Genomic DNA, 106,796 nt, shown 5'->3' with positions numbered 1-106,796 from the left:
AAAAAAAGAACACCAGGTAGACTTTAGAAGTCCTGGGCTCTAGTGCTCAGTTCACTGTTTATCAACTGTGAAAAGGTCATTTAACTTCTTAGAATATCAATTTTTTTTTTCTGTGAAAGAGAAGCCTCATGGGTGGGTTTCATTCTGGGTTCACCTAGTAGGAAGAAGAAAATCGTAAACAATTGGTACGTTGGTAAACATTTAACAGGTCTCTGGAGGGAATGTGCCATGATCTGTAGTGCTCGTTAATGTGTGTGTTGTAAATACTCATAACACAGCCAGTGTCAATACCCACATGACTTCATTGAATGTGGAGCTAAGAAGAGACGTACAGGAGTGCATGGTGGTTTTGTATTTCCCTACAGAGGGCCTACAGACAGACCCAGAGTAGATGTGAATAACGCAAGTGCATGGATAACAGTACAATGTAATGAAATAATTTGAAAGGAATGTTTTGAGTATTTATTACCTTTTTTATTTTTTTTTAAAAGATTTACTTACTTATTTATTTGACAGAGAGAGACCACAAGTAAGCAGAGGCAGGCAGAGAGAGAGGAAGGGAAGCAGGCTCCCTTCCTGATGCGGGGCTCGATCCCAGGACCCCAGGATCATGACTTGAGCCAAAGGCAGAGGCTTTAACCCACTGAGTCACCCCGGTGCCCCTATTACCTTTTTTTAAAATAAAATTTATTTAGGGGCACCGGGGTGGCTCAGTCAGTTGAGTGTCTGACTCTTGGTTACAGCTTAGGTCATCATCTCGGGGTTGTGAAATGGAGACTTGCGACTTGGGACTTGCCTGGGACTCCATGCTCTCAGCAGGGAACTGTCTTGAGAGAGTCCCTCTTTCTCTCCCTCTCCCTCCCGCTCTGCCCCTTCTCTGCCGCCTTATGCTCGCTCACTCTTTCTCTCAAATAAATAAATAAAATCTAAAAAAAATTTTTTTAATAATAATAAAATAAAATTTATTTAATTATAAGTTTATATAACTTAGCTCTTAAGAATGACTTCGTTAACCAGGTCACAGAGTTTCTGAAATGTTACTAAATTGTTCTCACAAGCCACTACAAACAACCCCGGCTCGCTGCCAGGGGCTGGCTGGTTTGGTTAATGACAGAGATGAACCACAGGATGACCGTTAATTCTTAAGTAAAATCTAAGAAAGCCTTTGGGGCCAAGGCTTACTTGAACGAGAAGATATAGGATCTTGGATGGGTAGAAATGAAGAATAAAATGGTATAAAACATCCGCACTGATAGGCAGGGTTTTTGGCTTCAGGAGCTTTTCTTTTTTTCTCTTAAGTCAAAGCGGCTATAAAAAGCTTAAAGAAAAAAATGTTCCAGTGTGATTATTTGCAAGTATACATTAAATAAGGAAGACGAAAACCATATGATTTCCTCATGTGGAATCCAAACAAAACAAAACAAATGAATAAACAAACATAAAGCGCTATCAGTACCAGAGAACAAACTGAGGGTCGGGGCGGGAGAGGGAGGCCGGGGTCGGGAAAGTGCGGGAAGGAGAGCGGGAGGTGCAGGCGTCCAGGGACGGATGAGTACGAGAGGAAGGAAAGGCACAGCCTAGGGCGTCTGGTCAGTGACCCTGGGCCCGCTGTGCGCTGACCGCGCGACTGCGCCTGCGCGGAGCAGAGAAGGCACAGAGCCTGGGGTCCCTGCCCTTACGCCTGACGCTAATGTAACACTGCGAGTCACTTACACTCACATTTTTTGGGAAAAAAAATTTTTTAGGCAGCTAGAAAAGGCTTAATAAAGGAAGAAAAAACATGCTTTAGTGTGACCGTTTGCGAGCGTATTGTCACACAGTTAACCAGCATCGCTGTCAGAATGAACTGGTAAGTGGTGCTGTTTCAGCACAGGAGCTGCTTGTAAATGTAACCACAAGGTCAACCCTGGAGGCCGCAGACACCCTTTCCGGGGCGCCTGAGTGGCTCAGTAGATTGAGCATCCCGCTCTGGGTTTAGGCTGGGGTCGTGACCTCAGGGTGGTGAGATCAAGCCCCAGGTTGGACTCCGCTCTCGCTCTCGCCATGGAATCTGCTTAAGACTCTCCCTGCCCTTCTGCTCCTCCCCCTGCTTGCAATCGGTTTCTCACTCTCTAAAAATAAATAAATAAAATCTTTTTAAAAAGTGAAAAAGGAAAACTTTGAAGGAAAGATCAGGGGTCTGGGATGTTTGTTTTGCCAATAGTTTTGGTTTAGAAATGATCTATCGATCATTCAACTAACAGAATGTGAGAGATCTCTCAAGGAAGACAAGGATTAACTATTAGGACCCTGGGCTGGGCACAGGTTTTGTGTGGCCTTTAAAAGAATCAGCCAGCAAGGATTTACTAAACAGATGGGTGTTCTTAAGCCATGCGACACAGCCGGGGGAAGGCTGGTCCAGAAGACAGGATGTATTCCCCTGTCACCGTGTATAAACAAGAAGACATTACGTAATCCCATCTTGACAACAGACTAATGTCTCTAGACTGATAGACATCGTGAATTTCAACTATCATTTACCAACATTAAATTCTGTCAAGTAAAGACCTAAAAAGAAAAAAAAAAAAAAAAAAGCACATTTGATGATAGAAAAGATTTTCTCCCAGCTCATACAGAAAATCTTAGTTAATCTCAAGGGGAAAAAAAGCCCAAACTTTCCATATTGAATCAATTAGTGTTTATGAACATTTCCCTGTTATTGTCCTTATTGTCCTTATTAAAGCACAAACTGGTCATGTTCCCTGGGTTGACAACCAGCCTACAGATAATACATGGGAACCTACAGGCTAAAATCCTAAATTCTGCTGGAAAGGCACCATCTTTTTCTCATCCTCACCACTGATGTCTGACAGGGGTGTGGGCAACAGAGGGTTAAAGGTGAGATGGTCTTCGAGGGTCTTTGCAGTGGCTGCTACCGTATTTCATGCCCTGGCTTTGTCACTTCCTGGCTGGGGGACCAGGCAAGGTGTTGAAGCACACCGTGTCTCAGAGATGACCGCAGTGCCTGCCTCACCAGGCTCTGGTAGGGACCGCATGACATAGTTTAGCCCTCAAGGGTCCTGGGAAGTTCGATGCCACCAATGCGAGCTAGCATTACTTCTCTGTGCCACCCGCCATCTTGTGCACACCCCCGGGTCCTCATCTATGAAATGAGAGTGGGGGTAGATAGAATCTACCACCAGGTCACATACAAGAACCACAATTATGAGCCAGTCTTCACACAGGAGCCCGAGAACTTGAGGCGCTAAGGCTACCCCATGCAAACAGTAACAACCCCATTCGCTGAACTGCTACTGCGTGTCAGGAAAACACTTGAACCTTTCAAAGTAGTTATTATCCTCCTAATCGTATGAGGGAGGAAACTGAGGCTAACAAAGGCCTGTGGTTTGCTGCGACCCCACAAGTAGTAATAAAACAGAGATTTAAGCAGGCCATTACGAATATTTTAAGAAAATTCCACAAGGTAGAAACGTTATGGAGTATCCACATTACAAAAACTGTATGGAAGCTTTTGGGGTAATCGCCTGATGCAGGAAATATTTTATTTTGGAGTACTTAGTACTTGATGAAGAAACTGAGAGGAGAGAAAGGTTATTTTTTTGAAGGATATTCTTTGAAGACCCACAGTGTAGAGGCTATCATTAAAAGGAGAAGTAAAGTGGCCCCAGAAGAGATGGCACAAAGCTCTACATGATTGTTCAAAACAATTTGCAAGTCCCAAAACCTAAAGTAAATTAGTGAAGGAAGTTGGATGTAAAAACATCAGGAGCGTAGGGCTTCTGGCAAGTTGGAGAGTGTTGGCACCATCGAAGGCATTAAAATTCCTTTTTTTTTGTTTTCTAAATACTAGCTGGCCAAAGAGAATGCATCTGCAGACCAAGTATTCACGACCCCTGAGACAATAAGTGCCACAAAGTAAGGGAGGGTTCATCTGAAGCCGGGGTGGGCAGGGATGTCCACGGAGAAACGGGGTTGGGAACTGCACATAAAGGGTGGGCCTGACTAGTAAGCAAAGGGTCTTCCACGCAGGAGGAACAGAGGGAATAAAAAGTTGCAGTCAAGGAAGTGCAGGGAATGTGTAGTGTGTGTAGTGTGTGACAAGAAAACCAGTTTGAGTAGGTCAAATTCAGCACGACCTACCCGAACCAAAGGACTAGTGCCTAATCAGGCTGTTAACTGAGGGCGTGCGGCTGTGAACGCCAGGCACAGAGTACAGAATCTGACCCGGAGAAATGGGAGTCATCAGAGATTACTGAGAAAAGAGAGTGACGTCAGAGCAGTGTCTCAGGGAGACTGACATGGCGGCGGTGAGAAGAATGAGGAAAAGAGGGGAGCAGGGGTAGGAGGCTGCGCCCCACCACTTTGGGACTGAGGTGATAAAGGCCTTGTTTGGTGACAGGGAAGATGAACTGGATGGGAGAAATGGACGGGAATCTGTCAGGATGTGGAAGGTGATGAACAGGAAGGGAGCTCTGCTTGTAGAAGTCTGACAATGGCCACTCTACGGACTACGTGGTTGGGCATAGTCATTGTCTAGAACAGCAGCCCGACGTCACATGCCCGCCCTGCCAATTGGTAGCTAGGAGGCCTTGAGCAAGTTACTTAACCTCTCTGGGCCTCCATTTACACACTTCTAACGTGACTGTAGTCCTACTTCATCAGAGTGACATATGGATAACCAACAAATGGCTCAGAAAATGAACCCATTTGAGGTGCTTAGCCCAGTCTTGACACGCAGAGAGCTCTCAGTAGCCAGCTACTGATACTGAATTGAGAAGGGCACACACTCTTGTTCATTCTTCATTTTCCTTCTGAATAAAATGCTGAGAACAGTCATTTAAGGGGTATACAGTACAGGGGCAAGTTCCATTCAGATACAATCTTCTGTTGGATTTTTGCCTGAAAGCATAGAATACCTTTGACACCACCCAAGATGCTCCTGTCCAATGAGCACAGAGCTCTTGTGCACAGCCAGTTCTTTTCAAGCACCCAGGGAGGGAAGCCTGTGCTGGCCACCACGCTAAGGGATAAGGAGGGGGTGACACACAGAACACAGCCTCTGGAGCACAGCCTCCCAGATCTGCCTTACCTGACCCACACTCTGAGCCATCAGAGGCCCTCTTGGAAGAGCAGTGTGGTCTCTGTCCCAGTTTCAGGTGTCCCGGGACCTGGGGGTTGCCCCTATATGCCCGGAACTTCAGGACTTCGATGCCATCATCTCCCACTACTCTGCTGATGCCTGGTCTCTCTCTGCCCATTGGAGTAGCAATAGAACAAGAACGCCTTCTGTCTCTACTCGTCAATCCACCCCCCTCCACCAGCCACTAACACCGTTATGAGGTGCTGCTGTTGCATTTGGGACAAAATCCCAGCATTCCTAGGAGAGACCTGGACTGAGGGCAAGCACTGGTGGGAAAGATGTTCTTCAGGACCCATGAGGGTCCTTTATGTTGGGAGGGGAGCAGACATTGCTCTGGCAGAGCCCAGCTGTGAGCATGGTTGCCCCAGGATGATGAAGTCCAGGGAGTGGTTCTTGGGGCCAGATCAGCCAGGGCAAGAAGGCAGGCGTGAGGCCATGCTGACATGCGAGGCCAGCAGGGCCACCTCCACCCGAGGAGAAACAGATCTGGAAAACACCGTTCTGGCCCCCTGAGGGCCTCAGAGGCAATGTGGCCATCATTGTCCCCTTCTCCGCCCTTGTCTGGACCCTTCAGGAGGAGGCCAATGTCCAGAAAAGGGACCTCTTCCTCCTCACTGCCTCTCTTCTCATCCCACAAGAGGGTGGGGCTACTTGTCATCAAGGCAAATTATCTTGAAAGTCATCAAAAATGACCAATTGGGGGCTTTGTCTCCATAGCCAAGGAACTGGGAGAGTCTAATAATCACCCTACTGAGTGCTTCACTACCTAACCAGGCAGGATTCTAAGTCTGAAGTCTTCACAGCAGCCCAGTGAGATTGGGACTATGGTCACCCCCACGTCCGCACGGGGTGCACAGCCTCAAGTACGGAGCCAGGGTTCCCCCTGGCTCCAAGAGCGTCCTCATCTCTGAAATGGGCATGACGGGACTTCAACAGATAATGATGTCAGGGAGGAGCAAAACCTGCAGAAGGAGTTCTTTCTCTTAGTTCTAGTTTGGTGCTAAGATATGGTTTATTAGAGGACAGTTTTTTATGCAGTTGTTGATACCTCTTCTAATAGTAGCCACTACAGGCTATATAATATGTCTATTCCAGAAGTCCATAATTTAGGGTTAGGAAAGGACCTTAAATGGATGATGTTTGGAGCTCCCTGAGGCTCCTCAAGGGAAAGTAGCCCCCACTAGCCACAGTGAGGAGGCATCCTTGGCCTGTCGTGGATACGGAGTATGAATGAAGAAGTTGAGAGAGGGATGTGGAAGTAAGACATGCGGTGGAAAGATTCAAGGAAGCCACGGTCCTCAAGATGATATGGGGAAGTAATAGGAATACCCTGCACATTAGGGACTGAATGTGTTTCCCCTCAAATTCCTGTGTTGAAATCCAACTCCCCTCCAGTGTGGCTTGGTTTGGAATGGGGCCACTAAGGAAGTAATTAAGTTAAGTGAGGTCACAAGGGTGGGGCCCTGATCTAATAGGATTAGTGTCCTCCTTTTTTTTTTTTTTTTTTGGATTAGTGTCCTCCTAAGAAGAAACTCAAGAGCCAAGAGCCGCTGCCTCTCTACTTGTCTGCCTATCTTGTGATGAGAAAAACAACTTTTGTTTTGAGCTGCTGCTGCCTAGGCATTTACAGTATGATAACCCTACTCACATCCACAGATAAGGACTTTAATTTAGGGGAGTCCTGCCATTAGCCCCTGCTTTACTTTTCACAAATAACCATTTGGAGTTAAGCCTGTGAAAAGTTAGTGACCTCTGCCCCTCCTACCTTATAAATAATAGATGCTTGCTACCCAGCTATCTCTCTTTCTTTAAAGATTTTATTTTATTTATTTGAGAAAGAGAGATCACGAGCAGGGGAAAGGCAGAGGGAAAGAGAGAGGCAGACTCCCTGCTGAGTGGGAGCCCAATGTGCATCTCGACTCCAGGACTCCAGGATCATGATGTGAGCTGAAGGCAGATACTTAACCTACTGAGTGACCCAGGCGCCCCTCCTGCTGTCTATCTCATGCTGACTCATGACCAGGGACAGAGGATGGCCTGCCCCCTCCCCCACTCCCCTCATTGCATTTCCTGCCCTCCACACCCTATTTCTGGGATTTGTAAGTAATAAATCTTGTGACTTTACTCCCTCTCTGTGAGTATATTGAAACCTGGACCTTCCATCAATAGAACCCCAAGATCTTCACTTCTCCAAAGTGTGAGCTCTAAATGCTAAGGGAGTTAGTTACCTGCCAACCCTGTGTGGGGCCTCGTGCCTCCTCGTTCATCAGATGGTACTCTGCCTGTTGTTCATCCAGTACACTGGCTCAGGCTTCCCAGCACATACCTCTCTCTCTCTCTCTCTCTGCACACATATGCACCCAGGAAAGGACACATAAGAGTACAGCAAGAATGCAGGCATCCATAAGCCAAGAAGAGAGTTCTCACCAGGAACCAAAATAGCAGACATCTTGATCTCGGACTTCTAGCCTCCAGAACTGTGAGAAATACGGTTCTGATATTCTGGTGTGGCAACCCCAGTGGACTGAGACATCCGATGTTTCCGGGAGCTTTCCGGGTCCCACCCTTCAGTCGTGGCAGGCCCTCCCACAGCCCTCCCCCAACCCCCACTCCCACCTCCAGTCCAGAATCACATCCTGCCCAGAATCTTCTCCAACCTGGGCACCCTGCGTGGATGGCCTTTGTGGTGGTCTCCTGGGACTTCACAAACAGTGGCAGCCACAGCACGACTGATGGAAGTCAGTCCAAGTTTCAATATACTCACAGGGAGGGAGTAAAGTCACAAGATTTTTACTTACAAATCCCAGAAATAGGGTATGGAGGGCAGGAAACATCATTCCAACCGTGAGAATGGCTGTGTTTCTCCAGCTTAAAGTGAATCATAAATAACTTTCTAGATAATGAGGCAGCTTTTTACAACCTCAAGGCAACTGGAGATGCTTGAGGCTAGTCAGTTTGCCTAGTCTGCTAGAACCCAAGGAGCTCTTCAGAGTGACAAAAGTGACTTAGGGCCTCTTCCAACCGGGCAAGGGACATCACAATATGAGTCACCAAGGCCAACTGCATAACTATGTAGATGCAAGATAACAGTATCTCTGAAGAGTTCTTTCCTTACCTGCCAGTTCAAGGTTCACCACTCATTATAATAGATAGTTTTCTTATTTCTATAAACGTCCCTTTGCTGGACAGAAATTCTTGAGTTCTTCCATGGGTACCATTCAAGGAGTACAATCCACCCCAACCACTAACTGACCTTCACTTCCACTCATCCTAGCAAAACAGAAAGTCCTCAGAGACTATGGATATGTGCAGTGTATATTAGCTGAATTATAAACAGGAAAAGTTTTCTGTGGGATGTATTTTTAATGAGAACACATTGTTATACTGTGAGCATGTGGCATTCTTGCTTAAGAGAAACATTTACAAGAACACATACACATTTATATCCAAACACCAAACCGAGTAGATATGTTAAATGACCAGTTTGCATCAGAAATAAAATATATTATACAAAACAGGGGTTATATCCACAGTCATTAATTTTCATTCTCTACACAAAACAATAAATTAAATCACATTATATGCAGATAGTTCTACTTACATTAGAATAATAAATGGTAGCTTGTGCAGCTTTTATTTTACTTTTCTACCATACTCATGGTAGCTCTGTATTGTTTGGTAGTCCTATATTTAAATAACCACGAGTAATATGGCCCAGAAGAGAAGGGCTGCGGAAGTAATCCTTCACGGTATCTATTCTGTGTCCTCTTGGTTTCAGTACTCACCACTGCATGAGGAACAAAGCTCAGATTCCCAGGACCCAGCAGAAAAATTCTACAAACTCACAGCATCTTCAGGTTGCTGAGGGCACCCCCATTGCTGTCTTGCAAGATGCACCACTTTGTAAGATGCTTTGAACTTACAATGGGCACCCCCATTGTAAGATGCACCACTTTGAACTTTTTCAGATGTTGGCATTAAATAATAAATAGGCCATCCTGTTTTGAAATCCAAATTTTCCTCTTTCTCGACATTTTCTGCTCAATTACTGTGTGCTATCACAGCTTTGTTCCCCTAGCACATAAAAAACAATTTGGTAGTCCATGTGACACTTTATACCCTTTGTGGAAGGGCCCTTTATTCCTGTGCATAAAATTTAGGTCTTTAAATGTGTGACTCAAAGAAACAGCATTTTTGCTGACTCTGAATTTGGCTTATTCACATCCCTCCTCTAGGAATCATTCCACTCCTGATCCATCAAAGAGCTGTTATAACATATGGATTTTTACTTCTGATATTCAGCTCCCATCGAAACCCTTTCACCATGTTTGAAGTAGCTTAAAACATGAACATTAACAGCATCAGCTGGTTTAGAATTGCTTTACCTTTGGTATGAATTAACATTAGTGGTTAATGACAAATTTGAACAAACTCCAATCTAGCCCCTTTTGAAAGTCATTTTAATCCCTAGAGTCTAGCTGTGGGGTATGCCTGCAAGAGACAGTCATGAGATCTACATGCTGAAAACCAAAACAAAGCTTGTTGGAATATAGGCACATCACAGGCTTGTCCTGCCCCAGAGCGTGTGCCGTCAAGTTAGCATAAGGGTTTTGATCCAAAGCCAGCCACGATCCTATAGGCAGCACTGTTTTGTGTTCTTTCCCTTTGAGGAAGTACAGGGTTCCTACTCACAAGTTTCTACCTGCATGGGCCAGACGCCGAGGCATCTTTGGAGCCACAGTGCACGGCAAGGGGCTGGGGGTAGGGGGGGGCCATGGTGGCGGTGGGAGTGAGGGAGAAAGGGGTGGTAAGGACAGGGGCTGCTTTCAATGCCACTCTCTTCTGTTTCTTTCCCAGGATCGACTCCCAATTCTTCTGGCTGGGTGTGTCCCAAGCTTCTTGCTGAGTCTGGCTGTTGAAGATGGGCTAAATAATTGGGTATTCTGTAGTTCTAAGCATCAGCTGAAAAAGAAACAGATCCTTCTGAACAGCACCTTCTCGCTTTCTATGCTTCCATGCTGCCCCCAAAGCATATTTCATGTTTTCAGACAGCTCCAGTTTTTTCCACTGAAGAAGAAATTCCTCCCATTTTCAACTTCTCCATGAAGTGCTAACCACCAGGGACATTATTAAGCAGAACCCGTGAAATATCAATCGAGAGCCCGAATTTGGGTTGCTGTTTGGTTTTATACTGTATCCACTCAAAATCTCGGTTCTTTGTGTCCCAAGAAATGTAAGTATGCATTTCTTTCCATGTATAAACACTCCCTTAATACTGGTGGTATAATATTTTATTTGGCCTCCTACAGAGACTTCCACAAGTAGCCCTGTAGACTCACTCACTCACAAGAAGGGGGTGATGCCACGGGAAGCTAATTTCTGCATTGTCACTGTATGAGATCTAGACAATAGCTTTGATGTCACTGCCAACAGCACATCTTACACTTTCAAAATCAGTAGAACCAGAAGGAAAGTGGTACTGGGGACAGAGGGGACACAGGTACCTTGAATAAGTTAAGAACCCTAGAACCTGTGAACAGGGAGAATGATAAGATATTCTAAAGCAAAACTCTGAATCTTAAGGAAGAGGAGAAAAGGAGACATTCTCTTTCCATGCATTTCTCTTCTCTCCATTAAATATAGCTTCTGAAATGTTAAAATAGGGAAAAAAAAAAAAACCTATTTCAAAGCCTATGGAACTATGGCTGTGGTTCAGGAAAGGACAAGCTGACAGTTCTGTGAAATGTAATTTGTAGGGCTTCCTCATGGAAACTGTAGTCAGTCTGGGAGAAGATATGCACTTTATCCAGAAAATTATTTCTGGATAGAAGTAATCATTTGGAGAAAGCTTTTATTTTTGAATCCAGGGGGGGAAAAAAACTAAGCAGGTGAAATGATGACCATAAAATCTATACTTATTTCCAGCACCGTGGGTATATACAAAGCGTATATACTCATTTTGACCTATGTAACTATCAGCTTGTTTGGCCAGATGAGAAAATAGTGATGAAGTTTCCCTTCTGAAATCTGAGTGCCCTAGATTTCAGGGTAAAAATTTATAGGGTGATTTAAGAACTAAAGCCCTATTTATTTTACTGTATGATATGTGGCTTCAGGTGGAGTACAAATGACTAGTTGTCAAAGATGCTGCTTAGCTGTAAGGAAATCAAGTCCCAGATTATAATCTCCAGAGGTCTTAACTCAGGGCACACTTACACGAACACCTACATTGCAGCAAAGTTTTCCAACTTAATTTCCAAACATTTCCAACTTAAACTTAACGGAGTTTTGGTAATTCACATGATGACTTTAAGGAGGAAAGAAGTGAAAACAGACATGTAAATAAATAAGCAATCAATCTCAAGAACTCCCAGAATGGTTTTAACAGAAAGGGATGGCATCTCTTGACTTAGTCCGCCATTTTAAAAAAACTAAAATCTCATGCCACCACTTTATCAGGGGATATAATATTAAATTTAGAACTATTCCTCCACCTAAAGTAGAAATAAAAGATATTTGCTTTAAAAATGTTACAGTTAACGGGCCCCTATATTAATTCCAGAAAGGTGAGAAATGTTTATGTCCAAAGATGACCACCAGGTAGAATGATCTTCCCCCGTAATAAGCACATAGGCTTGAAATTTAAACTTTTTTTCAAAAACACAAGGTAGTATAAAGTGAATAGCTCAAAAATATATTGAAAACATCATTGATAAATAAAAATGAGAGAGAACTAAGTTCTCAATTCACACAAAGAAAAAGATGGATGCAAATCTTCCATTCTGTTTTCACTTTGAGGAGTCCTGAGTTGTTAAATGTTTTGCTTTCCTAGATTTTACTCCCCAAACACTCTTCCGACATTGGAATTTCTGGAGCTTGCCTTTCTTGCCTTCTTTCGCCATCTTTTTTGGAAGTCAGCACTTTTTCCATTGCATCCACCATGGAGAACTACAACAAAGTCATTTTGGCTGATCATAGCTCATTCAGTTGTCATGCTCTCCAGCTGCCTGAATCTCATTTTTTAAATGTAGAGGGGAAATATGCCTCACACAGAAATAATCCATTCACGGAAATAACCCATTGGCTGGTTGAAGTAGGAAGGGCAGAGGCAGACGCTTCCAGGGAAGCAAGCTCAGGCCAGCTTCCAAGATACACAGCTTTCCCTCTGCCTGCCTCCACCCCCACCCATGTGAACTACGACCTCCATCACGACCAAGGACTTGCTTGAACTCCCCTATTTTCTTCCCTGTACGTGATCTTTTATAGCCACTAAGGTCATTTTAAAAACTATTTTTCAGATGTTCAAACTGTTACTGAGGAAAGCCCCTAGTGACATAATTACAACATGGTATGTTAATCTGCCAACTCTCTCTTCTTCTCTCACTATTTTCTCCATAAATTATCAGCAAAAATGGCAACCTGAGTTTACACCTACGTGCAGAGTAGTGAGTGCAGGTAGATATTCAGTAAATACTTATTTCACTTTGTTCAAATATCTTCTATCTACACTTCACCTGCTATTACGCAGGTTATTAGTGGATGACGCTAAAGCTTTGTGGAGTCCACTAAAAAGGAGCAGAGTAGCTACTTAGATTCCTTCTTTTAACCAAAATATCACTGAATCTTAGTAAAATGTCATATATGCATTTTTAGAGTTATCCTTTCTGTGCTTACTGTCAAATGTTAGTACTCTATAAAGTTGTTCTTAAGGGAAAAAGGGCTGCCTTAAAACCTAGTTAATTCCAATAAACTCCACCCTTTACCTGGAAACTCATCATTTGACCAGAAGAGGTCTATCCCTAAAATAACTTTGCACTTAAAGCAGGTAAATCAATGTCCTCCAATAGAGTCTGTGATCTGAATACATGCCTAGATCTCTGTAATTAAAGCAGCAATTGGCATTTGGCTGTGGCCAAGGGGATAGGGAAACAGGGAGAAAAAGAGGAAGCCTCTTTCATCATTGCTGGTTTGTTGCACACTTTACCCATGCTTTTAAAATATAAGTGGAATTTAATCTTCAAAATGAAAAAATAGACACATTTTCTAATAGCAAAATATAAGATTAAAATACCTAAAAATAAAATGTTAGTGTGAAATAGGGCTTTTTTTTTTTACATTAAAAAGTGAAATATTTTAGATTTGTTTTTCTTATATAAATCCTCTTATCTTAGTAATAGTTACAACTTTCCAGAATAGCTTTTATGAGACATTAAAGGAGACAGGCCAGAAATCCTTTTTGGAGATATGAAGTCAGGACCTGAATATATACATTGGACAGAGCAGTCCTTAACTTCAAATCTGTCCACTTGCACTAGAAAAAGGGACACTGTATTTCCAACATTGGGATTTTTCATTACATTTTCCTCTTTTTGGATGTTAAATTCTTTCCAAGAATATTCTACTCGTAAAAATGATTTTATTCTAGCTATAAAACATTTCATTTCAGAAAACCACATTTTTGTAGCCTTATATGAAATGCCCCCAAAACCATCAAAATATGGAGACATCAGATTTCCAAACATAAATCTAATCATATGCCCTTGAATCAGTAGGAACATTTAACAGAGCGATGTTGTATTCTCATACTTGTTTGTCATGAGGTGAAAGCCCGGGAGGCATATGGTGACTCAAAATAGTTCCTGAGCTTCTAAAGAAATTTTACAACGAAATGACTAACTGCTTAAAAGAATGAGTTCTTAAAGAGTGTCCCTTCTGTTCCATTGATGTCTTTCATCCCATCTATCTCCTTAAAGAATCTCGGGCCGAAAGAAAAGGCTTTCTTTTAAGCCACTGAAAAATGCGATCTGATGGAGTCTTCCCGTAACTCTCGATGTTTTCCAGCGTTACTTTCTTCTTGCTGGCTTCGCCTCTCAATGGTTATTCTGTATTTCTTCCTGGGTAAGGGGAAAGCAAACGCAGTAATCAAACCTCACTTGGCTACAAAATACTATGGTTTCTCTTACAAAGAATGCCCCCAAGGGACATCTGGGTTTGGGCTGATAAATGAGAAATGACAGAATATGAGACCCTGGTCAGAGATTAAAGCAGTGTGGCCCCGAGGCGTTGTGCCCTTATCCAAGGAGGAAAATTGGCATGCTCTCTGAAATGCCATAGAACAAGCCCTCCCCTTTTTCCCTGGGTGCCTTGTGGGTTAAGTCTTGTCTATTCTGCCACAGAAGCTCTCCCTAACTCCCAGGATATGCCCTAGATAAAGACCAGATTAAGCGTACTGTGACCAAAGGAACAGGAATACAATTGTTCCCGCAAAGAATCACGTACACCCGGGGTTATAGTTCCCTACAGAAATGAAGACATCTTGGTCTAATGACTTGAGACAAAGCCACAAACTCAACCACAAAAGATTACAGAGGAAGGGACGGCCCTCATGATTTGGGACTCTGAGTACCTTGAACACACATAAATGTTACAATTTTACAAGCTTCGGGGCTTAACCACAGTGACAACTAAATGTGCGGATTCTCCAAGGACTGTGCCCAGTGCAGCCTGGGAGTGTGGACTGCTCAGAGCTGCCTCCTCCTTTTCAGAAGGTGAACCCAGACTCCTCTTTCTGAATTGGAGGAAGAATAAGAATAGGCAAGTTGTTTTGCCATTGTCCAGATTCTCTCTCCACTTACACATTTGGTGGATGGTAGGAATTTGCGTCATAATATTTGTGATCAGAGGAGAGTCTTGGCTCTGTGGCCCACAGGGGGAAGCAGTACAAAGCCCTGACCGCCAAACCAAAAGGGTCGTGAAGACCGTCACAAAAGAACAGCTTCATTCTTTTAACCGCCATGCTTTTGGGGTAAGAGCAAGATACGGAAAAGTCACAAGGACGACTATGCAAAGGTGAGTGACCAAGGCAACAGAGGAGAGTGAATTTTAAAATTTGATAAAGCATCCTAACCTGAAAAAGTAGAAGGCCATTAACAAGCCAGCTCCTAGTAAGGCCCCCACAACAATTCCTGTCACTGCCGATTCTTCTAGGCCACCTGCTTAAAAAAGAAACATAGATAATCAGAGTGCATTTGGAGAAACAGAGATGTTTCAAGTTTTAGTCATTGGGAGATGCATCTCAATTTTCCACTTGTGGCAAATTTTCCTTTTTTTTTAAGAAAGATTTTCTAGGGTATCCTGCAGCTTCTTTTCTTTCTTTTTTTTTTTTTTCTTTTTCTTTCTTTTTTTTTTTTTGCCAAGTGCAAAGCTTAAGAGGCATTTCAGAAAGAACTATGGGAGAACAATGGGAATAAAGCAGTTCAAGAAAGATCTGAGGAACACTGGAAACAGGTTTTCGGGTACGTCTGTCCTCTCTTGAGCTCCTAGTCAGAGAAGACAACTGGACAGACCATGGGACTGACCCAGCACATTTTATTATCACAGATGGGTGATGACACTTCAAAGTGCTAGAAGATTTGGTGAAAAATGCATTGGGCTGATATTCTGTTTTTAGATGTTCTCTCACCAAGGCCGGAGTTTCATGTCAAAATGTCCTATATAGCTTTGTGAAAATGTGAATAACAATCTGAAACAATCGAGTGCAGTAGCGTCCCAGTTATTATATAAACACGATAAATAGCTAGCCTTTATCTAAACAGGGTAGTGTCAGCTTTTAATGCATTGTCCCGTTTAATCCTTTTTTTTTATTTCACATACGGGCAGACTGAGGTTTAAAGATATAGAGGAACATTCCTAGGGTCACAAACCACTAAGTGATATGGCAGGATTTCAAATCCATGCCCAGCAACTCCAGACTATCCTTAACATAGGTCTGCCTTACTCTTTTCCATAATTATCACATAAACATAAATAGAGCAGTTTGAAGCCTGGCCCCAAAATAAAGAGCATTCTATGTTAGCCTAAAGTGACTAATTGGCCTGAAAGATCGATTTTACTCGGTTCTCCTTCATTAGCTTATCTCTAAAGCAACAATTTCCAATAAGTTCCTATTTGTAAGCTCCTTGTGCGAATGTCCACTTGCTTCTGAATTTATGACAAAGCTTCTAGTAAATAGCATGTTTTACACTGATTTGCCAATTTGTAAATTTAAGGGGTATTTAAGGGACATTATCTGTTCAGTTCCGAAGAGTAGGAGGACACCTACAAACTTTGAATCAGAATGATTCTTGCTACACATTTAATATTGGATCTTTTTATTTTCCCTAAGTGGGCATCTCAAATGTGAAGGGATTATATTGTGAATAGAGGTGTGATAATAGGAGAAGGCTTTTACCATTTTGAAAAAAGAAGAAAGCCCTAGAAAGTGGGCTGCCAGTTCGTAAACTCTTCCCATGGGTTTCACAGCATCAGAGAAAGCAAGCTGAGCTTTGAGAACATGAGCTCCTGGATAGCATCTGCCTTTTAAATTTGCATCATGGTGACAGGGTAGACGGTGAGATGCAGAGCAATTAAGTCTCTAAACTTACATGATTTGCAAGGAGAGCTGTTTGTATGCTCCACAATTCTGGTCTCATCTATTCTCAGTTTTAAAGGTCCCCAAGGATATTTGACATTCGGCCGCATTTCAAAACGACCTTCTTTTCCAAAGTAATCACCAATGACCTACGTAAAAGCAAAAAACAAATGTGCAAACTCAAAGCTCAAAGTTCTCTGTTTCCAAAGTAGGCATAGGACAGGCACCTCCTATGACACTGACCACAATGATGTCTTTTTGAGGACTTTGTAAATCAAGATTTGCAGGCAGTAATGGTGCTTTTAATGGTCGGCATAATTTAGGGAGAACAGTGTCTCCCCATGGTGGGAAAGTGGTTCTATAGAAAACAATAACCAGAATTTACGACTTTTCCCTTGTTCGTCGGAGGGGCTGCTGCTCCCTGCATCTGCCGTCCGCCGCAGAGCAGCCCACAAGGTCAGCCATTTGTAAAGCCCAAACTGCTTTCAGGGTTATGGGAGAAAGTCAGACATCATGACCAGAGTAAGCCATCACAGATGTACGGCCTCATACCTCTCAATCAGCTGGGCATAGAAAGAGTCAAAAGGGAGGCACCTGGGTGGCTCAGTAGGTTAAGCATCTGCGTTGGGCTTGGGTCATGATCCAAGGTCCTAGGATGGAGCCCCGAATTAGGCTCCCTGATCAGCAGTTAGCCTGCTTCTCCCTCTCCCTCTCTGCTCCTCTGGCTTGTGCGTTCTCTCTCTCTCAAATAAGTAAGTAAATTTTTTTTTTTAAAGAGTCAAAAATATCTTTTAGGAACATCCTGTTTCCCCCTTCTCTGGCTAGAAGATTAGTTCATGACTTCGTGAGTTACCTTTCCAGACTGAACTCTTTTTCAACTGGCTCAGTATTCTTTGTTGACTCGATTCAAGGTTTGTCCCCAGTTTCTGATTCAAGCAGAACTTCCACCAGCTATCTGAGCCCTGATCTGGAAGTACCTTCCCCCTCAGGTTCTCGGGATCTGTTTCTCTTTTTTCTGAGCACCAGTGCACTACTGCTAAGTAACCTGTGACATCTCCCCTATCTCTCTGGAAGGAGACCCAGCAAGCTTCCACAGGCTAGTTCATGTCATAGTAAAAAGCATTCTAGATAATCACCAAAATCTAATGATCTCTGGCATGTGCTGAGCACTCACCAAGTACTTGACACAGATTCTCTCCCAAATGCTCACAACGGCCCTGCAAAGGACTATAGCTATCCACCGTTCGTGGAGGGAGAGACTAGAATGCCCATGAAACCCAGACCACCCCAAGGGTGAAAAAAATCTTTCAGGAAATATAGCAAGTGCCAGGTTCTGCTGGCTCTGCTCCTGCCACAAAGGCCCAGTACATGTGCACGAGGAGAAAGGCACCAAGGCCATTATGCCAGGGCCCATCAAGTGCTATGGGAACATCAGCTCTGAACGAGAGGCATCAAAGATACACACTTTGCCACTGGAAACATATGATTTGCCCACTTCGGGTAAACAAGGGACTGTTTCTTGAAATTGTCCAGGATATCCTCAAGCAGAAGTAAGCCCTCCCTACTCAGAAACTCCAAAATTTTCAGTTTATTCTTATTTGGAGGCTGTGTTGGGGACAGCTGTTTGGACACCAGGACAAATGCATTCCTTGGAATCTCAACAAGCAGGAGGAGCAGTGAGGCAGGGGGTCATTGGCTCACCTCCTGGGTGCCTGCTTCCGGGTCTGTCATAGCGATCACGGAGAAATCCCCGTACCGGTCTCCGTTGGCATCTATGGACACCTGGCCAGCAATACCTAGAGGACGAGATGGGAAGAACTCCAAGTTAGTGATTTCAAAAACCTTCATCAGCCAACAGAAACAAGAAAATGAATTGACAGGATTCTTTAAACAAACTCATGCCGCAGGGGATCTCATCAGACTCTGAGCATTTTTGTTGGCATTTGGAAAGACATTGTAATTTCATCTGTGTCTGCATTCCTAAATTCTTAACATTTCTCCATTTAAAAATGAAGAGAAAAAGAAATAAATGACCTTCTTTGGGGAATATGTTTTTTAAAAAATGGATTAAGGCTAATCCTGAAAGCAGCATGCTTGTCCCAGAGTTTTGTATTTATTAAAAACAAAAAAAAAGAAAGAAAGAAAGAAAGAAAGAAAAAGAAAACCTGCAAGGAGAGAGGCTGGAGGTATGGCGTGCTCCTACTCGTCACGAGTACGTGTTATCACTGGCCAAACATAAAAGAAAACTCGTTCTAGGCCCAGGACTCCGAGAATGTGCTTCATTATGGGCTCCAGAGATTGCCCGGGAGAGCTGAGGGCCTGCTTCACGGGTCACGGGAGCCAAGAGCTAAAGAGAGCTGGTCTTTACCTCACTTGTGTTCATTCTGTTTTGTTTTGGGTTTTTTGGTATTGTTTTTTGGGGGGGGGTTCCCCCAGTTTTACTGAGCTATCATTGATACACATCGCTGTATGAGTTTCAAGCATATGGCACAAAGGTCTGACTATTATGTATATTGTGAAACGATGACCACGTTAAGCTTAGATGACACCCACCATCTCCCAGAGACACATGAAGTCATTCATTGTTTATCCAGATGAGTTCGAAGCTGGCATTAGGTGCTGAATTTAATGCTGCTGCTGAGGCAAAGACGAATGGACAGGTTCCCCACCCACGAAGACACAGGCAGCCTGGACTAGGGATTTCTGACTACATCTATTTGAATCTTAGCTTCCATGGTTTTGAGCTCTGTGACCATGGGCAAGGACTCAGCCCTCTGGGCCTCAGTCTCAGGACCACTGAAGAGGCATACTGGCACCTCCCAGCCAAGAGCCTGCCGAGATGATTAACTGAGCCAGGACAGGTCGAGTACTTCCGCTATAGGTGTAAAAGACATCAGCTGTTCTCTTCTGCTATTGTTACTGCCAGTGGGCCTAGAATCTTGGAGGGGACACCTGATGTGCCCACACCACTCCGAGAAGGAGCTGGCATCTAGTTGGAGACTCAGTAAAAGAGCGGTCTTTTATAGGAATGTGAATGAAGTAAGTCCATGACTTAGACAGGCAGCCATCAGGGAACGGCAGTTTGCTCACCAAAAGGCCAGCCCTGTTAGTATTTAAAGGCATGGAAGCAGAAAGGAAGCAAAGGGACCAGGACGTTCTAGGGGAGGCGGCCCAAGAGGAAGGAAGCAGTGGGGAAAAGGCAGCCCTGAAAGCCCACACAAAGGATTTGACTTTGCCTGGCCAGCAACAGTGGCTTAGGCAGTAATCAGTGAAAGCAAAAATGTATCATTAGTTGATATTAAATTTGTCTGCATTGTAATTTTCATTAACTAAGTAAGAGAATGCTTATGTCAGCCACATCCTAATTAACTAAGGCTATCTCTTTTCTTTCAATTTAGACCATAATAGAGTTCAATGTAATTCTTAGTTAGTGTTTCTATTGATTTGATTCTCTCCGGAAGTAAAATGAATGTCTGGGAAAAGGGATCTCAAGGGAAAGTTCCATCCTCTGGTGTGGTTTGGAGAGGGCAAGTATTTGGGTTTACTGTCCTTTGGGTTGTGGTTTGAAGGCCCACTGGTTTTTCCAGACTTTGGTCTACTTTGCCACAAACAGAATGGAGCTACCATTCATCTTGATTTTTTTTTTTTCTGGTCTTTTTAATATAGACTGGTTACAAATGATACACCAATCTCAAACTTGTTTATCCTTGACAATCTATACGACTTTTAAGAATGAAATGTCATTTTTAAAAATCATATTTATCTCCAAACATATTGTCTAGCCAAAACCATCTGTCATTCTGTTCAGAGGTGTTTATAAAGGTGTGTTCTGCTAAGGCTTTTGAAGAGTATTTTATAAAACAAGGAGGCCCTCGTAATCCAAGACCTCATTACACTTTAAGCTATTACAATTCTGCCAAGAAATGGGGTGAGAACCCTCAGGGTGGCCGATTAGCATGTGAGACTTCACCTGAGCATATTGTGTTTAAGGTGAGATTGTCGGGCTGACAGCAAAATTTTCCTGTACATAAGGAATGAGACTTCCCACCCTCATTTCTATGGGCCTGTCGTGGACCTCAAGGCTTGGCCGCAGTCCTATTTACCTTGTCACTCTGACCTGTCACACAGAGAGGAAATTCAGCTTCTTCCCAGGCCATTTATTAAGAGCCTTGAGAGATGGTCATAGGTTTCACGGTAATAAAATCTAAATTTGTCAAATAACATCCAGAGTATTTTTCCCTTGACAATTTAATGGCCATGTACGAAATGACCATTTCTCAGAGTTCTCTTGGGGACTACCCTCAGATTGATTGTTTAGCAAATAAGATGGGCTTTCCAAACAATTCAAGTTCAGTTGGCTTCAGTTGTCTTTACATTGGCTTCAAGTATCTTCACAGGTAAGATTCTAACTTTGGACGGAACTGTATCATTGCCGGTATGACCTAGTCCTAGAATGGAAGCATCAGGATGAGCTATGGGAAAATTTCGTCCATGCCCTCTAGACAAAACTTCATTCCAGCCCTTGTGGGCACCTGCCCTTCCCTTAACAACCTCCTTCAGAAGCCCAAGAACAAATGACCACACCATGAAGTGAGCAACAGCTAAGAACGGGATGTGGCCGACCGAGGTTGTGTCCACACACGCCAGTTTCTCAGTGTATTGGGCACAACTTCTGGGAAATTTGACTCTGTCCTAACATGCCCCCTGCATTATCCTATTTGATTCCAGATCCTCAACTGAAGCAGTCAGAAGTTGAGCAAGACAATCCTAGAGGCTTATTGGTTCACGTCCTCCAATCTGTGTAAAGTTAAAGTAAATGTCACTCTAGTTTCGAGTAAGATGCGGCATTTGCTAAAGCCACCCAGGAGAAATTAAATCCAATTGTCACCATAGCTACTGCCCAGACAGCTGGAACACGACCCCTCAGCACTGTCCTGCCATTTCTAATAAACAAGGACAGGACGAGGCCATGGAGTGCATTGAAGTCCCAAATGAAAAAATATACATATGGACCCCAAATCCAGGCTTGACAGTACTTGTTCCCATCACCAAAAAATTTCCTTCATTGAACTGCAAATAACTGTAGAAGGGCTCAAGGGAAGAGCTGGTGTGATGCAGGACTGGACGGGCCCCCCTAGGTCATCAGCTAGCCCGACCTCTTCGTACGGGGAATGAAAGAGAAACCAAAATACTGAGTCAGTGACTTGGACGCAGGCCTCCTGACCCCTGGTCCAGCGATCTGTATTCCGTATCAGGGGTTTTTAAATGATACCCATCAGCATACTACACTTTATTTTCCACACAGTCCCATAAGGAACCCCTTTTAAAGACTCCAGAAAGATCACATCCCTCAAAATCTTCTGGTGGCTTTCTCTCTCACGCAGGGTGGAAGTGAAAGACCTCAGTAACCTTCCACATTGACGTGATCCGGCCCCAACTACCTGTCAGACTGGGGCTCCTAATGCACGGCCCCCCATGTGCTATGCTCAACTACACAGGCCTCTTTGCCCTCAGCACTCAACACTCTCTCTGCAGGCACACTTAAGGTCTCTGTGTCTGCCGCTCTGTCTAGAATGTTCCCTCCTGAACACCTACATAATTTCTTCCACTTCTCTCACATCTCTACTCACCTGCAACTTTTTCAGAGACCTTGCCTGGCCATGTTCTTTAAATTAGCCATCTCCTCACCCCCTCCTGTCACTTTCTATCTCCCTACCCTGCTTTATTTTATAGCTCCTGAAATGGTGTATTTATATGTTTATCACCAGTACCCCCCACGACCCTGAAAGCTCAGTTAATTGCAGGGAGGACTGCTAAATCTTCTTTGCTTTGAACAGTGCCTGGCATGTAGTAGGTGCTCAAGACTATTGGATGAATGAACGACTGAATGAATATGAAGTTGACAGCTGCATGGCTTCAGCAGCTGGGTCACTCTCATTGAGTCTTATGTTAATTTCCCTTGAATGTGTCAGTGAAGTGAGAGGAAACCAGCACCGTATAGGCTGTTAGCAAGAATTTAGACTAGTAGACCTTTATGGAAGATATTCAGTGATATTTAATGCAATTTAAAAGGCACGAACATACATTTTGACCCAGATATCCCATGACTAGAAATGTTCCCTGTTGGATGCACTCAAAAATATTCATCAGGATGTGTAAGATGCCTGTGATGGCATTTTGTGTAACAGCAAAAACTGTAAACAATTGAAGTATCCATCAAGAGGAGCCACATGGTCGAAAAATGTGGAACTACCATTTAAAAATGTGCTGAATCTATGAGTGCTCATATGGCAAATTTCTCTTACTTGGCACACAAGTTAAAAAAAGCTGAGATGAAGAGTGGCATACATTATACGATTCCTTTTGTATACGTTTTTTGATAAGATATACAAATGCATATGTGCCGGGAGAAGGCACAAAATATTTTTAGATCGACTTACAGGAAATTGTTAATAGTGTTTACATTAGGGAGAGGGGACTAGGGCGGGAAGGAAAACTTTCACTTTTCATTTTGTACATTTTTGTACTGTTTAACTTTTCCAGCCAAGGGTAATCTCATTCTTATACAATTTTTCATTGTCAACAGAGGTTGTTCAAGTGATGAGATTATGGGCCATTTTTTTGGCATGGTTCTTATACTCCTCTGTTCTTAAGAAAGCCACAGATGATAGTCACCATCTTAAAACTAAAATAAAAGGGCACCTGGGTGGCTCAGTCAGAAGTCTCTGCTTTCAGCTCAGGTCATGATCTCAGGGTCCTCGGAGCAGGGAGCCTGCTTCCCCCAATCTCTCTGCCTGCCTCTCTGCCTACTTATGATCTTTGTCTGTCAAATAAATAAATAAAATCTTTTAAAAATAATAAAAATAAAAATAAAATAAAATCACAGACCTTGATTGGACTTGCTTATCATCTCAAACCACCCAGGATTGAACAGACGAATGTTTATCTGGTATTATTTCTTTTAAAACTGATCACAGAACATTTCACAAACTGATTATTTGTTGTGAATGAGCCTTGTGATAAATTTAATTTGAAGAAGCGTAGAATTGTTATCTAACAACCAGACAGAAATGAGGCACTTCGTGTGTCAGTGGGACTCTGTCAGAGCACTTTCACAAGCTTTATCTCATTTAGTGTTCACAACAAGTCTGTGAGGTGGGTTGATCTTGACCTACTATCCTTACTTGACAGATGTGAAAAACAAGAAACGGACAAAGTCCCACAGGTGTAAGAGAGAAAAGTAGAACCAGGGAAGAAGCAACTGGATCACCTACAGAGTGGTGTTGTCTTACAGACCGAATCCTCACCTTCAAATGTTCTGTTCCAAGTCTGCTGGATAATTTTCCCTCCATCCTTCTTGCTGTAACCAGCTCTGAGTACTTCATGTAAAGCCAGAACATAGAGGAGGATGGCGTCATGGAATCCTTCAACAAACATGTTAACCTGGAAAAGAAACTCAGGTTGAGTGAGCCCAGACACCAATGTCTCAACATTCATGAATAATGTAAGCAAATCAAAGCAGTTAACAAGTTAGACTCAAGGTCCACAAACAGTGGCAGAGATGGGCAGAAGGGTAGCTAACAAGAATCGTGCCTTAGTTTTCCTGGCACTGGATTAGTGAGGAAAACCCTTCCTCAGTTCAAGAATCTGGAGGGCAGACAAGATATTACAGAAGTTGAGGAAATTGTAGAAGTCAATGAGGTTGATTGTTCCAAGTATATCTGCCTTTGCCCAAAGATCACCCTGCATAGCTGCACCCCTCCTTCCTCACCTCTATTCTCTACCTCAAACCAACCTAAGTCCAACCTCCCCCATGAGGTCTTCGCCAACTTTAACAGTCCCCATGACCTTTACATGCTCTGCATGTGACACTGACTAAAAGAAGAGCACAGATCCATCCATTTAGTTTCAGATACTATTGAAAGCCTACTCTAGCACTGGTATTAAGGATTTAAAGAGAAGGGGGCACTGCCATTTCTCCCTGCCTGGCATCTGTGTCCTCTCTTCCACTGGCAATGGCATCTGTTCTCTTTCCAGTTTGTGTTCTTAGTGGTTCCTGTGATTCTGACCACTCCCCCCCCCTACCTTTTGACCACTCCCCCCGCTCAAGCTCTAACAACAGGAATTGAAATAGGCTTGCACCACTGGTTTATCCCAGCTAAGTCCTGGATCAAGTAAGATAGTCCTTGCCCTTGAGAAACTTAAGCTTCATGTGAATTTGGGGAAGCTGTTTAATTTCTCTCAGACTTGCTTCATTCCATAAGCACCATTTAAAAGCTCTGATACCATATTTAAACTCACTGAACACTCATTAAACACGAAATGATTAAATACAATCTTGAAGTTGAGGAGCTTACAAATTCTGTACAGAAGTACAAAAAACCAAAAATCAGAACAAGTTTTCTTATTTCAGGAAAAAGTGTCAAGAGTGGAATGCCATGAAGCAAAATGAATTCGGCACCCCATGGATGACCACTGTGAGTCTTTGCAAGGAGGCATTCTATGCCTCCTCCCTAGGAAAAGATCCCGGATGAAGGGAGACACAACTGACCTGCATCACCTGGTTCAAATACACAAACATTCACAGAAGACATAGCCCAATGTCCAGTACTCGTTGGCCTCATCCCATCCGTAAGCACAGTGAGTCCTATTCTTGTAACTGAAGCAAATATTTTGGATTTGCCAAAGCCCAGTGCCAGAGGCAGTTTAGAATAATGGCCTGGGCTCACTGCATAGCTCTGCCACCTCCTAGATGTGTTTCTCCACAACTCTAGGCCTCAGTTTTCCCCCTCTGGAAAATATTAGTACTTATGGGGTTGCTCGTAGGTTCAAGGAATTAATATATATGAAAGACTTCCAACAGTGCCTGACAGAGTCAGTACTCGCTGTTAGGTTTTGGTGTTCTTATTGTCTACATATAGAGAATTATAAACGAGGGATCCTGATTAGTCTTTAATTCCCAATAACAGTAGTCAGAAAATAAGTGATCTACTTACGGTATAATATATCTTATGGACCCATTTTACACTTAATGAAAACTAAGGCTCCTTGCTCATGTTTTAACATACCAATCAGTTCTCTTACTTCCAGAGTGTCACACCCTTAATTCTGCCTAATCATGAAGCATGCAGCCCACACTGGTCAATTCCACTGACCATCTAGGAGAGAGAAGGAGGAAGCATATTCGTTCACAGAAAAGCTCAGAGTTACCTGATGGACCCAAAATCTAATCCTGGCCATGACACATTACTTAATCTCTCTACTGTTCATTTTCCTTACTGGCTAAATGAGGGTTTAGTACCTATTCATCCCACAGAGCTCTTCTGGAGATTAAATGAATTAGTGCATATAAAACCTCTTGAAACTCTTTCTGGGACCACTAAAACAAATGGTAGACATTGGCTTTTACTCTTACTCATCAAGCTTAAGTCACAGAGTCATTATTTTCTTAGGCAAAGAATGATACAGAAATAACATCTCCTGGTCAAAGATAATTTTCTGCTATGGCTATGCTAATTCGTTTTCCAAAGGAATAGGAAATTTTCACTTATGCCATGAAGTCATCCTGGCTTGAGAAAGTGTGCATGCTGATGAGTTAGAGTTTTAATAAGTGGACTTAAGCTGTGTAAATTCTCAGGCCATGCTAAAAATTTTTTTCAAAAGATAAATCTATCTTCCCTTTGATAATTATATAAAACTCAGCCTTCTACAAAAGGAAATCCCAGAACCTTGGAATATGGAAGATGCAAGACACCTTAAAAAAGCTCTGGTCTAATCCTCTCCTTCCTTTTAGAACCACCCGTCTTCCTGTACTCTCTAACGGAGGGTTGTTCCCTCTGTACTCCTGGTTCCTGGGGAGCCTAGTATGCCCCTGTTTAAACTGTAAAGTACCAGCTACTGGGTATCAGCTGCCCACTTCTCTCCCTCCTCCTCCTGATTCCTTCACAACATCCTAACCTAGGGTCTCATGCTGCCATTGGCGACCCGAAGCACAGGACATACGCTCCAGCTCCAACTGCCTTCTGGCCCCTCCTCTTCCTTACTCCTTCCTTACTCCTCTTTCTAACTCAGTTGCCCCCTTTACACTCTCAAATTATCCGGCTGAGAAACGTAATCTTGAATTACACTTTTCCTACCAGGTTTGATGGTAGAAGAGAACAGATAGGTTCTGAACACGTGTCTGAACATAGGATCTGAAAACTCACTCTATCTTGATTTGCAAATGGATCACAAAATTTACCTTCTTTCTCCTCAAAGTGGCTGAGTGTTTCCCTTTCCTGACAAAATTAGCAGGAGAGCTGCTGACCCCCACCCCCAGCCTGCTGCGGGGGAGGTTTCATAACACCTACCTCATAGAACCTCAAGCCAGAAGCAAAACCCTAGAGACCATCTTTTCTCGAGGAGAACATTCTCACATCCACACGTGTTTTTTAAATGGGAGGAAAGCCCGTTAGCACATTATAGACACTGAAAATTGCAAATGCAAAAAAAAAAAAAAAAATTTACTAAGGGAGAAAAAAATCCAGAGTACTAAGCTGCCTTTGAAACATTTTCACTTGACCCCAGGCTAAAAGGAACAAAGTCATCTGGTATGTCCCCTCGTCTCTGGTCATGACAAAATTTGAACCTCAAAGTCCTGACTGACAAATCATGCTATTGTTACTAATCAAAGAAAATAGGATTCCCTTACCTGAGTATTCCAGTATTGAGCACCATTTCTAGTCAAAAAACTCTTCCTTACTGTCATTAGGCATAAGTCTTTTTTTTTTATAGATTTTTGTTTATTTATTTGAGAGAGAGAGAGCAAGAGAGAACAGAGGAGGAGAGAGAGGGGGGCAGAGAGAGAAGCAGGCTCCCCACTGACAGGGAGCCCAACAAGGGACTCTCTCCTAGGATCCTGGGATCGTGACCTGGGCCAAAGGCAGACGTTTAACCGACTGAGCCACCAGGCATCCCATAAGTCTTAATCAAATTCCTAAACACAGCCATTCTCCTTCTAGATGCTGAACAATATAGTTCGTGAGCCCTAAGAGTTTACAGCCTCAACCAAATAGTACCACAGCAACACAAAAACAAAAACACACAGATAGCCTCTACACAAGAAAGTTATGAATTAGACCACAATGAGGGGCGAGCTTCAGAGTAAAAATTGCTTGTGCTATGTATCAAATAAAGCATCTATCATTTAAAAAAATGGAAGTCACTCATCATCTTTCACTCATTCTGGGAGGTTTCCCAAAACAAGGTAGTCTGCTGGCACTAACCGTCTCATCCTTTCGTCTCCATTCTCTTGATTTTGCCCTCTCTGGTTGGCCAGCAGTGGGTTTTCCAAATGAAGGAACGCCATTTTGCCCCTGGCCTTCCTCTCTGAGAGCACATATCAGCCATGTCTACTAGCATGGGTTGGTTGGTTTTCTTAAATCCTCTATCATGGGAAAAGCTTGTTATATTTTAAATGATCATCAAGAATTGTCATACATGACATGGCTCCTATCTGTGATGGTGAGTGGAGTCTTTCTCATTTCTCTTTGGAGGAGCAAATTCATAGATGAATTCCTTAATGCCTGAGTTCCAAACAAGCAAGCAAGCAAAGTATGCTGCATGCCTCAGCCTCAGCTGTTCTGTAAAGTGAGAGTGAATAACACAACAGTCATCTAGCTCCCCGGTTCATCTGGATATCTGAGAAAGCCTGTAAAGCTCTCAGACGGAGGCTCCTGAGAGAAAGCTACCAAAGTTAAATGCAAGGCTATGCTGTCCTGGGATTTTGCTTGTGGCATTCACATAATTCAAGCATATCACATAGTGGTTCTATCTTCCTTACCACAAACCAATGGTTCCCAGTGCAAATGAGGAAAACTGAGGGTGTTGGGTAACATTTCTCAAGAGGCTTTTGAAAAAGACATGACCCTTAACCTCTCATTCAGTTGAAGGGGAGATGAGGTAAATGGAAATTTTTTTAAAGATTTATTTATTTATTTTAGAGAGAAAGAAAGAGCACAAGCAGGAGGGGCAGAGGAAGAGGGACAGAGAATCTCAAGCAGACTCCGCACTGAGCTCAGAGCCCAACATGGGGCTCAGTCTCACAACTCTGAGATCATGACCTGAGCTGAAATCAAAATTGGGACACTCAACCAATTGTGCCACCCATGTGCCTGAGGAAATGGAAATTTTTATGGTGACAAGGTAAGAAAAGAGATGGGTCTAAGATGTGCCCTTTCTCCATCATAGCAGGAACAATGACAGCCTGACAGCTATAATTAATAATTATATTAATAATAAGATCTTTAAATGAAACTTATCTTGACCCACTGGGCCCCTGTCAATCATGCACAGGGGAAAAAAATGGCCTTGGCATGCTGCACAGATAGGTCAAAGGTTAAAGTATATTATGCATCTGATGAACACTTTACAAGTGGTCTCCTTGTAATAAAAACTGAGATTTCATTTTAATTCAACTTTTTGTTGAATCATAAAATTAAAAATCTATAATTTAGGATAAAAGCAAAGATTTCCATAAACCAAGTGACACCATACTTCTTCAACACCAGAAGGAGTTCTCATTCTTCCTGGCAGACACTCCAATGCCTGATCTTCTCTACTGGGCCTGCCTTCATGGAATTCACACTTGGTCACTTGCTTAATTTAGCCTTGAGGAAAGTTAAGTTGAAAATCTAAATCCTTATCCGAGTTGAACTCTGAGGAAATGCCAAGGTCAAGAGTCTTACTAACAACAGTAAGGCAGCACATCAGGGAGAGAGCCAGGGCCCAGCTGTGTGCTTGACTGAAGCATTGCCATCATGTCTGTCAGATTCCTTCCTCCCTATATTCAAGTTATGACTTACATGGGATAGGGGTTTGCCCTAAGTTTCCCAAATGACTGTCCTATCCTGGGCTCAGATCCACCCCTGTAACAATGCCTACCCTGGATTAACTCGGGTCTTACAGCCTAGACTATGGCTGCCTACAGATAGAAGCAGATTCTCAATATCTATCTATCTATCTATCTATCTCTCTCTCTCTCTATCCCTCCCCCTCTCTCAACACAGAATGGATCGTTAAACAAAAGCAGTCCTGGGAAGATCATTAAGTCAAGTTACGATCCCTCCCATGCTACAGCAACTGGCTGACCTTTCAGTGATTGCAGCAGCCGTGAAGGCTAAGCGCAGGCACCACAGTGCTGGCATCTGGCATCCATTTACACAAACACACCTCAGCAAGGAAAGCCACATGGGGCCGCCTTGTAGGAAGCAACAAGGCAGAGGAGGACTCTATGGAATTCGATTCTTTGAACTGCTGGCTGTGGAGCACAAGCAAATGACCAGTGACTCAGAAACATCCCCCCTGCTCATGCAGAGAATTCAGTCATCTGATATATTTGCCCTCTGAATGTGTCACGCTCACGTCATATCCGGATGCTTCTCATCACCCATTACCCTTGAAGGTTTTGCTGAGAAATGCACATACATAATGACATAATTGTCCCTGTCTTACAGATGATCAAGTGAGGGATGTCTGGCCTTGGCCTTGATATCCCACCAGTGCCCCACCAGACAGATGTGCCTCTGGAAAGCTTGATGACCCAACCCCCACAGACAGCTCTGGATACTCATTGGCCTCTCTTCCCAGGGTTATGTGGTCCTATCAGGCACAATGTTGAAATGGATAAATGCATATACCAAAATCCAGTGGGGGAAGGGCTCAGTCAGACAGCAGAACCCTGTGTGGCCTGCAGTGCCTCACAGTACCTCACTTCCAGGAGGTAAGGCCGACCCAAGACAAGAAGAGGGCAAAGGGAGATGGAGACAGGGAAACACGGGAGGACAATTTCTGGCTTCATTATTTCTGAAAGGCCAAAATCAGAAGGAACATGTAAATTCTAATTTCTCCAACTTGATGACATCCTTTTAAACAGCCTGAGAATTTCAGACCACTTCCCTTGAGTCATCTGGAGATGTGATGGCAAGGAAGAGATAAGCAAAAATCCAGGCTCTGGAGGTTTTTTTTTCCTTGGGGGCAAAGGGGTGAACTTTTGTCATTTCTGTCTTGTATCTTAAAATGAAACATCTCTCTTTTTCTTTAAGCAATTTCAACATATGGTAAGGACTGAGCTAAGATCCAGAACCCCCACTCCTAGTTCAAGTATTACTGATTTATTCAATCACTATGAATAGTCAAAAGCTTAATTTTGTTCCATTCTTAATTCAGAGTTTCCCAAAATGTATTCCATAGAGTAGCAGCATACCTTAAAATGTTAAAGGATGACTCTAGAAATAGCAAGTTTACAAAATGCTAGATTGACAAAATCAAGCCGTTCTCTTTAATGCCAGGTAATTATTATAACAGCTAACTTTTATTAATCTTCTACGTGCTACTAGGAGCTATGTAAACACTTAAGTTCTATTATATTAAGTCTTTACAAAACCTTCATAGATAGGCACTGTTATTATCCCCGAAAGAAACTCTAACTAACACTCTAACAGAATGGAGATATCTTGGTCAATGGATGGGGTCAAGATTCCAGAAAATGTTGGATGGACAAGTTCTTAGTAGGGTTCCAAACCAGGACTGCCTAGTTATAACATTTATCCTATTGACACATATGTTCAGCCAACTAATACTGGAAAACAGCTTTGTGCTCTAGTTTCTATTCTTAATTGACTTGATAGCTCTACAAGTTGAGTATGTAGACTGGAAAGAACCATAAGAGTAATAAAGAGAAGACTAAGACTGACAAAATTCTTCATGATGGAGAAGCCAAACCCAAACCTGGAGAGGGAATGGGAAGACAGAGGGTGGAAGAAGAAAGGAGGAGAAGGGACATGAGGCAACAAGCTAATTGTCCCTCAACTCTTAATTCAATCTTTAAACCAGAGCTAATACAACATGATTCAGATCAAGTAGATCAGGATTTCTGAGAAATCCTGGACTCAGGGACGCCTGGGTGGCTCAGTTGGTTGAGCAGCTGCCTTCGGCTCAGGTCATGATCCCAGCGTCCTGGGATCGAGTCCCACATCAGGCTCCTTGCTTGGCGGGGAGCTGGCTTCTCCCTCTGCCTCTGCCTGCCATTCTGTCTGCCTGTGCTTGCTCTCTCCCCCTCTCTCTCTGATAAATAAATAAAAATCTTAAAAAAAAAAATTTAAATCCTGGACTCAAATAAAGTTGACCTTGCCCCAGCAATGAATAAAAAGGCCTGTTATGCCAAAAGGGCATCTAAACAAGCTGGACATAAAGGATGAGGGTCCTGCTTCAGAGACTAATCTGTTCCAAATATATCAGCAACCAAATCAGGTAATAAAAGAGCTACTGATATAATGTATTTCTAACTAGTACTCAATGTGAAGTATGATGACTTTGATAAATAATAGTAGTAAATGTAACAAAGCTTCATCTATCCAGCTACCAGCTACCCAAAGAAAGGATGTTACATATAAGCAAAGTTTCCAGGTTCTTAAATATTTTTTCTCTAAGTATCAAAATTTTTGAATAATATAAATACTTTTGATGGAAATATTCTTTTTTTTTTTTTTTTGACACAGGGAGAGAGAGAGAGAGAGATCCCAAGCAGGCAGAGAGAGAGAGAGAGAGGCAGAAGCAGGCTCCCTGCTGAGCAGAAAGCCCAATGCAGGGCTCGATCCCGGGACCCTGAGATCATGACCTGGGCTGGAGGCAGAGGCTTAACCCACTGAGCCACCCAGGTGCCCCTCGATGGAAATATTCTTGGGTGGAACCACATACATTCTAAATTAGCCACATGCATCCTGCCTTGATAGCATAAGTATGCTACATGTGATATACTTATTATTATTCTCCATATGTAAGGCTATGACAAGAGGCAGTCCAGCAGCCTTTTTGCTATTAAAAAAGTGCACTGGGCTCTCTATACAATGCCGTCACCAGACTTGTATGTTTCTAGACATTCTCACTTCTTCCTTGCTGGCTCTTCATGATTAGTCACACTCCCAAATGAACTCTATGTGCTACTCCTTACAAAATTTCTTGGATTCTCTGAGCATGCCATAAGGTACCTTTACACATTAGCCCCTGGGCTTGGAATGCACTCCCCATGAGCCTTGTCTCATGCAAAGCAAACTGCTACTCAACTTTACTGGATGTTCTCAGGTTACCTCCTCCAGATCCACCTCCCACCCTTCTTCAACTAGCTGTGCTCTGGGAGGATGACATATATGGACAACTCAACTGGGTCTCCTTGTCCCCTGGCTTCTGGTTGCTTCAGCAGATGAGAGGGTAGAAGGAGATAAAGGTCAAGATGTCAGGAGATGCACTCCTCCACCAGATGTCACAGGTGGTTTTCCCCAACTGCCACAAGCCTTATGGGTGCTAGTAACCTCTCCCTCCTCTTGCCCTTTCTGGTCTAGGGGTTGTAACAGCTTCCCACATATGCAGGCCATGAAGTTCTCTGCCATCTTTTGTTGATCTTCCTTAACTCCACACATAAATTTGTAACTGTCCCTTCACTGAGGTCTCTCTCATTTCCTTTCAATGTGTCTTTTATTTCCTCCCAGCATCCTAATGGACACATAAACGTTCTGTGAGCCACTCAAACTTGTTCTTGCTGGATCTTTTCCTGAACTACCCAAGTCCTCCTTCCTTCCACAACTGTACCTAGTACAAACTCGTATCATCTCACTGATCAGTCTATTTTATACATTTGCATGCCTCCATACTCTGACATTACACAAGTTGCTGGATGCACAAACCATATGGTAGGTATCTTAGTTTCTCTGGGATCTAGCCCTGCATCTAACACAGAAACAGTACTCACTTGAGTTGACTTCACTGTCACCTGTCACTACCTGCTACTTTCACTCTGCCCTTCTTGATGCCATCTTTCCCTCTCAGACTTTATACTACTAATGTTCTGTAAACTGGTGGAAGAAATCACAAAATTCCTTATAACTACATTTAAAATGGGGTAAACAGTTTCTGAGTAGGATTTGATAGATTCTACTATGATAAAATTAATAGATAATATGCCAATTTTAGCTGCTCAAAGGCCTTTTTCATATAATTTCACACAGACCCATAGCTGGGTTTGATGTAGTTGAGATCGCCATAAAATTGATTCAGCAGCTACTACTAAGAGAAAGACTTCCAGATCTTAACACCAATGCATGATGTGCATGCTGAAACTATCAATATATTCTTAGCCAGTGAGTGAGCTTTTCTCTTTTAGGAAATTTTTTTCCATAAAGTTTGCTACAAACACATACATATACACAGAAAAGTAAATATTATCTTCCTCACAAGAAAATTCCCTACAAGTTTTGAACATTGCTTATTGGTGAAATTAAGGAATTATTAGAAATTTTCAGCATTATAGCATTATAGCATTATAATTCTGTTTTTAAAGAGAGAGCTCCAGTAGTGGTAGGGTAGTTTATATCAGATTAAGATTTAAAAAAACAATTAGACCCTCTAAATAAAAATTTTAAAAAATAAAACTAATTGAAGACACTGGGAAATGACCAAAAAGAGGGAGAAAATATGGGAGTGTTGATTCTTGAAAAAAAGGGACCGTATTTCATGAGAACTAAATGCATATGAGTATCCTCTAAGAGTACTCCTTGTCCAAGAGACATGGGGTTTCAAGTAGGATTTTTTTCAACCTAGGATTCAAGCAGAACGTCAAAGCCTTCTTGGCTTTAGAGGTCAGAGGATATAGTTCAGAGATGACCCTAAAGACATACAATGAGGTAGTAAATACAGGGAAGAAGAGAGCCACAGAGAAAGGAGCACTCAAATCTATTCATAAACTCTGCTGTCCTTAGTTGATTCTTAAAATGCACACATAGAGAAAAGACACCAAGGAGTCCAGTAGAAAGCAAGAGCTGGAAAGCTGAAGAAGCTAAGGAACATATAGATTCCACCTTCTGCACAGAAGAATGTTGGGAGTTCGTAACCTGGGAAATATCTCAGCCTTTCTAGTAAAACCCTATATGGGCCACACCTTAGAAGTAAAGGCTATCACAAGAGACTAATGATTCATCCTAAAACTAAAACAAAACCAAAGCAGAGTCACCTCAAGAACAAATAAAACCAAGATTCCAAAAGTTCAAAGTAATTAGTAATTTAACTACCTGCTGGAACAAAAATTGCTCTTCAGAGGAACATAACTGAATACAGTCTATAACATATTATCCACAACATCCAGCACCAACTCAAAAAATACTAAACATTCAGGAGCAGGAGAAATGATCTATAGTCAAGAATATAGCAAATAAAAAAGTAACCCTGAAATGATGCAAATGTTGAAATTAGCAGATAAGAACCTTAAAGCAGCTATTATAAATACATTCAAAGACTTGAAGAAAAAGATGACCTTTAAGAATGACCAAACACAGAATCAGCAGAGAAATGAAAGCTTTAGAAAGAAGAAGTGGATATTCTAGAATTGAAAATTGCAGTATCGAAAAAAGAAATATTCACTACTTAAGTTTAAAAGCAGATTGAGTCCATGATCAAAAAGATAGATCAACAGTAAATATTTCAATTTAAAGAACAGAAACAATACAAAGTCAATATACAAAAAACAGCTCCATTTCTATATTCTACCAATAAAAAATTGAAAATGACTTTTTATTCTACTTACAACAGCTTCAGAAGACATAAAATTATTAGCAATAAATTTAATCAAAGATATGCAGAACCTCTATACAGAAAACTACAAACATTACTGAGAAAAATTAAAGATAATCAAATAAATGGAGAGATATACCATTTTCATGGATTAGAAGATTTAATGTTTTTAACATGTCAGTTCTTCCTCAAATTAATCTATAGATCAATACAATCCAAATCAAGAAATCCTAGGGAGGTTTTTTTTTGGGGGGGGGGTTGTTTTTTTTTAGAAATTGAGAAGTTGTTTCTAAAATTTATATAGAAAAAGGGAAGAAGTTAGAACATGCAAAACTTCCTTGAAAGAGAAAGGCAAATTAGAGGGCTTGCATTATCAGATTTCAAGATTTGCTGTAAAGCCACAGTATTCAATACAGTACAGAACTGGTATAAATACAGACAAATTGAGTAATGGAACAGAGTAAAGAGTCCAAAATCCAGAACTTATATCGTTATCTGAATTTTTACCAAGTCACTTAAGCAATTCGCAATGGGAAAAACAGAATCTTTTCAACACATGGTGATGGGACAAAATGATTTTAAAAAATGGGAAAAAGCTAAAACTTGATTTCTCTCAGCATATACAAAAATTCATTTGAGATGGATCACTGATCTAAACATAAAAGCTTAAAACTATAAAGCTCTGAAAGAAAACAGAATATCTTTGTGTCTTTGGGATTAGCAAGTTTTTCTTAAAAAGAATACAAAAAAGCACTAACCATTAAAAAAAAAAGACTTCTTCAATACAAAAAATTCTGCTGTCAAAATTGTCATTAAAGATATTAAAAAGTGAAAAATTGAGAGAAAATATTCATTATACATATATTTGACTTATATTCAGAATATTTAAAAAGAACTTTTCAAGTCAATAAAAAGAGATAAATAACTCCATTTAAAGTTGGGAAAATGCTTCAGCAAATGGATCACAAAAATGAAGTAGGCCAACAAGCACATCATGTAAAATCTCAAAAACAGCATGTGAGTGAAAGAAGCCAGACACAAACTATATACTGTATGATTCCATTCATACAGTATGTGCGAGGTGAATTTAAGAGTGGGCAAAACAAATTCATGAAAATAAAAATAAGAAGAGTGCTTGTGTCAAAAACAACAAACTACTTAGGAATAGATTTAATCAAGGAACTGAAAGATCTGTACACTAAAAACTATAAGAGATTGATAAAAGAAACTGATGAAGACATAAATAAATGGAAAGTATCCTGTCTGTTCATGAACAGGAAGAAATAATATTGTTAAAATGCCCACAGCACCCAAACCAACCCACAGATTCAATGCAATGTCTATTAAAATTCCAATGGCAATGTTCATAGAAAAAGAAAAACTGTCCTAAAATTTTTAGGGAACCAAAAAAGACCAGAAACAGCCAAAGCAATCTTGGGAAAGGGAACAAAGCAAGAGACATCGCACCTTCTGATTTCAAAACATATTACAAAGCTATAGTAATCAAAACAGTATGGTTCTAGTGTAGAAATAGACACATAAACCAATAGAACAGAATCAAGAGCCCAAAAATAAACCCACACATATATGTTCAACTAAACTTTGACAAGGGAACCAAGAATACACAATAGTGAAGGGTAGTCTGGTGGGAAAACTGGATATCCACATGTAAAGGAATGAAATTGGACCTCTATCTTACAACACTCACAAAAATCACCTCAAAATTGATTCAAGTCTTTTTTTAAAAAATTAACATATAATGTATTATTTGCTGCAGGGTACAGGCTTAAACATTTCACAGCACTCACCACAGTACTACCCTCCCCAATGTCCATAACCCAGCCTCCCTGTCCCTACCTCCGCACCCCCCAGCAACCTTCAGATTGTTTGTGAGATTAAGAGTCTTTTATGGTTTGTCTCCCTCCTGATCCCATCTTGTTTCATTTTTTTCCCTCCTTAGCCCCCATGACCTGCCTCTCAAATTCTTCATATCAGTGAGATCATATGATAATTGTCTTTCTCTGGTTCACTTATTTCACTTATCATAATACCCTCTAGTTCTATGCATGTCATTGCAAATGGCAAGATTTTAGGTTTTTGATGGCTGCATAGTATTTCAGTGCATGTGTGCGTGTGCGTGTGTGTGTGTGTGTGTGTGTGTGTGTGTGTATCACATCTTCTTTATCCATTCATCTGTTGGTGGACATCTAGGTTCTTTCCATAGTTTGGCTATTGTGGACATTGCTGCTATAAACATTTACATGCATGTGCCCCTTCGTATCACTACATTTGTATCTTTAGGATAAATACCCAGTTGTGTGATTGCTGGGTCTTAGGGTAGCTCTATTTTCATTTTTTTTAAGATTTTTTTTTTATTTATTTGACATACAGAGATCACAGGTAGGCAGAGAGGCAGGCAGAGAGAGAAGAAGGGAAGCAGGCTCCCCGCTGAGCAGAAAGCCCGACTCGGGGACCCTGGGATCATGACATGAGCCGAAGGCAGAGGTTTTAACCCATTGAGCCACCCAGGTGCCCCTATTTTCAACTTTTTGAGGAACCTCCATACTGTTTTCCAAAGTGGCTACACCAGCTTGCACTCCCAACAACAGTGTAGGAGGGTTCCCCTTTCTCCTCATCTTCGCCAATACCTGTCGTTTCCTGACTTGTGAATTTTAGCCATTCTAACTGGTGTGAGGTGGTATGTCACTGTGGTTAAAATGGATTAAAGTCTTAAATGTGAGGCTGAAACTAGAAAACTACCAGGAAAAAACATAGGGAAAAGGGTCCTTGGACATTGGTCTTGGCAATGATTTTTTGGGTATGACACCAAAAGCAGAAGCAGCAAAAGCAAAAATAAACAAGTAGAACCATACCATACTAAAAAGCTTCTGGACAACAAAGGAAACATCGACCAAATGAAAAGGCAACATATGGAACAGGAGAAAATATTTGCAAACCATTTATCTGTTTAGAGGTTAATATTCAAAATATATAAGGAACTCATACAACTCAACAGCAAATAATGGTAATAATCTCATTCAGAGATTATTAGCAAAGGACCTGAATTGACATTTTTCCCAAAGGGCTCATACAGATGGCTAGCAGATACATGAAAAGATGCTCAGGATCACTAACCATCAGGGGAATGTACATCAAAGCCACAATGAGATATCACTACACACTTCTTAGGATGGTTATTATTTAAAAACAGGAAACAAAACAGGGTGTCTGGATGGCACAGTTGGTTAAGAATTCATTTGAGCTCAGGCTGTGATCTCAAGGTGCTGGGATCAAGTCTCGTGTTGAGTTTTATGCTCAGCAGGGAGTATGCTTGAGGATTCTCTCTCTCACTCTGCATCTCCCCCAGCTTGCTCTCTCTCATTCTCTCTCAAATAAATAAATAAATCTTTTTAAAAAAATTTTTTAAAACAAAACAAAAACCAAGAGATAACAACTGAGAATATGGAGAAAAGGGAACACTTGTGCACCATATGTGGGAATGTAAATTGGTACAGTCATTATGGAAAACAGTATGTAAATTCCTCAAAAAGTGAAAAATAGAAATACTGTATGATCCAGCAATCCCACTTCTGGGTATGTGTCTGAAGGAAATGAAATCAGTATCTTGAAGAGATATCTGCATGTAGATTGCAGCATTATTCACAATAGCCAAAACATTTAAAAAAAAACCCTAAGTATCCATCAATAAATTAATAGATAAAGTAACTGGTAGATATGCAATGGAATGTTAGTCAGCCATAAAAAATAAGGAAATCTTACCATTTGTGACAATATAGATAAACGCAGAGGTGACTGTGTTAAGCAAAATAAACCAGACAGAAAAAGAGAAATGCTCTATGATCTCACCTATAAGTGGAATCTAAGAAAGTCAAATTCACAGAAACTGATAGTGGAATGGGGATTGCCAGGGACTGGGGGTGGGAGAAACCAGGAGATATTAGTCAAAAGGTAGAAACTTATAAGATGAGTAAGTTCTAGGGATCTAATGTGTAGCATGGTGACTGTAGTTAACAATACTGTATTGTATACTTGTAAAAATAATAGAGTCTTATCTTTTGGATTCAAACTAACATATTTACAGATGAAATGAGAATGCCTTGGATTTGATTCAAAATTATCAGATGTCAGAAGTGAAGGCAGGCAAGTTTATAGGTAAAATTAAAATGAGTTGGTAATTGTTGAAGCTGAGTGATGGGGACATGGAGCTTCACTATACCGCACTCTTTTTTTGTGTATATTTGAAATTTCCCACAATAAAAAGTTTTCTTTATTAATCAATTCCCTAAATGAACAACTCAAGCCAGAATAGTGGAAATATTCCACAGTTGGTGCTACCAGAATATCTGAAAATAGATAACAATCCGGTCAACATTCATGCTTTGTCTGGTCAAGTTCTGCGTTTCCTATCATCAATCAAAATTTTTTAAAATTTTTAAATCAATCATTTATAAAGGACATTTATAGATTTTTTTTAAGATTTTATTTATTTATTTGACAGACAGAGATCACAAGTATAGGCAGAGAGGCAGGCAGAGAGAGAGAGAAGGAAGCAGGCTCCCCGTGGAGCAGAGAGCCCGATGTAGGGCTCGAGGACCCTGGGATCACGACCTGAGCTGAAGGCAGAGGCTTCAACCCACTGAGCCACCCAGGCGCCCTGGACTTTTAAAAATCTTAAATATCAACCTAAAAGAATAGGGCAACACACCAAGTGACCAACATGCTCTCAGTCCCATTTGGAATCCATCATAATGAACTTATCTAAATCATTCTGGGATACATTTTAAGACAGTCTTTGGAAACTATGCAAATAATGAGTTTCATATGCTTACTAACTACCAGGAAAAATAGTCATCCTTGTAATTATCCTGAAAGTATGCCTTCAGGTCTACAGTTTGAGAATTCAGTTTAAGTCTTCAAATTTCAAGAAATGTCCCATAGTCTTCACCAGGTTGACTCATGCTACATCTTATTATGCATTTTGAAGAGATTGGTCTTTCTAAGTCTATCTCATTAAGAATATTGTTTCATTCCCTTGGGCAATTAAAACATTCTCTATTACTTTTTAAAAACATGTAGAGCTAACATACTCTGCTAATATGAGGAGACTTGATACTCTTAAGAAACTTACCAAAACAGAGTATTCTAGATGCAGATGTGTCATGATTTTGAATCATGGCAGTAGCCCCAAGAATTTGAAAAGCAGAATAACATCAAGCTCAAAAAATATATTGGCCACAATAGAAGAAACTCCTGGGTATAGCCCAAAAGAATCAGAGAATTACAAAATTCCACAGATTGAAGGGAATTGAGTTTATACAGTCCAACCAGCATACACGCGAAACTGAAGCCCATAACAGTTGCCTGATTCGCTCAAAGCCATGCAGATACAAGGACAGAACTACAACCAAAACTAAAATCTCCTAACTCCAAACCAGCACCTTCATCATCAGTGTTAACTTTCTTATCAAGCAGGGCACCTTCCCAAAGGGGACATAGTCCCAAGGATATCAGCCTCTTCCTTCAAAGTCTAGTATCACTTCTCTAATGTGAGATTTCCACAATGTTATCTACATATCAGGAGGAAGAGAAAAAATAATGTGAAATTTTATCCTAGCAAACATGTTTTTAATTGTCAGGAAAAGGGGATCCAAGGAAGTAAAAAAAGGGTAGTATTTGATTCCAGATCATTAAACTCAGCTCTTGCTGCTATGTTAAAAAAAAAAGGGGGGGGGGGGAGCGGAGAAAATTCTAAATTGACATAAAGCCAGAAAAAAGGGCTTAGTCTTATTAAGTCCAGTGCTCATAAAGCCAATTCATTATCATTTAAGAACCTGCTATTATTTTAACAACTAAGACATGGAACTTAAAAGGGGAAAAATCCTAATTAGAGGCTCTATTCTCACAGAACTGAGATGTCAAAAATCCTCTGTCAAATATTACTGTCATCTGAGGCAAGGCCCCTCCCTCACTCCTAGGGCATAATGAATGCATTAAGGAGGCTGGCAGTCAGTTCGCATTCTTCCTCTCCACCCACGTTACTGCATTCATACTGGGCCATTTTAAGGTCCCCGTGCATTATTCATTCATTCAACACCATAGCCTCTTGGTTCCCTGACTGCCATTATTTAACAAATTTCATGTCCCCTCAATTTCAACTCAATCTCATGCACACACCCTAGACCAATGCCTCTCAGACTTTAATGTGCATACAGGTCACCTAGGAACCTCATTCAGAGGCAGATTCTGATTGAGCAAGTCTAAGGAATGAGGCACCAAGATTCCTCATTTCGGGGCGCCTGGGTGGCTAAGTCATTAAGCATCTGCCTTCTGCTCAGGTCATGATCCCAGGGTCCTGGGATCAAGCCCCGCATCAGGCTCCCCGCTCTTTGGGAAGCCTGCTTCTCCTTCTCCCACTCCCCCTGCTGTGTTCCTTCTCTCACTGGGTATCTCTCTTTTAAATAAATAAACAAAATGTTAAAAAAAAAAAAAAATTCCTCATTTCTACAGTCTCCCCATTGATCCTACGTAGCTGCTCCAGAGACCGCCCCATGAGTAGCAAGAACGCTAACCCTTGTCATCCCCCGGAGCTGCTCTACTTTCAAAATCCTTGACAATCTCTTTTTGACCATAATCTCCCACTTCCTTCTGCGTGCAGAACAAGTTCTTTGAATTCAAGCTTCCACCCTCCTTGACTCCCCTCTATACTTTGTCCAGCCCAGTGCCAAAACGGAGCAGTTCCCAGTGAAAGGATGAGGAGGCAGACGCCATGTCATTCAGGCAGAGGTGTGGCTGGGACATTGGAAGGGGGGTGGGGGGAGGGCTGCCACTCAGGAGAGAGGTTGCAATTGGAGATATAAATTTAGGTGCTATCCACATAGAGGTGAACATCCCACCCAGACAAGTGGATGTGCTGCCCAGAAATTGTGTTTAGAGGGAAAAGGGCCAAGGGAAGAACCCTGGGAAACACCAATATTTGTGGAGCAAGTGGGGAAGAGGATTCATGAAAGGACACTAGGAAGGATTGCAGTGTAGGCAGAGAACTTGGAGACAGCGGCGTCTTGGCAGCCAAGGGAGGGGCAAATTTCAACACAGAAAGAGACCTTTCCAAACTACTCCTCTGTGAAATCGCTCCGGTCAAGCCAGGTTATTTTGCTCGCTATTCCCTAAATGCATCTAATGGCTTTCCTACTTCTAGGCTTGGATTCACTTAGCCTCACTTAGGAGGCTCCTCGGTCCGCAACTCTTCTTACCTGTCCTTCCAGAGCGGCCCACACAGATGCTGAATTATCCTCACAGGACCTGCTGCAATGCCTTGACCAAACGAAGGACTTGGTAAACGCTTCACAGTATGCGTAGGGATTCAAAGAGCAACCCTCTCCCAGCTTAATTATATGCATAGTGATGCTCATGGTCCGGTGATCAGCAAGAATACAAGTCCCCCCGGAGAACTCGGGGACTGTATCTGAAGTCTCATCTCCCAAGAAATTCTTTTTTTTTTTTTAATTTACATTTTTTTAAAATATTTTATTTATTTATTTATTTGAGAGAGACAGAGACAGAGAGATAGGGTGAGAGGGCACCACAAGCAGGAAGCAGAGGGAGAAGCCGCCTCCCCACTGAGCAGGGGCTCGATCCCCAAACCCTGGGATCATGACCTGAGCTGAAGGCAGATGCTTAACCAACTGAGCCACCCAGGCGCCCCTCCCCAAGAAATTCTTGGACATAGGTTTGACATCAAATACATGTCACTGCTGAGTACAGAAAAGGAAAAATGTCCTAAGACTGCAATGCACATAATTTGTATGGCAACACTGGGCAAATTAGGGGGCCAACCTGACACGGGGCCATTTACTAATAGAGAGATTGAATCTTCAAGATCTTTACGACGGGCTAGAAACACAGCCATCTGACTTCAGTGAGTCTGTAATCATCTCACATAGAGAGAGCAGGAAAAGGAAAGAATAAAGGAAATAATTAATAAAGATCTCCCAATTTAGGCCAACTGTCAAGTTAACATATCAAAAATAAATAAATAAATAAAAATTCCCCAGTTCTCCACCTCCCTACCTCTAATCACAGCCTGAGGGAGCAAGATTTTTAGGACTTTACAAAACGAAGCAAGCTCACTCCAGGGGGAGCAAAAATCAGAAAATAAATACTAATCCCAAATCATTCCCTACAGCTTGAGCTACTTTCGGATTTCACAACTGGGAAGAGGATCGTGTCCCTAGCAATGCATCATTCTACTTCCTCTCTTTCAACGACCAGCCAGCCACCAGAAAGCATGCAGCCTCAGCTGCCACTGCCTGCAAGGTTACGGGATGTCCTGCCCTCGGCCGCTGGGCTGTTTGCTTTGAACACTGTCACACAAAGCGCTTAAGCTTATAAAACCCCTTTACAATCATTTTTCATAAATTCCAAGAGCAACTCAGTGTGGTTTTCTCCATTTCACAGATTAAAGTCTCTAGCACACAAAGTAGCATGTCCCGAGGTCATCAATTGTTTTAATGCCCATTAATGAATATTTACTGAACCACTACCTCGGGCTCCTCCACCACAGCCAGCCACACGGAGAGCAGCATCCATGGCCCGGCCTTATGAACCAGAACTCTGCCCTTGGACTTTAAAACTCTGTGGCCACCGTCAGCATCAGGCACCAGAATCCTGTGTTAGTGGCCTACGAAGCTGGCTGGGGCCTGTCCACCGCACTCCTCCCAGGCTGGAAGGCTGGACACATGGGCAGTCTCTTCCTGCTCCTGTGAATGTATGTGAAATGCAGAATTCCTCTCCTGCTACTCCGTCAGTAAAACGCAAGGCTTTGTGTAAGGGCGCTCCAGCGGTTGTGGGGGGCGGCAGGGGGGTGGGTGTCTGACTATAGCCCTGTTTCCCTCAGAGAAAGAATGAATCCTGGCCTCGGAGAGGCTCTTTCAATTTCTCCTCCTAACAGCAAAATACCACCTTTAGGCTCATTTATTGTAGGTCTTCCTTTTCCTTTCTATAAATGCCGTATCCCTCCCCATCCTTTCTATAAATGTGATATCCTAGTGATGCTAAACTGCTGGATCCCAGTGCCTTTGTGAAAATGAGTTCCTCACCACATGGAAAAAGAGGGATGCAGTAGCCCTGAGCCTCCAGGAGCACCAGCAGAGAAAAGCAAAACAAAATAAAACAAACAACAAACGAATCAGAGCTTTCATCCTCTACGGTTTTGCCCTGGGCTCCTTCACTGGCACTCCTGGGTATGATTGTTCAAGCTGATGTGTGTTCTCATTGCAAGCTGGACTGGTAATGTAGCTACAGTCCACATTTTAAGTGATCTGGCTATTCTAAAAAGAACCTGAATTGAGTTTTCATTGTGAAGAATGTGGCCACATGTGCTAAAAAGCTCTCTACTCCACGCAGTGACAATACAAGTGAGAAACAAAAAAAAATTAAACAGCGGAGCCCTTCGATTGTGAAACATCGTTCCCCACTGCATTGCTATTTTAGTCATGCATATTTGAGTATATTGTCTCCAGTATTGCAAAATATCTTTCTAACTGAAATTATATCACTATACCTAATGGTAATTTAAAAAACAGTGATTGTCTTTCAAAGGGTCAAAATGAAACCTACTGTCTGGAAAAGTCCTTTTTGATAGGTACGGTTGTTCTTCCTGTCGCAAACATCTTTGGGTTGCACCTGTTCAACACTGCTTTTGCAATTAATGAATCCACGCCTGCCTATATGTGAAAACTCATGACCAAATGGATAATAATTTACAATCAAACAAAAAGCACCTAAGTTGGGAGATACCCAAGTTTTTAAAATATTCTAATTTGGCACAACTAAAGCTATTGAACTTATAGGAATAAACAATTTCAACGGAATTTCCCTATTTCAAGAAAAGGAAAGTGACTATCTTTTAGATTTCACTGTGTCTTAATTTAAATGTGTTTTGAAAGCCAACTGGTATTTCTTTAGCTAACAAAAAAGAATGGCTTTTAATAAGCCATTCCTTTTGCAGTGCCACTGTTTGCCTGATTACATTTTCCTAATAAAACTAATCTTATTAATACGTTGGCATGTGAACTCATTATTTTTCTGTTGTTAAAAGCCAACTTGTGGTTCCCTTTTACTCTTTCAAATACAATTAGCTGAGCTCTCCAATGCCTGAAAGAGCCTTTTCATTTGGACAAATTATTCCCTGGCTGTCTTTAAAGAAAGGGGGTGAGGACACAAAGGAGAGACAGCCGGTGGGGGTGGGGGGAACGTGAGGAGCCTCTGCTATTCTAATAGCATCTCTGGCAGGCACAAAGGCTGGCCTGGGCACCATCTCACCAGTAGTGGAGCAAAATATAGTTTGCATCCATCAGCTGCATGTTCTTCTTTTATGACTTTTACTGACCAGCTAACTTCTATTAAAATCTCAGAGCCTACAGTGTCCATTAAATGATATTATATAAGACAAGAAAAGGTGAAGTGCCTGGCAGAGATTTTATTGATGATCTGATAAGTTTTCAACTGATGTCACCTCCCACACTGTTCCTGTGCAAAACCAGTGTCAAAATACAAGCTGGTTGAGACAGCTTTCCTGCTAAGCCGTCCCCTCATTGAAGGAAATGAGAGCGGTGTTTTCCAACATTTGGGGCTTTCCGAAATGTAATGTGTGGCCTATCTAAACAATGATTTATTAAACCTGTCTCTGTTCAAATACCTTGGCTGGATAAATAGGCTGCTCCCCAGGCTCCCATTTCATTTCTGAGTGTCAGTGGGAAACGTGGGAGGGAGACGATGCCCAAATACACATCCCCCTCCCTAACAATACTGCTGTGCATCAAACACGGCTAGAGTATTTGTTTAATTAGTTAAATTTTCAACTTTTAAATAAGGAAAAAAAACAAGCTATGGGTGGCCCGCTAACCTCAAACGAGCAAATATTCAAGGTTATAAAATCACCCCCTGCTCAGAATACCTGGTTAGAAATAAAAACAGCATTTACCAAATTCTACCCCAAGTCAAGAACAGAGGTGGCATTAAGAAGCAAGAAACGGAATTTGAAGGCCAAAGCACTGAGGATGCAGCATTATTTCGTTTAAAAAAAAAAAAAAAAAACAGTGGACTCTACACATTCTTTATAACTAGAACACCTTTTTGTAACAACAAAAAAACATTTCTGAGGTTCACTGGTGAAAGGCTAAAAATCAGTTCTGATCCATTCTTAAAAACCAGGCTCTAACTCTGTGTTTGCAAAAGTACCCTGGCAGCTCTATCTTAGCTAAGTCAAATTGAACACAGAAGGCTGCGATTCCTTATGAATGCAAAGGTGAGTTTTGCAGAGGCAAACACAGGCCATAGAATGTAACCATTTCAAAGCTGAAGAAAAGTTGGTCCTTTCTTACAAACTGGAGAAATGAAAATTTCCAAGAGACTTCTCTGATGTAAGGTTACACGCAGCAGAATAGTACATTGTAATGAGTCTCCTAAAATGTGGGGCGGGAGGGGGGCCTTGTGATGATTGTTACACTGTGATTTTTCAGTAAGGGCTATGTACATTCCATACCAGATATGGACAGTGAAACGCAGCCTCTAAATTAAGACTAAAGACAAAAAAACACTTTCAATATGTAATAACAGAATCCTGGGAATGGGAACGTTCCTTGAGGTGTGGACCAAACCTCTGGTTTTACAATAGAGGAAGCCCCAAGAGGTGAAGGGACCTGGCCAAGGGCTTTCGCAGCCCAAGTCCACTGCCTTAGTCCATGGTCAGGAAGTCTGCCTTCTCTCCTATAGCTCTTTCCCAGCTGGATTGCATTTGGCTCTAGCATAATGCTGTCTGCAATAATGGAGATTACTAGGGGCTGGATCCCGTTCTGAGGAGAAAGTCTCTGCTTTGGAAGGTAACTGAGCCCCACGTTGGGGCCCTCTTAACATCTTCAAATGTTTTTTTTTTCTGAAGCATTTTGTTTTACAATGAAAGAATCCTAACAGATTCTAGAAAGGGTTTTAAATTGCTACCATTGCACTGTGATAAATTACAAATAACCTGCCAGGATACAAACAGCTCCCATTATTTTTATTTAAACATCCCATCTTTTAACCTTAAAATGAGTTAACTTGGCTTTTAAAAAATCTACTTTAAAACCTAGACTTCTACTTTGACTGGCAACAGGATCCCTACATGATGTTCCTGTATAGGTACAAAAGAATCATTTTTCAAGTGAAGCTGGTATATAAGGTATATTAGAGGAGTTTAGTCCTAGACATAAAGAAAAAAAAAATTAAAAAATAAAAGACACATACACCAGTATAATAAAACTGTAAAAGAACAACCCTTTTCTTAGTATTACTGTTAATGTATGTTGCTTGTGTATAATTGCTTTTAAAGACTCACAGAAGGCAGACATGTCTGTGAGGGTGAGGAATTGGGCACTAAGCTAGGAAGTCAAGTAAAAGTAGCCACCAGAAAGGAAACTAGAACCAAATAGGAATTTCTAAAGGAGCTACAACATTTGGGACCAAAAGAAACGTGACAAATCCCTCTCAAACACACACAACTCTCTTCCTTGCTTTCTCTATAATGAGATTACCCTCCCACACCTGTCACTACCACAAAACCAAACATGATACAAAACAAGATGTCATCGCCATATTTGAACATTTTCATGGATTCAACAATCCAGAGAGACTTCTAGTAAAACACACGTTCCCTCCAAAATCCCTACCAAAACAACAATAAAAGAATTTTTAGGGCGTAAACTTATAACTGGAAAGAGTACAGGAAGGAAATAGTAGATGAGAAATCTCAACAAAATTTTGGAAACTGGAGAGGGATCACCAACACAATAGACCCGAGAAACTAAAGCTAGACTGCACACAGGAACAGGGCAGGAAGCTCTGATTAAAAAAAAAAAAAAAAAAGAATTCCCCTTAAAGATGTTCTAGAATTGGAAATACTAGTTATCTCTGGAGGCAGGGATGCCACGCAGTTGAAAATGGTGGGATTGGGGGTGCCTGGGTGGCTCAGTTGTTAAGCATCTACCTTTAGCTCAGGTCATGATCCCAGGGTCCTGGGATTAAACCCCACATAGGGCTCCCTACTCAGTGGGGAGCCTGGTTCTCCCTCTCCCACTCCCCTTGTGTGTGCTCCCTCTCTTGCTATCTTTCTCTCTGTCAAATAAGTAAATAAATAAAATAAAATCTTAAAAGAAAAGAAAAGAAAATGGTGGGATTAGTTGAAAGTCTGTATACAGACCACTTCAACTCAAATGCTGCCCCTGCCCTCCCCCCAGGAACCACCAAACCATACCCAGAGAAGAAATTGCCCCTTCCCATCCAGGCAGAAAACAAGAGGTTTATTGGCCAATAAACCTCTTTTTTGTGTTGGCACAAAAAAGACCCGAACAGGAAGTTATCTGGCACAGGTGGAGCTCAGGTGAAGCATAAAACTGAAAATGAGGTTTAAGTGAAAAATCTACAATCCTAAAGGTGAGGCTTCCCCACCATGGTCTCCCAGAATGTAGGGAAGACTTACAACTATCAAGAAGAGAGGGGTGCCTGGGTGGCTCGGTTGGTTGGGCCTCTGCCTTTGGCTCAGGTCATTGTCTCGGGGTCCTGGGATTGGGGTCCTGGGACCAAGCCCCGCGTCAGGCTCCCTGCTCAGCAAGGAGCCTGTTTCCCTCTCTCTCTGCCTGCCTCTCTGCCTACTTGTGATCTCTCTCTCTCTCTCTCTCTCTCTCTGTCAAATAAATAAATAAATAAATATTTTTTAAAAAGAAGAAGGGATTTGGAGGAGAATTCTTTAATGAATCCAATGAGCCTAAGAGAAACAACTTCCAGCTAATCAAATTTGGGATAACCTTTTGAAAAAACTAACTCAATACCTTAATACCCTACAGTAAAATCTACCTCTAAACAAGTTCCCATGTACACAGAACATGTAGATGGCCTCTTTCATGGATCACCCTTAAATATAAATAGTTAAGAACTACCAATAGTTTAATAAAACTTCATAATATGGAAGAGAAAGAAATAAAAAGTAATATTTTTTAAAAGGAACTTGAAATAAGCAATGAAGAAGTAAAAGAAAACTTACCAAGAAACACCTTGTCTCAACAAAAGTAAGGTACCAGAATTGTAAAAAGCATCTTTGTTTTATGTTCCCTTAGAAAAAACTCTACTTACTAAACTGCGACAGTCCACCAATTATGAAATGGATCCTAACTTCAGATAATTTAAAAATGTGAAAGAAATGTGATCTAGAACTGATGAAAAGGTATATGCAGAAAGATAAGATATTGAATCCAGGAAACCTTGTCAGATACTATTTTTTTAGAAAGAGACTAAGAGAGAGCTCTTGGAAATTAAAAATATTATAGCAGAATTTAAAAAGTCAATGGACACTTTGGAAAATATAGTTGAGGCAATCTCTCAGAATGGAAAAGAAAAAGGCAGAGTTGGAAACAGGAGAAAAAAATTAAAGAATCAACCGAAAAGGGCCAACATCCAATTTTAAAATTTCTGGAAAGAGCAAACAAAATGACCAGCACAAAGATATTAAAGGATCCACACCAAGACACATCATAGTGAAAAAACAGAGAAAACAGAGTACCAGTGAGCCAACTGTCTGCCTCTGGCCTCCAATTCATTTCCCTCCCTGCATCTGCTTTGCTCCGCTCTATATCACAGGAGGATGATTCTTCTAGGCTGCATTTCCCTGTTAGCTGACTTCTGGTTGATTCAGTCAACAGGAAGCACTGGTAGAAGGGTCAGGAAGAAGGGAAAAGCCAGGATTTTCCTCCTCTCTCTCACTTCACCTTAGGTAACATCTCTGGCAGAGGATGCATTTCTTCCATGCATCTAGCTCTTATGACACTAACTCTTTGGTCCTGGTAAAACCATTTCTTTCCTGGTCCTACTAGCTCTAGAAGTGGTAATAGCTTTTGCTATTGCTAATTTCTGGCTTGTCTTACTATTCTATTCGGCATTTCAGCTCTTCTTACACCTTAGAGTTAACTTCTCCTATTAAATTCCTTCCATTCAATTACCTAATTTTTCCTGACTAGACCCTGATTAAACAATCAACAATACAGAGAAAACACTAAAGGCTTCTAAAGAGAGAGAGAAAAGAAAAGTAACATGAAAAAAAAAATCAGAATGGTAATACCAAAAGCAACATGACAATAGGGAAATGACATCAAAATTTGAAGGAAAATTAACCTTCAAGCTAAAATTTTATACCCAGCTAAATAACCAATTATATATAAAGATAAAACAAAATGTTCTCTAATACTCAAAGTCTCAAAAGATTTTCTGATCATATCATCTTCAAAACTAAGGTGAAATTCAACTGAGAAGGAGATTTGATATTCAAGAAAAAGGGGAACTAATACAGGAGAAAACTGAGAAACATTTCCAGGTTGATACTAAAGGAAGCCATTACTCTAAACTGGAGCCAGAAAACAAAAATCATTAACATCATTCAGGGAATAGTGAGAACTACATGGAAGCAAATAACAAAACAAGGAAATTATTAACATCATAGAAAAAGGGCTACACAGAAGAGGAAATGTAATCATAAAACACCATGTGTTTCTGTTATGTGGTTCATTATATATATGGTCATAATAATAGTAGCTCTGAATGTGGGGGGTAGCTTTTCTTCAAATTTTATTTTGTGACTGTACTTTTAACTAAAAATTATGTTATAAAATATTAGGAGGATGGGAGGAAAAGTAAGTACTTGTAGAGAAAATGTGTAAAGGAGTTAAATGTCTTTCCATTTTAGAAAATAATAAGATGATATCAGATTTTATATGTCAAAAACAGCAACATAAATAAGCTATTTGAGGGGCGCCTGGGTGGCTCAGTGGGTTAAGCTGCTGCCTTCGGCTCGGGTCATGATCTCAGAGTCCTGGGATCGAGTCCCGCATCGGGCTCTCTGCTCGGCGGGGAGCCTGCTTCCTCCTCTCTCTCTCTGCCTGCCTCTCTGACTACTTGTAATCTCTCTCTGTCAAATAAATAAATAAAATCTTTTAAAAAAAAAATAAAAATAAGCTATTTGAAAAATATAGAGGGAAACAGCAGAAGAAGCCAATAAATACATTAAAGATTATTGCCTCTAAGGAATGGGAGTCAGGAGTAGAGAAGAACCGGACACTGCTCTTTGTCTATAACTTACAGTACCATAAATTTATTTTTTATTCTGTCTGGTTCTTTTTTTTCATTTACTGTATTCATCTAAAAAGTCATGTATTATTTTGGTTTCAACAACAACAACATCAGGGGAAGAAGGTGAGCTTCACCCAAAGGCAGAGCCAACTGTTTACGAAGCCAGCCAGTGAATGGGCCTCAGAAGTGCCAAACACAATAGGGAGAATGGGGCAAGGCCAAGAGTGGGATTTACATGACTGAGAAGTCAGACAGGCTGCCAGAGGGGAAATGATGTCTCCAGCACTGGCTCAGTCTAAACTGAGAAATAGTAGCAAGGATAAATTTAAGTCTACCTCTTCAAGACATAATGTGAAAACACTAGGAATTGGAAAGACTAAATGGACTCTCTAGTCCAAAATGAAGGAAGGAAGGAATGACCTAGTATCTCTCCCATCTCAGCAATAAAGCTAATTGTTTTAGAATTTAAGATTAGGAAATACTCCAGCATTTAGGTGTTTCTTCATTTGCTTCCAGGGGAGTGAGTTTTCAATGCAGCTGTGCATGCACAACACTGTACCCCATCAATAAGAACGAATAGGGCTTCAGACAATAAGTGGGCAAATGGTAGACAGCCTAGCTATGGTCTAATTCAATGATTCTTCCTTCTTTGTGACACTGACCCCATTAAGAATCAGGTGAGGGATACTGGCCTCTCTCTCCAGAAATATATACATGTTCATTTACACACAAAAGTCTGTACATAATTATAAAGAGTTAATGCACATTAAGTCAAGAGACCATTATCCACTGAAAGAGGTCATGGAAACTTAGATGAATTTGGAAGAAGCTGTCTACTAAAGAACTAAATGAACCCACTCCACTGTGGTTGATTTCATTCCTCTAGGACCGTGGGTATTTTCACATATGCACAACATATGGTCTGCTACAAGATAAATTGTCCATATCTCTGTGAGTACCATCAGTGTATGAGAATGCTTTACACTGAGGTGCATAATGTTTTATATCCATGCTGGCATAGAAATGTCGCTCTTGTGGGCTTCCACAGCTCATGGCCATGGATATATCTGCTTTAGTATTTTTAGGTGATGGGGATCTCAACCCAGATGGGACTACTGCATGGTCACAGACCAAACTCACAGCCAGGCTCTCTGGAGTACTCAATAAACAGCATCTCTTGATCTATAAAATAATAATTTACACTTCAGAAGAAAACATGTTGCTGCAGATGAAGAAGAGAGAGAGTCCTAGCCAGATTTTGTCAAGCGTGTAAAAAAGTCAAGAGAAACTGCTATCTTAAAAGTGTGTGTATTTGGGCAGGCAGGGTGCAGAAAAAGGAAGGAAGCCTGTGTTGCCTTCCAGGCTCACTTGTAGGGCCCAAGATATTTAATCTTCAGGTCATGGGTTCACCCCCATATTGGGCACATTGTTAATAAAAGGATCAGACTGATGTAGTGGAAAAACAAAGTCACTGAAGCAGGAGTCAGGGGATGCAACTAATCTTGGCTTGGACACCACACAGTGCATTCTAAAACCAAATTCCAGGGCTCTAGAATTGGAACCACTCACATGGCAAAGGCCAAACACCCACTAAGATACCCTTGAGTGAGAGCCACTGCCCATATGGGCAATGGAATAAAAGTCACCTAGCTTGCATATTTTAACCATCAGGCTACACTATCTCCAGTAGTGGCTCCTGGGCCCTACTAAAAAATGATACACCAGAATGGAATAGGTCTTTACTAGGTTCATTAGTAAGAGGACAAATGCACTTGTAAAAATATTATTAGAGGCACCAGGGTGGCTCAGTTGGTTAAGCAGCTGACTCTTGATTTTGGCTCAGGTCATGATCTCAGGGTGGTGAGACTGAGACCCACGTCATCAGGTTCTGTACTCAGTATGCTTTGGGATTCTTTCTCTCTCCTTCTGCCCCTCCTCCCACTCCCATAAGCGTGCGCTCGCTCTCTCTCTCTCTCTCTCCTTCACTCTCCAAAATAAATAATAAATCTTTTTAAAATGTATTTCTTATATTACCCATAGGAATGGTGGAAACATCATCATAATACACATGTGGTAATAACTAGACCATTACAGTACATGTAACATATACAGTACCAATGATAGCCCAGTCCTAAGCAGTCTGATTTTCTCCACCAAAGACAAGGGAAACAGGAGTAGACATCTGATCCAGAGATGCTGATGTAGACGCTGCCAAAAGCCCTTGGGATGACGTAGCCAAAGAAGCTGCACCCAGGCAAACATGCATAGGTTCAACCTGATCTTACTCTCTGCAGTATGATCTGGGAAATAGAAAAGCTCACAGTCTTGAAAGGTAGGGAGACCAGAGTTATGCCTGGAGTGCAGACATAGTTAAAATTAGAAAAATCTAGTAATGAAAGTGATTTAAATGTTTTCAGTTATACGATAAATAAGTTCTGGGAATTTAATGTAAAGTATGATGATTATAATTAATACTGTATTGTATATTTAAAAGCTGCAAAGATAATAGGTCATAAAACTTCTCATTACCAGAAAAAAAAATTTATAACTATGCAAGGTAACGGACATTAACTAAACTTACTGTGATAAACATTTTGCCATATATGCATGTATCAAATATTAAACTTATATGATGTTATATGTCAATTAGAGAAAAACCCAGTAATGCAACTTAGTACATTATAACAGAATAAAGAAATAACATCTTCTCTCTGCATACCTGTGATCTCTTTCTCTGTCAAATAAATAAATAAAATCTTAAAAAAAAAATCTTGATTATCTCAGCAGATGTAGAAAAGCCATTCGATGAAATTCAAAGACCCCAACCTACACAGGTGATAAAATTGCATAGAATTTAATATGCATACTCTATGCTACACACACATGCACACACACACGTACACACACACACATAGCAATAAGGTCAGTGCATTGTATCAGTGTCAATATCTGTATTGTGTTGGTACATATAATTTTCCAAAATGCTACCAATGGGGGAAATTAGGCAATATATACAAGTGATCTCTCCATACTATACCTTAAAACTACAATTATCTCAATAAAAAACCAACTTTAAAAAGAGAGCACAGAGGTGCCTAGGTGGCTCAATCATTAACTGTCTGCCTTCAGCTCACATCATAATCCTGGGGTCCTGGGATCAAGTCCCCCATTGGGCTCCCTGCTCAGCAGGAAGCCTGCTTTTCCCTCTCACACTCCCCCTGCTTGTGTTCTCTCTCTCGCTGTCTCTCTCTCTCTCTGTTGAATAAATAAAATCTTAAAAAATAATAAATAAATATAAAAAGAGAGCACAGGAGGTGGAGATGGAGGAAAAAAGAGGGGGATGAAGGAAAAAAAGATTAATTTTATGGGAACAAAATTTCATGAATCCATCAAAATTTGATAAATTAAAAACATAAAATAGTAATTTTATTTTAAAAATCATAGCTACTCCTACTTCCCAGTGTTTCAGTATAGGCTTACCAAAGTTTAAAGTATCAAATTTTTGCATTTTGAGATCACACCTTTCCAAGGCTGCTGCTAACATGTTAAATATAATGAATGCAGTGCTAACATACATGACAGAGCGTCAAGAACATGCTGTAATTTACATTGCTTACAATAAAAACCTGTGTTCAAAGCCTTTCTTTAACTTCAATTTCATTAACTTCAATGCTTGTTATGCTATTTTTGTTTCAGTTATTCTAATAAAAGATGCAATTTTGCCAAAACAAAACCTCACCAGCAAAGAATAGAAAGAAACTTCCATAATCTGATAAGGACTCTCCCCCAAATCCCACACTAAATACTATGCCTAACAGTGATATGAACAGATATGAAATCTGTTGTGCATTCTTCATATTAAAGTTAAGAACAAGGCAAGAATGCCCATTATCACTACTTATATTCAATACTATCCTGGGATCCTTGCCAGTGCCATTAAAAGTTTTAATGTAATTAGTTATACTTAATTTAATTTAATATGCTTAATTTAATAAAGTATATTTTTAATTAAGTGTACATAGGAAAAGAATTGAAAGAAACAAAACTGACACTATTCATAAGTCATGTGATTATTTTTTTAAAACGAGTGGTAAATTTTAGAACTAATAAGAGAGTCCACTGAAGTTGTTCGATTTGAAATCAATGGTAGAGGCTGAAGAGCCCATGATGAATGTCATGAACTGAAGTTCTAGGTAAGTAGATAAAACAATCTGTAGTACAAAGAAGAGAAGCAGAAAGCCCTAGGAAAGAGCTGAGCTCTAGAATGAAGACCACCATGCCTTGCTAGCTGTGTTAAGCATCTCCTGCAGCTTTAGATCAAGGTCTAGCACCTGGGAGTCTTAGCTACAGCAGCTCCCGGGTCTTTGGCACTCATAGCTCCCCCTTCCACAATACTCACCACAATCACCTGCCTACACTAACCCGATGGCACGCAAAAGGGCCCAACTAAACACACATAAGATATGACGGGGCGCCTCGGTGGCTCAGTCAGTTAAGTATCGGACACTCGATTTTGGCTCAGGTCATGATCTCAGGATTGTGAGATCCAGCCCCACGCTGGGTTCTGCACTCAGCAGGGAGTCTGCTTGAGAGTCTCTTCCTCCGTCTTCTTCTGCCCCTCCCCCCTCTAAATATAAATCAGTAAATCTTTAAAAAAATACATAAAATATGAAAAGTAGATACATGTTCAGAATCAAAACAAATTATTATGAGCCTTAATTCCTACTTAAAACTAAAATTTTCATTTATTTATAAAGTCAGTTTTAATGATCCCATCATCAGAGAGAAGCCATATTATAATGTAAAACCACAATTAATCTCTAAACACTAGCACTTGGTTTGGAATATATTATGGATCTTTTGTAGTAGGTACAAAGGTACACACCTCTTTTGCCCAAGAAGTATCATGATGTGGGACAGCCTTTACTGTGATACTTGAACTTCAACAGCCTCAAGTAAAAGCCAAACAAAAATATTCAGTGCCTTTATGTTCTTTCCTATTCCTGAGGCAAAGGATTTGGATGACAACGATACTATCAAAGGTTTCCTCCAACCTGGGCTCTACTGCAGAAGCTCCACTTCCTTCCTTCCTAATTGAGAACCCGCTGTCCAATACGCCAATACGGTAGCCACTAGTCACACATGGCTACCAAGCATTCGAACAGAATTAATATATGTTGCAAGGGTAAAATACACATTGGATTTCAAAGACTTTATCCAATAAAAAGAATATATAATCTCATCCATACTTTCTACATTAAGTGTTGAAAGAACATATTCTATGTGAGTTAAATAAAATGCATTATTCAAATTAATCTCACCTGGTTATTTTAACTTTTTTAAAATGTAGCTACTAGAAATTTTAACTTACATATGTGGCTCACATTTGCAGCTCACATATATTTATCTACTGGACAGTAATGGTTTAGAAAATCAAAAGGTATTTTAAATGATATGCATATAATATATAACACTTAAGACATGAATAAATATGTTTATAAGACCCTTCAGGGGCACCTGAGTGGCTCAGTGGGTTAAGCATCTGCCTTTGGTCTCAGGGTCCTAGGATCAAGCCCACATCGGGCTCTGTGCTCAGTGGGGAGCCTGCTTCCCCCTCTCTCTCTCTGCCTGCCTCTCTGTCTACTTGTGATCTCTCTGTGAAATAAATAAATAAAATCTTTAAAAATAAAAAACCTTCATATGTCTTTTGATAGCAAATTCTTACAAAGCCAGGTGTAATATAAAAACGGGTATAAAAAGAGGTATAAAAGAGGCCTCCTTTATGGAGCTCCAACTTTTTGAAGGGAGTACAGTAAATGTTTCAGGTAGATTCTCTGTAAGTCTCCCAACACGAAGGAGCAGTTTGGACCAGGGAGCCTGTGTAATTTGCCCTAGATCACACAACTAAGAAGAGTTAGCTTCAGGCTCTGAATGTAGGTCTATCTGGGGCCAACGTCTGTACCCTGCAGTACTTCAAATAAAGAAACTAAGAGAGGCCCTTTTTGGAAGGGCCCAGATGAAGCTGGTCATCCACTTTGGGCACAAACAACCCAAAGCGATCTATCTCCATTAAGAAGGCATCTCTTTCCTGCCCTGGACACTGTGGAGTGAACAGTTTCGAAAACCAGCATATCCCCCGAACTGGTCTGAGAGTCCATGGCTCCCCCTGCTCTGAGAATGAATCTACAGGAGTGATGTGGGGATTTGAGGAGTCAGAGGCAGCCCAACAAGGGTGCCAAGTGAGGTGTGGCCCACCATCTTCAGTGCCACCTCTCAGATGGGTTCCTCCACTCAGTCCTGAGGGTATCCAAAGCTCCTGACCCTAGTCCACTCTCGGAAAATGCATCCGTAACAACAGCACCGAAGGAGCAGGAAATTCTGGAAGACCCCAGGGAAATGATACAGTCACAGGAGACAGAGGCAGACTCACCAAAAAGATTGCCAAAAGAAAGAGACTTCTAAAATCCAAAATATCTCCTGCCATCAGGCTTTGGAAAAATTCGGCATGCAAAGCTTTGGCACTCCATCATCCATCTTCCCCCCAACACTCTCCCGGTCAAATAGGCGCCGGAAGTCTACCAACATCTGCTCAGCATTACCACAAGTCCCCACAAAGAGCAATTTTCTTTCCTGCAGCAGTTGGAAAAGTGGGGTGGGGGTGATTGGGGTGGGGGGTGGAGCAGGCCAGAAAAAAACCACACAGGAAGCTCCATGACATTCAGGCACGAACCTAGGAATCTCTGAATGGTCAGAATGGGACACTGTCACCTCTGATTTAATTAGAAGACTGTTTTCAGGATGCAGAAGGCCTAGGCCCGAAATCAAGCACTTACATAATCTTCCTCATTGAGTCCTTGTTTCTCAACAGAACTTTTCACCTCCATGGAAAACTTCTCAAATTCAGGCTTCACTGTCCTCAGTAGAGTGATTGTTTGGAGGGATGAGTATGCTTGCTTTGCTTCAAAGTCATGTTTGTCTCCTCTCTTCCACGAGCCATCTCCTACAGAGAAATAAAAATATTTATAATTCCAAGGCAGTCACCATAAAGGGGCCATTCTCCCCCTTCAACTGCAGTGTGTCACGACGTTGTTACTTTTGGCAGCTGGGCCAGGCGGTATTGTCATAGTTTTGCCCTTGGATATAACCTGACGGTGCCAAGATCCTCAAAGGAGAAGAAGACCTTTTGCACACATGTTCCTTTGAAATGTGAGAGAGCAAGGAAGGCACTCCAGAGTTAACTGCCTTACAATAACCGTGTGACTGCGACTTTCAGCCCCCGAGAACTGCAGCACTGCGGAAGTAAGAAGAAAGCTTTTATTCCTTTCCATTCACTTTTTTTTTTTAAATATCTACCATCAACTGTGGAGGTCAACTGAGTCATTACTATGGTAAAACACACCTGATGTTGTGTGCATGTGGAATGACAGGAACGCCGTGACAGATGTGCACAAATGTGGTAAAGCGGGCGGGAATCGTAGAACTTGGGAGACTGAGATTATTGACTCTTTCTGAACTTTTTCTGGAATCACCTCAGAATAAAACTAACTTTGGTGACCGTGAGGATTTATCTCTCTCTAGTCCTGGCAACATCATATAAAAATTATTTATTGGCCAATATTCATCAGTGTATCAATAGTAATAAAATAAAAATTCCTAATACTTATTGAGCACATATATAATAATAAAAGCTCTATTTATTGGGGCGCCTGGGTGGCTCAGTCATTAAGTGTCTGTCTTCGGCTCAGGTCATGATCTGGGGGTCCTGGGATCGAGCCCCGCATTGGGCTCCCTGCTCAGCAGGGAGTCTGCTTCTCCCTCTCTCTCTGCCTCTCCCCACCGCTCATGTTCTCTCTCACACATGCTCTCTCTCTTTCTCAAATAAACAAATAAAATATTTTTTAAAAAGCTCTATTTATTGAGCACTTTATATGCATAAACTCAATCTTCGCAAGACTCTGCTTCAGGTACGTTATCCTCTTTCACAGATAGGGAAATTGAGGCACTAAGAAACTGGGTCCCCCCCACTGCCCCGGCTTCACAGTGCTCCGTTTCACAAAAGCAAAGGCAAATTAGAATTAGCGCTCTTCTCTTTATGATCTCACTTCTGAGGAAACATGTGGCCTGCAGGACCCCAGAAGGAAACGTGGACTGTTGTTTCTATGAATTATCCTCACGATCCCTACAGATCTCCAGAGTCATGACAAAGAATTCAACCTGCTGGAGTCCAGCATCAGAGTCATTCGTTCACACCAAGCCCCTAGTCCACTATGGACTCCTGGAGCCCCGCGGCTGAGAGTGGGGAGGACAGCTGGGAGCAGGCAGCCAGGGTTCGGCAGCTCTCACTCCCCTCCTACAGATGCAGTTAGAAGAAGAGCTGGTGGCTTTGGAGCTTCAAGCCCCTCCTAAAGCAGACAGACAGTAACTGTCCAAGGACCACATGCAAGGGTCTGTGATGGCCACCTCAGCAGGCATGAGGAATGTCCTGACCAGCCTCCACCACCTTTTGGAAAGGGATTCTGAGATGTCTGTGTTAACAGCTGAAGTTACAACAGGATGACAACTAGCTCACTGTGGCAGGAGGTGGGAGGAGTAGAAAGAAACAATGCAGAGGGTACAGAGAGCCACCAGGAGCTCCCACACTCCCAAGAGGGAAGGTTTCAAGTGAGGAGGAGGCATCAGCCGGCCCAAATGTGTGACTAGGATTTTAATAGAAGGCGAGCAGGACAGAAGGGCGTGCTTGGCAGAGCCCGCAGCACAGGCAAAGGTGCAAATGTGTATGACATCCAGTAGGCAGCTGGGAGCCTTGGTCTAGAGCATGAGATGAGGCAGAGACAAAGAATTTGTTTGTGGAGTTATCTGTATAACGATAATCCTAATAATAGCAAGCATTTATTAATTGCTCCTATGTGCCAGGGAGCTGTTAAAAGATAAATAAGACAGAGCTGAGGAAGGAATTCATTAAGGACTAGATCTGTTCTCAAGGAGCCCAGATTAAATTTCAGGCCACCAAACAAAACTTGACAAAGTCCTCCTCCATATGAAACCTCCCAAACACTAAGGAGGCGACAGCAGCCTAGACTAGAGCGAGACGGAGAGAGGGAGAGCTGCTGTCCCCGCCCCCAGCCAAGACACAAACAACGTGGCCTTTCTTAAGGAGCCAAATCCATTTCCCAGGAAGACCCCCAGTTCTAAGAATGTCCAGAACAGCTTCATCCCAAGGAGGAACCCATTTCTCACAAGCATCAATCAATATTTATTAATTCATTCGTAACTAACTATTGATTCATTCGTAACTGACCTGAGACGTCAACAGTAGTCATGCTCTGTAGGCAGAGGCTCAGAGTTCCTCAGCTCTGGGAAAGAGCACTCTCTAGGCACATAAGAAACAAAATACTAAACCCTACGGGTTCTATGCTGCAGGATTAGAAAACACAAACAGAAGTGGGACCAGTCCCTATCTCACTTCCTGAAATAAGAAAACACTTCTTTCTAAAAGAAGTGAAATCCAATACAATAAAACTATCTACCACAATCCAAAGGGTAATAACTTGGGAGTTTTTGTCTTCTAGGGAAAAAAATAAAATAAAAAAGGCAAACAATCAAGCTTAACAAATCTGATCCAAACTGAATGCTTATCTAGTCACCACCATAATCGATCCTCTGACTTCCTGCTTTTGAGGGTGTTGCTTCTTGTAACATGTCAGTAACGTTGCCCACCTCCGGGCTGTTGAACACAGGAAAAGCAGAGCTGGCCTGGCATGATGCCCCATCAGTAGGGACAAATTTAATTCAGGAGACAACTGGGTGCCTCTGGAGATTTACGAGTGTAACAAAAGAATGACATGATCAGGACCAGGCCTTGGGAGATAGCAGTGGATTAGAACGGGCAGACACAGAGGGTTCACAGCCACCACCGTCCCCGCAAGAGGTTATGAGAGGCGATACGAGGGAAGTCACACACCAAAAAGCTAAGCGGGTTTCTCTGGGTAGTCAGAACCAGGAACGAGCTTTTTTTTCAGAGTTGTTTTTTTTTTTCTTTCCCTTTTTTGTGTTTTTCGGAATCTAGTGAATTTTCGATCATAAACATTTACTGCTTTTGGAATTATAAGCAAATCGCTTCTCAGCCTTTTGGCTAAGATCAAGTGTGGAATTGTAAACAGAGGGAAAGCGCTTGACAACAAGAGCTGAGGACAGGGCAAGAGGAATGTTGGGACTCCACGGGAGGGAGGGAGTGAGGGGCCCCTGGGTGGCCCAGTCATTAAGCAGCTGCCTTCGGCCTCAGGTCATGATCCCTAGACCCTGGGATTGAGCTCCCTGCTCAGCGAGAAGCCTGCTTCTCCCTCTCCCACTGCCCTGCTTGTATTCCCTCTCTCACTGTGTGTGTCTCTCTCTGTCAAATAAATAAAAATATTTTTTTAAAAAAAGAGTGAGGGAGTGAGAAACAACAGAAAGGGAGGCACATCACATCACTGGTGACGCCAGAGAGGGAAGAAAAAGGGGGTGTTGTGAGAGGAAAGAGCAGAGCCTGGAGGAGGAGGGAAATGACGTGGAAACATTCATGATTTCTTTCAGTCGGGGTCAGGGTCAATCCCAAGACGACTAACTATAGAATGCCCAAGTGACACCACCAGGCCGGAGCTGGAAATAGTCGTCTGAAGCCAGAAAGAGGAGTGAGTGCTAGAGAAAGTGCTAGACGTCCTTTCCAGATGGCTTCAGGTTAGACCAGGACCTGAGGGCACTGGATAAGAAAAAGGGAGAAAGGCTGAGCACAGACACTTTGGGGAAGGTGTTTGTAGCAGGCAGGGGGAGGCTCTGGCAAAGCCAGAGAATGCCATGCTACCAACACAAGAAAAACAGGTTCCCAGGGAGAAACTGGTGGGAACAGAATGGAATGCTCCAGAGCGGTGCCGCCTAACTGAGCAGCCACCGGCCACATGTGTGACTCGTCAAGCTTATACTAATCATAGTTAAATAAAATTTAAAGTTTGGATCGTCGGTCACACGTGGCACCTTTCAGGTGCCTGGTAGTCATGTGTGGCGGGTAGCTGCCATACTGGGCAACAGAGAACAGAACACAGCATCACAGAAAGTTCCATCAGACAGCACTGCTTAGAGGCACAGAAGCTCTGTCTGATGTAAGACTAAGGGCTTTAGTGATAAGGATCCCATCGGTGAACTTGACGGTAACACTTTCAGAGGGGCGAGCACTAACGTCATCCTCTCTCAGGGGGGCTGAGCAAGGGGGTAAGAGGAAACAGAAGTCTGCTAGTGAAGAGTAGGGGAGAGGAGGTGACCCTTCACGGCTGTTTCAGGAATGAGGAAAGTGAATTTTCTTTGTTTTGTTTTAAACATCATGGAGTCGCAAGCTTGTATTTAGGGGCACAGAATATTTGTGAAAGAGGATATAACCTGGTCACCCCGAAGCCTTGTACTCAGCAATCCCACGGCCAGAGAACTGCGCTGGCAGGGGGTACCCACCCTGGGATAACTAGCTGAGGCATCACAGAATATGTCCAAGAAATGAATGCCTGGAACCCCTGGGCTGGCTATGTAGAGCTGGGCTCTTCCCTCGCCTCTCCTGACCCTCTCCAAATGTCCCAGTGTTAGAAGCTTGCCATGAGCTGGGCCGGTCCACTTGCTCCCTTCAGTAATCACAGCGCCTCTTACGGGGCGACGCCATTGTGAATGGCAGTGCCAGTAGCATTTCATTCTTCAGTCCTCATAAAAACTCCATGAGAAGGATGTAAATGTAACCGCCACCTTACAGATGAGGAAATGGAGGTTCCAGGAGACTCATGAGCCCCAAGTCACTTAACAAATAAACAGAAGGAGGACTCACATGCAAGCCCGACTCCAAACATTGGTGCCATGCCGGACCTGCTCTATATTCATTTCATCCAAGTTCGAGGTGTTCCAAGCTTTAAAACTAAGCGTGCAACGGGATGGCAAAAGTGTTAAGAACAAAAGTAACGCAGAAAGAAAGCTCAGAAGAAGTGTCTATATGTGGTTTAACCACTGTTACAGTTGAAAGATCGCATGAGAATTCTTTTTCTTTTCACATAGTCCCAAACTAACTTGAATGTGCATATATTACTTCTGTAGTAAAATGTACATCTAATTAGAGTAAATCTAATCTCTCCTAAATTTTTTCTATTTTTTTCCACTTTCAGCAAGTCAAATAATTTATGTGCATTACCTGGCTCTACTATATTTCCATCTTCACCTTAATTAGTGCCCTCTGAGTTACTAGGAACTCAAGAAAGCTCTGCAGTAACCTTACCAGTCCTGGACAGGCTCACCCAAATAACTTGCCACCTAACTTTCATCCGAAGAAGTTAATGCTCATGAGTTAGCATGCCGACGGGTGCTGTTAAAAACTCCACGGGGTGGGGGGGTGGGCACCTGGGTGGCTCAGTGGGTTAAAGCCTCTGCCTTCGGCTCAGGTCATGATCTCAGGATCCTGAGATCAAGCCCTGCATCAGGCTCTCTGCTCAGCAGAGAGCCTGCTTCCTCCTCTTTCTCTGTCTCTGCCTGCCTCTCTGCCTACTTGTGATCTCTGTCTGTCAAGTAAATAAATTAAAATTTAAAAAAAAAAAAACCCTCTACAGGGCAATCTATACATCATCTTCTTTCTAGATGTTGTTTTAAAGATTTATTTATTTAGTTGAGAGAGGGAGAATGCGAGTGAGTAGGAGGGAAGAGCAGAGAGAGAGAGGAAGAGAGAGAGGCTCTCAAGCAGACTCCATGCTGAGCGAAGAGCCCTACATGAGACTCAATCCCAGAACCCTGAAATCAAGATCTGAGCTGAAATCAAGCATGAGACGCTTTGCCAACTGAGCCACCCAGATGTCACTTCTCTCTAGATTTTTTTAAACCTCCCCTTTCAGTCTTGTTTTCCACCACTTGAATTCCCCCATCATATATTCTGAATTCCTGTAACTGTAATTTAGGCAGATCTGGGAATTTGAGTACTTATCAAGACCAAACAATCCAGTAATCAGTAAATACAGACACACTATATTTTTTTTTAATCCAATAACAAGTAAGTATTAATTAAAATAGAGTCTTTTTCTAGACCTGCTGTAGTGTTTGGTGTGAGATAGGGAGATAATGATATTGGGAGATAATGGGAGATAATGATATTGAAGAACTTTCCATGAACATATATCTGATTCTGAGAGCACAATGGAGTGCCTGGGTGGTTCAGTCAGTTAAGCATCTGACTCGTGGTTTCGGCTAAGTCATGATCTCATGGGCCTTGGAATCGAACCTCATGTGGGACTCCATGCTTGGCGGGTCAGCTTGAAGATTCTCTCCCTCTGCCCCTCCCCTAACTCACACACACTTATGCATGTGGGTGCTTCCTCTCTCTTTTTCTCTCAAATAAATAAATCTTAAAAAAAAAAAAAACCCTCAGAGAAGACCCTTTACTAATGATAGACACTAGATCCTTGGTCTAGGTCTCTCTCTTGCCATAAGATTCTGTTTATTGCTTCTACTCAGGAGGAAAGGGGCTTCAGGGTCTGTGGCAAGCATAGACCTTTGCCTCCCTACATCCATTCTTCCTTCTTCCTTAGGTTCCTAACTTGATTTGGGGTAACAGAGAGTGTAGCTGAAAGCACACATTTTCTCGCATCCTTCACAGCTAGGGTTGCAAACAATATATAGTAGAAGTTAATCAGAGGGACCTCCAGAGAGACCTTCAAACAGGACTGAGTCAACTGAGGTAGCCTCTGTTTGCCTTTCATCTTTCCCCCTTCACCTTGCCTGGATTGAAGACAGCCTCCCTGGAGTCCTAGCCACCATCTTGTGATCTTAAGGATGGATGCTGTTCACTGAGATTAAGGGAGCCAAGAAACAGAAGCAGCTTGGGTCTCTGATGACAAGTTGGAACCACCTTCTCTGCCCGGGAGGGCCCACCTGTGGACCTCCTACAGGTGAGAGGACAAACCTTTACATTTGTTTAAATCACTATAGTTGGCAGCCTTGGTTATTTGCATGCAGATGTAATTCCTAATACACCTACATCCATTCTTGGGCTGTATTAGATGAAAGATGGTTAATTTGTTAACAGAATGTATGGCCTAAACTTCTCTATAAAATAATACCAAGAGGGGCACTTGGGTGGCTCAGTGGGTTAAGCGTCTGCCTTTGGTTCAGGTCATGATCTCTGGGTCCTGAGATCAAGCCCCATGTTGGGCTCCCTGCTGACTGGGGTGCCCACTTCTGCCTCTCCCTCTGCCCTTCCTCCCCACTCATGATCTCTTGCTCTCTCAAGCAAATAAATAAAATCTTAAAAAGAAAAAAAAAAGGGGGCGCCTGGGTAGCTTAGTGGGTTAAAGCCTCTGCTTTCGGCTCAGGTCATGATCCCAGGGTCCTGGGATCGAGCCCTCCATCAGGCTCTCTGCTCAGCGGGGAGCCTGCTTCCCCCTCTCTCTCTCTGCCTGCCTCTCTGCCTACTTGTGATCTCTGTCTGTCAAATAAATAAATAAAGTCTTAAAAAAAAAAAAGGAAAGAGAAAAAATAAAGAAAAAAAACTACACCCAGAAAAATGTATAAACTTACCATTTTTAAGAACTATATATAAACATTAAAGTAAACTAAGACTAATAATATAGCTAACATTTATTAAACACTCATTATGTTTCAAGAAGTAGGTATCTCACACACATTACCTCATTTATTACTCAGCTTGATGCCATGAGGTAAGTACTATTATTATCTTTAGAAGAAACTAAGATCCATGGAGGAGGGCAGTGTTACAATTTGCCAAGAGCTCAGCCTCTCCTGCAGACTGATACCAGAGCCCAAAGCCTGACCACCCACACTATAAAAGGTAAAAAAGAAAGGTCTAATCAGAACACCAAGGATACTTGGCAAACTGTATAGAGTACACTGTATCACTCTATGCAATTTAATGTTCAAGAAGCAGAAAAACTGAACTCATGGAACAATACGTTTTAAAAAGTTGTCCCCAAATCACCAAGACTAAGTCATACGGTTATGACTTTTTACACAGTGATACCACGCAATGAGAAGGACATGGTATCACTTTTGTGGTATTCTTGCCAAATAAGTATAAACTCCTTCTAACCATGGGAAAACAACAGATAAATCCAAACTGGGAGACATTCTACAAAATAACAGACTCATCAGAACTGTCAGGTCATGAGTGACAAAGAAAGATTGGGGGAAGAACACAGATTGGTGAATATTAAGAAGATATGACAGCTAAACAAATTGGGTCCTAGAACAGAAAAAGATCATTAGGAGGAAAGGTAGTAAATTTCAAATAAGTCTTGTAGTTTAATTAGTAGTATTGTACCAGTGTTAATATTCTTATTCTGATCGTTGAGGTATGGTTATTTAAATTGTTAACACTAGAGGAATCTGGGTAAAAGATATACATGAACTCTCTATATTATTTTTGCAAGTTTTCTATAAGTCCAAAATTATTTCAAAATAATTTTTTTAAGTTTTTCAAAAATTACCTCTAAAAGGAAGTTAGGTCCAGATACAGAGTTGAATTGTTTCCATCTTTCAAGGAATATTCTTATGGTATATAAACTGTTCTAGAGCACAAAAACAATGGAAAGTGTCCCAATTAATTTTATAAAGCTAATATAAACCTGATATTAAAATCTGGCAATACAACCTCAAGGCAAGAAAACTACTGTCCAATCTCACTCCTGAATACAGACTCAAAAATCCTAACTAACATACTAAAAAATTAAAATCAGCAAGACACCTATAAAAGTCCTCATGAAAAAGTATACTTAATTCCAAGAATACTACAATGGCTCAATCTTGGGAAATTTACTAAAAGAATAGGTCAAATGTACTTGATAACATTCCCCACTCATTTCCAATTTTTAAAACCACACTTAATAAACTGGAAATAAAAGGAGACTTTACCATCTACTTCAGTTCAAGAAGTCAGAAATTAAAAGATCACAATTGTTATATAAAACTCTGGAGGTTTTTGCCAATGCAATAAAAAAAGAAAAATAACATGTTCAACCGTCAAAATGGGGAAAAACTCTTATTGCTGTACAAAAATAATATAAAAAGCTATTGAGACAGAAGATTTAATAGGTGGAATTCTTGCAAAATAAATAAATGGACTCTCATAGATTTTCTATATAGCAAGTACAGTTACAAAATGTAATGGGAAAAGAACATGATCAAAGTAACAACCAGAAAACATAATATCTAAGAATGAATTCAAGAAGAATGGTACAGAACATAAATGAAGAAACTGCACAACGTTGCTTATGGATGTAAATGGAAATTCAAATGAATAAAATAATTGAAATGTTAGATGACATAAGGATGCGGGAAAACAGACAAACTTAGAGTTTGTTGCAAAAGCATCAAGTGGTAAAGCTCTTTAGAGGTCAACTTGGCAAGATCTATCAGAACTTAAAACTTTTGACCCAGAAATTCTACTTTAAGAAATTTATCTCACAGGTTATATGTAGGTATAAATGTTACTCAATAGAGCATTGTTCTTCATAGTAAAAAGTTGCGAGCAATATAAATATTGAAAAACAACAGACTGCTTAGGTAAAAACAGCATATCAGCATTATAAAATCCTATATAGCCACCCTTAAAATAGTATCACTTTATTGAAAAATGTTTTTGTAATTTTTTTAACAAAATAATCAAGATGCACATATTTCTAAATATTATCAATATTTACTTACCTTCTTCCTTGTGATTTTCTGTTTCTCAAATTTTCTATAATACTCATGTATTGTAATTAGCAAAGAAAAGTAATACAAGCTTTACCCGTGAATGCAAGAAATTCCAGTACCTAATATTTGCACTGCACTGGTCCATTTATAATGTGCATTCACATGCATGTTCTCCAAATAAACACTATGTTTGCATTACCAACTTGCAATACTCAGAATAAGTGTTTTTCATTTTCACCACTCCCTACCACTATCTCAGTGAACTCAATACCATGGCCAGTATTATAATTACATTCTGATCTGGGGTCAAAAAGTAAAACCACCACTTTGCTTATGTAAAGAGAAGGGGAAAGACAACATGGCAGCAGGGAGGAAAAATGGGTGATTATCCTCTAAGCCTCAAATCTCCAATCTTATCCACGACAGGAAGCAGGAGCTACTTTTGTTTCATCAACTTCTCTTTAGCCCTGTGAGAATTGTGTTTTATTATCTGTTTATGCACAATGCTCTATTGTTTGAGCTGATTGACTAAGCCAGGGTATCAGAGCAGGAAAGTGAGGTGTATGCTTTAAGGTTTAGAGCCTGTCTCTCAGGAGCAAGAACATGGAAGCTCAGCATAAACAAGCCATTTGTGAAAGTAACACTTACCACTCCCTATAATTGCTCAGCTTTGAGCAGCCAATGTGCAGTATTTGAGAAAATGTTCCACTGTCCTATACTGTCTTCTTCAGAGAGAGCCTCAATCACATATGAAGGAAATGTTTTGTACCTGTGATCTTCATGGCCTTAAACACCCTCCATAATGAGAACACTGGGAACACCCCTAGATCCACTTTAAAGAATTATATGCTTTCAATCATATTTGTTGGTGGATATCAAACTTCGATATAGAGGAGGCCTAATGGGCAGTAATCTGTGAAGAGAGGCTGGAAGCAGTAGCTTTCAAAATGCTTTTACCTCAGTTTACAGTAATGGTTATTTTATTTTCACACTGCAGCCCATTACAAACCTATGTGTAACCTGCTTAGATGTATACACACATACAATTATATTACCAAAGTAAGTTTTATGAAATACACTTGCAATGTGTGACACACTTTTCTATGTCCTATTACATCAATATATTCTCATCTATTTCTATTAAACAACATGCCCAAATCTCATTCAAATATTCCAACCGTCCGTCATGGTGGCAACCTGCAGCTGGAAACACGTTTGAGGGGTCTTTAGGGCCTGGATTTATGAGCATCTGGAGCTCTGCAGGGAGCTATGCTCATTCCCAGACAGTCCGAGGGCACCCCAAGTAGGAGGTATTTTCTTGCTCTGAGTTCTCAGAGTAGAAAAGCTTGAGAACTTAGAAGTCCTGGGAGTGTTCAGTATCACAAATTTCTAAGTTCCTCTTTATGGAACCAAGTCTATTGAGGTAATTCAAATTATTGGCTTTCTTGGGACCTCTTTTGACAGCTTGGAGGGGGGGACCTGGAAGCACAGTTACCGTAGGAAGAGCTGTTGAAGAGTTCGATGTTGAAGAAGGCGTAGTCTCCACTGGTCATCCCGTGCTTGTGCGCTGCCAGCATGATGCCCCGGATAGTGTCGCTGCTTGCACACATGATCACCACTGGGGAGGAAGGAACAAACAACACGTGTGAAACACCCCTTTCCCACAGGACAGCCAGGACACAGAAACCGGGGGAGGGGTACATCTGACAAGGAACAGGGTACTAATAGAGACCTAGAGCACCTCCTCACTCATGACCGTCACATCACAAAGGGAAAGAAGAGTAACATGACGGTGGAAAAAGTGAGCAGACGCCAGTGTCACCGGGTGATGGAAGCCACCATCGCCAACCATGGGGCACACGCACGAATCTAAACCCAGGACCAAAAAGGTCAAAATGGGCAACGTGAATCCAGTCAGGAGAGCAGCCAAAAACCCAGCTTTGGAAATGTTCTAACCTAAAAAACTTCAAGGAACAGAAAACTAAATGTGTGAAACTACATCTTAAAAAATAATAATATTAGAAGTTTTGCTAGAAGGGGCATTATTGAGACAACTGGAAAAATTTGAGTAAGTCTGTAAATTAGGTAGCAGTATTTCATCTGTGTTAAAGTTTTTGCTTTTCATACTTATACTGTGGTTTTGTAAATGAATGTCCTTGCTCTTGGGGAACACGCACTTAAGTATTTAGGAATAAGGGAGCATCATGGTCCTACTTACTTCCCAAATGGTTCCTAAAAAGATAAGTGTGTGTGTGTGTGTGTGTGTGTGTGTGTGTATTTGAAGGTGGTAGGAAGGGAAGGAGAGGGGGAGAGATTTGGAGTGAAAGCATATGGAGCAAAATGTTACAACTGGTAACAGTTGAGGCAAAGGCTGTCCAGAGGTTTCTTACAATTTCTTACATCTTTTCCAAAAGTATAAAATTATTTCAAAATCAAGTTTTAAAAAAATACTTCAAAGATACCAGATTTGCCCAATATAAGCCAGTGAAGAATATCAACGGCCTTTTGTCCTGCATAGCATGGAAAATACATTTTCCTAAGAAAGCAAGCTGAATGGCTTTAGGGGGAACAGTTGTTTGGCAAATCAGAGGAGGCAGCGAGTCATATAAGTTTTCTGCAGTCTGAACGCTGAAACATTTTTCTCGAGCTGTCTCAACATATATAGGAAATAGTTAACAAGACTCCAAGTCCATCCTCATATTCTCTCCATTTATACCCACACTGTCAGGTCTGAAAAGCTTTAAGCAGTTCCAGAAACTTGTGGCTCACCCCATAAGAGCTACACCAGGCTGGTGTGAAGCAGGTGCCTGGTCATTATCCAGTTAATTTGATCACTGTCGGTGGCCCCTGGTCCCCATGATGCAGACCGCTGTGTTTCAGTGCATACACAGAGAGAGGAGACCCAGAGGGTTCTGGGGGCTGTCCCCACATTATCACCATGCACGCCAGCCCTCTGTGATACAACTGTTCTTTGTAAAAGCATGGGTGCTGAAAACGTCAAACAAGCTCCAGGCTGGGCCAAGACTGCCTTGGCAACCTGCACAGAAGGTCAGGTGCCTGTTGATAATTCATTTGTTACGCATGTTAATTCAGAGTGTTAGATCATGACTCTGACATTTCTTACTACAGAAGGGCTCGCTGTGCAGGCTAACACTCTGGAGAACAAGATTTAACAATACAAAACTCCAAAAGGTCTGTTAACTATGAGAGTAGGTGTTGTTTGTGCCTAGAAACACTGTTACATATTTGGGTGAGTAGTCCAATTCCAAGATGCCTCAGCAAGGAAGCTTTGAAAGAAACTCTTCATCACTCATTGTGACCTAGACCCTTGTTTCAGCTCTGATTCAATTCCAGTTCCTTAAAATGATTAAAAGAGCCATGCTGTCCCACAGAGTGGCCAATAAGGAAAAGGCTGAAGCTGGACAAGCTTGAAGAGTGCAGATTCCAAGAGTGGGCCTCTACAGAAGGACCCCAGAGGCTCTAGCTGACTGTCCACCAGCAGTCCCCATCAATCTGTGATCATTTGATCAGAGTCCGGAGTCTGGCCCCAAACCCCCAGATATAGAATCTGATTCTGTCAGCACGTAAAAAGTAGAGTCATTGCTTAGAGGCAGAATCCCAATAATCTAACTCAGATGTTTTCAGATACTCTCAAATGCAGATTACTTCATTTCAATGAGGAACCCAATGGTCACAAACTCAAACACACTTGCATCAATATTTCCCTGGGCATGCCAGACAAGAAGCCAAATTGTACACAGTGCATGTCAGTGAGGATGGAATCCAAATCGGGGAGGTCAGTCAAAGGATTCAGGTGTCCAAAGACACCAGGCCTTGGTAACCCTAAGCATCCATAAAAGTGCTAGTGCTTGCCCAGGACCTACCCAGCTGTGTCCTCAGCATGGAGCAGAAGTTTCCCTAAGTCCTGTATGGGCTCTGCCTGACATTGCCCCCTCCCCACCGACCATCACCTCTCTGTCTATTTTTACAGCTCTGGCCCTTCTCCTTCTCCCTATTCCCATCACCACAAAGACCAAACCCTCTGACAGACACACTCTTTCTTTAAATGTCAGTACCTGCTGGGACGGACCAAGAGTGACGCAGAGCACCAGTATGTCCAACTGAGCAGACTTCGATTACTTTAGATCTCATCCATTTTGTGTTGACCGTACTGTTAAACCCTTCTTTGTGAGAACTGGTTTTCAAGTTCCTGGGCAAGATATTGTTTTTCTTGCATAAAAGAAGCCCCATAATGCACGTTATGACCCAGCTGAAGTTGGAACAAGCACTTACAGACACTGGCGAAGCAGAGAGAATGCAGAATCCTTCTAGATTTGTAGGGTATTCCCTAATCTCTTATGGCTGTTTCATTCATGCCTAATTCAATGGCAACTATTTTTAGCAACTTGTCTTTATACAATCTGTTAGAAGGTTTAAAATAGTTTTCACTGAAATAGCCTTCTCCTCCTACTCCGGTTTCATCAGTTTGTATAATAACTAATTAAATTACACACTTATTATATTAAGTAAACAGGTAAAAATGGATTTGGTGACAATTCCTGGAGAGTATATGGACAAGTGTGAGAAGCATATGGCCATAATCAGGAGAAGTATACAATGACCAGTGTTCACCAACAGTCAATAAAGCATGGGGAGCAAAAGAGAGCTGGAGCTAATCCTGCAGGCTGTCTAAATGATAGTCAATTAAGATAATTTGTGCTGTATTTAAGTATAATTAAATACACAAATACTCACTTTTTGGTCAAATTGTTAAACTTGTAAAAGGAGGGATGATGGTGTGATTCTAGGTTTCTGGATGGACTGTTCATCATTCTGGTCTCTTTCTCTCTTTGCCAAAGACTTGTGATGTCCCATGGCATCCTCCACTATCTGACTCCCAGTGCCTTCTGTAAGTGACTTTGCAATCACTCTAAGAATGAACAAGGTAAGTGCTAAGGGGTGTCTACAGAAGCCGCATCAAAGAACCAGAAACAGTCCACATGGCATACCTGAGTTAGGGATGATATCTTTTCCCCAGTGTCATATCTCCATCTGGAGTAATCTCTGAGAGGGTGAGACTCCTTATCCCTCAATGTGCCTTCATTTATCCCTCTCCCTGCACCAAAGGAAAAGGAGTAAATTGTGGGTTTGGTGAGTGAGTCTGAAAACAAAAATGGCATGCTGGATCCTTTCTTCCTTCCTCTTTTGGGTGTATGTCTGCTTGCAGAGGGCACATATTTAGGGAGAAGTAACAGTAAGTGGGTCCTTTTGGCAACAGATCTAAACCCATGTTTTCTGAAAGGTCTTATCAATAATAAAAACATATTTTGGGGGCACCTGGGTGGCTCAATTGGTTAAACGTCTGCCTCCCACTCAGGATGTAATCTCGAGGTCCTGATTCAAGCCCCACATTGGGCTTCCTGCTCTGTGGGGTGTCTGCTTCTTCCTCTCCCTTTGTTCCCCCCCCCCAATTCATGCTTGCTCACTCATTGTCTCTCAAATAAATAAAATTTTTTTTAAAAAAAACATATTTTCGTATTCTCCATCAGACTCTTACATCCATTCTCCATTTAATTCTAAGATTAAAAAAGAAAAGAGATGTTACTTTATGGAGCCAAGGCAATATATGCCATGTGCTGCAAACTGAAAATATGATAGCAGAAATTAGAAAAATTTAATAGAAACTTGGGGGGCAGTCAAAGAAATATCTAAATAAGAGTAATTTCTTTTTAAAAGACAGGTCGTAAATAGGAGAAAAGAGGTAAGAAAGGTAGTTTCAATCCAGGTCTAACATCCAAATCATATTCATTCCAAGTCATATACATTCAAATACAAATCAATACATTCTAGAAAGACAGAGCAAATGAGGGGTTGAAAGAAATAATTAAACTTTTTCAGAACCAGAAGACATGAGTTTCTGAACTGAAAAGGTGCACCCTCCAATACCTTGATGTGCATAAAGCATGATACTGGCATGAAAGTACATCATAACACAATATTAAAACATTGAGAGCAAAGAGAAAATTCCAAAAGTTTTCAGGAAAAAAACTATAGATAACAAACAATAAGGTCAAGAACCCAAATCAATTGAAGCTTCCTAGTAGCAATGTCAAAATTTATAAGACAATCCTTCAAATCTTGAAGGAAAATGATTTCCAACCTAGAATTCCATAATAATGCATAAGGGCAGAATGAAGACATTTACGGTCATGAAAGGTATCAACCTTTAGCTCTCATCCATCCTTTCTGAGAAAGCTCCTGAAGGAAGAACTCAACCAAAACAAGAACACAAACTAAGAAAGAGGAACACCTAAGGATCTATTGTGAGAGAGAGAGGGGTAATTGGAGTTGCAGGGGTATGTTAAAGAATCCAGAGTGACAACTGTGCAACCTGCTTAGAAAATAACCAAACTGGAGCACCTCAGGGACTTAGAATAGAGAGTTGATGGATGATTTAGTTGTAAGTCCATAGAAACAAAGCAAACAAGAAAAAAACAACTTGTTTTTTAACCCAAGGAAAACTAGAGCAATTCAGGAACTATCATTATAATAACTGATACATTCCAACTAAAAATAACATTTAGAAGGCAATAAAGATATAGACACTGAAAGTTGAGCTAACCAAAAATTTTTACACAACCATTCTGAAAGGATGTCTGCAAAGAGAGCTTGAGTATGTGGTTAATATGCAGGAGAAGAGAACTAAATTACCATCTGCCACAGGGATGGTAGGAGAGAACCCTCAAACTAAAATAATCAAAGTCACATGTTATTTAGAAGTCAAATACCTAAGGAAATCGTTGCCAAAGTTGAAAATGCTTCCCTCTGGGAAGTGAGACATGGGAAGTACGAGGCAGCAAATGCTTGTTCCTAATAAGACTCGTGCAATCTTCTGACTTCCTAATCTATGTAACTGTATAACTAACTCCCATAAAATTAGTATCTTCAGAAAGAAAATTAGAAAGACTTCTTTCTGGCCATTTCTACACTATACAGCAATGTGTTTCATTAGCAAAATAGAGATTGCACTTTTATTTTTATTGTTCACAAAGGCTCATCCACTCCAAAGACTTTCATCCACACTGCAGCTTACAATGCTTCTTTTCCCCCTGCTGTGTGCTAGTTATTTTATACTTATCATGCATTCACTGCTTAAAAATTCTGATCAACCATTTGGTCATTTACCCCAGCCTAAATCTAAAAATAAGTGACTCTTGTCCTGATTAAATACTGTTGTCTCTATAGCTGTTAACAAGCCACATCCATGACATATTAATAACTAAAAGGATAAAATTACTGTTCTCCATACAAAAATGTGTGTGTGTACCACTTCCAGTTCTGCGTTTCCTAAGATGCAGAGACAAAACAACTGCTAGCTTCTATTGCTTGAAAGAGTTGTCATACTTAAACTTGTCTTTTTAAAAATAAATTTATTGTTGACTATAGAATACTGAGGGCTGTCATGGACTGTAGGATTAAGTTTTAAGTAAAGATCATTGTTTTTTTACTGATGTAGACTCAGGCGTGTGTATTTCGGTGATGCTCTATGTTGCCTAAGGACAAAAGACAGGGAAATTTTTTTTTAATTATTGACTTAGTGGCAAGTCCCTGAAAGGAATGATCAATGCCCCTCAGTTCTTCATTCTACAGTACAGCACATAGCCAAGTGAAATTTTAGTCATATTATTATTTGAGGTGGTGACATTATCAGTTGTTACCCGTTAAGAAATTCAAACATTTGTGATATGATTTTAAAGATGAAAATAAGTTCAGAAAAAGTGCTAAAAACGTTATCTCCAAAAGATGGCTTAAGGGGGACAGACACTCTCTGGTTCTATGATGTTTCATACGGAATTTTCAAGGACAAAACTGTGGTCAGTTAAGTTTTTAATATTTGAGTGAGCACAAATGCAAACACCAGATCAGCGTGAAGAGGCCTGCTTCTCATCTGACCTCACTGTTCCAGGAGGAGGAAATCCCGCCTCAGAGAAGGTAAATGTTTTGCCCTGGGCCACGCAGCAGCCGCAGTATCTGCTCCTCCTGCCAAGGTTCTCTCCCCAGAGCACGGTCCCACCTCCATAAGGGCGATTATCATCATATATATTAAATAAGAATAACCAGTCTCAAACCTCATGTTGACTGAGCATTCGGTATGTGCCTGGCCCTGTTCCAGCACATTCCGGGTGTTAGCTCACTTAACTCTCCCAGCATCCCCAAAAGGGGCTGCCCCAACTCCTGACACCTCAGCGGAGGAGCCTGGGGTAAGAGACTTAGGAGCAGCCCAGCCTCTTTTGCCAGGGCAGGTGCTCTGCGAGTCAAATGCCAGGAAACCCCTGAACTGAAGCCCTTTTTAACACTTTAACCAGCTATGGCAAAGGAAGGGTGATGGGTAAAAGATCTCCAAAGAGAGCCTTGTGATCAAGCAACTTTCTCACCTGAGGGTGGGGAAATGGGGTGGGGGAGAAGCCTTATGAGAGAAACTGTTTTGTTTTATATCTATGAATATTTATCCTTCTGCCTAGTCACTGTTGGAAATAGACTTTAGAGTAAGAATAGCCTCATCACCTGTAAACATACAGTTCAGCCCAGCAAACTTCCACCACTAAATTCAAACAAAAAAGAAAGAGAGGGAGGGAGGGAGGAGAAGCAGCAGCAGCAAAAAGACCTGGGAACAGGTATGAGGCTTCCGGAATTAAATTAATCCTTGGCACCAGACTGTAATCCGAGCTCTCGGGAGCCCCCAGGCCTACCAGGGCACTGGCGTCCCTCTACCCCTTGCCTCAGTCACACCACTGTGAGGCTGAGGGGACTGGTGGTCCCATCTGCCCTCATTGGGGCCGACTGCTCCCCTTAGGCCACTATCTCGGGCCCTGTGTGCGTGGGTCGGTCACCGCCAGCATTCAGACTTTCAGGACTGTGGCAGCACAGACACGTTGGCAGACCACGCCTCGCGCCCCCAGGATGACACCTCCCCCCAGATCTTCCTGCCCTGAAAGCCAGGCCCTGCCAGCCCCTGGAAAGCCCAGAGCTGAAGTATCAGGTTCCAGGGACACAGGGCAACTTGAGGTCTACGGGGCTCTGCCTTAACCTGGGGACTGGGAGAGGGGAAAGAAGTAGATGTGGGTTTCTCCGCCGAGCGTAGGGAGACGGCAGCGGTTGGACATAAGTGCCTTTTTTCATAATCAGCAAAACCGGCACCCCGCTGCTTGTCTGGCAGGGATTCCGCGAAGACAGCCTGGATTTCAAACGCTCAAAACTTGGCCATGCACCCCACTGTCAACACCTTCGGCCTCTTCTCTCTCAAGAGTGCGTTCACTCCCCAGTCGGAGTGCACAAACTGGACAAAGGGGCGGCCACGAGCCATCCCCCAGCGACCTTCTGCCCACTCTCACCTGTTCCCGAGACTGCTAGCTTCCGGTTGCCCTGTGTCCCACGGTCACAGTGCCCAGGCTCCTGCCCGTGCCAAGTCATGGACTAGCCCTGAGTTTGGCTCAGCCCTTCTCGCCAGTGACCTCCCCGCGCAGGGTCGTGGCGTGCTTTGCCCGACTACACGTTGGCCATCCAGGTGCCTGCGCTCCCGAAACCCGGAGCCGAGAAGAGTTCCCCGAGCACTGTTCACCCCAAACTTGACACCAGGAAAGAGGAAATCGCACTATGCTGGGATCTCAGCCCACCTTCACGCCGCCTACACTGCAGTAAAAGCGACCGCACTGGGGTCTTCTGTCATTAGGTATCCGCGACCACCCGTTTCTCCTCCCGCTCCCTGCTCCCTGTTGCCGGAACCTCCATCCTCAGCCTTGAGCTTTGTCCGGTTTGGTAGCTCAGACCCGGGGAGAAACTTGGGGCTCACGTGCAAAAGCTATGAAGCGACCGCTTCCCCAGCGCGCGCTCTCGCAAAGCCTTGCTCAGGGCGCTTTAAGGACCTCGGTGCAGATCCCGCGGGGTTTGGGGGGAGGGGCGGATAGTGAGTGTCGCCTGGGTCCAGACACAGCGAGGAATTTTTGGTGGAAACCACAGAGGCTCGTTTACAAGGGCCACGAAAGAAATGAGAAGGGCGAAACAATGACCTTTTAAAAGAAAGCTGGGATTTGCGGAAGGTGCAGCCAGGGAAACGCTTAGAACCAAGCCAGCCAAGTAGCGGCGAGCCAGCTGTGGAGAGAATGCATTTGCTTCCGCACTGGGAGGGGGCGCACGCTGGTAAAGGACTGAGCAACAAGTTCTCTCTGGCCTCGGGACGCTTTCAGACCCCGGTTGCTGCAGGACACCGAGAGTGCGCCGCCAATCACCAGCCTGGTGCTGGCGAAGGAAGAGAGAGGAGGAAAAACCAAAGTGATTTGACAGCACCTGTCGGACCCAGGCACTTTGGGAGCTTCTGGCTCAGTCGCCCCTCCCCCAGGCTCTACTACCTCCCTCGGACCTCCGCATTCACCCCGCGACAGCGAAAGGCGATGGTCAAAGGTTGTCGCCGCCAAACAGCGCACACCCGGGCGAATCCCCGCGTGCACGTCCTCCCCGGGTCCTCAGTGCAGGGGGTACAGTAGGGTTCGCAGAGGAGCTGACGCGTGTGCGGGGAGACCCGCCGCGGGCGGTGGGGTTAGGGCCGGAAGCCGGGGATCGCAGTCCTGCTCACCTCGCTCACTGGCCTGGATGTAGCGCACTATGTCGTCCAGGTCCAAGTCTTTGGTCTCATCGAAACTGTAGGCGGACGTGTGCAAGCCCTCCTCCTGGAAGACCTCGTGGACCCCTTCGAGGGTGAAGTAGCAGTTCCGCTCCAGCTTGTCATCGCTATAGACAAGTGCGGCGCGGCTCCACTGGTGGTGGCGGAATAGGGCGAGCATCATCTCACCCATCTTAGCGTATGCGGGTGCCACACGCGTTAGGTGCGAGTACTCGGTGTCCTTGTGCTGGAAGCCCGCGGCCAGTGCCCCTGCCGACAACATCGGCAGGTCCCAGTGCGACGCAAGTCGGGCCACCGGCGCTGCTGCGTACTCGCACACCGGCCCCAGGATGAGATCGGGCTTGGCGCCGCGTGCCTCCGCCACGCGGTCCACCAGGCTGAAAAGTGCCCGGTTGCCGCAATCTGAGTCTTCGTAGGCCACCTGGAAGCGAGTTCCGGGTGGCAGAAGCCGCCGCTCGGTCCCGTTGCCCTGCACGCTGCGGAGCGCGTATTCGATGGCCGGCCGCACCCGGGCCAGGGAGAACAGGTACGAGTCGTCCTGGGGCAACAGCACCAGCACCTCGATCTTCTGCGGCTGCAGGGCCTCTCTCTCCCGGCGCCCTCCGCCGAGGCTGGCGCCCCCGCCGCCACTGCCACTGGTGCTGCCGATCAACAACACCCAGACAAGCAAGACGCACGCGGAGAAAGTGAGCACCAGCAGGGACGGCATGGTGCCGCAGGAAAGAGCCTGCCCTCGCTGCTGACTCGCCCTCTGCCCCCCACCCACCCTTCCTCTTTCCTCCCCACTCTTCTCTCCGAGGTCCCTGCGCCCCCTTGGGCGCTCTAAGAAAATAGAATACCCCTTCACCAGAAGACAGAGGAAGAGTCCTTCTTTGCAGTGTCACTCGTTTAAAAAAGAGAGAAAGAAAAGAAAAAGTTCACCGCGTGTAAACCTGTACGCCTACAATAGATTTATATATATATATATATATATATACACTTAAATATATATATACATATATATGTGTATATATATATATATATTCGCCCTCCCTTTATATATACTATTTTGCTTAGAGGTGGCTTCTTATTTGGACGTTGCTAAGATTGCTTTTGAAAGCGTATTTGTAAAAGAAAAAAAAAAGTTAGACTTGTCCAAGTGCTTGTAATTGACGGTGCATCTCCCCCGCGTTTGATCTCATTGATTCGCGCCGGTTCCTGGATCCATAGCCCGCGTTTAAATAGCGTGGCAGCCGCGGAGCGTGTTACCACACAAGGCGCTCCGAGGCTGGGTTTGTATTTCCAGCGGGTGGGGTGGGTGGGGGTGGGGAGTGGTGGGGGCTGGGCTGGGGAGCCTCTCATTAACATTCTTACATCAGGGCTCCTCCCCACACCCCTACCTTCCCACCCCTCCCCGGGTCCCTAACCCCAACAACTCCCAGCCAGCCCCTGCCTTGTCCTTAAAGCCGCAGTCGCCCGCGTCCGCACAGGCGGGAGCCCCCCACCACACCGCACACCCTCTGGGGTCCCCCGCCTTACCCTGGCCCCGCACGCAGCAGCTCTTTTTCCAGCTCCAGGCTTTAAAAAGGGAAACGTGTTTGAAAGTAAATGAACGCAGGCACACACTGTGCAAAAAAAACAACAGGATTAGAGGAAGGGGGTGGTCCTAGAAATTTGTACTTTCCTTGCAAAAATCCGTAAATCCCGCTCACTCTCATCTCTTTCTCACTCCAGCCAAACTCCCTCCTGACGCACCAACTCGGGCGGGCACCCGACCTTCCCGGTCCCCTGGCGCAAGGTCAGGCGGGGACCAAGGTCCCAGTACGATGGCTGGATGGAGGACCTCGAACTCCCAGTTAGCCCAGGCGGTACTTGGACCCCTCCCTCTCCTCCGCTCTCTCCTGCCACGCACCCGCGTTCTCCCTCTGGGCCTCGCGATTTGCGCTGGGGTCTCCCCGCTTCCAGGAGTCCAGTGACCCCACGCAAAGACCCTCAGCTGGCAAGCGGCTCGCAGAAAAGCGAAACTTGTTGCTCCCGGAGGCGAGTGAAGAGTTCGGCTTCTGGAGGTGGCGAATAGTCTGAAGAGCATCTCCGAGGCGTCCTCGAGGTTTTGTGTGCCAAACCAGGTAACCAAGAGACCTCCCTAAATCGTCACCCAAGGATCCCCTGGGTGCAAGGGCACCCTCCGTTCCAACCGCTTCTCCTCCGGGTCGCGAGAGGCACTGTGCTCGCGGTTCTGCACTGCCGAGAAAGATCTTGTGTCCGAGACTCCTCTAGCCACTGGTCACAGCCACAACAGCAGTGGAGACAAGGATGGAAACGGCCGTGGAGTCCGTGGTCAGAGGGGCCTCACGGGATACCCTCTGTGCTACAGGGCAGCTCCAAATGGAACTTGAACCACTGAACGTGATAACACTCCGAGGTCATCTGCAGTGCGAACGTGCTGCATTAGACTGGGGAATTGTGATTCTTAAGCGCCGCAAATTAAAATAAATTGAAAATGTTTTTAAATGGTCTTTCATTAGACTGTGACCTCGAATTTCCAACAGTCTTAGACCAACGCCCTCTTTCGGCAGAAACTTGCAGCCGACTGTTATCACCGATGTCATGGCCCCAGGGATTACGTTTGGTTGCTTTGCTTTTGTTTGTTGTTCTTTCTTTTTTCTTTTCTTTTCCTTGCTTTTCCTTTCTTTCCAACACGGAAGCCCCAAGAGAGCAATTGCTCTCCAGTATAACAGTGACAAGGCAAATTGGGATTACAGGAAACGTGGCCTCTTCAAGCAGCAGCACTGGAGGCCAGTGACAGCACCTCCTTAATGCTCTTTCTGGCACCAGAAACGTAATTATGGACAACAGGTCACCGTCTGGGTCATTAAGATTTCAGATTATGCACTATGATCCCTCAGTCTTCAAGCAGGACCTTTCTACTCCTACAAGAAATCTTATTTATTTAATTAGAGCTGCTAAACAGTAGCAAAAGAGGCATCTGCATAAAATTTTAATTCCACAAAGACGGTAATTTGCACACACTGGAAATCGAGATTTAGCACTTCACAGCAATTAAACACTCCTGGAGAGAAAGAGGGAGGGAGGGAAAAAGGAAGGGAAAGAATGAAGGAAGGAAAAAGGGAGGAAGAAAGGAGGGGAGGGAGGGAGAAAGAGAGAACAGAACTAAATCACCAATTCCAAGAGTCTAATGGGTTTCAAAACTGGTTGCCAGGAGACGGGAAGGAACCAAGGTTTCCTGTTACTGCTTTCTGTGCCCTGTGTCTGGAAACACCGGCCAATGGCGATAGGATTCTGCGTGCTGTGTGGTGTGGGCTTATTAGGAGAGTCTGGGGTTTCAGTGGCACCCTGCATGAACGCTTCTGCCCCAGTCACACCGGGGGTCACGCCCAGGGCAGTGCGGTTAGGTTGGGTATCACAGGCTCTCCGTGGCCTTTCCATCAGAGCTCTCAACTTACAGCTTGTCACTCAATGGCACAGACTAATCAATGTGTGGAAAGGAAGAGCCCCCAAACTACACAGCAGAACTAGAGAAGCATTACTGTCCTTGCTGGTGCTCAAAGCACCCCTTAAATTTTTCCAGTGGGCAGAAATTGGAATTTTTTAAATTGAGGTACAATTGAGATATAACGTTATATTAGTCTCAGATGTACTATATAATGATTCCATATTTGTATATATTGGGAAATGGTCACCACAATAAGTCTAGTTATAATTTCCATCACTATGCATAGTTACAAATTCTTTTTTCTTGTGATGAGAACTTCTAAGATCTCTTCACAACTTTCAAATATGCAATGCACTCTTAACTATAGTCAACATGCTATATCTTACCTCCCAGGACTTATTTATTATATAGAAATTAGACTTTTTAAAGAAAAGCTTTAATTCAAAATATGCACATTTATAGGAAGTAATAGTATATGAACGTTAATGTTATACGTCTGTTTACTTTCTACCAAATTAGATTTTTTCCAAGCAGGGGAGAGTCTGTGTAAATTTCTTGAATACCACGAAGCTCTCCAATCATAGGACTGGAAAAGATTTCAGAAGTCAACCCCCTGACACCCTCACTCACTAGATGGTGAATTAAGGCCAAAGAATAAAAATGAGGTACTTAAATACATCTTTGTCCCTGAGAGTATTTTAAAATGGGATTGAATTAGAAATAAGCATGTACCACCTATTATACCATGTAAAAGAGGTTTGGGGACAAAGCTAATTTTCATTAAGTAATAACATTCTTTGCATTAAAATTTTGTTTTATATGCAGCTAAGTTTTGAGGATAGGCAGCACACTAATATAATTATTAAAAGAGTATAATAGCATTTTTGCAGCACTGTAAACATATAGATCAAGCCAAGAAAGAAGGAAACAAGAAAACAAATAGAAATAACTCATCCCTTAGAGTCAGTTTTTAAACATTGTTCCTTTCAATTCTGTAGAACAGTGAAATGGAAAAAAAAAAAAAAAATCCCTAACCTTTTCACTTAGTACATTGTTTCTGGCAACAATTGCTGAATGAAAACAAAAGAAAGTTACAGGGAAATGCTGCAAAATAAAATTAACCAAATGAAAAGCAATGTGAGCTCTAAGCAGGATTATTACAAAAGCTAGTCGACTTTTTTATAGGATTTAGAAATGTTTTCATCCATATCACAAACTATATTTTTTAACATGAAGTTACTAAAAGAAGGTGGCCAGTTTTCTATATTCAGCTATTTCTTTGCCACTCTTTGAAATGTCTGGTGTCTATATAAGTTAATTTTTTTTACCACCAGGAAAGACAGCATGATCGGGAGAACCCCAACATGCCATTCTTTGAAATGTGTTAGAAATGCTATCTTAAGGAAGTTTTCTCCACCAATTTTTACAGGCTGCATGACCTTCTCCCTCATAAACCCAGTGGCAACCTCTCAAGTTAAGAACCCTTCCAGATTTTCACAGAAAACATCTTCTGCCTCGTGAAGCCAGCCCTGAGGTCACAGTAAAGGACAGTAAAGGATCCCTGTGAAGCCTACAGCCCACAAAGAAAATACCTTCTTGGGACAGAATTGTTGAAAACACACTTCCCCCTAGAGGCAGAAAAGATGAAAGAATATTACACACAATTCAGAACATTTCTGTAATTTAATGAGTATTGAGGTTTTTGTTTTAACATATAGCTGATGTTTTAGAGGGAACCATTCAAGACCTGGGAGAGAGATCGGTGAATGCCAAAAAAATTAAATTATAACTTTGCCTCTGGGTTTTAGCCTTCCTTAAGCAGGAACTCTATTTAATGACCCCTTTTCTTCTATTTTACAAATCTGTGATTTTTTTCCCAACACTATAAATAATAGCAATTACATTTTTTTCTACTTAAATTTATGATTCAATTTCACCAGAAACTGCAGCTAAACATGGCCTTGAGGGATTCTTTTGAAAACAGCTCTAACGAACTTACTTCCTTAAGGTCAGATTTGTTTCTGTATGTCCCCTCTTAGGTTCCCATTCGCCACAATCTCTTGTCACTTCTTTGAAGATGTCCTGAAACAAAATGACATGAGAAAGACTTCTGAAAAATGCAGAGCTGCTGCTCTTGGTTTAACTCGAGTACTGGGCTGGGGGCCGGGCTTCCCAGGGGAAAGAGGGCCCGCACAAAACCCTTCCAGCACAAGCGCAGGTTATCACCTCACCTGTTTGACTTTCAGTGTCCTCACTGGCTTGGATTTTCTCATTTCTACACAGGAGATAATAACATTTTCCTGGTGTTGTAGAAGTAAGAATCAGAAAAAACAGATGCAAGGTGCTTTGTCTACCATAGGAAGATAAATGGCAGCTCTTGATATTAAATTCCCTTCAACACCAAGCAGTGTTCAATAACTGTTTATGGAATGAAAGAATTAATTCAAAACCCAAAACGGTGTGGCTTTTGTGTAATTTGCTTGGAGTTATCTATCGCCCGATCACCAGACCTTACTTAATAATGTTTGTTTGGTGACAGTGGCTTCCCGGGGGGAACCCTTTTGGCAATCACTGTGATACTGGCTGCAAATATTCCCAACCACAGCTATTTCCTGGTAAGCTTGAGACAAGATCTTGTTCAATATTCTCCCCCCTTCACAGTGGAGCAAAGAGAGCAGGAGCTGATGTTCGCCACCCACAGCTGCCCTTCCCATCTAAAAGGCTCCTCCAGAAAGTCAGGTTCCCTCCAGCCTCAGAGAACTAAAGGGATACATCAGAGAGTAATTTCTTTAAAAGGGGGTAAAATAGAGCAGCTGCACAGAGGGGCAGGACTTTGGGGACGGGGAAGAAAGAGGCAGATTGCATGGAAACACAAAGAGGATTGTGTTGGAAGGAATGTGTTTACTTTATAGATCGTGGACATTATCACAAGTAATGAGAAAAAAATAAAATGCATCCTAATGTACTAAATACCCAGGTAATAAAAATTTTAGGCCCAGGGCTAAATGCTCTTGTCCAATTCAGGAAACCTTTTAAGGTACTTACATTGTGCCAAGCACTATGGTGTTCTACGGCTTCATTAAATCTACTATATCAGACATTCATTAGTTTTGTCTGGGTCTATGATCTGACCCAAGTTACACTTACTTCTATGTGATAGAAAAATCATGTTATAATACTCAACTGTGCTATGTTTTAAAGAAACATAATCAAGACAAAATTACATCAAATTTATAAAATGTTATAAAAACATCTTATAAAAATAATTTTTCCAGTGTTATTACATCACAATATTGAATGGTTTGTACTCTAAATTAACAAGCATTAACCTACTAGAATATAAATTTCATGAGGGCTGAGGAGTTTTTTTTTTTTAATTCGACATTCCCTCCTTCAAGAAGGATACAGCAGACATTTAAAAGTTTCTCACCAACAATAGGGCATCTGGGTGGCTCAGTTGGTTAAGTGACTACCTTTGGCTCAGGTCATGATCCTGGAGTCCCGGGATCAAATCTTGTATCAGGCTCCCAGCCTGAGGGGTCTGCTTCTCCCTCTGACCTTCTCCCTTCTCATGCTCTCTCTTTCTCTCTCTCTCTCAAATAAATACAACCTTTAAAAAAAAAAAAAAAAAAAGTTTCTCACCAAAGATAAATCCAAAGAATACAAATTTCTCACAAAACAGAATTTAGAAGAGAAATAATAAAGCAATTATAGGAAAAAAGATAATTCAAAGACAAATTCAGTCATAGATACAAATTCATATATATAAGCTTATAAGTTCATAATTTTCAGCACATTCAGATATGACCATGTTGGATTTCTTAATGTGCAAACAATGTAAGAGGCCCAAAAACCTAAATACCAATTTTAAGAGGTATTCACACATTGATACACCAGTATCTATTCACTCATATTCAATTCTTGATCACTTCCTTGCTAATGGGGAAAATGCAGTATCCTTAAAAAAAAAAAGTCAGTACAATATCTTGTAATGCTATGAACAGGAATTTAAGGTGATGAGGAAAATTTTTGTTACACCATGTGCAATGTTGTGAGGTATAATTTTTTATTTCTTTCCAACAAGTACATTCCACTAGGTATTAAATCTTGGATAGCTGATACATGAGACTAAAATAGAATAGAATGCCATGAGGAAAACATCAGGAAAATTCTTGACATTTGCCCTCTCATATTTTCGGTGATCATGTTGTGACATCAAATTTCGCCCTGACACTAGTGGAGAAAATTATTTCTTCAAGCTGACATTGTTACTTTTCAATTGCTGGTAACACCTTTGACATTCAATGTTCTTCTTCCTCTTCATCCACCCTACAAAAATATTCTCGTTCCAGCCCTTCTTTTCTTTCGCCCTTCACTAACTGTCTGGGGAAAACAGTAAAGATTATTTTAACCTGAATTCGTTGCATTGCAGACTCTTGAAAATCTTGAGATATGACATGGAAATGACTTTCTACTTGGACAATGTCTCATATTCAAGTGCATGAGAGTGGGCAGATGATCCCAAATTACAAATTATTCATGCTGTGGTAGATCACTGTGAGGTTTTTTTTCACCTCGGGTACATTTTTTTTAATTAACCATAAATCAGTTCTTGGCACACTCAATCTGGCACGTATCGATCTGTGAGATTCTTGTTTTATTTTCTCTCCTTCATGGGTCTCTTCACATTCCCTTTACTCCATAGGATCCTCTTTATGTGTTCAATATCTGCCACAGACAGGTCTTAGATTCTTGAAAAAGTGTTTCTTGGGCATGCCTGTGTCATTCCAATATGGAAATTGTATTATACTATTTCTTATTTTCATAAAGAGTAACAAGGATAGACCTTAACTATTAGGTGAAAAATTTATATCATTATGTTTGTTTAATTTTTAGAATAGGCCGTCTCTTTTTTTCCAGCTTTATTGAGGAGTAATTCTTTTTTTTTTTTATAAACATATATTTTTATCCCCAGGGGTACAGGTCTGTGAATCGCCAGGTTTACACACTTCACAGCATGAGGAGTAATTCTTGAGCACTATACATACTTAAAGTGGACAATATAATGATGTGAGATACATATACATGGTGGACTAGTTATCAAGATCAAGATAATTAATGCATATATCACCTCATTTTGTTAACTCGTTTTGTGCGTTTGGTGAGAATGCTCAAAATCTCTTAACAACTTTCAAGTATACAGTCCGGTATTACTAACTATAGTCACCAAAGGAATCACATGTGAGAACTAAATAAATGATGGCCCTAACTAAAATCCCAATATTATTACCAAAAGAGAGAGAAAGGGATATTGAATGACCAGAACAAGTGCTTACTAAAGCATATTTTCTTAAAACTATAGCTTTGTGGTTAGTAGGTATGACCAATCCACAATCCTAACCCAGGGTACAACATCTCTGAGTAGTATCCAAGATGGCTAAGTTCTGTTTTTGCATAAGAGACTACCCCAAAACTTAATGGCTTAAGACAGAACCCAGGAGATTGAGGGGACACCAGTTAATGGGTTCTAAGACAATATTCCAACATGGAGACTAGAGAAAAGTTCAAGGTACAAACAAAACAGACAATGAGACTTTGAGCTTTGGAACTAGAGGATATATACTGAACAGGGATTCTCAGCCATAGAAGCAATCTGCAGCAGAGAAGGCTAGTTGTCCACCCAATATCCATTCTTCCCTTCATCCTTATTAATAGAACCCCATTTTATTCAAAGCAGCAATCTTCTCTAATGAAAAATTATATTGATCAGCCTCCCTTGAAACTAAGTATGGTAATGTGAGAAGCTAAATATGGCTAATCACACTCTAGAAAACAGTGTGGATTTTCCTCAAAAAGTTAAAAATAGTGCTAGTCTATGGTCCAGCAATTGCACAACTAGATATTTACCCAAAGAATTAAAAAAATACTAATTCAAAGGTATACTCGAATGTTTATAGCAGCATTATCTACAATAGCCAAACTGTGGAAACAGCCCAAGTATCTATCCACTGATGAATTGGTAAGAAGATGTGGGGGATACACACACACACACACACACACACACACACACACACACACACACAGAGGAATGTTACTTGGGCATTAAAAAGGATGAAATCTTGCCATTTGCAACATGGATGGAGCTAAAGAGTATTATACAAAATGAAGTAAGTCATATGATTTCACTCAGATGTGGAATTTAAGAAACAAAACAAATGAACATGGGTGAGGGGAAAGAGAGGCAAACCAGAAAATAGATTCTTAACTACAGAGAATAACTGAGAATTCCTGGGGGCAAGGTGGGCAGAGAGATGGGCTAAGTGGGTGCTGGGTATTAAAGAGGGCCCTTGTTGTAATGAGCACTGGGTGTTGTACCTAAGTGATGAATCACTAAATCCTATACTTGAAACTAATATTACACTGTATGTTAATAAACTGGAATTTAATAAAAACTTGAAAAAGATAGGGACAGCTGGTGGCTCAGTAAATTAAATGTATGACTCTTGTATGGTCAAGCTCAGGTCATGATCTCAGGGTCATGAGATTCAGCCCCACTGCAGGCTCCTCATTCAGCACAGAATCTGCTTGAGATGCCTCTCCCTCTCCCTTTACCCCTCCACCTATGGCTAAGTTAATTAATTAATTGATTGATTAAATATTTTCTAAAAAATCTTGAAAAAGATAACAAAATATTAAAAAAATAAGAAACATGGCTAGTCATATGTAAGTGGAAATTAGTTGTTGGGTAAGAGTTCCAGGAAGGCTCTTTAAAGGGGGTCATAAGGTGCCTCGTTAGCGCAGTAGGTAGCGTGTCAGTCTCATAAAGGGGGTCATACTCTGACTCTGTTGGCCATTTCTCTTCTCCCTTTCTGGAGCATGTGCATGTTGGCTAGAGCTCCAGCAGTCACATTAAGGCTATGAAATGATTTTGGGGATGGAGCCCTTGTGCCAAGGATGGTGGAATAGGAAAATCAGTATCTGACTCCCCAGTGATAGACTGGTAGACCTCTTTTTTACAAGAATGAACAAACTATATTTTCAAGCCATCCTTTGAGTTTTAAGCCAATACATTTGAACCTAATCCTAACTAATACATCAAGGTAGACCGAGTAATTTGTACTATGTACATTGGGCTATTTGTGGCTTTTTGAAACTTGGTATTTATTTTCCTTTTGTTTTTTGCCTGTTTCACAGAAAGGCTTTTGAAGCCCTATCCTTGTTTCAGTTGTACCCAGGGAGCACAAGGCAAGAGAATCTTGCCTACACAGAGACTGTGTACAGGTGGCTGGCAGGAATAACAAAATTAAAGGACACAAAGAAGGGAAGTAATTGGAACTACAAATCAGCTTCCCCTGCTCACCAGGACACACGATAAACACTAGAGTTTCCAAAATACTAAGAGAAGAGAATTACTCTTTACACACCCTGGAGAACAATCAGATAAACCTTGAAACATTCTTTTAAAAATGGAAAATATCTGGGCACAGAAAGGAGAGGACAATGGACATCCTAAATAAGGGAAGTCTCGTAAGCATGAACTCCGAGTCAGTTAGCCTGGCTGGTCTCAGAGGAATGGACTCATTGAGGTGAAGGGGTCATAGGAAAATGAAATGGAAAAAGAATAGGGCAAGATTTTAATAACGTTTAGAGCTTGAATACTTCTCCTGAAATCATCGAGCAGAGCCTTAAGATTTTTAGGCAAGGGTCCATATGATGAAGCTAATGATTTTAAAATGTCAGTCTGGTCTTGACATTAAAGATGAGTTTGGAACTGAAGGCAGTCTAGAGATTAGAAGAGCCTTTAAAGGTACTTATAAAAATCCAGATGTGAAATAATCTTTTCCTGGATGGACTCAGGTGATAGCAATAGGAACAGAGATGAAGAGAACAGTAAAAGCTTGTGGAAGGAAGTCATCAGACAGGAGGACGGCGGAGTTCCGAGTAGCACTAACATAGTTACTTGGAAGCAGGTTTCTCTGGAAAACTAAGAAACTAAGAATGTTACTGAAAGCTATTACAAAAAGCTTTAAGGAAAAGTCTCTGAGTTTTTAGGTCAGGCACTAAAACCAAAGTATATCTGAAAATTCAAGTGGTTAGCATATTCTAAGGAAAACTGTTCCATAATCCCACTATTGGGCTGTGTCACCCAGACTCAGAGAACAATTATGGAACTTTATACCTTTTTGTAGATTTCTAAACTTCTCTATAGAGCAATCCAAGTGAAATAGTTAAAAAGGCAAGCTTTCCTAAATGCAATTCAATATATTCTGGATTGGGTCCTGAGATAGGAAAAGGACATTAGTGGAAAAACTGGTGAAATCTGAAAAAAGTCTAGAGCTTAGTTACTAGTTATGTACCAATGTTAAGCTCATAGTTTCAGTAAAAGTACCACAGTTACAGATATTAATAAAAGGGAAAACTGCATATGTTAGTCCATTTGGGTAGCTGTAACAAAAATATCGTAGACTGAATGGCTTAAACAAAAACATTTATTTCCTCATAGTTCTGGAAGCTTGGAAGTCCAAGATTAAGGTGCTAGAAGATTCAGTGTCTAGTGAGGGACCACTTCCTACTTCATAGAAAGCCATCTTCTCGCTGTGTTATCACATTGTGGAAGGGGTGAGGGAGCTGTCCAGAGTCTATTTTACAATGGCACTAATCCCATGATTGGGGCTCCACCCTCATGATCTAATCATCTTCCAAATGTCACACCTCCCAATATCATCACACTGGGGTTTAAGCTTCAACATATGAATTCTGGGACACAAACATTCACTCCATAGCACTGGGAATACAGGAACACTCTGTGCTATCTTTGCAATTTTCTGTAACCTAAAAGTATTCTAAAATAAAAAGCCATAAACTTCTAACCCAAACAGACTTAGACTGAACTCCAGCTGAATGAATTTAGGCAATTTCCCTAAATCTCACTTTCCTCAAAAATGAAAGAGGGTAACAATAGTACTGATGTCGTGGTATTTAATGAAACAACACAGGAGCGCCTGGGTGGCTCTGTTGGTTAAATGTCTGCCTTCAGCCCAGGTCATGATCTCAGGGTCTTGGGATCAAGGGCCCACACTGCAGCAGGCTTCCTGCTCACTGAGGAGTCTGCTTCTCCCTCTGCCTCTTCCCCTCCCCACCCCTGTCCCCACTCTCATGCTCTCTCTCTTGCTCTCTCTCTCTCAGTAAATAAATAAAATCTTTAATGAGACAATACAGGTAAAATCCTAAGTGTCCTGCCTGGTACCAAGTAACACTCGGGTTTATTTATTGTGTATTGGTGAACTCTTAATCCAAGAGCTCCCAAATAACTCAAAGGTAATGGAAAAATCTAAAAACTTTCCAGTCAAAAAATGATTCAGCCACAACACACCCCTCAGAATGGCCAAAATCTGAAACACTGCCAACACCAAATGCTGGCGAGGCTGCGTGACAGGAACTTTCATTTACTGCTGATGGGAATGAAAAAATGGCGCAGTTATGTTGGAAGGCAGTTTGGCTGTTTCTTACAAAGCTAAACATATACTTTTCATATGATCCAGAAATCACACTCCTTGGTATTTACCCAAAGGAACTGAAAAATTGTACCCACACAAAACCTGTGCATGGATGTTTATAGCAGCTTTATTCATAATTACCAAAACTTGGAAGCAACCAAGTTGTCCTTCAGTAGGTCAATGGATAAATCAACTGTGGTACATCAGACAATGGAATACTAATCAACCTAAAAATAAATGAGCTAACAAGCCATGAAAAGACATGGGAAAAGCTTAAATGCATATCACTTAGTGAAATAAATCAATCTGAAAAGGCTGCATACTGTATGATTCCAACTATATGACAATCTGGAAAGATAAAACTATGGAGATAGTAAAAAGGTCACTGGTTGTCAGAGCTTGAGGAGGGGACAGAGAGGACTATACAAAATATGGAGGATGTTTAGGGCAGCAAAAACAATCTGTCTGATACCGTAATGATAGACACATGTCATTCTACAATTGTCCAAACCCATAGAATGAATCCTAATGTTATGTCCCATGGACATAACAGTGATTGTGTTCACCAGTTGAAAAACGTGTCCCATTTGGAGGGGGATATTGATATTTAGGGGGAGAGTATACACGTGTGAGGGTAGCAGTATATGGGAAATCTCTATACCTGCCTCTGCATTTTGCTATGAACCTGAAACTGCCCTTAAAAGATGAAGCCTTTTTTTGTGTCTGTGTATATATCCTTTGGATAAATACCTAGTAGTGCAATTGCTGGGTCATAGGGTAGCTCTATTTTTAACTTTTTGAGGAACCTCCATACTGTATTCCACCAACAGTGTAAGAGGGTTTCCATTTCTCCACATCCTCGCCAACACCTGTTGTTTCCTGTGTTGTTCGCCCTAGCAGTTCTGTCTGGTGTGAGGTGATATCTCACTGTACTTTTGATTTGCTTTTCCCTGATGATGAGTGATATTGAGCATCTTTTCAAGAGTCTGTTCGCGGGGCGCTTGGGTGGCTCAGTGGATTAAAGCCGCTGCCTTCGGCTCAGGTCATGATCTCAGTGTCCTGGGATCGAGCCCCACATCGGGCCCTCTGCTCAGCAGGGAGCCTGCTTCCCCCTCTGTCTCTGCCTGCCTCTCTGCCTACTTGTGATCTCTCTCTGTGTCAAATAAAATAAATAAAATCTTTATTCAAGAGTCTGTTCGCAATCTCGATGTCTTCTTTGGAAAAATGTTTATTTGTATCTTCTGCCCATTTTTATTTTTTTTTTTTTAAATTTTTTATTTTTTATAAACATATATTTTTTATAAACATATATTTTTATCCCCAGGTCTGTGAATCACCAGGTTTACACACTTCACAGCACTCACCAAATCACATACCCTCCCCAATGTCCATAATCCCACCCCCTTCTCCCCAACCCCCTCCCCCCGGCAACCCTCAGTTTGTTTTGTGAGATTAAGAGTCACTTATGGTTTGTCTCCCTCCCAATCCCATCTTGTTTCATTTATTCTTCTACCCATTTAAGCCTCCATGTTGCATCACCACTTCCTCATATCAGGGAGATCATATGATAGTTGTCTTTCTCTGCTTGACTTATTTCGCTAAGCATGATACGCTCTAGTTCCATCCACGTTGTTGCAAATGGCAAGATTTCATTTCTTTTGATGGCTGCATAGTATTCCATTGTGTATATATACCACATCTTCTTGATCCATTCATCTGTTGATGGACATCTAGGTTCTTTCCATAGTTTGGCTATTGTGGACATTGCTGCTATAAACATTCGGGTGCATGTGTCCCTTTGGATCACTACATTTGTATCTTTAGGGTAAATACCCAATAGTGCAATTGCTGGGTCATAGGGCAATTCTATTTTCAACATTTTGAGGAACCTCCATGCTGTTTTCCAGAGTGGCTGCACCAGCTTGCATTCCCACCAACAGTGTAGGAGGGTTCCCCTTTCTCCGCATCCTCGCCAGCATCTGTCATTTCCTGACTTGTTGATTTTAGCCATTCTGACTGGTGTGAGGTGATATCTCATTGTGGTTTTGATTTGTATTTCCTTGATGCCGAGTGATATGGAGCACTTTTTCATGTGTCTGTTCGCCATCTGGATGTCTTCTTTGCAGAAATGTCTGTTCATGTCTTCTGCCCATTTCTTGATTGGATTATTTGTTCTTTGGGTGTTGAGTTTGCTAAGTTCTTTATAGATTCTGGACACTAGTGCTTTATCTGATATGTCGTTTGCAAATATCTTCTCCCATTCTGTCAGTTGTTTTTTGATTTTGTTAACTGTTTCCTTTGCTGTGCAAAAGCTTTTGATCTTGATGAAATCCCAGTAGTTCATTTTTTCCCTTGCTTCCCTTGCCTTTTGCGTTGTTCCTAGGAAGATGTTGCTGCGGCAGAGGTCGAAGAGGTTGCTGCCCGTGTTCTCCTCAAGGATTTTGATGGATTCCTTTCGTACATTGAGGTCCTTCATCCATTTTGAGTCTATTTTTGTGTGTGGTGTAAGGAAATGGTCCAATTTCATTTTTCTGCATGTGGCTGTCCAATTTTCCCAGCACCATTTATTGAAAAGGCTGTCTTTTTTCCATTGGACATTCTTTCCTGCTTTGTCGAAGATTAGTTGACCATAGAGTTGAGGGTCTATTTCTGGGCTCTCTATTCTGTTCCATTGATCTATGTGTCTGTTTTTGTGCCAGTACCATGCTGTCTTGATGATGACAGCTTTGTAATAGAGCTTGAAGTCCGGAATTGTGATGCCACCAACGTTGGCTTTCTTTTTCAATATCCCTTTGGCTATTCGAGGTCTTTTCTGGTTCCATATAAATTTTAGAATTATTTGTTCCATTTCTTTGAAAAAGATGGATGGTACTTTGATAGGAATTGCATTAAATGTGTAGATTGCTTTAGGTAGCATAGACATTTTCACAATATTTATTCTTCCAATCCAGGAGCATGGAACATTTTTCCATTTCTTTGTGTCTTCCTCAATTTCTTTCATGAGTACTTTATAGTTTTCTGAGTATAGATTCTGTGTCTCTTTGGTTAGGTTTATTCCTAGGTATCTTATGGTTTTGGATGCAATTGTAAATGGGATTGACTCCTTAATATCTCTTTCTTCTGTCTTGCTGTTGGTGTAGAGAAATGCAACTGATTTCTGTGCATTGATTATATATCCTGACACTTTACTGAATTCCTGTATAAGTTTTAGCAGTTTTGGAGTGGAGTCTTTTGGGTTTTCCACATATAGTATCATATCATCTGCGAAGAGTGATAATTTGACTTCTTCTTTGCCGATTTGGATGCCTTTAATTTCCTTTTGTTGTCTGATTGCTGAGGCTAGGACCTCTAGTACGATGTTGAATAGCAGTGGTGATAATGGACATCCCTGCCGTGTTCCTGACCTTAGCGGAAAAGCTTTCAGTTTTTCTCCATTGAGAATGATATTTGCGGTGGGTTTTTCATAGATGGCTTTGATGATATTGAGGTATGTGCCCTCTATCCCTACACTTTGAAGAGTTTTGATCAGGAAGGGATGTTGTACTTTGTCAAATGCTTTTTCAGCATCTATTGAGAGTATCATATGGTTCTTGTTCTTACTTTTATTGATGTGTTGTATCACATTGACTGATTTGCGGATGTTGAACCAACCTTGTAGCCCTGGAATAAATCCCACTTGGTCGTGGTGAATAATCCTTTTAATGTACTGTTGAATCCTATTGGCTAGTATTTTGTTGAGTATTTTTGCATCTGTGTTCATCAAGGATATCGGTCTATAGCTCTCTTTTTTGGTGGGATCCTTGTCTGGTTTTGGGATCAAGGTGATGCTGGCCTCATAAAATGAGTTTGGAAGTTTTCCTTCCATTTCTATTTTTTGGAACAGTTTCAGGAGAATAGGAATTAGTTCTTCTTTAAATGTTTGGTAGAATTCCCCCGGGAAGCCGTCTGGCCCTGGGCTTTTGTTTGTTTGGAGATTTTTAATGACTGTTTCAATCTCCTTACTGGTTATGGGTCTGTTCAGGCTTTCTATTTCTTCCTGGTTCAGTTGTGGTAGTTTATATGTTTCTAGGAATGCATCCATTTCTTCCAGATTGTCAAATTTATTGCCGTAGAGTTGCTCATAGTATGTTCTTATAATAGTTTGTATTTCTTTGGTGTTAGTTGTGATCTCTCCTCTTTCATTCATGATTTTATTTATTTGGGTCCTTTCTCTTTTCTTTTTGATAAGTCGGGCCAGGGGTTTATCAATTTTATTAATTCTTTCAAAGAACCAGCTCCTAGTTTCGTTGATTTGTTCTATTGTTTTTTTGGTTTCTATTTCATTGATTTCTGCTCTGATCTTTATGATTTCTCTTCTCCTGCTGGGCTTAGGGTTTCTTTCTTGTTCTTTCTCCAGCTCCTTTAGGTGTAGGGTTAGGTTGTGTACCTGAGACCTTTCTTGTTTCTTGAGAAAGGCTTGTACCGCTATATATTTTCCTCTCAGGACTGCCTTTGTTGTGTCCCACAGATTTTGAACCGTTGTATTTTCATTATCATTTGTTTCCATGATTTTTTTCAATTCTTCTTTAATTTCCCGGTTGACCCATTCATTCTTTAGAAGGATACTGTTTAGTCTCCATGTATTTGGGTTCTTTCCAAACTTCCTTTTGTGGTTGAGTTCTAGCTTTAGAGCATTGTGGTCTGAAAATATGCAGGGAATGATCCCAATCTTTTGATACCGGTTGAGTCCTGATTTAGGACCGAGGATGTGATCTATTCTGGAGAATGTTCCATGTGCACTAGAGAAGAATGTGTATTCTGTTGCTTTGGGATGAAATATTCTGAATATATCTGTGATGTCCATCTGGTCCAGTGTGTCGTTTAAGGCCTTTATTTCCTTGCTGATCTTTTGCTTGGATGACCTGTCCATTTCAGTGAGGGGAGTGTTAAAGTCCCCTAATATTATTGTATTATTGTTGATGTGTTTCTTTGATTTTGTTATTAATTGGTTTATATAGTTGGCTGCTCCCACGTTGGGGGCATAGATATTTAAAATTGTTAGATCTTCTTGTTGGACAGACCCTTTGAGTATGATATAGTGTCCTTCCTCATCTCTTATTATAGTCTTTGGCTTAAAATCTAATTGATCTGATATAAGGATTGCCACTCCTGCTTTCTTCTGATGTCCATTAGCATGGTAAATTCTTTTCCACCCCCTCACTTTAAATCTGGAGGTGTCTTCGGGCTTAAAATGTGTTTCTTGGAGGCAACATATAGATGGGTTTTGTTTTTTTATCCATTCTGATACCCTGTGTCTTTTGACAGGGGCATTTAGCCCATTCACATTCAGGGTAACTATTGAGAGATATGAATTTAGTGCCATTGTATTGCCTGTAAGGTGACTGTTACTGTATATGGTCTCTGTTCCTTTCTGATCTACCACTTGTAGGCTCTCTCTTTGCTTAGAGGACCCCTTTCAAGATTTCCTGTAGAGCTGGTTTGGTATTTGCAAATTCTTTCAGTTGTTGTTTGTCCTGGAAGCTTTTAATCTCTCCTTCTATTTTCAATGATAGCCTAGCTGGATATAGTATTCTTGGCTGCATGTTTTTCTCGTTTAGTGCTCTGAAAATATCATGCCAGCTCTTTCTGGCCTGCCAGGTCTCTGTGGATAAGTCAGCTGCCAATCTAATATTTTTACCATTGTATGTTACAGACTTCTTTTCCCGGGCTGCTTTCAGGATTTTCTCTTTGTCATTGAGACTTGTAAATTTTACTATTAGGTGACGGGGTGTGGGCCTATTCTTATTGATTTTGAGGGGCATTCTCTGAACCTCCTGAATTTTGATGCTCGTTCCCTTTGCCATATTGGGGAAATTCTCCCCAATAATTCTCTCCAGTATACCTTCTGCTCCCCTCTCACTTTCTTCTTCTTCTGGAATCCCAATTATTCTAATGTTGTTTCGTCTTATGGTGTCACTTATTTCTCGAATTCTCCCCTCGTGGTCCAGTAGCTGTTTGTCCCTCTTTTGATCAGCTTCTTTATTCTCTGTCATTTGGTCTTCTATATCACTAATTCTTTCTTCTGCCTCATTTATCCTAGCAGTGAGAGCCTCCATTTTTGATTGCACCTCATTAATAGCTTTTTTGATTTCAACTTGGTTAGATTTTAGTTCTTTTATTTCTCCAGAAAGGGATTTTATATCTCTCGAGAGGGTTTCTCTAATATCTTCCATGCCTTTTTCGAGCCCAGCTAGAACCTTGAGAATTGTCATTCTGAACTCTAGATCTGACATATTACCGATGTCTGTATTGATTAGGTCCCTAGCCTTCGGTACTGCCTCTTGTTCTTTTTTTTGTGGTGAATTTTTACGTCTTGTCATTTTGTCCAGATAAGAGTAAATGAAGGGGCAAGTAAAATACTAAAAGGGTGGCAACAACCCCAGGAAAATATGCTTTAGCCAAATTAGAAGAGATCCAAAATCATGAGTGGGGAGAAAGGGGATAAAAAGAGGTTCAAAAAGGAAGAAAGAAAAAAGAAAAAAAAAAAAAAAAAGAAAAGAAAAGAAAAGAATTTTTTTAAAAAAAGAAAACACCTAAGAAAAATGTAAAAAAATATATATATATATTAGATAAACTAGTAAAAAATCGTTAAAAAAGAAATAGGTAACAGTTAAAAAAAAAAAAAATTTTACCCGAAGGCGAGAAAAAAAAAAAAAAAAAAAGGAAAAAGGAAAAAGAAAAAATTAAATTAACTGCAAGACTAAAAAAAATCACAGGAAAAAAGCCATGAGTTCCGTGCTTGGCTTTCTCCTCCTCTGGAATTCTGCTGCTCTCCTTGGTATTGAAACCGCACTCCTTGGTAGGTGAACTTGGTCTCGGCTGGATTTCTTGTTGATCTTCTGGGGGAGGGGCCTGTTGTAGTGATTCTCAAGTGTCTTTGCCCCAGGCGGAATTACACCGCCCTTACCCGGGGCCGGGGTGAGTAATCCGCTCGGGTTTGCTTTCAGGAGCTTTTGTTCCCTGAGCGCTTTCCGTAGAGTTCCAGAGGACGGGAATACAAATGGCGGCCTCCTGGTCTCTGGCCCGGAGGAGCCGAGAGCCCAGGGCCCCACTCCTCAGTGCGCCCTCAGAGAACAGCGCCCAGTTACTCCCGTCTGCCTGACCTCCGGCCGCGCTCCGAGCTCACCGAGCCTGCGACCGGTTCAAGGTAACACGGAGCTGCGAGCTTACTGTCAGCTCTGTCTCTGTAGCCGGCTTTCCCGTTCCAATACCCACAAGCTCTGCGACACTCAGACACCCCCGATCCTTCTGTGACCCTGCGGGACCTGAGGCCACGCTGACCCCGCGTGGGCTTCGCCCCGGTTTAGCCTCTGGAGCGATGTCCCTCAGCGGAACAGACTTTTAAAAGTCCTGATTTTGTGCGCGGTTGCTCCGCCGCTTGCCGGGAGCCGGCCCCTCCCCCCGGGGTCTATCTTCCCGTCGCTTTGGATTCACTTCTCCGCCGGTCCTACCTTTCAGAAAGTGGTTGTTTTTCTGTTTCCAGAATTGCTGTTCTTCTTCTCTTCAATCTGCCGATGGATTTTCAGGTGTTTGCAATCTTTAGATAAGCTATCTAGCTGATCTCCGGCTAGCTGAAGCAGTCTCAGCTTGCTACTTCTCCGCCATCTTGACTCCTCACCCCTCAAAGGCTTTTTTTTTTTTTTCAAAAAAGTTATATAAATGACCAACAGGAGCATTAGAAAGTGCTCAACGTAAAAACTCAGGGCAAAGTCATTATGTTGTTGTTGTTGTTGTTTACCTCTGCTTGCAGAGCGTCGTCCAGAGAAGCCATGGGGCAGGACGCGGCAGCGGGCCGCGGGAGCGGGACAGTGCGGCCTCAGGGGCTGGGCTGGAGCGCGGGAGTGCGGGGGTCCTGCAGTGCCTACGGGGCCGCAGCACAGCACAGCGGCGCTGCGCGCCCCTCCACCGCCAGCCCCTCCACCTCCTCTTCTGCCCATTTTTAAATAGATTATTTGTTTTGGGGGTGTTGAGTTTTGTAAGTTCTTTGTATATTTTGGATACTAATTCTTTATCAGATGTATCATTTGCAAATATCTTCTCCTATTCCATAGGTCGCCTTTTAGTTTTGTTGATTGTTTCCTCTGCTGAGCAGAAGCTTTTTATTTGATGAAGTTCCAATAGATTATTTTTGCTTTTGTTTCCCTTATAAGAGACACACCCAGTAAGAAGTAGATATGGCCAATGTCAAAGAGGTATGGAAGTGCTGAATGACTAAATTCTACACCTGAAAGTAGTATTACACTATATATTAACTACCTAGAATTTATACTAAAATCTTGGGGGGAAAAATAAAGTCTTTTTCTTAAAGAAATGAAAAACATTAAAATTTCTTTTTTTATTGAGGTATAATTGACATACGACATATTCGTTTCAAATGTACAATATAATGATTTGATATTTTCATATGCTGGGAAATTATTACCACCATAAGTCCAGTTAACATTTGTCATCATACGTATCTATAGCATTTTTTTTCTTATGATGAGAACTTTTGAGATTTACTCTTATCAACTTTCAAACACACAATAAAGTTATATTAACTAGAATCACTATGCTGTACATTACATGCCTGTAACTTATTTGTTGTAACTGGAAGTTTATGACTCCCCTCAACCATTTCCCCCACTCTTTACCTCCCACTTCTACCAACCACTGGATCTGTTCTCTGTATCTATAAATCTGGTGCTTTTTTTTAAGATTTGATTTTTAAATGGGATTGAATTTAATGTTACAGGTACTCTGATGGTCAGTTTTATGCAGCCAGCTTGGTTGAGCTATAGTCCTGCAGTTATTTATTCAAATGTGAATCTAGGTTTTTCTGTGAAGGTATTTTGTACATATAATTAAAATCCATAATCAACTGACTTTAAGTGAAGGAGATTATAGATAACCTGGGTGGGCCTGATTAAATCAGTTGAAAGGCTATAAAGAGTAAAACTGAGACTTTCATGAGGAAGAAAGTCTACCTGTGGATAGCAGATAAGATTCTTACTCAAGGGACAGCCAGGGTGGCTCAGTCAGTTAAGTGTCTGCCTTCCTCTCAGGATCAGAACATCTCAGGTCAGGATCAAGTCCCACATCAGGCTCCTTGCTCAGCAGGGAAACTGCTTCTCCCTCTGCCTGCTGCTCACCCTACTTGGGCTCACTAACTTTCTCTCTCTCACTCTCTCTCTCTGACAAATAAATAAAAATGTTTAAAAAAAAAAAAAAAAGGGTTGGAGGGCTCTCACCAAAAAGCCCAACCTGCCATTCCTGAAAATCTGCCTTATAAATTTTGGACCTGGTTTGCCAGCCCCACAAACATGTGAGACAGTTCTGTGGAATCAGTCTCTTAATGTGCATTTTAAATGGACATTAGAGACATTAGAGAGACATTCTGTCTCTCTAGTTGAACCTGGGTGATACAAGTAACCTCATCCAAGATTCTAATTTCAGCGTACCACCACAAGCAATTGGAGTTTCTCCAATATTAAACTATGGTGACCAATGTTAAACAAAGTTCAGGTGACAGAAATGTCACCACCGTTAGCATAATGCAGAGGAATGCATTCTAGATGGGTTCAAGTTCTCCTCTTTCAGCTCAGTTCAAACCCAAAACAGTATGGAGAAAAGTCCCTGACGACCAGCTGAGATTGGTATGCAGGGCTGAAAAGGGACCGTCCCTGAAACACAGCAGTGAAGGCAAGTGTGCACAACAAGCAGAGGTGGGATTCAGTACTCTGCTTCCCACTGAGGAAATCAGGTCCAAGACAGACTTTCCTTTCGCCTTTCCTTTCGCCACTCCCTGGTGGCTAGCACAACCCGTCGGGCCTGGTTTGGCCAAGGCCCAGGACTCTGGAGGGAGGGGCACCTGGCTGGCTGAGACTCAGGGAGACACAGACATGGCGGGGAGGCAGGTGATGTTGGCATGACTGACCACATGTTGGCATGTGACTGGGCCACAGCCCTGTCACTGGCACACGGTGGAGCAGGTGCCCTACCTGTGCTAAGGGCAGCCGGAAGGATAGGATGATGAGCAGCCCCAGAGCAGCCCCGAGGCTCGGACTCCCGGAAACCAGTATCTAACTCCCCCAGTGCCTGCCTGGCATGAGCAAGATAACTCCAAGATCAGGTTCACAGAGTTCTGCTGACGGATCGTTCCCACCAGGCTGCTGTGATTATACACCTTTTATCAGCTTCTCTCTGCTGATAAAGGAGAGAGGTCTCCACTCTCCTAAGCAATGCTTCTGCCACCTCCCAAATAAACTCCTTGCTTTCAAACTCTTTCCCCAGCGTCTGCTTCTGGGGAAACCAAACTCAACAGGGTCCCTTCAGCAAAAAAGGGATTTCACTGGGAGGCAGGTGGAGGTGCGAAGAATTGAGGGAGAGATCATCACAGAACTTAAAAGGGGAGAGCCTGGGGAGAAGAGCCCAGTCCACACGTCACTCTCTCCCTCCCAGAGGAGCCAAAGTCTGAGCGATATGTCCATTTTGCAGAGCACAATTTGAGAGCTGCCCATGGCTGGGTGTGAGAGAAAATGTTCCCTTTAGCTTGCAACATGGGAGGTGGTGTCTCCTCGCATCAAGACATGTAACCTTGTGTCTGCCTTCGGCTCAGGTCATGATCCCAGGCTCCTGGGATCCTGCCCATACATGGCTCCTTGCTCAGTGGAAACCTGCTTCTCTCTCTGCCTGCTGCTCCCCCTCCTTGTGAGCTCTCTCTCTGACAAACAAATAAATAAAATATTTATTTAAAAAAAAAAAAAAAAAAGACTTGTAACATGAGCTGGGTGCTTTTACAAAGAAGATCTGAACTCTTAAAAGACAGGGGAAAAAAAGACAAATTCCAAACAGAAAAAAAAAAACCCAACAGCCTTGAATCTATTTCATTTTATTCTCCAGGGTTAAGAAGAAGGTATGAAACCACTAGTGGTTTTCTGCTGTTATCACCCAAATAATCACATCCTTTGCCATCTGCTTATCAAAATATCTGTGGTATGAAAGCTTTAGGAGAGTCAAAATGTCCTGTTCCTTCCCAATCTGATGCTGATTTTTTTTTTCTTGGTCTGTCATTTCGTAAGTCAGTTTCTCTACCTTTGTAAACTCTATTAGGATCTATTTCCTACCTTTGTGAAATAGTTCATCTTTCTCTTATACTAGATGCTCTATTTACCCTCCCAACTTCCTTTCTATTATTTATAAATCATATCTTATTTTTTCTTCACTATTCCTAATTCTACAAGATCATAAGGGCACGGAATTGAGATCCAAGACAGCAACAGAGCACAAGAGGAAGCATTTCTGAGCCCTTGCTCAAAGAGAACCAGCCTGCAGGCACGAGCTCACGGAAACCCTCCAGTAACTGTCTGCGGTAGGCTTTATTATCAGCTCCATTTTAGAGATGGTGAAACTGAACCTTCAGCAAATGGAACAATCTGGCTGCAGTAGAATGGGTACTATGGGACAGGGCCGCAAGCCGAATCCAGTCATTTAACTCGAAAGCCCACATTCCTAAGGAATTTTCCACAGGAAAAACAAGGGGTTTGGGTTCACCCAGAACCAGGATGGAACTTGCCAGTGTCAAGTCTCACTATTATAGTGGAAAGCAATTCAGAATCTGCCAGTGTGGTGGGCTCCCCAACTCAGCCGTGCTGAACATCGTCTACCCTCCTTGCATCAAGAAATCATTGTCAAAGCATTTTCCATTTAAGCCATTACTTTTTTTTTTTTCAAGTAGGTTCAACACCCAGCATGGAGCCCAATGCAGGGCACAAACTCATGACCCCAAGATCAACACCTGAGCCAAGATCAAGAGGCAGATGCTTAACTGACGGAGCAGCCAGGTACCCCTTTTACACTTCATTATAAAATATAAATACATGCATCTGTATTTTGACATATATCAGAAGTATTTTGTACTACTAATAAATTAGGAGGAAAGGGCTCTACCAGAGGGTCTTCTAATTTAAAAATCTAAAGATGCGCTTGGAATAGTCATAGAAAGAATCCCGAGTAAATTATTAATATGTCAGAATTTTAGAATTGGAAGAATGCAGCCAGTCCAATCCTTTCATTTCACGGAAGAAAGAAGGGAATACCCATTGCTACCAAGTGAAGCCAAGCCAAGAATTAAGATATTTTGACCCAATCACTTCTCAGTGTGATATGTCTTTTTATCTTATCATACATTATGTTATTAAGAACTTTTGCCACTTTTGTTTTGAACCTGCCAGCTATAGACATGCTACTTAGTGAGCATTAATGTTTGACAGAATTTTCTAAAATTTTCTAAATTTAGCATTTTTTTCAAGTAAATCATTTTTTTAATCTACCAAGCTTATTTTGCAGGAAAAAAAAATATGTCTTTTTTAAATGTACATAAGCCCTCAGGTTCTATTTCTGTTTGATTTATATGTTCCTAGGGAATCACACATTTTCTTAAAGGTCCCTGGGCTTCCTTGTCTCATTGTGAGCAGCCACTTTCCTGTTTCTCAGCAGGAGTTATTTTTAAGCTGCCAGAGCTATGGAGATCAAATGGAGGCTTTGGTTGACATCTTTTATATGTCCAATTACCGGGCTTTGGGGAAAGATTCACAGTGGGTAAAATTTCTATTTGCTAGAGACGTATTTTCGTCATATAAATGCCAGGGGTCCTCCTGTTTCATGCAGCTATTCAAAGATTATGAAGCAGAATAATAGCTTAATTAATTCTTCTGAACAAGGAAAAAACACAAAGATCCAGTTAAAATAATAATAATGATGATGATGATGATGATAATGATAAAACCAGAAAAATAAAAAATGAATTGTAATAATCAAAAGGCATTCTTTGTATAGTATCCCTGTATTATATCCCCATACTGGAGAGCAGGGCGGGAAACTGTCCACACAATGCTCAGAACTTTAGGGCTCAGGAAATCCAAAAACACTAGATGCACACCAGTCCCCCCCACCCCTTGTGGATGTGGCCATGAATCAGGAAAGGCTAAGGAAGGACACAGAATTGGGACCCCTGGCAGCTTTAGAATGTTTCCGGTTAAGGAGAAGGGAGGTGTTCTAAGATGAACCTGGGATTTGTTTTAATCAAGTGTGGTGTGGTGACAGACATGGGAACAACTACCTTTGAAAGAAGAGGTGATTCCTTACATTTCCCAACAGAGGGGCCCAGCACACCACATGCTTCCTTGGTGGGAAAGCACAAGAGGCAGAAGGAGTGAGGATAGGATGATCCAGAGCCTTTATTCTCAGGGAAGGAATGGGTAAGGCAGGATGACAGGTTTGAACACATTGAAGATTGAAGAGTTTGAATAAATTTCACAGGGCTCGAAGCTCTAGGGGTGGTTCCCAGTTGTCTAGTACCTGCTTTAGGGCAGGGGAGATGGAGTTTGTTGTGTGAGTTAAGTGGCTGGGGAGTCAGACTTTGGGTGGGTTAATGTGAATATGAAAAAGATGCTCCCTCACTGAGTTGTTGGCGCTCTCTAGGAACCAAGCCGTCCCGGGTGGGGCAAGATCTCAAACATCAGAAAATACAGAAACTAAAAATCATGATTAATACTGAAGACCACTCTCAGGCAAGTCGTTCTTCAGCAGAATTAACCCAAATCAAAATGTCAGGTAGAACTGCTATTTGATATTCATCAACTCTGATACAAAAAAAAAAAAAAAAAACAAGAAGAAATCGCTACAGTCTGTGGGTTGGACTTGTAATTCGGTCCCATTCAGTTGCTCAAAGCCCTTGGGATATGAAACTAAATCACAAAAGCATTATGTTCAGAAAGTTTTACATTATTGTAAGGACAGATGCACACTTTACCTTTCTCCTCCCCAATTTAAAATATATTTATATTTTTTCACATTTTTTAATTTAAAGATATATTATTTTTCAGGCAATAGTTTTCTCTCTTTTGTAGGTTGTGGTTTTAGTTTAACAGAATAAAAATTAAAATATGTTGGTCATCAAAACCTGTAATAGTATCTAAAAACTGAAAACAATCTAACTATCTACAGCTAAGAAATTAAGTAAATCATAAGATAGCCATTCAACGAACCATGAAACTGGTATTTAAAATAATGTTGCTGAAGAATAGGGAAAGGCTTTTAACATACTTAAATGGGAGTTATAGAATTCTATGTTCTATGAAACCTGCTTTTCTGAAGAAAAAGACAAGTATTTACATTAAGAGGAAAAAAACATAAAACACAGGGAGGATATACACCAAAATAGGATCCAGTTATATGGGTTGTGGGATTATAGGTGATTCATTTTCTTCATTTTCCTTACTTGTATGTCTAAATTTTCCATAATAAGCATGTTTTATTTTATAAAAATGAGAAAATAAAAGTCTTATTTGTTTTTATTATATTGGAAATTCTCTTCTCCTCCTGGTTCTCCTAGGTCATAAGGCTCATGTAGCAGGGAGACGGGCCCTCAACCCAGACCCGCTGCACAACCTTTTCTTATTCCAGACCCTATCCAAAACTGGAAACTGGTATCCTATGAGTTGCCCAATAAGGGAGACAAAGCAGCATGCCCAAATGGGGTCTGTGCCTCTAAAATCCAAAGAGGCTACCATGCATTGTACCTCATTCTTAGTGGCGAGGCAGGCAAGGTGCAACACATGTCTCTCACTTTAGAAGCAATGTTCAGGTCCCTGGGCTCTAGAAACTCACCAAGGTGCCAAAGCCCTAAACTTTCTCAGGGTTTCCTTTTCACCCTAAGGCATACTCATTTTTGGTAAGGCATCAAAGCGGTTTGCTACCTCCTCACCACCAAGTCCTATTAGCATAATTCTATCCACAATAGGATTGCAAAATGACTGCTATTCCTCCAAACTACACTGTGACAGAGAACAAGAGAACTGACTTAGCCCTAGGACTAAGCATATGGAGTGGGATATATATTCCAAACAGTTTAGAAAATACACCCTACCATGCCATGGCTGCGGAGTCCAGGTTTCAGTCAGCCAAATGAGCACAGAAATCTAGAATCTTGGAAAAGCATTCCAGTGCGAATAATTCAGACCCAAAGAGCCTCATGTAGTGTCCTTTTTGGTTTAACACCTTTAAGGGTTGGGTTATTTTTTATGTTTTTTAATTTATTTTTTAAATTTCTTTTCAGTGTTCCAGAATTGTTTATGCACCACACCTGGTGCTCC

At 41.8% G+C, this 106,796-nt stretch overlaps 1 protein-coding gene across 2 annotated transcripts; it reads right to left on the bottom strand.

The window, feature by feature from the left end:
* Positions 1 to 11,813: 11,813 nt before the first annotated feature.
* NPR3 (natriuretic peptide receptor 3) lies at positions 11,814 to 80,133 on the bottom strand. Of its 2 annotated transcripts, none has more exons than XM_059173739.1 (8): positions 78,646 to 80,133; positions 69,511 to 69,633; positions 58,151 to 58,317; positions 23,858 to 23,993; positions 18,252 to 18,346; positions 16,564 to 16,699; positions 15,048 to 15,135; positions 11,814 to 14,034 (listed from the first exon to the last, which is right to left on the bottom strand). In XM_059173739.1, the coding sequence occupies exons 1-8, from the start codon at positions 79,400 to 79,402 to the stop codon at positions 13,923 to 13,925; spliced, it is 1,614 nt and encodes a 537-aa protein (XP_059029722.1). In that variant the 5' UTR covers positions 79,403 to 80,133; the 3' UTR covers positions 11,814 to 13,922. The 2 variants fall into 2 exon arrangements, with proteins under 2 accessions (XP_059029722.1, XP_059029723.1); XM_059173740.1 differs by having other exon boundaries at positions 15,048 to 15,132.
* Positions 80,134 to 106,796: the final 26,663 nt, after the last annotated feature.

This window comes from Mustela lutreola, chromosome 5 (assembly GCF_030435805.1).
Source record: "Mustela lutreola isolate mMusLut2 chromosome 5, mMusLut2.pri, whole genome shotgun sequence".
Classification (NCBI taxonomy): domain Eukaryota; kingdom Metazoa; phylum Chordata; class Mammalia; order Carnivora; family Mustelidae; genus Mustela; species Mustela lutreola.
The sequence above is the reverse complement of the archived record's forward strand: the minus strand, read 5'-3'. Positions and strand labels throughout refer to the sequence as shown.

Bases quoted from the DNA above. Each gene is read 5' to 3' on its own strand.
- NPR3 (XM_059173739.1), bottom strand. From the start codon at position 79,402: ATGCCGTCCCTGCTGGTGCTCACTTTCTCCGCGTGCGTCTTGCTTGTC. The intron at 69,634-78,645 runs GTGAGCAGGACT...CTTCCTCCCCAG, and splicing joins CATCCAGGCCAGTGAGCGAG to TGGTGATCATGTGTGCAAGC. The intron at 23,994-58,150 runs GTAAGTGCTTGA...TTTCTTTTCCAG, and splicing joins GACTCAATGAGGAAGATTAT to GTTAACATGTTTGTTGAAGG.